General features: G+C 39.3%; 2 protein-coding genes across 5 annotated transcripts; one reads left to right on the plus strand and one right to left on the minus strand.

Annotated features, from left to right (window-relative positions):
* Nucleotides 1-31,765: 31,765 nt before the first annotated feature.
* ENOSF1 (enolase superfamily member 1) lies at nucleotides 31,766-88,761 on the plus strand. Of its 2 annotated transcripts, XM_075213382.1 has the most exons (17): nucleotides 31,766-31,816; nucleotides 34,268-34,374; nucleotides 45,779-45,887; nucleotides 48,882-48,997; nucleotides 60,016-60,102; nucleotides 61,101-61,127; nucleotides 64,053-64,125; nucleotides 64,213-64,251; nucleotides 65,879-65,961; nucleotides 67,338-67,372; nucleotides 68,117-68,204; nucleotides 71,385-71,519; nucleotides 73,607-73,648; nucleotides 77,444-77,573; nucleotides 78,597-78,696; nucleotides 81,193-81,274; nucleotides 88,292-88,761. In XM_075213382.1, the coding sequence occupies exons 2-17, from the start codon at nucleotides 34,291-34,293 to the stop codon at nucleotides 88,394-88,396; spliced, it is 1,335 nt and encodes a 444-aa protein (XP_075069483.1). In that variant the 5' UTR covers nucleotides 31,766-31,816; nucleotides 34,268-34,290; the 3' UTR covers nucleotides 88,397-88,761. The 2 variants fall into 2 exon arrangements, with proteins under 2 accessions (XP_075069483.1, XP_075069484.1); XM_075213383.1 differs by lacking the exon at nucleotides 31,766-31,816 and having other exon boundaries at nucleotides 34,183-34,374.
* Nucleotides 88,762-90,375: 1,614 nt separating this feature from the next.
* TYMS (thymidylate synthetase) lies at nucleotides 90,376-102,150 on the minus strand. Of its 3 annotated transcripts, XM_075213384.1 has the most exons (8): nucleotides 102,021-102,150; nucleotides 101,781-101,940; nucleotides 99,876-99,949; nucleotides 97,597-97,771; nucleotides 97,346-97,447; nucleotides 96,575-96,750; nucleotides 96,167-96,238; nucleotides 90,376-90,674 (listed from the first exon to the last, which is right to left on the minus strand). In XM_075213384.1, the coding sequence occupies exons 1-8, from the start codon at nucleotides 102,063-102,065 to the stop codon at nucleotides 90,537-90,539; spliced, it is 942 nt and encodes a 313-aa protein (XP_075069485.1). In that variant the 5' UTR covers nucleotides 102,066-102,150; the 3' UTR covers nucleotides 90,376-90,536. The 3 variants fall into 3 exon arrangements, with proteins under 3 accessions (XP_075069485.1, XP_075069486.1, XP_075069487.1); XM_075213385.1 differs by lacking the exon at nucleotides 96,167-96,238; XM_075213386.1 differs by lacking the exons at nucleotides 101,781-101,940; nucleotides 102,021-102,150 and adding an exon at nucleotides 101,280-101,383.
* Nucleotides 102,151-124,772: the final 22,622 nt, after the last annotated feature.

Consider the following 124,772-nt stretch of genomic DNA (forward strand, 5'->3'; position numbering starts at 1 on the left):
GTAAAGGTAATTTGTTACCATAAATTAACATTTTGTGATTTGGTACCGTGTGTCATGCTAGCCATTAATTGCAGAAATACTTATGTAATGACCTAATGATATTCCCCCTCTTTCCCATTGGTCTCTGGCATGATGGGCTGCTGTTACAATACCTCAGGTAGTTTGACGCAATTAGAATATACCTCATAGACACACCGTTATGATGACCAATGGCGTCATGGGGTGTGCGCAAGGGGGGTGGACTCCTGCACTGCATTATGGGATTCAATGCCTCAGCTGTCGCACGCTGCTGGAGTGTTAGGCTGATAACGTTAGGCAAAGAAGAGTGAGAAATATTTGCACAGGAAGGGAGCATGAAAAAGATAATTTTTTGGTGACGGAAAATAAGTAAGCAAGAGGGAAATTACAGTAAAAAGGCGAAGTGATGGCGTGCGGGACTGTTTGGAATATCGGCAAGAGAGTGGTTGTGAGAAAAGAAGAGACAGAGTAGGAGAAGCAAAATAAAGAGAGCAAAGACAACAGTTAAGATAATGACAAGAAAGGACAGCTAAAGTGAAGCATCAGACTTATTGATATTAAGAAAATTACAGCAAAGAGACCATTAAAAAAAGCCATTAGTTTTAAAAGTTAGTTAATGACTTAAAATAGTGACAGGTACAGTTAAGAATAGAGTAACAAGACTCAACAATGTGCTAGTGAAAGTTATCAGGCTAGAGTAATTAATAAAAGGTTAGAGAAGAAAATGAATTATTTCATGAAGTATTATTTATTTATATAGCTGCAATCATATTACACAGTGCTGTATAGAGAATATGTAATGATTCACATAAATCCCTGCCCCAATTTCTATATAGTTGTTAATAGGAAAATAGCTAAATATATATATATATATATATATATATATATATATATATGTTAACCCGTGCATGATACTCATATATTCTAGTCAAATCAAGCTACTTAAGGTGTTAAAAAGTTTCTTGTCATGCATTTGGGCCTAGCCCAGGCCTCCTCAGGGGAAGAGCGTTACTTCCCGACGCAAGCGCCCTTTTTTAACGTGGTTTTGTCCACATGTCACCACCTCATCATTTTTCTCCATCACTTCATCCTTCATCGCCACATCCTTCATCAAGCTACTTAAGGTGTTAAAAACTCCCCACTGTCACCCCCGGCAACCACCAACCACTCCCAACTGTCACTTCTCCTTCAAGAAATATATAGGTCAGTGTATAACTCTGCCCAGCAGGTGGCGCTGCAGCTTGGTTTTTTTTTTTCACACACGCCACTAGGCATTTATATAGTAGATATAAGAATGTAGCACAAGTCATTTTAGGTTTAACTAAATAATCCATTGTATGGTAATTCATTTATTTGCATTTTATTTAGGTAAGCAAATAGTAATTTGAAAATTATAATTAGCAATATACAGGAAAGTAGTTCCAGATTGCTGCATTCCTAAATCCTTTCCAGAGAAGCCAATCTGTTGCAGCCAAGTAGAAATGAGTGCTATTTGTGTGCTTTGTGATTTCTTCTCCATTGAAAGCAGCACTGGATTTTTATATTGAGAGGAGTTCTGTGGACACTTAAGACTACTCAGGCACACTTTCAAATAGACTGTAGAAAACATCCATACACATACACCAGTTGAAAATAATGTTTTCCTGGAACACTGTACAAAGGACAAATAGCGCTATAAAAATAGCTAAGCTCTGGCCAGGTGAAACGGATTCCAGCCTCAAAGTCACTTTCAAGCAGTGGAGTGACATATGAAGTATTTAATTTAGAGCACTACTTTTGCCAAACTAATGCTTAGCGATTTTTTTTTTTTTTAAATGCCACACCTTATTTAATTAGATATGTATTCATTGTATTTATAGTAATTTATAAAGCATTATATATTTATATTACAACGTGTTTATTCTCTGATTTGGCTACTGTTGGCCTCTCCCTGTGGGGCGTGAGTGGATCTGGCTTGTAAGGTTGGGCATATCTCCTACTTTTACATCACAATATCCTCTGCTTCCTTCACTTCTACCGGTGCAATTCTGCTTTTATTTTTATCTTTCTGCCAGCTTGTAAAACCATTTTTAATATCCTACTAAGCAGTAAAGAGGGATTAACCATATATTCTAATCCTTTTGGAAAGCAAAATTGTTCCAGCCAGTGCAGCTTGGGTGAGATGTATGAGTGGGTAATTGTGAAAGCAGTAGTCCAGTGGTTGATAACAGGCAGCCCAGAGAGCTGATGCAACTCTCACAATATATTGCTCTCCTGGACACTGTCATTGTAACATGCTCTTTCTAGTGCTTCCAGTATCACAGAAAGACAACAGTGTGTTTATCATGTTAGACAATTTCTATCATTACAATGATCACTTGAAATTGTGATACTGTGAACATTATAAAGCCATCGTGGGCAGGGTCCTGTCTATCTATTGTCCCACGTCTGTCTCCTGTCCCTCGTACATCTTGTCACGTCTTTTGCTTCACGCTGTGTGAGTCCCCATAGCATTACTGACACTAATCTGTGCTGCTGCCATGTATTACCTCATCTATTTGTCACTTGCTTCTGTATCCAGCGCTACGGAATCTGTGGCGCCTTATAAATAAATAAATAAATAAATAAATAATAATTATACTGATCAGATTTGCTACATGTTATTCTACCACCTCCCACTTTTAATCTGGGCTATAACTGAACATCCCTCTATGATGACGGTGGTTCCCAAACTTTTTCAGTTCGCAGCACCCTTAGGGGCATATTCAATTCGGTCCGGAAACCTAATTGAATATGCCCCTTAGAGTCTACAGAATTTTTTCAAGGCACCCCTCCAAAATAATTACTGAGCAGTCCAGTTTTATAAGTAGTTGGGTCAAAATAACGTAATAAGTATTTAGGTCAGGACAGAAATAATTAGTAAGTTGTTTGCAAAAATAATACACTTAAATTCAGGGGAAAAGAATATTTTTATATATTTTGTTCAATTATATTTCTGTCAAAGAATAATTTACAGATAATATTAAGAGGAGATAAAACAAAATAAAACATGTACAAAAATCATCACACTGCCCATTCACGATCACACTTTGTGCCCTCCTTCATCCACACACTCTGTGCCCTCCTTCATCGACTATCTGCACCCTCCTTCATTCTTTTGCCCCTCCATTGCGGTTTCCTATCACTATTTCCCCTTCGTTTCTTTGCTTATCATTCTTCGCTGCCTTTCATCTATTTTTTTTCAGTCTTTTATTCTGTTTTCTTACCAATCCAGCGGTGCCCAGGACCCAGCATCCTCCTCTCTCCTGTTGCTTCTCACTGAATATGTCGGGCGTGATGACGTCATGCCTGACATCTAGTGAGAATCAACAGGAGAGAGGAGGACGCTGGGTCCCGGGCTCCGCCGGATTTGTAAGTATTTTTTTATCTTGAGAGAGAGCCCAAGAAACGGAACATATACTTCAAAATGTTTATTGGGTGGGGAAATTTGGATGATGGAAAAAACATGGGAAATCTGAATAATTCAATAAAGCATTAATATTTAAAAATAAAAATTTCAAGATTTAACAGGCTCAGCTAGTCACTTTCTATACTCGTACATTGTATGTATGTGTATATATTTACACAAAGTCACTATAAAGATTAAATTACATTAAAATAAATGGTGTATTCACTGTAATAAACTTAAATTATTTAGTCCGTACAGTAACTCTAGCCACATATTTCATTCACTCAAATGCACATGTGTCTTCGAGTCCCTGTTGTTGTTGTGAGTGCTTTCTCTTTTAACTAGCCCTCCATTCTAGTTTACAGTCATGGCCAAAAGTTTTAAAAATGACACGAGTATTGGTTTTCACAAAGTTTGCTGCTTCAGTGTTTCTAGACCTTTTTGTCAGATGCTGCTATGGTATACTGAGGTAAAATTACAAGCATTTCATAAGTGTAAAAGGCTTTTACTGACAATTACATTATGTTTATGCAAAGAGTAAATATTTGTAATGTTGGCCCTTCTTTTTGGAGACCTCTGCAATTCGCCCTGGCATGCTGTCAGTCAACTTCTGACCTACATACTGACTGATGGCCACCCATTCTTGCCTAATCAATGCTTGGCGTTTGTCAGAATTTGTGGGTTTTTGAGGCTTGACCACAAGTTCTCAATGGGATTAAGGTCTGGGGAGGTTTCCAGGCCATGGACCCAGAATTTCGATGTTTTGATCCCCAAGCCATTTAGTGATCACTTTTGCCTTATGGCAAGGTGCTTCATCCTGCTGGAAAAGGCTTTGTTCGTCACCAAACTGTTCCTGGATGGTTGGGAGAAGTTGCCCTTGGAGGATGTTTTTGTACCATTCTTTAATCATGGCTAAGTTCTTGTGAGTGAGCCCTCTCCCTTGGCTGAGAAGCAACCCCACACATGAATTGTCTCGGGATGCTTTACTGTTGGCATGACACAGGACTGCGAGTAGCGCTCACTTTTTCTTCAAGTGTTTTTCCAGATGCCCCAAACAATCTGAAAGGGGATTCATCAGAGAAAATAACTTTACCCCAGTCCTCAGCAGTCCAATCCCTGTGCAGAATATCGGTCTGTCCCTTATGTTATTCCTTGAGAGAAGTGGCCTCTTTGCTGGCCTTTTTGACACCAGGCCATCCTCCAAAAGTCTTCGCCTCACTGTGCGTGCAGATGCACACTCATCTGCCTGCTTCCATTCCTGAGCAAGCTCTGCACTGGTGGTGCCCCGATCCCACAGCTGAGTCAACTTTAGGAGACGGTCCTAGTGATTCCTGGACGTTCTTGGGTGCCCTGAAGTCTTCTTCACATCTATTGAACCTCTCTCCTTGAAGTTATTGATCCGATAAATGGTTGATTTAGGTGCAGTCTTACTAGCAGCAATATCCTTGCCTGTGTAGCCCTTTTTGTGCAAAGCAATGATTACTGCACGTGTTTCCTTGCAGATAACCATGGTTAACAGAGGAAGAACAGTGATTTCAAGCACCACCCTCCTTTAAAGCTTCCAGTCTGTTATTCTAACTCAATCAGCATGACAGAGTGATCTCAAACCTTGTCCCCATCAACATTCTCACCTTTGTTAACAAGAGAACCACTGACTTGATGTCATCTGGTCCTTTTGTGGCAGGGCTGAAATGCAGTGGAAATGTTGTTTTTGGGATAAAGTTCATTGTCATGGCAAAAAGGGACTTTGAAATTAATTGCAATTCATCTTATCACTCTTCATGACATTCTGGAGTATATGCAAATTGCCATCATTAAAACTGAGGCAACAGAATTTGTGAAATATAATATTTGTGTCATTCTCAAAACCTTTGGCCATGACTGTAGTATGTAACAGTTGGTTCTTCATATTATAGTCTCTTGTTGTTTATCTGGTTCACTTTAAGATAAAAAAATTAATCTTGTGTCATTCACCTGGCCAAGTCTTTTCATCATTCAGTCCCTCTCACTTTACACTTCTGTAAGACCATTCCTGTCTGCTCTCTAATTACTCACCTATACCTTCCATTCCCCACTTCAGTCTCTCCCTCTGTACTTTGTTTACCACTTTCTACATTCTGTTCTCTTCCCCAATGTTCCTTCTCCCTTTTCTGATCATTCCCATGTATTTTATGTTTCTTTTACTTTAGCTACCTATCTGCTTTCACGCTTGCTTCCTGTCCCTTTTGTTTTTCCTTTAGACTCTGCGCTGTCGACCACAATCAACTCGTGCCGATCTGTGTGGCTGGAGTTCTCTCGTGAGTGACTTCCTTTTTTGAGTTCTCATTGGCTTCTTCCACCGAAATAATGTTTTCAAATCTTGCTTGTTTTTAATCCTGGATGATTACCGTAATTGCTTTATTTACTGACATGGGCCAGGTAGTGAAAGATTTGAAAACCATGGATCAAGTGAAAGAAGCAGCGTGGCGCTGATGACCCATTGCCTCAATGATGAGTAGGTTTCCAAACAGGCGGTATTGCCTTTATTTAAGATATAGGCGTGGCTTCAATACAGATGCACATTCTTTATTAACCTACATTCTCATAAGTAGGTTTAGGGGTGCAGCCTGAATTAGGCAGTGTGGTTGTAGTGTCATAAATCTTCCACTTCAATGCAATAGACTTCATTGAGCGCTGAGGGATGTTTAATGAATTTGCAATGGGTTTTATGTTTGGTTTTTTTGGGGGGGGTTTTTTTGCCTTTCACCAGATTTGTGCCTCTGTATAACAGTATCTTGTTTGGATTGCTCTTTTGTCTTTTTGACACTTTTATTAATTTTGTAAAGTCTCTATAATGCTGTTAGATATTGCAAAGAAATGGGGATATTTATGTTTTTAAAATAATCAAGTAATCCATTAATGAATGAACAAATTTTGGGAGGTCCTGTATTGCACATGTATTATGATTATTATTAATCTTATTGGGTGCAACATGAGGTCCACAGCGCCATACAGAGGGTAAACAACACGACAGTACATGGTATAACAGTACAATACAGTAAACAAATAAGACTACAAACTACAACTCTCAACACAGCTACTGGGGTGCAATGGGTATATTCAGTGCAGGCTCAAACCTTTGCCCTTTAGCGTGGATGCAGTTAGCAGGTTTAGAGCCACTGAAAGAGGTGCAAAGACAATAGCAGAGTGGAGACAATGGGGAGAGAGCCCAAAGAGGGGTTGTGCAGTGGAGCTAGTAAGCAAAAGTTATAGGTAATGAGAACAGGAGGGAAGAGGGCCCTGCTCTCTAGAGCTTATAATCTATAGGGAAAGGGGCAGACAAATGTTGACACATGGGTGCGAGCCAATATAAGGGGATCTGAGGAAAAAACATGAGTGGTAGAGATGGAGGATGAAAGAGAGTGAGAACTGAAAGGTTTTTATAAACAGGTGGATTTTCAATCACTGTTTGAAGTTATATAGGCTAAGGCCTAGGTTCCCAAAGTGTGCCTTGCGGCTCCCAGGGGCACCGCGGCCAAGAGGAGAAAAAAACAAAACAAAAACTTACCAATCCGGCGGCAGGGACCCAACATCCTCCACGTTTCTCACCTAATGTCATCACACCCGACATTCAGTGACAAGCAGCAGGAGAGAGGATGCTAGGTCCCAGGCACCGCCGAATTGGTAAGAGAGAAGAAAAGACAGAAGAAATAGAAGAAAGAAGGTCAAGTATGGTAAGTAAAGAAACAGAGGGGAATGGTGATAGGAAACAGCAATGGAGGGGCAAAAGAATGAAGGAGGGGCAGAGGGGGCAGTGAGTGGATGCAGGGGCACAGAGTGTGTGGAGATGAAGGAAGGCACAGAGTTAGCTGTAAATTATTCTTTGACAGAAATATAATTGAAAAAAAATATGTTCTTTTCCCTTGGATTTATGTGTATTATGTTTGCATACATCTAAATAAGTATTTCTGTCCTGACCTAAATACTTATTAAGTTTTTTTTGCCCCAACTACTTATAAAACGGGATTGCTCAGTAATTATTTTGGAGGGGTGCCTTGAAAAAATTATGAAGAGTCTATGGGTGCGCAAACTGCAAAAGTTTGGGAACCACTGAGCTAAGGGATAGTCTGATAGAATGAGGAAGATCATTCCAGTGGTGGGGAGGGCAGCACGGGAGAAACCTTGGATGGGGGAGTGAGATGCGGTTACCAGAGGGGAAGAAAGGTCACGATCATTGGCCGACCGGAGAGGGTGGGAGGGAGTATGTATGGAGATGAGGTTGGAGATCTAGGGAACAGTGGAGTTGGAGAGAGCCTTTTATATAAATTTTAGTTTGTGATTTACAGGATATTTTATTTATAAAGCTCCACAAGAGTTCCACAGCACTGTATATAGGGCGTTAGAGCATACAACAAAATGTATCACAGGAGAGGGATAGATTGAGGAAGTGAGTGATTTGGGAGCAACAACAGGTCCAAGAGCAGGTGGACTTCCTCTACAGAGACTGAGGAAGGGCAAGGTTGGTTGGTCGGTCAAAGGGGGTGGGATGACAGTGTTGAGAGAGGAGTCTGAAGGGAAAAGATGTCACAGAGAATGGACTCTATTTTGGAAGTGAAGTGAATGGTAAAGTCAAGTGTACTAAGGGAAGGGGAGAGGAGTTGAAGATGGCAAAAAGGCGATGGAGGTGGGAGGTAATGAGATATCTGAAGTAGAATTGTTTAGAGAGAATTTATTTGAAGAGGAAGTAAAGTATTGAGTGGGCTGTGTGTGTGGCAATGTTGGTCAGAGGGTTGTTGTCTTGCGTTAGCTGTGTAGAGGGTGGTAATAGGGTAATCTAGGGAGATTAAGATGGTGGTTGAGGAATATCATAAGCTTGTCTGAAGAGGTGGGTTTTCAGAGAACGCTTGAAGACTAGAGGAAAGTCTTACTGTGCAAAGGAGTGAATTCCACAAAGTGGGTGCAGCCCAGAAAAAGTCCTGTAACCGAGAAACCGAGAATGGGAGGATGTGATGAGAGTGGAAGCGAGACGTAGATCTTGTGCAGAAGGGAGGTGTCAAGTAGGGAGATATTTTTAGACAAGTGAGGAAATGTATGTCGGTGCAATTTTGTTGACGGCCTTGTATGTTAGTAGAAGAATTTTATATTGGATTCGTTGAAATACAGGCAGCCAATGTAGAGACTGACGGAGTGGCTCAGCAGGGGAATAACGGTTTGCAAGGAAAATCAATCTAGCCGCTGCGTGCAAAATAGATTGTAGGGGTTCAAGTCTGACTTTGGGAAGACCAGTAAGGAGGGAATTGCAATAGTCGATGCGGGAGATAAGTGCATGAATTAATGTTTTTGCGGTGTCTTGTGTGAGATATGTGCGTATTCTGGACATGTTCTTTAGGTGTATGTAACATGATTTAGATATAGAGTTGATGTGGGGAATAAACGACAGTTGTGAGTCAAGGATTACACCTAGGCAACGAGCTTGCGGGGTGGGATTTATGGTCATGTTATCAACAGAAATAGAAATGTCAGGCAGGAAGCGTTTGTTTTTGGGTGGGAATATTATTAATTCCATTTTTGAAAGATTGAGTTTGAGTTGGCGAGAAGACATCCAAGATGAAATGGCAGAAAGACAGTCACTAACGCAAGACAACACAGATTTTGAAAGATCAGGAGAGGATAGATAAATTTGTGTATCATCCGCATAGAGATGATACTGAAATCCAAAGGAGCTTATTAGTTTTCCAAGAGAAGTGGTGTAGATAGAGAATAGCAGAGGACCTAGGACTGAGCCTTGTGGTACTCCAACTGATAAAGGAAGCGGAGCAGAGGTGGATCCAGAGAAATTAAAACTGAAAGAGCGATTAGATAGGTAGAATGAGAACCAGGATAGGACAGTGCCTTCAAGACCTAGGGATTGTAGCGTTTGTATGAGGAGAGAATGGTCAACAGTGTCAAATGCAGCAAAGAGATCCAGGAGAATTAGAAGAGAGTAATGGTTATTACTTTTTGCTGTGATCAAATCATTGACAACCTTGGTCAGCGCAGTCTCTGTGGAGTGTTGAGAGCGAAAGCCTGACTGAAGAGGATCCAAAAGGTTGTTTGCTGTAAGAAAGTGTGCACACAAGGTCTGAAGAATCGACTCTTGCTGAATATGGGTCTAGGAACAATCTACTCTGACAGACAAGACCCTGCTGGATATGTTCAATACATATGTGGAATATTAAGTCCCAGCAGAAAGCACAGGAAAAAAAAGTATTCAGTGAATGTCACCTGTTAACAATATAGTCATTTCTGAAAAAATCATTGAAAAGTATATATATATATAATTTTTCTATTTATCCCCATCTCCATAAAATACTTCCATTAGAATGTTATTAATGTCCTGCCCTAAAGCTGGTGCTGGTTATACAACAGAAAAATACGTACCCTTTTATAGGCCTAAAGCTTGAATTGGGCACTGCTACATGCACTCGTGCTTGGCACGCCCTTACTATGTAGCAAGAGATGCCACTACGCAAGATCAAATTTCTGTGCAGTATTCTACTAAAGACAATTGGGCTGATGTAGAGTGAGTACTTCACCAGTTCGCATAGTATATCTAGTTTGAAATGGCTCTGCACATGCCCAAAAAATGAGCGCACACATATGCTCCTATGCATATTTGTGTGATTCTGCCACTTATGCCAGCCTGTGACTGGAAAGGTGGGATGAGGCATTCTAACTTAGGCCAAGTACAGTAAAGGCGTGTTTCTGCAATTGCAGGTTGATGCAGAATGGGGAAAAGACGCATATATATCTCAAGAAGCCGTATTATTTGCTAGTGGTCAGGGGCAGGTGCAAATAGCAGATGACGCTGATGGCGACTGTTTCTGGCCCAAGTGAACCGCTTGTGATTGGCTGTTTTACGATTGTCCTGCAGATGCTGATTGGTGCTTTCTTCATCACTCGGGCATATGTAATGCTTTTGTGTACATTGTAAAAGCATCATCTAAAGATTTAAAACAATCTGGTGGTGGATGGCACTGCGCAGCAGTATTGACAGAGAGCCTCGAATGCGCATGTGCGAAGCCGCCCGACGAGCCCCGATTGTTGCAGAGAACTTCTGAAAATTACTCTGTGCCCCCAGCACCTAAAGGGCTAACAAGTGAGACTGGTCAGGAGGGACATCGTCACAGGACTCCATATGTGGCATTATCACAGAGGACAAAGCTGGGTCCACATTTAATGTCTCTCTTGAACGTTGGACCTCGTACTGCATCTGCCACCCAGTTCACGGGGAGGTAACTCAAGGACCACTACGGTAAGATCTGCTATCCCTTTAGGGAATGCATGGAGCCACAGCGGGGACTTTTACAAATGCAAGTTTGTGCTCTGCACTTTATTAAACAGAGATCAGTGACTTTGTACCACTACAGTTGAAAGTTTATCTGTATCACTGACTGGACTGTGGGATTTATTATAACATCAGTCTTCTGAGATTTTTTTTATCCAAATACCACTATTGGTATAGTTAATTGAACTACATCATTGGACCATTGTCTTATATTAAGGACTTGCTCTGGTACACATGACTACTGTTTTTTGGCCAGGATCCATATTCTAATATTAAGGTGATCACCTCTGGCTTTTGTGTATGTATATGTGTTGTTATTGTATTTTTACCCATTTATTCATCAAATTTCTATATTATAAATGCTTTAGTGTATGCAGCTTATACATTTTTTTAGTTGTGCCTTGGGAATAATTTATCTGTTTCTAGTGTTTATGGGAGACTTTCTGGAATTCACTCCCTCCTATTCTTTTCCCTTATGGCCGCAGTGCATCTTACATCTGCTATAGAGCTGCGCTGATCACTCTACCATTTGTTTTGATGCTTTTGTGTGCTTGTTTAAGCAAACCATTTTTTTCATTATTTTTTTTGCTAGCATGAGACGGGGAGTTGTTTCTGCTGTATTAGAGATGTTTTACTGATGCCTAATAGAGAATATATTTGTTGCACATAAAACAAATGGATAAAAGTATGGGCGTACGTGGGATGTAAGTGTTTCTGACGTGTGTCTGGCATAAACAGAGTGCATATGCTACTGTGCTACTGACTCAGCATATGGGCATAAGTACACTTTTTTTTGTACACCTTTATTGAGCATAAAGTACAACTGTACATCAAGCCAATTGTGAACAGGGTTACAAGTAGAGATCCCCGAGATCCGAACACACCCGAACTTAGCAGATCCGAGTACCAAGCCAAGCTGACTCAGTACTTTTGCGAGCCCTCGGAATTGAAAACGAGGCAAAACGTCATCATTACGTCCTCGGATCTCACGAGTTTTGGATTCTATAAGTACTGCCCTCCATGGCGATCTAGTGCCATTTCACAGAGGGACACAGAAGGGAGTGCACAGTTCTTGGCAGTCTGTAGAGCAGTTGGACAGCGTCATAGGTAGAATAGAAAGAGGAGGGGGTAGCAGTGTTCTTCAAAGTCTACAGTGAAATTCAGGAGAGCTCCGTTGCTATTTTGTCATTGTTGAAATAGAAAGAATTAATAGGTCTGGCAGGCTTGGTCTTCTAAATCTGCAGGTAACACACAAAGAGGAGAGCTCCATTGCTCCATTGCTAATTGTCATTGCTGAAATACAAATACTAGGTCTGGCAGGCTTGGTGTAAATCTGCAGTCACATTGTACTGTGTTATATAGGTAACACACAAAGATGGGAGCTCCATTGCTAATTGTCATTGCTGAAATACAAATACTAGGTCTGGCAGGCTTGGTGTAAATCTGCAGTCACATTGTACTGTGTTATATAGGTAACACACAAAGATGGGAGCTCCATTGCTAATTGTCATTGCTGAAATACAAATACTAGGGCTGGCAGGCTTGGTGTAAATCTGCAGTCACATTGTGCAGCGCTATATAGGTAACACACAAAGAGGAGAGCTCCATTGCTAATTGTCATTGCCGAAATACAAATACTAGGGCTGGCAGGCTTGGTCTTCTGAATCTGCAGTCCCATAATGTACAGTGTTATATAGGTAACACATAAAAAGGAGAGCTCCATTGCTAATTGTCATTGTTGAAATACAAATACTAGGGCTGGCAGGCTTGGTGTAAATCTGCAGTCACATTGTACTGTGTTATATAGGTAACACACAAAGATGAGAGTTCCATTGCTCCATTGCTAATTGTCATTGCTGAAATACAAATACTAGGGCTGGCAGGCTTGGTGTAAATCTGCAGTCACATTGTACTGTGTTATATAGGTAACACACAAAGATGAGAGCTCCATTGCTCCATTGCTAATTGTCATTGCTGAAATACAAATACTAGGGCTGGCAGGCTTGGTGTAAATCTGCAGTCACATTGTACTGTGTTATATAGGTAACACACAAAGATGGGAGCTCCATTGCTAATTGTCATTGCTGAAATACAAATACTAGGGCTGGCAGGCTTGGTGTAAATCTGCAGTCACATTGTGCAGCGCTATATAGGTAACACACAAAGAGGAGAGCTCCATTGCTAATTGTCATTGCCGAAATACAAATACTAGGGCTGGCAGGCTTGGTCTTCTGAATCTGCAGTCCCATAATGTACAGTGTTATATAGGTAACACATAAAAAGGAGAGCTCCATTGCTAATTGTCATTGTTGAAATACAAATACTAGGGCTGGCAGGCTTGGTGTAAATCTGCAGTCACATTGTACTGTGTTATATAGGTAACACACAAAGATGAGAGTTCCATTGCTCCATTGCTAATTGTCATTGCTGAAATACAAATACTAGGGCTGGCAGGCTTGGTGTAAATCTGCAGTCACATTGTACTGTGTTATATAGGTAACACACAAAGATGAGAGCTCCATTGCTAATTGTCATTGCTGAAATACAAATACTAGGGCTGGCAGGCTTGGTGTAAATCTGCAGTCACATTGTACTGTGTTATATAGGTAACACACAAAGATGAGAGCTCCATTGCTCCATTGCTAATTTCATTGTTGAAATACAAATACTAGGGCTGGCCGGCTTAGTGTAAATCTGCAGTCACATTGTACTGTGTTATTAAAATGGATTCACAGCAGTACACAGAAGACCGAGCTTCATTGAGACAGAGACACAAATATAGGGAAGGGTGCATAAATTAAGGCAAGACATTCAACAAAACTTCAAACAGTGATGGGGGATTTGGTTGGAGGGGGTAAGGAAGGCCAAAGTTTTATTGAATAAACAGACACATAGGGGGAGAAGGAGAAGAAAGAGACAGAAAATGAATCATCTTCCTCTTCCTTAGGACTGTCATTGGTGTTATAGTCTCTTAGAAGGCTGTGGATAAGCCTGCGACAGTCCTGGATGGTCATCTTCTCCCTTTTCAAGATGAGGCAATTCCTGGCAAGCCAAATAACATTCTTAAAGCAGTTCATAAGGCGCCATGCCTCCTGGATTGCCCCAATGATGTTGGTCCCAGGAAATAATCCATAAAATACCGTATGATATGAAAGGCCAGTTCTGGGCACACTGTCCTTAAGTTCATGTGCCCCACTGCAACAGTGCCTGTGCAGGAGGCAGTCCAAAAAAATATGCTCTGCTGTTTCACTTCTGGTGATGCAGAAGGGGCAGTGGGCATATCGGCACAGGTTCCGGGAGTGCATGAATGTCCTGAGAGGCAGACCTCCCTGGATAGCCATCCATGCAATGTCTGTGTGTCTATTAGCCTCTTAGAGGCCACATTCTCCCACACGTGTTTTGTTGTTGCAGCAGAGAGCCCTGGAGCAGACTCCATAATGTCTTTAGCTCTGATGAGCTTGTGGACAGTTTTTGGCTTCCACAAGTCTGGTTTAAGTCCCTTCAGATGGTGCTCTCTTAAAAATTGTCAAATATCCAGGTAAAACCAAGGTGTAGTTCAGTTGTAAGGGAAGGAGCTGTCCCACTTGTCCCAACCAAGGATCGTCCAAAGAGGCATGAGGAAAAAGCGAGACATGGACTTCCCAGCAGAGCAAATGTTCTTTTCAATAAGAGTTCTGTGGATGCAGTTACAGACAAAGAAGGCTCGCAGCATGGTGGGAATATCCGGGATCTCTTTCCCACCTTTGAGGGTCTCCTTGTACATGACCGCCCACTTTGCTCTGTCCATGTATTAGCTGTAGAATTACCACAGTTATCCAAGGAACCGGTGGAGTGATCAAATGAACCATAACTGATTTCATGATCCAAGGACAATTCCATCTTGCACCACTTATCTTTTCTGCCACTGCTGTGTGGCAATGTTTCCTAGATGTGATGGGAACTGCCGTGTGTTTGAGTCATTGCTCAGTCACTTAGCATCCAGCCAGGTCGCTGCAGTATTTGTCTGAAAGTGTATGAAAATAATATTGTGAGGTGGTCAAAATTGATTGCAAATGACTTGAAATTAGTGTTATTGAGGGTAATAATAATGTAGGAACAAAAAAAAGAGCAAAATTATGTGATTTTAGCATATTTTAGCACTTTTTCTAAAAAATACAGATCCAAAACCAAAACACACGAGGGCGGTTTTGCCAACACCAAAACACGAAGTTGATCCAGATCCAAAACCAGAACACGGGGGTCAGCGAACATCTCTAGATACAAGACACTACACTATATTTTAAAAGCCTCATTTGGATAGCAATGCATACATGTTTTTATTGACAATATAGTCTCTTTATTGACATTTCTAGAATGTAGAATTGGGAGAACATAAGGGATAGTACAGTTGAGAAGAGTATGGCTAAAAATATTGCTGGAGATGTTATTCTACCACTTAGTCCTATTGATGTTGCTTTTCTCAATAGTATTGGTCAATTCAATTGTCCAAAGAAGTAAAAATATAATCATGAATGTATTACACAATTTACTTAAGTGAAATTTATATGTCTTGCATTTATTTTTTGTCTATGCATATGATTCTCTTCTTTATTGAGATGTCAAAGTTCCACAGCTAATTTTTACTCTCAAGTTGTCATGGAAACAAAAAGCTCTAAACTAATAATAACATTGATTGACAATAGTTTACCAAGATATACTTGTGTGAATAGAGCTTCTTCATTATTATTATTATCATCATCATTGTGTACAGTAAGAGTAGAGGAGACAACCTGTCCCCATCTTTTCTCAGCTTCTGTTTGACAGCATTGTGCATTGTATATACTATATTATTTTTCTTTTCATCTACTCCCCCACTAATGTGAAGGAGGAGCAGGAGAGAGAGAATTTGCTATAAGCAGATAAAGACTAAGCATTGAATATGCTCTGTATATACTGCACAATATTTTATATTTGGGAGGCAACACATTTATATTATTTTCAGAAAATGACTCATACCTATCTGTTTGATTCTGAATGCTTTATAAGTGAATGTATATTAAAGGACAGCATGTAAAGAAAATTTAGGGCAGAATATTTTGTTAGTATAAACCATGTTTTGTTTTAAAAATGTTTTGTACATTTTTTTTTTTTTTTAGCAATACAAGTTTTTGAAGTTATATGTTTTATAATCAGATTTTGTATTAGGAGGTTCAACCACTATGTATCAAATCTTTCTCTATTGAGAATATGTTCTCAGTAAAGGAAATGTTTCCTATAGGGGCTGCAATTTTATGTAAAATCTAATGATAATACATGCTGATCTATTTCATTAGTTCACTTGTTTTTTAAGTTTACTCAAGATTAAAAAAAAAAATACATAATTTTGTCTTGATATAGATACAAGGATGTAAAGACATATATGCCAACATTCATATGTAAACAGTCCTGCATCCATTTATTCTTACATGCATGTCTGCAAACTTCATGCAGTCATACCTGGGAAAACTTTCATACAATTATGCACATTGACGTATATAAATAAAGTAACATTTAAAGCTTTGATTGAATCATAAACTCCAAGGATTAGACACCCACAGAGTTTTTAATTACCTAAACTTTTCTTTTTCTTAACTCTTCGCAGAACCTGATTGATTTATCATTTGAACTTGCAGCTGTCTCCTGAGCAAACAAGGGTGTGGTCAATCTCTCAGGCCCTGCTCGTATCAAAGGATTGAGCTATAAGATTTCCTAATATGTATGAATTTATTATATAAATGATAGCTATAATTTGATTGGTTGCTATGGGCATCACCTTAATTTTTCATCTTTAGAAGTTTTAGTAATTCTACCCCAAGTCTCCTTGCAGGGACCTGTTTTGAATACCAAGGAGGCCAATAGACTACATGTCTAAAGGAGCCAGAAGGTCCATATTCCAGTCCTTCCTTTAGAGCACCGCCACCGCCTCCTATATAGATTACACAAACACTGCCCCATATAAGTATTTCAGCTGCACGTCCAGCACTGTCCACACCATTGTCCTAATAATAAAAGCCCATAGAGCTCATCGATAAATAAAATGCTCATCTGTCATATAAGTCCAATTTACTTATGATCACTCTCCAAAGGGTGTGCAAATATGTGTTCTAAAAACACATAAATAGTTTCAGATGTTGAATCAATTAACCAATGAAAATTAAAACATTCCATAACTGTGTACATAGTTTTCCGTAACAATAAATTAAGAAATAAAATACATCACTCATAAGTATACCAAGTAATTAGCCTAATTTCAACCATATTTAATGTTTCTGTCCAGTATAACTATTTTTTTTGCAAAAACTGGGTAGTTAACAACCACATTAATTTAAGGCAGTCTTATCAATACCTGTGGTGGAAATGATGGTAGATTTTACCTTCAGTGTGTCCTACAGCATTTCTCCCCTTGAGCATACTGTCACTGCGTTCTGCAGCACTGGCCCCATTGATTATAAACACATTGTGGTCCCATCATTTCCCTCATTGATTATACCACCACTGTGTCTTTATATTGCTGCCATTGATTTTACGAGCATTGTGTCACCTTTGAATTGCTACCATTGACCATGACCCGACTGTTGCCAAGGCAACGGTCGGACGCTTGTTGTTCAGCGATGCGCCCCGGCAATGGAAAGAAGACGGGCGCATGCGCAAGCCTCCACACCAGCCTTAGGGCTAAATAAGTTGATTAATCAATTATTATGCTGGGCTGTGGATCCTTGCAGAGCTAGGCTCTGATTGGCTGCCATTAGTATTTAAGGCAGGGAGGGCTTAGCCTCCCTGCCGGTCTTAGTTTTGTACTTACCTGCTCTGGATACTCTGCTGGATTTCTGTTGTGACCTTCTGCCTGTTTACTGGACCTTGCCTGATTGCCTGTGACCCTGACCTGTTGGCCTGTACCTTGGATTCTGCTGTTCTGCTTGTGACCTTGACCTTTGGTGAGTTTTCTGACTATTCTACCCTGCAAGTGACCCCTGACTTTGGCTTTCGTCTGACCATCCATCACCATCTTTGCTGTCTCCAGGCCTGCGCTGCGGTTAGTATAACAAACCTACACTACATTGGAGTTAAGTCCTGGGGCATCCGAGTACCTGTGAGCGTGTCTAGCTCTACTGGAAAGGCAGCTGCTATAGGTGAAGACCTCCGCCTATCAGTTCTGCAGGTTTCTTTATCTGACGAGACAGCCTAACACAGAGCTGTGCAATTCCTTTATGAACCATTCCAGCAGTCTAGCTAGCAGAGCTTCCAAGTATTGTGCCAGCACTGTATCTGAAATTTATCCCATTCATTATTCTAACGCTGTTGCCAGGGTTTCTCCCAGTAGACATACTAATAGTGTACCACACCAGCATTGCTCCATTGTTGAATATCTCTTGCTTTCAAAGGGTTATGAACAATGGGGATAAACATCAGCCATAAATAGTGGAGATACTGGGAAGGTAGAAGGAAAGAATTGTGAGTCAGTGTGGCAAAGATCTGTGACTTTACATAAACATGACACAATGTGATATCAATATTAAGGTTTAAAGGTCAATAAGTCCCCCAGACAGATACTGATGTATCCATTGGCATTTGTAAACTCCAAGAAGCTTCATATTGTGTAGACATTATGACTGTTGACTTTATGGTGTAGACATTTTGAATGTAGACAGTTTGACTACATCCCATGTCATGTCATGGCCTTTTAAGTCACCGTATCTGAACCCAATTGGACTATTTTGGAATTTTCAACCACCATCAACTAGGCATCAGCTAAGTGACTTTCTTGTGGAAGAATGGTGTCTATCCTGCACAATTCATGACATTGTATGCAGTAGCAATATGGGACACACACTAAGAAAAAAAACTCACAAAGCTAAATAAAACATTCATACTTTATTGCATCTCATTTGAACACTAAATAATTATCACATTTCAAAAGCATGATAAAATCGAATTACATTATGGACATTAAAATACTCATGTCATAGCTGTGCATAGTGCCCCAATGTCACGACAATAGGGTTTCTGGGATCCGTCTCGGGACCCTTGGGACTAGCTGTGGCAGGAATGTAGTGGAAACTGGGAGGCTGGATGAATGTCTTGCTCATAGAGGTTACTCTATTTCTGTATACTGGATGTTAGGAAGAGGAATGCCTCCGTACAGAAATAAACGACTGGAATCTGGACCTGATGGACTGGAAACTGAACCCACGACCAGAAACTCAGTACCTCCAAGAACCCATAAACTCATATACCACAAAAGGGACTGGGAAGACTCAGAACTCAGGCAGTGAATATACAGGGGTGGCAACCTCCTGAACAGAATAAGCCTGGAACTGGCCCTGGGCAACTCAGAACCTGAGGTAGGTCTGGAACTGGAAGTCGGTGCTCCAAGACACAGAGATGACTCCAGAAAGTGGATGACTCAGAACAACAACCTACTACCCCAGATAGCTAGTAGGAGACAGGAATAGGCTGAAGAGAGCTGGATCCATACAAGGGGTGACATCTGGAATCAGTAGAGCAGCAGATAGAATGAAGCTGAATCCACACAAAGGGTTAATAGCCAAAGTCTGTATTACAGCTGACAGAATAAAGCTGAATTCACACAAAGGGTTAATGGCTGAAATCTGTACAACAGCAGGCAGATTGAAGCTGAATTCACACAAAGGGTTAATGGCTGAAATCTGTGCAGCTGCAGGCAGTAGTAAGCTGGAACCAGGAAAGTGTTGCACTGGCAATTAGCTGGGTGTAGCAGGTGACTTTAATAGTCTGCAGAGGGAGCTAATTGGTGGATGAAGTCAGGTGCTCAGAATAAGCAGGATGTAGCAAAATGTCTCACCCAAGATGGCAGCCTCCAGTACAGCAGACAGAAGTCACGCTTTGTCCCAGGATTTATAATACTGCATTTTGACAAGAGGGAGATGCACAGTGATATGGTACCGCCGAGTGGTGTAAACAGGGCTGAGACCCTGATTCATGACCCAAGTAATAAAAAAAATACTAACCTGCAGGCTGTAGCCTCCTTCTTGTCTCTGTCTATTTCTCTCTTCCATTCAGTGTCTCCAGAATGAGAATTGGACATTAGGGTGCACTCCATTGGTCTCTAATTGGGTATCTTTTGTGTCAAATTAGTGGCCACTACCAGCCGCACTTACGTTGCATGATGTGTGATCTATGGGTGATCCTTGATTGTCTTCCCACTTCCATTCCTGAAGTGCGCAGAATGCATTCTGACTATTTAGGGAGCACTGGCTTTCTTTCCATTGACCAACAAGCACCAGAGAGCTCTGACTGGTAAAGAAGCCTGGCTCCAATTGATGTCCAACTGGTTAATAAGCAACAGGCCTAGCTCTCACCTTTGAAGGACCCATTTGTGTAGTGCACCTGATGCTTCATTTTGTTTATCTGGACCATCAGCTATTAGTACTACTTTTTTTTATCTATTTGTCCATTCTATGGAGTTCATACAGTGCGGCAGAGAGGAGTCTACTCAACTGTATTACTATACTGCTAGTGTCAGTGTGATGAAGTGATATCTGTCTGGTGTCAGTGTTATGACGTCTGTGTGAACATTGTTGCACAGTTGACAATATTTAAAAATGCACACTAACATTATTCAATCTAGTGTTATTGAGATCTCATAACAGTTTACATTCAGTACTGTGTTCCAATAGTCAGACCGACAGAAACCAAATTACCCCATCCCTGTCTACCGACTTTTATCTATGTTACCTCACAATCATGAGGGCCGAGCATGAAATCATTTTGTGGTGCCTTACAAATAAACAATGATGATGATGATGATGATGATAAAGTGGTTAAGCAGGGTTAATTGCTGGAATCTTTTTATGATCTTTACACTACTCATCACACATAATCAAACTCCTGAAGTCACCAGACAACTGATTACAAGAGAACCAGATCTTAATTACTCATGTAAATATTTAAACCTATCCATTTGTCATATTTTCAGCTGCATTTTTAGTAAACAGGGATTACATCCTCCCAAATCCAGTGATGATTATGCTTGTTGAGAACCTTTCATTATGTAGTAGTGTGAAGTTGTTGATTCTGATTTGTTACTGTTACTTGTTACAGATATGTAAGAAATATTATTTGCTACATTATATAGCTGCATATTTCTCATGATTCCTTCATCTGAGTGTATAACCATCTTACCTTACCTTGAATGTCATGACAGCTCTGTCTATCTAGCAAATGCTTCATTCCTTGCCAAGTCTAGAGACAGTAAATATGCTGCAATGCTAATAGCAATGAATCTACAGCAGAGTTTATCCACTCACACACAAGAAAACCTAGGACCCTAATCTAGCTATGATCATCTGCCCCTTTTGCCTCAAGAATGTGATTCCATGTTTTCCTCTGAACTGTAAATCAACATCTTCACTTACATCCCTTTCATGACTGGTTAGTTTTCATTAAAAAAAAGAAAATGACCACACACTGTTAGGGCTACTGGCTATCTAGATAAGCTTTTAGAACAGAGTGGCTAAAGGTCTTCACCTATTGCAGTCGCCTTTTCCGTAGAACTAGTTGCAAGGTATTTGGATGCCCAAAGGACTTCAATCTAGCCTAGTAAAAAATTATGAATGGTGACCGTAGCGCAGAGCTGGAGGGTAACCAATGAAGAATTGTGTACAATTAGAGCACACACAATTCAGTTGCATTAAGATACAAATTTTCCAAATAATTTTATTTTTAATTTGTATACATGTATTTGATTACATTTCTTCCAAGCAAAGACAGAATTCTATACAATTCAAATCAATCAAATTCTATGGCAAATTATAACAGATGGGAACCCACAAACACATGGGCCAACACTGCCACTCAAAAAAAAATCTCGGTTGAATTTTACCACACACGTGGGTGGGCGAATCAGACTTGATCCAGCTATTCATCCCTCTTCCGGCTTCACTGTGGGCCTGTTTGGATTGCTGCTCAGTTTGGATCCACACATTGTAAATCGGAGACAGTTTATAATGTTTTAAAATGGTATAAAAATATTTAAGCTGTATTCTGGAGACTGCAGTTCAGGAAGTAATGGGAATGGGTAGATAATTAGCTCCAGTGCTCAGATGAATAGAGATCAGTAGGCGCAGGAGACCAAGGAAGGAATACATAGTACACGCTCATTTACAATATAAATACACAATGAACTGCTATATTTAAAAACTGCTGAGCTTGTACAATATCTGACCAACAACATCTTGTTCTGTTTCTTAACAACCAACAGTGTTTGCACACACTTCAATAACATCCCATACTGAACTATTATTGGCATAGGTAAAAAGGCTTTCATTTTCTAGCAAACCTCCTAATAGCTGCTTTACAATACAGATATGCTAGGCCTGGTCAAAAATAAGTTACACTGCAATATCTTACAATATTCAGTTTATTTTTATTAATATGACCCATTCCATTGCTTTTTCTTTGACTGTTGGAGAGCATTAGGGTCATTCCATATATTGAGAAAACATTCTGCTGTGCACACTAATGCGGCTACTGTTTTTGATCCAGGAAATACCAGATAGTGACATATTTTCCTTTTCATACTGGTATCTTTCCATTGCTTTATTGCAATGAGATTCCTCATAGGATTAAAAACGAAATGTCTTATTTCCTGAACCCGGGGAAATGTTTTCCAGCCCTGAATGTTTTCAGCTTTAGTGAGGTTTCTGCTCAGGAATTTCCACAATACAAACTCGGTATGTAACAAGCTCAACATATTTACCACAAAACGTTTTCAGAAAACAAACACTGATATTCTAACATAATTGCAGAGTCAGTACATTTTTGCATGGTTTCAGGAACACATTATACAGAGGCTCATCTTGTACTAACCTCACAAAGATCACTAGTCAAATGTTTCAGTATTTTGATGATGAGAGCAGTTTACACTCTGCTCGAGCATTTTTGCTTTTAGAACATTGAAGTTTGATAAAGTCGTCTCAGGTGAAATCCACTGTTTGTATATCTGTATGCTGACTATTTAGAAATATTAAAGGGCAAATAGAAGTTTTTATGTGTAGATTTTCTAAAGTGAAAATTTTGCTAATACTGCAAATCTCCTTTCTATTTTAAAAATGTGCAGAAAAGTCACAGCAAAACTTTAAATGAAAGGCATATATGTACGTAGCTATCCTGGTGTGTTTTTCATTAAATCCACATTACCACCTAAAGTGGTGAACATTTTTATTCACCACTTTAACACATACTTGCCTCCCAGCTCCCAAATTTTGGGGAGTCCTCCTGGATTCCCAGAAGAGTAGGCAAACCCCCCGGATCCTAAAAATGCAGAAATTCACAGCATGTAATAGCGGGGCGCGGGGCTTAATAATGTCATTAACACCTCCCCCCCCCACACTATTTAATGCCGTGTATTTCGGCATTTTATAGTGGGGGCTGAGCTATGGTGACGCAATGACGTCCACACGCCCCCTCCCACCACTATCACATGACCTGTCCTCTAGGATCTCCAGGAGGACAACCTCACAAAGTTGGCAGGTATGCTTTAACATGGCTGCAGAACGTGGGTGAAAGAAAGAGGTCCGATGAGAAGCTGCAAAGTCCATGATTATGGATTCTTATTGGTGATCCCGCTCACATCCCACTCCAAGACATTACAGAGAGAAACCACAGAGCCCAGGGAAAAACAGCTGCACAAAACAGACCATGGGGCTCAGGAGCTGGGGCAGAGCTATAATGCTCCATTCCCTTCAAAGTTGTTAGAGCAACTTTAGCCAAGCATGCTAAACATACCTACCTACTCTCCCACAATTTCCAAGAGGCTCCTGAATTTCAGGGAGTCCTCCAGGAATCTCAGAAGAATAGGCATCCTCTCGGACTATGATGGAGGGGGAGCTGAATGACACAATTTTGCTGCATTAACCCCACCTCCTGCTATGAAGTGCCACGGTTTTTGCTATTTCCTAGGAGGGGGCAGGTCTATGGTAACGCATGATGTCATCATGCCCCCTCTAACCCCCGGTCACAGGACTTCTCCCCCGGGAGTATTAAAAGTTGGCAAGTATGGTGTTAAATTTTCTACTATGGAACAGTTTTACACTGTGCAGTGTCATTCTGCTAGTTAGACTGGGTTCAAACTACAGAAAATTTCTCCAGATGCAATATCGTTAACAATTTTATCAATAACTGAAAAAAAATAGTCCCGTTCAGCATGCTGATTCATGTGTATACACTAAACAGGATTTACAAAATATACCTTCAGATCGGTGCTCTTCATCTGTCAGAACAATCGTCTGAAAAGACCGTTACTCTGCCCACTCCATAGAGATCTATGAATACTGCGGGTCGTGAGTGTATACACACTGCAGAATTGGAACAACATTTTTCCGTCATTGAACAAGTCCAGTTTAAAAATGTAATAAAAAAAGATACAATGTGCTTTGGAACGATAATCGTTAATTGTTATGTTACAAAGTACACACTAATGCCATATGAGGCCGAGCAGTCATTTATCGTGCGATTGTCCCGATAATCGGCTGAAAACTCTGTAGCGTGTACCTATCCTAATCTGTTTATTGAGTCAATATGAAAAGACAATTGAAAGCATCAGTGTTTATCTTCTTTCACAAAACACACTTAAAATGGATCTGAATTTTTGCTGCAGTACCAATAAATAGTTGGTGTCACATTTTTTTTCTATTGGGAGGGAGAGGGGAGCAATTTATTTCCTAATTATTAAATCATGTGAAGTTGGATCCCTAGTACCACAAGTAGAGTACAGTTGTTTGCTGGTCATTGTTTCCTAATCATAGCATTTTATTCAGCACAAGTTAACCCGTGCATGATACTCTTGCATTCTAGTCAAATCAAGCTACTTAAGGTGTTAAAAAGGTTCTTGTCATGCATTTGGGCCTAGCCCAGGCCTCTTCAGGGGAAGAGCGTTACTTCCCTACGCAAGCGCCCTTTAACGTGGTTTTGTCCACATGTCACCACCTCATCATTTTTCTCCATCACCTCATCCTTCATCTTTATCGCCACATCTATCCAGATGTCTATCCAGACACAGGGATCTCTCTCAGCGGTCCTGAGTATCACACTCCTCTCGCTCTGTCACCCCCGGCAACCACCAACCACTCCCAAATGTCACCCCCAGCAACCACTAACCACTCCCAACTGTCACCCCGGCAACCACCAACCACTCCCAACTGTCACTTCTCCTTCAAGAAATATATATTTTTTTTTAAATCTTTATAAACGCTTTTAACAATTAACAAATTAAATTAACAAATTAAAAACATCTTAGTATACCAAATTTCAGCCCTTTCTGAGTTTTTTCCCCCACACACACTAAGAATTTAGTAGGTCAGTGTATAACTCCGCCCAGCAGGTGGCGCTGCAGCTTGGTTGTTTTTTTTTCACACACACACAGACTAACACACGCCACTAGGCTTATATATATATTAGACAAGTTAACCCGTGCATGATACTCATGCATTCTAGTCAAATCAAGCTACTTAAGGTCTTAAAAAGGTTCTTGTCATGCATTTGGGCCATAGCCCAGGCCTCCTCAGGGGAAGAGCGTTACTTCCCGACGCAAGCGCCCTTTTTTAACGTGGTTTTGTCCACATGTCACCACCTCATCATTTTTCTCCATCACCTTTATCGCCACATCTATCCAGATGTCTATCCAGACACAGGGATCTCTCTCAGCGGTCCTGAGTATCACACTCCTCTCACTCTGTCACTCCCGGCAACCACCAACCACTCCCCACTGTCACCCCGGCAACCACCAACCACTCCCAACTGTCACTTCTCCTTCAAGAAATATATATATATTTTTTTAAAATCTTTATAAACACTTTTAACAATTAAATTAACAAATTAAAAACATCTTAGTATACCAAATTTCAGGTCATAGATATTGGGGAATAGGGAAAGTGGAAAGAGTCACACCAATTATTACAGAGTGATAAAACCCTGATATATTAATTTAAATCTCATATAGATATTTTTAATTTCAGCCCTTTCTGAGGTTTTTTTTCCACACACACTAAGAATTTAGTAGGTCAGTGTATAACTCCGCCCAGCAGGTGGCGCTGCAGCTTGGTTTTATTTTTTTTTCACACGCAGACTAACACACGCCACTAGGCTTTTATATTATAGATTCTGTACAGTTTAAGATTTAAAAATGCATTGCTGTTACTGTGATGCGTCATTTTTTTATTTCTCATATTTCTCAAAGCATACTATTACATACTTTTATATCTATAATTTTATTATATATTTTTATATATCATCAATATATACACGGACATACACTTTATATTGTACATAACTTTTTAGACTGTATATGCACACACACACGGGTGAATAGGGCCAAAGCTGTGGGCCTGTCCTCTGCTTCTATTATAATCCACCACTGCTATACAGAAAAAACGTTTTCAAATTGAAAGTTGTCATGCAAATGGTTAGAACTAGGGCCCTGATTCATTAAGGATCTTAACTGAAGAAACTTCTTATTTCAGTCTCCTGGACAAAATCATGGGGTAAATGTATGAAAGTCCGTTTTTTTCAACTCGCCGGAAATCGGTGAGTTTCCAGCTGAAATTTAAAGCGGCGCTGGCTTGTAAAGGCAAACCAACGCCGCTTTAAATTTTAGCTGGAAACTCGCAGATTTCCGGCGAGTTGAAAAAAACGGACTTTCATACATTTACCCCCATGTTACAATGCAAGGGGTGCAAATTAATATTCTGCTTTGCACATAAGTTAAATAATGACTGTTTTTTCATGTAGCACACAAATAATTGATAGCTTATTTGTACACTGAAATTTAAAGTTGATATTTGTGTGCTACATGAAAAAACAGTCAGTATTTAACTTATGTGCAAAACAGAATGCTAATTTGCACCCCTTGCATTGTAACATGGTTTTGTCCAGGAGACGGAAATAAGAAGTTTCTTCAGTTAAGATCCTTAATGAATCAGGCCCCAGGTTACTAAATGCATGCTGAGAGATTAGTGCAATTGGTGAAGCATCTGACCTTTTGATAAACATAAACATGTATTGAAACACTACTGTTCATATTTTATATCTTCATTACAACATTTTTGTTATCATTGCATAGTAAGCACCGACACATGAGCCAACTACAAAACAAAGTATAAATAGCAAACCCATTTCCTCTTCCATTGTTACGACTGCAGTAAAAACGTAGCAACTGACGCAACAGAACAGCCCAATCCACTCTGTTATAATATAATAATGAAGTTGGATGTATGCTATGTCCCATTCATTTCTCTAATATGCAAAACTAGTAACCAGACTCACTGACGGTCACTTAACATCACCGCTGTGACTCAGTAATTAATCAAGTGTCGTGCTTCTCTAAGCTGTCAAATCATCACTGATAGAGAGCATTTTCCTTGAGGAGACCTTGAGTGCACAAAACTTTTTATTTGGCAAATTTATGGATACCAACTTGTAAATGGCTGTAAACTACTAATTGAAGAGGTGAGTGCAAAATTCTATATGTTGTATAATAAGAGTGGTAACAGACAAACACTTCATTAAAGAAAGTAAAGCAAAAAAAAAAAGAGTAAACTTTGATCCTTGGCAAAACCATGTTGCATTGGAGGGGGGTAAATTTAAAATGTGATGAGAGATTTATAAATGTAATAGGACATGTCCTAGATCAATTTTAAATTTCAGTGTTAGAATAAAGCTATCAAGTATTTGTGTGCTACATGAAAAAAAAAAAACAGTATTTAACTTGTGTGCAAAATAATAAACTAATTTGCACCCCATGTATTGTAACATGGTTTTGTCCAGAAAAAATTACTCCTTTTTTGCCTTACTTTCCTTATTGAATCAGGCCCTTATTTTGCATCCAAGTTACCTTCCATTCAAGTTGCAGTGACTTTTGGTAAAATTCAGATTCTTGATATCAATAAGGGGGATTAGGATTGACAATGTTCCGAACATTTAAGGAACTATAAACACAACAAGCAGAGTTCTAAGTTCATGGTCCATCAAACCGTTAGGAATCTGTTAATGTGTGCATGCTTTCCCATATACTGTAGAGATCTCTGTTTTACCAGGTGTTCAATCTGCAGTGACTTTTCTTTGAAAGCAAGTAGCAGGGTTACAAAAGCAGGACCTGTGTGTTTAATCTTAAAGAATGTGCCAATGCTAAAAGAAAAAACCCAAAACTAAACAATAAAACCGTTGGCTAGTCAGCTTCAGAAACACCAAAGCTACTCATACATTACAGTCTTTTACAATCAATAATATTTTTCAATATAGATTGCATCAATTGTCTTGCAATTTTCCCCCACACAGCACACTTAATTTTTTTATAAGATATTATATGAGATATTATAAGATTTTATAATGATAAATTAAATGGTAGATTTGATTTAAAAAAAAAAAGATTATCACACACATGCAGAATGTTTACCTTAGTAGAAAATATGTAATTTAATGAATAATCATGTACAATTACAGGAAACAATTCAGTTGCATTAAGAAACAAATATTTGATTGCATTTCTTACACACTATTGTTGAACAATTCAATTAAAATCAATCAAATTCTATAACCAAATAACATGGGTACAAACATACACACATGCCAATCCTGCCACTTGAGAATGGATCATTGTTCCATCCGGGTGGCCAAATCATACACGATTCATCTATTCAGCTCTCTTCCAGCTTCGTTGTAGCCTGTTTGTGTGTTGTGAAGATGACATACAGACACAGATGCCAATAACATTCTTCTTACATTCTGTGCTGAGCCTGATAAGGAAATACGGATATTGATTTTAATAGAATTATTAACTGGCATATCAGTTATTTTGGGCACACATGACAATTGCTGATATCAGCAGCAATATCACAGCATGATGATTTATGATCAGCTCATGACGCACCAGCAGTCATGCAAGTCCTATGATACAATTACAGTGAAAAAAAACAAAAAATAGTGATGTATGCTAAATGTTGTGCTGTTAGAATGATGGAAGATCACAACATTGCATATCCGTCCTCCTATATCTAGGCTGGAGGCACCAGGGTAAGATTAAAACTGCATTGGAGGTTTTTAATAAATGTGCACTTGATTAATGCAATTTAAATTCAGAACCCACTCTTCCCACCTCATATTGCATTCCAATTTGCATGTCCATCTTTGTAATTAATGTCATCCATTTATCCAAGAAATGCAATGTTAAAGTCCTTTGCTGTATTAAGACTGTACTGCTCTTGCCCTGCTAACAGCAAATCTAATGAAACGAGAGAGAAAAGCTAGTGGTAAATACACATCATCTTATACCTCCTTCCACATCCTGTATTCCTGTGTGAACAGGAAGTATCCATACACATATTCTACACAGAATATTGCAGCGCTAATGACGAAAACATTTTAGACCTGACATGTGTAGCTCAACCACAGAGTTTTTGAGCAGGTTTGCTGGACAATTTGGCATATCAGAGCACTGGATATGTTCGCCAGGCTATATTTATCTCCATGTGATTGTTTGTTACATATACATAGTATAATATCGGGGCACTTTTATTAAAAATGGTAAAAATAAGTACTGTGTATTTGTACATTCAGTGTCAACTGTTTGCTGTTCCAAAGGCATCAAGTATAAGTAAACTATTGACAGAGTTCCAAGTGTGATAATTTGACTTTATTGAATGATTTTGGAGTATAGCATGTTTATGATTTATATTTTTGAAATTTTAAATCACAACAAGTACTTATAGGTTTGTCTTTACTTAAGATTATATATTGTTATGGTTACAATCACTAGTTTACCACTGGAGTTTGGGATCCACCCCAAAAGGATTGAAAGATGTGTGACCACAGCTTTCTGGTACTCAGTAGGGGGCCCAGGATGAGGCTTTTCTGGTATCCTGTAGGAGGCAGGAAGCTTAGAGGACCATTTGAGATAGGCAAGAGGTCAGTCCCAAGAGACTGGAGCTCAGGATAGTCCTGTGCTACAGAGAGACAGAAAAAGAACTTGATAATTGTGATAACCAGATGGAGATAGACAAGAGGTCTATCCCAAGAGAACTGGAATCTGCCACACAGGATCTCAGTAGAGTCCTGTACTACAGAAAGAGAGAAGTTGCAAGCTCAGACAGAGGGCAAGTGGGGAGCTGATAAAAGGGTCTGTCATGGTTGGCTTACAGGAAATTGATTCCTAGGCTCTGCTGAACATGGCTAAGCCCACCCACGGGCGCGGAGGCTAACAGACAGGTGGTTTTCACCAGGAACCCCCGCAAGGAGGTATGGTCTTAGCTGCACCAAGTCTGCAGGTTGGGTCCCGTGAGTGAGTGTACAGCAGAACGATGTGGGGGAGCCAGGTGAAGTGGATGGAGACGATGGAGTCCACAGACGAGTGGTATAAATACAGGCACAACAATAATATAGGCTGATGGTCAGCAGCCAATGAGTCACTAGGAGAATAGGTGCTCTGTGGTATACAACGAGAGGACGGAGGCTGTCACTATGAATTACTTTGGAGATGGTAATGGAAGTACTGGAGCAGCAATAGTTCAACACAGCAAGAGGCTAAAGACTGACTGGAGTGGTGGAGGTAACTCGTAGTAACAGCTGATGAGTCCCAGATGAAATAGCAGCTCTGAACGGTAGTGATGAGAGAACTGGAGCTGTCACAATGAAGTACACTGGAGATGGTAAGTGAGGTACTGGAGCAGCGAAGGTTCAACACGGCCAGAGACTGGAGTAGCGGAGGTAACCCGTGGTAACAGCTGATGAGTCACAGATGTAGTAGCGGCTCTAAGTGGTAGCGATGAGAGAACCGGAACTGTCACGATGAAGTACACTGGAGATGGTAAGAGATACTGGAACAGCGATGGTTCAGCACAGACCACGAACTGAGAGCAGACTGGAACAGGCAAACCACAAGGCGAACAGGAACCAGAACCACAGGCTGCAGAATGTGAGCTTGAAAAACAGGCATCAGACAGGTGAATCGAGGAGGTTTAAATAGTGCTCCAGAAGTGCTTAGCCAATGAAAAAGAGGGAGGAGGTCCTGAAGTGCAATAGGCTTGCACCTGCACAGATCTGAATATATCTGAATGAATGAACTGGAGAATGTCTGATGCTGGGACATGGCAGTTTCCAGATGAATGGACTGCAGGTAACGAGACAGGTACTATCTGTGGGACTGAAGCATTACAGGGTCTGACCAAAGAGAGTTGGATTCCACTGGACTGGAGCACAGGCGAGTCCTGTGTTTCTAAGAGAAAAGGCAGAAGCAGTGTCTGGCCTACGAAGAAACCTAAGTAATAAAAGTACTGATTAATAATGTGTTCAACCACTAGATTGAAAGTGGCCTAGCTGCCCACTGAATCGAGTGCCAGAATAGGGGCTATGAGTTTGTTGTTTTCTTTAAGCAAGTGTTATTTTATTGATAATTAAAGTTCATTTAAATTCCAAAAGTCTGAGTTTACCAGGTAGAGTGACTGTTGTGCACTTGATCGTCAACCAAACACTGCTACAATTGAGCTATTCTTTTAAGCAATTCCTATTTGTCACACTTTAAGCTGGGAAGTTTGGATTCCTGTTCATTAGTGAAGATTGGCACTGTCACAGTCAAGGCGTGGAGTTTTACAGACCCCCTAGTCTTCACCAGAAATCACCATAAGGTGGTATGGACTTTGCTGCTGGGAGCCCAAAGCTCATGACCCTCTAGCTGCCACCTGACATGACTAGCTAGATAAAGATGTCAGAAGGGAGGCACCAAATCAATATGCAAAAGCATTGAAGGTTGATGTGACAAGCGAAGTCGGGGTCAAAAGAACAGGTTCCAATCGAGAAGCCATCAAACTCAATTCACAGAAATTATTAAACTGCAAGGAAAGCCAGAACAGGAAGGATCTGAAACTCTGGCAGTGATTACTGCACAGAGTGGGGTTTAAATAGCTGAGAGGTTTGTCATGTGACAGGAATCACTTGACTGAAACCAGGAAATGATGTGAGAGATCACATGACTGCAAACTCAGAGAATCAGGTAGTGCTAGAAGCAGAGGGTGCTGAGATCAGTAAGTAAAAAATGGATACTGGCGCTTGCGTGTGACTGTTATGGATATAATTTATATATTTCCTGAATATTCTATATATGAATGGGGTCCAGCAGTTTTGTTTTTGTTCCTCTATTTGAAAAATAAAAAGTGTTTTTTAATATATCTATATATGTCATGGTATATATTTAAGAAAGGGTTTTGTTTATATTTTTTGGGTATTTTGTTTTCTACCACTGGCAAATCTTTAATTCTTATCTCACCAGTTTAAAATAATGTGAACAAACAGTTTATTTTAGCTGGGCATAGCATTCTATTTATTGGAATTAATTGAACAGAAAGCAACATTCATTTAAACATGACCATTGGTAGCATTGTAGTGTTCAAATCAAGCTATTACATACATGCAAATATAATACAGTAATTAAACTTTTATATTTATAACAATTTAATGATTAAATTGTTAGGTTTACTCCACAGCAGACAGATGAAACTAAAAATAAACATGATTTTCTCATGCAGATCCCTAATAACACTTTTAAGAATAATACTAGAGCACACTCTGGTGGTGTAAAATATACAATAAAAGTTAGTAAATCAATGAATACATTAGGAATTTACAAAGTAATCCATTGTCTACTTTATCAAACTGTAACTTCTATGTAACATTAAATGTCATGTTTTGTTTCATGTAAACATATAATAACATTTTGGTAAAACAAAATACATATTACACTGGCATAATAGTTTCAGATGCTTTATTTAAAGACATAAACATGGTTTTTCAAAGTGAGATTGTCCACATAGTGATGTTCTGAAGTAATGTTTAGTGCAGATGTCCATTAAATGTAACCAGGAGTTGCCAGTCTCAATTATAACAAATAGTTATCACAGAATTGGTGGAAAGGTGGGGTAGACATATACAGGGGCTTAGTACAGCACTACAAGAAGACCCATGGACACTTCCCTACATAAGCACGCTGTTATTGCTTCCAGCCATCTCTCCTAGTGCTCAGTAAAACGATAAGAGATGCAAGCAGCAGATATCTATGATATCTGCTGCGATGCTACAATCATAAATAGCAATTTTGTGTTTTACAGGGGGGAAACCTTTGAAAAATAGGCTCCCTAGAGTGGGAGGGGTGCTGTAAGCAAGGAACCAGGTTTTTGGAAAGTGTCAGAGCTGTTTGTCAGTCATTGCACATGCGCAGTGGCGTGGAGCTTTCTTCGTTCACTGCAGAATGCCTGTTCTCATGCTGTAGCTGTCGCTGATAGGACTGCTTCTGTCAGTTATATCATAATGTTACAGATTGTCACAAATCTTTCGTTCTGCATAGGTTGTAGTCATAAAGTAAAAGGGTGCTATGGGTGAATCCAACAGGTTTCACCTCTTGCATGAGGCTTGATAATTGAACCCATAAGGAATATGGCCGTTTAAATAGCCCTCCTCTCGTCCTCTGATTGCTAGTTCATTAGGGATGGACAGTGATGTCATAGGGCTCGTTCTTGTAAACAAACAAATACTCCATTTGTACAGGCTCTTTGTTGTGTTAATTCTGTGAATACATTCTCACATTGAACTATTGATTTTGATACAATATTGACACATCACTTACACTTCTTTGATGTATCACATATGTGGATAGTATTATAGGCTGATTAATAGCATATCTCACTAGAATGCTCTGTGCATTGTAAAACAGGCATTACACTGCTGTATGTTGTATATATGTCACTAGAATGCTCCCTGCATTGTATATTGCCCACTGGAATGCTGTCGGTATTGTATATTTGTTACTAGAATGCTCCTTGTATTGTACAGAAATGTTCTCTGCATTGTATAGAGATCATTAAAATGATCTCTGCTTTTCCAGATTGTAGGTGTTGATTTTGATTAAAGCTCTTTAGCATAACAATTGTTAATATATTTATTTGGCTATATAAATCATGCTCACATTAGAGAAATCAGGCTTGCACTGCTTTTGTTATGTCCATTGTGCTATTAAAAGTTGTCAGCCAGCCCCTGAATCCAATTATATTAATAAAGACAATGCAAAGAAATAAAGAATACAAAATATATTCTGCCCATTTGATTTAGTGAGCTTTTACAAAAAAGTAAAATTTACATTAACGATGCATGTAAAACTAGGTTAGGGTGGACCAAGATGATTGTTAGAATTTGACAACATAAAAGTATTCTTAAACTAGTTCACTACATAAATCGGAAATAAATTCTAAATCTACAACAGCATTTGTTGATGAAACAATTGTAGCAATGAATGCTGAGGAAGCATGGGTTAAACTGCTTTTGGGTCTTGCATGACTGCTAAAAGTTAGCCAGTCAGCTGCTGGGGGCGTGAAACTGTCCTCTGTTTAATCTGCATATGAGGAAGATTAAACACTCTGCACTCAAGACTGTACAAGTCACTGCTGCTTCTTGCTTTGTTGACATTTACTTTTTTCCTTTTGCAGAACTGAATGATTAAACAAAAATTATGATAAAAGGAAAGATTACTGATCTTACAGTGACAGATGTTCGGTTCCCAACCTCTCTGGGTCACCACGGCTCAGATGCCATGGTAAGGAAAACAATCAATTTGTACTTTGAACATATTACTAATCCTGTTCCCTGTCTCTTCAGCCACTTCTCTTCTGCACTTGTAGTTATCCTATTATAACAGTGGATATGTAAAATAATGTAAAAAGTGTTTTGGAGCAATATATTCATGCAGTCAATACGCTAGAGAATAATAAATATCTCTGCCGCTATACAGTTGATGCTTACAATTGCCCCTGGCTATCTGGTTAGAGAGAGACACTGGTTTGAAATAAAGCATCTCTGCTAACATTGGGAGTCTAGGAGGGATTTTAAAAATGGCTGCCAAGTTTTTAACAGAGCACATGGTCAATAAAAAAAGCATGGTGCAAGAGCTTATGATATTTTTTTCTAAGGAGAGTGTGCCTATAAACACTGATAGCTCCCAGGTATTGTTACACACAAGGCTCATTTTATCTCACAGAATTTTTCTCATGTTAAGATTTGATTTATTTACTATTTACATGTATCCTTTTTTAAAAGTGAACAACAATTAATTGACTCTTGACTTGTTACTGTACTTTGCTTTCCTATTCTTGAGAAAAGTAATCATTCACTGTCCTAGCATTAGTCTAATGCTAGGACAGACAGCCAAATACTTCAATCAACCTTGTACCTCCAAACCCTTTAGCCTTGTCCACATCTTTCCACTACCATCCCTGCACTTTTCCTGTTGTTTCTGGAATGTGAGATATGTTTTTAACAAACTTGCATCCATTCATGCCCAATTTGTTTAGAATTCCTCAACCACATTGTCACTACAGAAACCTGGCTTACCTCCTCTGACACTATGTACCCTACAGCTCCCTTCTGCAGGGAACTGTCCCTCAGCCACTCTCCCAGAGCCAAAAACAGACAAGGTTGTTGAGTAGGCATTCTGCTTTCTCCATACTGCGTCTCACAAGTCATGCACTGAAACAATCAGTCTATTTTCTCCACTCCATCTTCACCCAGGTCTAGTTGCCAAATTCCTTGACAATTCTGATGCCTGGCTCAATTATTTTTCTATCCTTTTCCCAACCACCTCTTGTACTCTGTGATTTTAACATTCCCATTAACAACCCCATAGGGTCTGCTGCCATAAGATGTCTTTTGCTTACTTTCTCATTTGGAGTTCATCTCACGCCCATTGTGATGGACACTCCGTTGAGCTTGTCTTTCTCCTGCTTCTGTTTCATCTGTTTGTCCAACTTAGCTTTTCTGGTTTGCAACCACAATCTCCTTTCCTTCACCCTCACTTTAATTCATGCTCTCCCCCTGTAACCGCACACAAACGCGCACACAAACACACAGTAACACCTACTACTTTTACATCTTCACTAAAACTACTCTTATCTCTTCTAACTACACTGTCCTGCCCTGATCTAGCTGCCTCTTTCTACAACAACACATTCACTTCAGCCTTAGACAATGCAGCTCCAGCCACCACATATAGTCTTCTGCAATCAAAACCTTAACCATGGCACAGCAAACAGACCAGCTACCTGCAAAAGTGCTCCTGCCTTGCTAAGGGCCACTTGAGGAAAATTCACTCCAACGCGATCTCTCCACTATAAATTCATCTTTTCATCTTATAACTGCTTTTTCACTTGCAAGCAAACTGTTATGGACTGGAATAATATCAGGCCTAATGGGCGGTTCCCACAATGGCCTGTGCACGTGACTAGCTGAGTCAGGATCATACAATGTTTAGAAAATAAGAACACAAGACGGTGGGTCTGCTTAATAAGTACTTCAATGAACATGAGCATAATAAGTACATATCAACAAATGGAAACAATGCAGCAAAGTTTTGTACACAGCAGAGATGGGGAGTATGATGTTCAGGATACCACAGGGGTCCGGTAATAGTAGAGATTTCACTACAACATATATGCAAGATAAGGAACTGATCACCGCAGAGTGTAGAAATAGCAGCATCAGCGGAAAAACCTCAGAAGGTATCAAATAAGTTCTTGTACAGTAGTATAGGTGAGATGGCAGTTCAGAGTATCACAATGATGAGCATCCGCACACTTGGCATAATAAACAAAGTCTTGTAAATTGATGCATAGAGATACTTGCAAACAGAGTCCCAAAGATGGTGCTACCAGCACTTGGTTGATGAAGCGGGTTCACCCACAGGAAATCCAACAGGAGAGTTCAGGAATACACAAGGATTAGACAATGCACAGAAGTCCATGGAGACAGGCTAGCAAACAAGTTGCACTGACAGTGAGCAGGTGTCAGTGCTGAGTTTAAATAGAGCAGGTTTGAATGGCACGCCCTGAAGTGAGTCATGTGATCCACAGGAGAACAGAGCAGACAGGAACAGTAGCAAACCCATTTCCTTTCTTTATTATCCACCCAGTCTTCTAATCCCTAATGCTTCTTTGCCATCTTAAAAATGCTTCCCTGCCCACCTGCATCACTTCTTCCTTATTTCCTCACAGCATGATTTTTGCCACTTCAAAAAAAAAATCAACATCATTCAACAGGATATCTCCTCATACCAGAAGCAGCATATCCATCTTCTCATATACTCCCCAATCTACCCTCAATTCATTCTCCCCGAAACCGGAGTTTCTGCACTTATTTCCACTTACAACCTGCCCCTTCAACCCTACTCCCTCTCAACTTCTCTGATCCCATTTCCCCACTGCATGCTCCCCTCCCGCTCTCTAGTTGACCTGGCATTTTATTATCCCCCTTTAAATAGTTACTTAACTGTCCAATCCAAAAATACATTCTCTTGTCTTCACCTCTCACTCCAAATACCACCCTATTTTTCTTCTACCCTGTAACCTCTCTCAACTCTCTGCATTGGGCTTCCACCCCAAACATTCCAGGAGACTCTCCTTACACAGTAATCAGTGATATACTTACAACAAAGTCTAGTGGTTGTTTCTCCATATTGATCCTCCTGAACCTTTCAGCAGCTTTTAACACTGTGATCACCCTCTTCTCCTTCGCATCCTTCAAGCCATTGACCTTTGTGACACAAGACTTTTTTTCTTCAATTCCTGCCCAACCATTACTTCAGCATCTCTACTTCTGGCACATCTTCCCTTCCACTCCCATTATCTTTTGGGGTCCCACGAGGTTCTCTTAGCCATTTGATTTTCACATTGTACACCTCTTCTCTTAGTGAACTAATTTGCTCATTTAGCCTTCACCACCTCTGACATCTAAATGTACTTCATTGTCTCTCACCTTTCCCTGTCTCTCCTATACTGTGTATACAATTTTCTCTCTGCTGCCTCCACATAAATGCCCCAATGCTTCCTAAAGGGCAACATGTCCAAAACTGAGTTTACCATCTTCTCTCTTCCTAAAGTCACCACCTACCTCAAATCTCCCTCGCCATCAAGAATCCCAGAGCCTTGGTGCCACACTTTACTATGCTCTCTGCTTTACTTCTCATATTCAGTCTCTCTCTCAGTCCTGTTGCCTCTACAAAATATTGCTAGAATATGCCCTTTTCTTGCCCAAGTTGTAACCAAAACTTTTATGCATTTTCTCATAATGTCCCACAATAGGTACTGCAACCTTCTTCTATCTGGCATTCCCCAGGTCCATCTATACCGACTTTAATCTATCCTAAATACCATTGCAAGATTGGTCTTCCACTCTTGCTGCTTTACATCCACTGTACCACTCTGCTAATCCCTACACTAGCTCTCCATATCCTCCAGAATCCAATTCAAATTACTTACTCTCACCTACAGAGCCCTCAACACATCACCCCATTTTACATCTCAAACACCATCTCAAAATATTTTCCCTAATGCCCTCTTATGTCTACCTATGACCTGCGTCTTGCCTCATCTCTGATAACCACCTCTCACTTCAGCCTACAAGAATTATGCTGTGCTTTTACACGCTAATGGAATTTCCTGCCACATCTGATCTGTCTCCTCTAGATTTGAAATCTTTAAATGCTCTCTTAAAGCCCACCTCTTTATTAGAGCTTGCCCTACTCCCACCTATACTTCTCACACTTGTACACTCTCACAACTATTCCAATCTCCACTCTGAGCCTCACTCGCTCCTCTTGTCTGAGAAATGCCATTTTCATACTATATTGTAAGCATTAGCAGTGACCCCCTACCTTTTGATTTCATGTCTTTATTTATTTTGTATACCTTGTATGTCCCTGTTTTATGTAAGCCCTGTTTTCCTCACTGTACATTGCTGCAGAGCACTATGGTGCTTTACAAACCAACAACAAAAATAATAAATATGTATTATATAAATACAAGCCATATTGTTTTACGTTATAAGTCTGAATTCAATGTTTTGCAAATTACAAAAAAAATGAATGCTAAGTGCAGATTCTCAAAAATAAAACAAATAAATCTATCTTTCAATTTCTACCTGTTCAGTCAAAGCTTAGACTGTTTTCAAGGATAAACCAAGCTACTATTTAGATTTGTAAGGGAAGTCATTTTAATTATGGTGCAGTACTGCAAATCTTTCGCTTCATTGGCAGTCTTAATACCTACTTACTATGTTAGGTCTCCTCTCTCCTTCAGTCGTTCATCTTCATCAGTATTTTCATGCATAAGGCAGTGAGGACAAAAAAAAAGGAGAACACTTCACACCAAGTGTGGCAAGCGGTACATTCTGGGACTGGCCTATGCCTGGTTTACACCTTAACACCTGCACAAAAACAACTCATGTTCCCATCTACATCCACCATCTCAAATTTTCCTCAACTCAACAACTGACTCACACTTTCACCTAGTAGTTCTCGCCTGCTTCAGTAATTCAACAGTCAAAGAACTCCACCAAAAAACAAATAAATAATTGTAAGCTCTGGATCCACTTGTATGGGGGCGGTGGTGTCCTGGGATTTGAGCTACAGAGGCTGAAGATTCATCTACTGTAGTAGGCTACACAGCACTGTCTTAAGTGCAAAGCACATAAAAAAGTACTTAAAAACAAAATTTGTTATAACCTCTTTTCTTAATATAATTTAAACCTTTCATTTCCTTTATTAATGGGGTTGCATATCTACGTACCCTCTTAAGATCTTCTATGTCATTCTTACAGAGAGATGCCCAAACTGTACCCTATATTCTAAATATAACTACTGTCTTATATGATGATAATACATACTTGCCAACATTTGTTCTTGGGCTTCTGGGAGATGCCGGGGGACGTGGGCGTGCAGGGGGCGGGGCGCCGAAATCGCGTCATTTTGGCCCCGCCCCGTGACGTAATGACGCCAAACGCCGCGATTCCCGGTGAATCACGGCGTTTAAACCGAATTCTTCACTAGGACGTGGGCAGATCAGGGAGATTGCCACACTCTCCCGGGAGTCCGGGAGACTCTCGTGAAATGTGGGAGTCTCCCGGACATTCCGGGAGAGTTGGCAAGTATGTGATAATACTGTGTTTCCATTATTTGAATTTATCTCCTTTTTATGCAGTCCAGGATTGTATTTGCCTTTGCAGTTGCTGCCTGGCACTGTCCTTTTGCATCTCAGATTTCCCCAATGTTATTCTATTTAATGTATAGCCCTCTTTGTGTTGTAGCATAGGTATTGCCATGGCCTAGTTGCATAACTCTACATTTATTTACATGGAATTTCATCTGCCATTTCTCTATCCTACTTTCCATTGTGTTGAAATATTTCTGTAGCAAGTTACCATCCTGCTCTGTGTTAAAAATCCTTAGCTTAGTGACTTCAGCAAATAGAGACTTACTTTCCAAGGCAATCTTCAAGCCCATGAAAATTAGCATATGCTCCATTAGTTTAACTACCCCCTTTTTTAAAAAAATTAATTCTCTTTATTTTCACACTTTGTATAACAGACACCATTGCAGAACAAATACAATTAAAGAAAACAGCATAACACAAATATTTGTTCCATCTTATATCCTATCCAAGGGCTTTAGATATAACAAAGCGGTTTTTCTAATAATGGTGTAGAGAGGGAGAGATTAGAAGGAGAGCCTGAAAGAGAGGGAAGGGAAAGGTACATGGGGGGGGGGGGGGGGGTAACATTTCACATTTACATACTGCCCAGAATGGGGGAACAGTGTAATCTGTACCATGGGGTCCATGTCTCGTGAAATTTGGGAAGAGTGTCATTACGGACGGCTGTGATGTATTCCATGGACGAGATGAGCCACATTCTATATATCAATTCTGGCTTAGTAGGTGGAAGTGTCTTTTTCCAAGCTCGGGCTTTCAATAGTTTACAGGCTTAACTAACCTGAAGTATCAGGCGGTCCATTGGTTTGCTTATAGATGGGGCGGCTTTGTTGAACAATAAAATTGCGGGATCTCTGGGGATATGAACTGCTGTGAGTTGGCGGAGGAGGGTTAGTGCAGTGTTCCACAATGGTTAGATAATGGGACAGTCCCACCAGATGTGTAACTGAGTGCCCTGTCCACCACAGCCTCACCAACACCTGTCTGATGTTGTTGAGAAAATGCGATGAAGTTTAGTTGGGACTAGGTACCATCTCGAATACTCGTACTTTATAAGCCTTTTCCATGACACTCGCATTGATGGATGCTTTGGCCACTTGTTTCCTGATTGCTGACCATCCCTCGCTGTCCAGTGTCAGCCCAGGGTCCCCCTCCCATGCCACTTCGTGGGGATCCATTGGAGGTAAGTTTAGCTTGAGGAGGAAGCAGTATGGCATTGATATGTTTCCTTTACGCCCCACTGAATAAATACAGTTACGATCAAAGGGTAGTAGTTGTCGGAGTTTTTTGGTATATGTTTGTGAGTGAACAAAGCTACAGATCTGTAGGAAATGCAGAGATGTTGGAAGGCTATGTCTTGCTGATAATTCTGTGAATGTGGGCGGGCCAAATGTCATTATGTGGTGAAACAATCTATTTTTCTTGATTTTCAGGGTGTAATCACGGACTCTATATTACCTGAAAGGAACTGGGGTGTCTCCATATTGGGCTCAGAAAAGAAGGATATGGGGCCAATTTAAAGAGAGTGTTCACAGAATCCCAAATCAAGAGAGTAAATCGGATCGTGGGACATTCATATGCCGAGGCGGGTCTGTGTGACTCGGACAGCCGGGGTAGATCGGAGCCTCCAGGGTCATTGCGTTCTCAATATCCACCCATTTTCTCAAACCCAGATTAATGTGCCATGAAATCACATGGTGTAATTGGGTAGCGTAGTAATAGAGAGGAGAGGGAGGCCAAGTCCTCCCTCGTCAGCAGGTTTCGCCATGGTAATGCGTTTGAGCCGGGTCCTCTTGCCTCCCCATTTAAATTTCCCACACGCCGTCTGCAGTGCCGTCAGAACAGAAGAGGGAACTCAGATCGGTAGTGTCTGGAATAAGTATAACAGACATGGTAAGTTGTTCATCTTTACTGAGTTAATCCTACCTGTCCAATAAATATATAAAGATTGCCATTTGTTTAAATCTCAATCAATGAGATCAACCAAAGGGGAGTAATTAAATTGGTACAGGTCAGAGTGGTGCTTTGTAATTGCTATGCCTAGATAGCAGATTACTTGTCAGTGCCATTGAAATTTGAATGACTCCTCCAGGTGAACTCTACGTTTGGCAGGAAAAAAGAATGCCATTGCCTCAGATTTAGTGTCATTGATCAGTGTCATTGATCAGTGTCATTGATCAGTGTCATTGATCAGTGTCATTGATCAGTGTCATTGGACAGCCATCCATAACATGCCAGTTCAGAGAGAAGGTTAGTATGAAATATCCAGGAGTTGGACAGAGTCAAAAGCACGTCATCTGCAAACAACGTTATTTTATTTTAATTAGGTCCTAGTTTGATTCCCTAGATATTTATGTTATTACTAATTGCTGCGGCTTAACTACCCCTTTTTTCTTCTATTCTTCAACCAGTTCTCTAAGCATTTACATATATTTTCCCTAGACCTAATACTTGTCTACCAGACTGTTTTGTGGAACAGTATTTAATGTTTTCCCAAAATCCAAATATATCACACATCAATTGCTCTATCGCGATCCAGTTTGAAACTATAATTTTGTGGGCATCATGGTGGCACAGTGGTTATGATCACAGAGTTGGGGAAATGAGCTTGTTTCAAACCATGTTTGCATGGGTTTCCAGTGGGAGCTCTAGTTTCCTTCCATAGTCCAAAAACATACTGGTAGGTTAATTGGTTTACAAAATTATCTCCAGTGTGTGTTTCATGTGACAGAAAATGTAGACTGTAAGTGCCAATGGGACAGGGACTGATGAAAACTAATAAATATTCTATGTAAAGCGCTACATAATAGGTAGAGAGTTGGGTATGAAATCCTGACAGAAGAAATTATGACACTTATCCTGCTGACATGTGAATGCTAACATTAAATGAGCAATGCCTGCGGGTCCAGTGGCTATAGAGCGTCCGGATCCATCAGCTCAAAACAGTGTTTAAAAAAAGGTTATAAATAGACCTCTGTATTTATCTTGTCCGCATTTTTATGTCAGCTGGATAAGTGTTGCGATTTCTTGCATCGGAAATTTGAACCCCACCAATATGTAGGTGCTATATAAATAAAGGATAATAATAATATTTTTTAGGGATGACCAATACATCATGAAAATACGCTGACACTATGTTCTCTAATTATTTACTACACAATATTTCAAAATGTTATCCTTCAGCATCCCTTCAAGTATTTTACCCACAACTAAAATCAGGCTCATAGATCTATAATATCTTTGTTCCAGTTATTTCTCTTTTCAAACATTGGTACTACATCTAATTTCCGCCAATCTTGTGGCATTGGCCCGGTTATGAACGTGTCTTTAAATATAAGTAATAGTGATGTATCAATTACTGAAGTTCCAAACATATGGGTAGATGCCATCTGAACCACATGCTTTATTTGTTCTATTCTTGTTTATGCATAACCACAACTCATTTTATGTTCAACAGGTATCATTGTACAATTTGCTCCTCCTTTGTGAATAAAGAAAAGAAACAACTAAATGATCAACTTTATCTTTGTCTACTACGGCGGTTCCCAAACTGTGCGCCGCGGCTCCCAGGGGTGCCGCGGCGCTGTCACTGGGGTGCCGCGGGCCAAGCATTGAAAAAAAGAAATAACACAGAAATTTACCAATCTGTCGGGCGCCGGGACCCAGCAGACTCCTCTCTCCCGCAGCTGTCACTGAATATCGACGTCAGTAACAAGCTGCTGCAAGAAGAGGAGACTGCTGGGTCCCGGCGCCCGACAGATTGGTAAGTTTCTGTGTTCTTTCTTTTTATTCTATGGCTGGCGCGCGGCAGAGGAGTGAGAGGGAGCGTGACAGTGGGGAAGAGAGGGTGACAGCTGGGGCAGAGAGGGTGACAGCTGGGGCAGAGAGGGTGACAGCGGGGCACAGCAGGACAGAGGAGGGTGACAGCGGGGAACAGCAGGACAGAGGAGGGTGACAGCGGGGCACAGCAGGACAGAGGAGGGTGACAGCGGGGCACAGCAGGGGCAGAGAGGGTGACAGCGGGGCACAGCAGGGGCAGAGAGGGTGACAGCGGGGCACAGCAGGACAGAGGAGGGTGACAGCGGGGCACAGCAGGACAGAGGAGGGTGACAGCAGGACAGAGGAGGGTGACAGCGGGGCACAGCAGGACAGAGGAGGGTGACAGCTGGGGCAGAGAGAGTGACAGCGGGGCACAACAGGACAGAGGAGTGTAACAGGGGCAGAGGAGGGTGACAGCGGGGCAGAGAGGTTAACAGCTGGGGCAGAGAGGGTGACAGCGGGGCACAACAGGACAGAGGAGTGTAACAGGGGACAGAAGAGGGTGACAGCGGGGCATAACAGGACAGAGGAGTGTAACAGGGGAAAGAGGAGTGTAACGGGCAGAGGAGGGTGACAGCGGGGCACAACAGGGCAGAGGAGTGTAACAGGGGCAGAGGAGTGCGACAGCTGGGCAGAGGAGTGCGACAGCTGGGCAGAGGAGTGCGACAGCAGGGCAGAGGAGGGGCTCAGCGAGGCAGAGGAGGGGCACAGCGGGGCAGAGGAGGGGCACAGCGTGAGAGGGACAGTGGAGGGGGACACAGCGTGAGAGGAGCAGTGGAGGGGGACACAGCGTAGGAGGGGACAGCGTGAGAGAGGGCAGAGGAGGAGGACAGCGTGAGAGAGGGCAGAGGAGGAGGACAGCGTGAGAGAGGGCAGAGGAGAGGGACAGCGTGACAGAGGGCAGAGGAGGTTGACAGAGGGCAGAGGAGGGGGACAGCGTGAGAGAGGGCAGAGGAGGGGGACAGCGTGAGAGAGGGCAGAGGAGGGGGGACTTCGTGTGTGAGGGCAGAGGAGGGTGGACATCGTGAGAAAGGGCAGAGGAGGGGGGCATCGTGAGAGAGGGCAGAGGAGGGGGACAGCGTGACAGAGGGCAGAGGGGGCAGTGTGAGAGAGGGCAGTGTGTCTGGATGCAGAGGGGGCAGTGTGTCTGGATGCAGAGGGGCAGAGTGTCTGGATGCAGAGGGGGCATTTTTGCATACAACTAAATAAGTATTTCTGTCCTGACCTAAATACTTATTACAATTTTTTGACCCAACTACTTCTAAAACAGGACTGCTCAATAATTGTTTTGGAGGGGTGCCTTGAAAAAATTTGGAGACTCTAAGGGTGCCGTGAACGGCAAAAGTTTGGGAACCACAGGTCTACTACAATTAATTTTTCTACTTGGCGGCCCACTATTTATTTATACTTTTTTTTTTTTTTTTTTGCTGTTTATGTACTTGAAAAAATATATTGGGACTGACCATGTCTTTAGAAATCTATTCTTTAGCATCAATCTTTGCTACGCTGATTTCCTTTTTACATAGTTTGCTATATTTGTTGTAGACCATAATGGTAACAGTATTTATTTAAAATGTTGCAACTGTGCCTAAATAATTCAGAAGACGAATTTGCTTAAAATTAAAACATGCATTTCATGATGTATTGATTGTAATGAATTTTGGTATAATACACAAGTGATATTAATATATGCATAAACTCCTGCAAATAATATCTGTATGAGTTTTGATGTGCCTGCTTATAATCTGTGTAATTACTTCAGAGTTCATTAGGAAAATATGTGTATTATAAGGACTAATGCACCCTATACAGTAAATTATTACGGATATTAAAAAATCATCTTAGAGTTCATGTATAAAGCACAGGGCTTTTATGGTCCCAGAACTCATTGATGACTTCTTACATCCATATAATTTACAGTAGGGAGTGTATTATCCCTTAAATATTACATTCCCAAATATGTATGCTAATTGCATAGAAATATGCTAACATTTTGCAAATCAACCACAGAATTCATAAAATGATGTAAAATAAATAAAATGCTGGCACATCAAATGGGACAAACGTTTCATCCTAGCACTAATATAAATGTGTGAAAAAATTGAATAGAACTTTTATTGCATCTTCCTTTTCACTGCATTACAGCACACAGACCCTGATTACTCTGCAGCTTATGTCGTCATAGAAACTGATGCGGAAGATGCTTTAAAAGGCTATGGTTTAACATTTACTTTAGGAAAAGGCACAGAAATTGGTAAGTTGATGTTTATATATTTGCATGTAGTGTGTTGCTTATTTCTACTCAAACAATTTCATACAATATGCCCATTATGGACCTATCAGAAAAATTGGGGTCTTCTATAACCTAATAAACAGGGCATCCCACCTCATTCTGGTGACTACAATATAGTCCACTTTGATGGCTAGTATACAAAGCAAAGCCCATTCTTGTGGCAACCTGGGCCAAATCAGGTGCCTAGTATGCATTGTAATCCATTCTGGTGATTAATATACAAAACAGAGAACATTCTGATGGCAATTGTACAGCGTAGAGACCATTCTCAATGCTACAAAGCTGATTCCCACTCTGGTGTCTAGTATGTAAAGTAGACATCAATCTGCCGACTAGAAAAAAGGGCTGTTAGTATATAATGCAGTCCTCCAATCTGCTGGGTAGTGCATAGTGGACCTTCAGTCTCTGGTGCCTAGGATTATGATATAGCAGACTTGAAATCAATGGTGGCTAGAGTACAGCTGAAATTAAGTCTGGTGACAAGTGTATAGACTTCCAAGTGATGGTGACTAGTATATAGCAGATCTTCAATATTTGGTTGACAGTATTGCAGGCCTCCAATGTCTGTTGACCAGTGTATAACAGATCTCTGAGCTCTGGTGACCAGTGCATAGCATATCTCCATCCCCCACCTCCAATGACGCACTGTCCACTGCCTCGCTAGGCCACTTGCTTAGGGGAAAGAGCCATAATTAAAATCTGTTTGACAGCTCCATGTACTGAGTGGATCATATTGCCAGCTATACGTAATTGATGGTTCCTGGGGGCAACAAGCATGGGGCAGAGCAGGAAAAGGCTGATCTCCCAGGCCCTATAAGCCCAGCTTTATCTCCCTGATGACGGCCTTGTCTATGCCACATTAAATTTAGTCAGAGCGATTACCACTTTGAGATAATTCAACTGTCAGTTTCCAATGATTCTCCCAGCAGCATCAGAATTATATATGGCTCAGTACGTTGGCAACTTTATGGGTATGTCCAGTATATAATGAAGACACTGTCAGTGTCATTTAAAAAATTAGCTCTCTCCTTTGGAAATGCCTCATCAAACGCTCTGCACACCATCTGTTACAGTTATTTCCAGTGAAGTGTAGCACCTTTTTTGTTGACAACAAAATACTATAACATAAGTACAAACTTGGATGCTACAGCATCACACAACAACCATTCAGACACATACTTTCATCCAATGTACATTGCAATATACTGATACATGCCAATTGCTGATTGGTTGCCATGGTCATTGCTTTGTCAAAGTTGTAATTTATACAAGTAAATAACCGCCATAGACATCAAACAACATAGTGTCACCTATAGGCTATGAGAGGGGATATCATATAAAACCTATATGTAGGAAAGTGAAATATTAAATATGTTTTGTCGGTTTTGTCATTGAAAGGCAACATTTACTTCTAGCTATAATTGAAAAGTAACTACAACAGAACAAGTAAATGAACAAATTGCAAGTTGCACTTAGTCTTCTTCAGCTCTCTGAGTACACTCTCAGATAAAAGGGGAAGTGACTACTAACATGAACTGTAAAAAAGTGTCATTTGAAACAAAAATCCGTCACAATGCACAATGTGTAACTCTTCTAATGCTTTCTTTGTAAATTGGAAAGTCTAAAAATTGACCTGCCTTCATACATTATCAGTGTCTGATTCAATACATTACCTGATTAAGAATCTGAGACAGATTCAACCACACCCTGGGACTGCTAACGTCACGCCTAAAATCCACACAGATATGCTCTCCATCTACAGGGTCAACTTATTATTATGCGTATACACAGCAGAACACATTTTGATGGCTAGTATAAAAAAAAGAGCTTATTTTGGTGACTACTGTGTACAAAGCAGAACATCTTTAGGCTGACTAGTGTACAAAACAGGCCCCATTCTGGTGGTAAGCATAGAAAACAAAGAACACAAGAAGAGCAGCACTGAAGGTGTGAAATAAAAGTTGGTGTTCAAATTTAAAACCTACTAAAAATAGAAAACAAAGTAAATTTTAATGGCAGATATACAGAACAAGCACTGGCGGATCCAGTGGCGGGGATTGAGACAGCAAAGAATCCTGTCTAGTTACTCTGATTGTGTGTTAAATCAGAGCAGCCAGGCACCATACACTCTGCATGTCTGTCTCTGCCAGCACAGACCTGCACATATCTGCAGCCATTCTTAATTGTTAAAAGGGCCCCCCCCCCCCTAAAACAAAATTCTAGATCCGCCCCTGAATACAAGCCACAATTTTTAGGACCGCTATAAAAAACACATCCCAATTATGGCCACCACTTTAAATACAGACCACCATTTGGTGGTCACAGTCACCTGCTGGCTTTGTGCAGGGAACCCCTTGTGCAATGGACAAAGGAAGGCTGCCAGAGTCCGGTGACATTAACTAATTTCTCTAGATATGAGAGAAAACACAGTGTGCAAACACAGTGTAAGTAATAATGAAGTGCTAAAAAAATCAACACAGTGGACCCTGCCACCAATCCCAATTTGCTTTTCATTAATTAGAGAGATGGCTCTTGTACTTCTCACAGAAAAGTGACAGCCAATGTTTACAATGTAGACAGGGGGCTGTAATTTCTCTCTCTCTTACCTACTTGTCAGCACAGCCCTGTTATCTGTAGCTTACAAATGTTACTTTGTGTCTTTATCTGTACTCTAATTACTTGTTTGATATTATTGAAACTCAGACAGTTCTCTGTGGGAATGAGGACCTTTGAGTAACCTTTTACTTATACTCCATTGGTGAAAGATTACAGTTGCAGAGCAGTAGTCATACAATCCTAATCTCATAGGCACAGAGAAATCTATAAAATATAATGTCTATAAAATATATCATTGTCACAAAGCAACCATTGTTTATAGCTTTTATAATGTTACTGAAAAATATTTTAGTCAGTAATAACGAACTAATTGTCTAATTAATCATATTGTTTTTGAAGTGGTATGTGCTGTGAAAGCTCTCTCAAGACTCGTGGTGGGAAGAACTCTTGAAGATATTGTTACCAATTTCAGAGCATTCTACAGGCAACTTACAAGCGATGGACAACTCCGATGGGTATGACTAACTCTTTATGACCAAGATGAGCATTTTCAAAATGATACCATTACACAGTTGGCTCATTCCACATTTGGCCTTAAAGAGGATCCCAAAGGTTAATGAAACAAAACTCAAACTTGACGATTGCATTGCCAAAGTTTGCACTTCTCCAAAAACGGCCATTTCCACTGAGAAATATCATTTGCGCAGAATTATCATTTGCTGCATATTCAATCATCTCTCATTATGACCTTAGGAACTATCTTTATCTCCCTGGCTCCCCAACATCTAAATTAGTTTTTTTTTTTTTATTAGGCAGTGAAAGGAGTGTCTAAAAGAGTTTCTGTATAGTAAATTACTAGCAGTGCCCTAGATTAGTTCATTGATTGTTTGTACACTGCTAAACAACATGCTATGATCACAACGGCTGCACTGTAACCTGACCAAAAGTAAATAAATATATTGCCAAAATCGTGGAAGTGGTGTATTTCAACTGCTACTGGCATTAGAACCAGGGTGTTAGCTTCAGAAATATGCCTGGATAGCACAGTGGCTTAGTGGCAGGGCCGGATTAGGGGAATGAAGGCCCCTGGGCTAAGGGGGCCATCATTCCCCCATGAGCCCCCCCCCACCCCGAGATCCGCCCGCCACCCTTCCCCAAGCACTTACCTTTTTCTGTTCTCCTCCTGTCACTGTAGTCCTTCCGCTGTATGCTCCTTACTGAGGAGATCTTGTGAGAGTGAGACTCACGAGATCTCCTCAGTAAGGAGATCACTGAGCACCTCAGAAGGACTACAGTGACAGTGCTCAGCAGCATTGATCAATAATGCCGCTGAGCACTGTCAAGGGCCCCCTGGATGTCCGAGGCCCCTGGGCTGTAGCCCAGTTAGACCTTGGGTTAATCCGGCCCTGCTTAGTGGTTAGGATTTCTGCCTCATAGCACTGGGGTCAATTCCCGACCATGACCTTATCTGTCTGGAGTTTGTATGTTCTCCTCGTGTTTGCGTGGGTTTCCTCCAGGTGCTCCGGTGTCCTCCCACATAACATACTAGTAGGTTAATCGGCCGCTATCATATTGTCTGTGCGTGCGTGTGTATGTTAGGTAATTTAGAATGTAAGCTCCAGTGGGCAGGGACTGATGTGAGTGAGTTCTATATACAGCGCTGCGGAATTAGTGGCGCTATATAAATAGATAATGATGATATCTGAGCAGAAATGAATAGGATTCAATATGAACAGAGGAGGTCATTTACAAAGAGCAAAATGGCTGCTCTACAATGCAAATACAGTTTTGGGCCTGTTGTGTGCCTCCACTAACACAAATGCACTGATTTACACCAGGGCACTTCCATACACAGTGCACTGTGTCATTAAAAATATATATTTTAAAAATATGCAGTGTGAACCCCCTTTCCCCAAATCGTCAACCAGCCCCAGCTCTAGACTGAGCTGATTTCCTCTATAAAAGGATGACCTACAACATTGGGTCCAGGGCCTGATTATCCAATAGGCTGAATAGGCTGCAGCCTAGGGCACAGTGCTTTTGGGGAGGGGGGGGCAATATTTTTGGAGGTGTGCAAACATGTGACAGGGAGAATCGTTGTTTTCCAAAGTAAAAGAGAAAACCTAAAACAAAAATGTAGTAAGGTTTTCATCTTGGCGTATTCCCATGGTAAAGGCTGAAGACAATGATTCACCCTTGGGCGGGCACTTAAGGATAAACGAGTAATAGAGACAAAGATGGTGACAGGCAGAGACGGGACAGCCCCCCTCCCCCTTCACGTGTTCACCCTAAAGTAGTGCTCGTTTATGCCTCTGTTCTGCTATACAGTTCTGATTTTAATGATAACAAAATTGGGAACAAAGATTGCTGTGACCCTTTTAAAAAGCCAAGTGGAGCTGAGTTTCGAAAACATGGGAACATAAACAATGGTGTGGGGGGTGGGGGGTGAAAGGAGCTGGATTTAAATTAAGGACAAATAATTTTTTACCTACAACACATTAGCTTGATGTAGAACGTGAAGGGGCGCCATGAATGTGTTAACCTTAACAAATGGTAGGACTAATACATAAAAATGGAAATGAAACCATACTATTAATTAATACTTGGTTGTCAGGAAGAAGTCCAAAGGCGACTGAAGAATATTAAGATAAATAAAACTCCGGGTCCAGATGACATACACCCAAGGGTCCTTATGGAGCTAAACTCAGAAATAGCTAGACCGCTATTCTTAATTTTCAGAGATTCAATCTCATCAGGCTCAGTACCAAGGGATTGGCGAATAGCAGATGTGGTGCCATTGTTTAAAAAGGGGACGAGATCACAACCAGGGAATTATAGACCTGCAAGCCTGACATCAATAGTGGGGAAACTACTGGAAGGTATTTTAAGGGATAGTATTCAGGATTACATGGTGCGCAATAAAATTATTAGTGGGAATCAACATGGATTTGTGAGGGATAGGTCATGTCAAACTAATCTAATAAGTTTCTACGAGGAAGTTAGTGGGAACTTAGACCAGGGCAGCACAGTAGATGTGGTCTACTTAGATTTTGCAAAGGCCTTTGATACAGTGCCACACAAGAGGTTGGATTACAAAATAAGGGAACTGGGTCTAGGAATCAACATTTGTACTTGGGTCGAAAACTGGTTAGAGAATAGGGAACAGAGAGTTGTGATAAATGGAACATTTTCTAATTGGTCAAAAGTCTTAAGTGGACTACCTCGAGGTTCCGTGCGGTGGCCACTCCTTTTTAATATATTTATTAATGACCTTGGTGATGGTTTAGAGAGAAAAGTTTCTATTTTTGCAGATGAAACTAAACTCTATAAGGTAATAAAATCAGAGCAAGATGTAGCTTCTCTACAGAGGGACTTAAATAAACTGGAGGATTGGGCGGCCAAATGGAATATGAGGTTTAACATAGATAAATGTAAGGTTATGCATTTAGGGATCAAAAGCAAGATCGCAATCTATAAATTAAATGGAATTAATTTAGGAGAATCTATAATGGAAAAGGATTTGGGAGTGCTTGTAAAGAGTAGACTTAGCAATAGTGCTCAATGTCAAGCAGCAGTTACAAGGGCAAGTAAAGTATTGGCATGCATAAAAAGGGGCATAGATGCAAGAGAAGATAATGTAATTTTGCCACTGTATAAATCGTTGGTAAGACCTCATCTTGAATATACAGTACAGTTCTGGGCACCACTCTGTAAAAAAGATAATTTGGAACTAGAAAGGGTTCAGAGAAGGGGCGACAAAATTGATAAAGGGTATGGAGTCATTAAGTTATGAGGAAAGGTTAGCCAGTTTAGGCATGTTTACTTTATAAAAGAGGCATCTAAGAGGAGATATGATTACTATGTACAAATACATTAAGGGTCAATGCAGAGAACTTTCATGGGAACTTTTTACCCTAAGGACCATACACAGGACAACTCTATTTAAAGCTGGCTCTGGCACCAATAGGGTGCCAGAGTATCTAGGTCTACTACCTATGCTTCAGCGCTCCTATTTGCTTTCCAGCATCCTGTCTGCCCTTCTGGATTCTGACCCAGCTTTGCCTGACTCTCTTTTTGGATTTCCCTTTGGTCTGTCTATATCTCCTGGTTTGAGCCCTGGCTTCCTGACTCTGCTTCTGGCACTCATTTTCAGTGGGCATCAAGCTTACTTAGTGCATGACCTTCACTGTGTTTTCCAGTGCAGTAGTGGAAATTCTCCCTCAGGCTTTTGAAGGAAGCCTGGTCAGGTCACTGTGACATTACTTATAAGCCAGAAGCTAGCATTAGGAAGTAGGTAAGCTATATCACTATTACAAGTAACATTTCACTGCACCCATCAATCCAGTACAAAGTTGGTGACAAAAATGTAGAAAAAAAAAAAAAGTAAACAGATATAGTCCCTGTTTAATACAACCAACACATCAAGATCATGTTACTCAGCCTCAGCATTGCTTTTTTGCACACAGATGTGACATTTGATTTTTAAATGTCACAATGGCAGAAAGACGAATGCACAGGGGTAGACATAGGAGTATATATTTTTTTCATTAACATTATTGACAGATAAAAAAAAGCACATTGCACTTGTGTATGCATTTAATATGCATTTATTATGAGTTTATATGCATTTAATATACATTTATATGCATTTGATATCAAAGCCCAGTGTCCTATTCATTTATTACCACCCCGTTCAACTAAATAAACTGTTCTGTTTTTGTTCTAAAATGCTGCTCAGCTTAGCCGTTTTTATGGCTTGAGTGTGAGGGAACATTTAATGTGTGTTTACAAATGCATTTAAACTGCATTTTTAAACATACGTTGGTACCGAGTCTTGCTAGATTTTTACCCACAACTTAATATCCAGTCACATCACTGAGAGAAAATGGAGTTTGCGATCCCCATCAATCTCATGATTCAGGTTATAGCTGTGGCAGCTCTTTTATTCACAGAAGAGTTTTAGCCAGAAGGCAGAGTAATAGGAAGAATTGGCTATATCCTTTGCTTTCTCAATGACTGACCAAATTCCATTTCAAACTATTGTATATAAAGCTGAGGAAATACATTTTTGAGTTTACTCGGATATATGTCAGGACCTTTGATGAGTTGCTAAACCGTCTACATCCTGCACTGACAAAGCAAAATAATCCGCTAAGGCACAATATAATTCCACAAATACCATTGTTACATTACATTATGTCCAAACACCTCCTTCTAATGTATTTTCATCAACCAATGTATTTTTGATTCCCCCAACCACAGTATTTTCACATTTCTAGGTGCACTCTCCTTTCAGTTGTATTGATGGCTATCATAGATATTGCGCCAGTTTATTGCAATTCATGTAAATACCTACGGCAGCACTGCCAATTCAAGTGTTTTCCAGTATTCTCCAATAGGAGGGAAAATATTACATGGTAAATTCAATTTACAACCACCAGAGCCACTACTAATAACCAGTCAGCAAATTTCCTTTATGTATATGTAACCAGTGAGGCTTTTGCGCGGTCTAGAAAGTTACCCTAAACGTGGGCTTGATGTTCATTGTTGGGTATTCCATTATCGACTCGCATGGTGGAAAGCGCCTAGGGGAATGGTCGTTCGACATCTTCAGTAAGGAATAGAGATTTCTATTGGCAACCATTGTGATGGATATAAACTGGATGGACTCAGAAATCAAGGCACCGTGGGCTTCATTCATCTTTCATCTTTGCATATCTTGCATGAAGTAGCTCTGTGCATGCTCAGAAACGGACATTACACCAATGAGCGCAATTGCATGTAATTCATATCTGAACGCAAATTAATCTACTGCCAAAGACTTCAAGGGCGGAATGACAGAAGGAAGGGACGGATGAACGTAAGCAATGTACACAGAGGGTCTGCCAACACAGATGCAGCCGATTCAAGGCCTGGGTTTCTCTTAAGTAAGTGTAAGTGCTGACTGATAGTGGTGATTGTCACAGCATTGTCTTTGTTTTAAAAACTACATATATGAGTGCCACTAGAATTAGCATATAATAGCTTAGAATTTGTATGCAAGTAGAGACACTATAGAAACGGATTGTATTTACAGTTCAAATTAAGAACATCCTGATTTATGTATTTAATATAAAAAAATAAACATTTAAACACATATTTTTATTAATGATTTATTATGAGTTGGTAATTTCTTTTATTATTATTACTTTTTTTTCTGGTGGGACTTCATATTATTTTTATATATCCTGCAATCTGTTCTGTCTGTCTACATATGACAAGTACTGTTTAGACAGAGTGCACTTATACCCAGATTCAAATGGAAACAGATCTTGAGATCCACTCAGATTTGAATCCGGACGCACATACACTCAAGTTCTGTGTTCATTTTAAAAATGCACTTTTGCGTGTAGGTTGCATTCAAAGATCAATCGGGTCCCATTTACTTCAAAGAATTTGTATAACGATGGAAAAATGTGATTGGAGAGGACTGTACGTCAAGTGATATGTTGCAGACTATTTTTTTGCTTTGTGTTGTATACCTGCATAGCCTTAAAGACTGTGAAAATCTGGACCAGCATGGCCTCAGAAACTCTCTGTTATATTCCTGCATTGACTCAGAGACTGTTTTATATTTCCTGCATTACCTTGAAAACTGTGGGATCTGCACAGGCATTACATCAGAGACTGTTCTATTCCTGCATTTTCTTTTGGCTGTGATTCTTTCATGTAATACTTCAGGGCCTGTGTACTACAATAAACTCCATATTGTATTTGCTACAGTATCAACTTGTAATTCTTGTGATTTTCTAACACTATGTGGCAGATTGTAAATGCTGCCACTATTAATTGGCTGCACACTGCAATAGCAGCAACCATGTTTCTTTATTGGGACCCCCCCTTTTATCTCAGGGGCTCTTGTTTATTATTATGGGGACTCCTTTCCCTTCTTGTGGCTCTCTGAACTTGGGGACTCCTTCCCCTCTTTATATGCAGCCAAGCTCTGAAGTAATTTCTCCCCGAGGTAGTTTCTCTGTCCCATTCCATTCCTTATTCTATCAGTTATGATTTACTCTGGCCCCTCAAGGCAGCAGGCCACAGATCCACTCCAAACCATTCCTGATATGTCTTCTCTGGATCCTAGTGCAGGGTCCCTACATACAGTCACTAGGAGGTGTGAATAAAAATTGCAGAGGAGGCATTAAATATACATTGTCATATATTATAATAAATATTTACAAATACTGTTTTCCATAATAAATATCAATTACCTTTTTAGTCTTCTCTGATTTTGGCAAAGAATTCCAATCTGGAACTAAGGCTCCTCAAATGGCTTTCAAGCACTTAGCCTTCTTGCATTTATCATAATGGAGGGGTAGGGGGCATACTTACTCCCTATCTTTTGGAGGGGAGGTATAAGTGACGGGTGTGGGGTGTGTGACGCATGAAAGCTTAACATCAAGGCCTTACTTCAAAGGAAGTGATGCGGGATCAGAGGGGTTGGGTACGTGACCTCGACTACCACAACGCTGACAACCGTTTACCTGACTTCAAAATTTGCAAAGTTATCAATTACGAAACACTGCTAAGTCTGAAGATTTGATATCGCCACCAGCCACAATCGCGAGGAATGAAGAAGCCGGCAGCAGAAAGTCACGTGACTTTCCAGGACGATACTATAATTAGGGGTGTTAAGGAAGTAATGCAAGGAGGCGGCGGATGTACAAAATTTTATTGCAAGGCTTCTACTTTGTAAATCTGTCGCCTCCTTGCATTACTCCTTAACATCCCTAATAATAATATTGTCCTGGAAAGTCACGTGACTTTCTGGTGCCGGCTTCTTCATACCTTGCGATTGTGGCTGGTGTGGACTTCAAACCTTTGGACTTACCAGTGTTTCGTCATTGAGAGCTTTGCAATTCTGAAGTCGGGTAAGCTTTTGCCGGCGTTGTGGTGTTCGTGTTAATGACTACCACCGGATAAGGGAGGGTGGCCTACTTTCTAAAATTTGGGAATCTCCCAGACATTCCGGGAGAGTAGGCAAGTATGGGCAAGAGTCATATATATTTGGTTGTTTCTGCATATCGTTTGCCAACCTTTTAAGATCCATTTTGTTCTCTCCCTTTTCGCTTTTTACCATAAGCCATATAAATGCTGACTGATAGTGAAGACTGACACGACATAGTCTTTAATTTAAAAATTACAGGTATACGCATCTGTTACTCTTGCAGAACAACTGTATGCAACTAAGATAGACCCAATGAATGTACAGTACGCATTGAAATCATCTTTATGTAAATAATGTAAAATATATATATATATTTTGTTCATAAATATTTTTATAAATTATTATACTGTTTAAGTTATTTTATTTAACTATAAAATGTATCTTGAGATATGCTTGGATTTGAATACAGTCGGATCTACGCTCAAGTTCCGTGCTCTTTTTTTTAAAATGCGCTCAGACTTGAATCAGGACCACAGAGATTCCAAATTCCCAATGTTTAATTTGTGTAGTATAGAATAAAAGACACACATCAATTTTTAACAGTACAGAAAACTAAAACATTTTCATGATGGTTTCACTTTAAATAAATGTAATAGAAAGTTTCTAATAGAAAAAAATTATCCTAAATGCCAAATAGAATTTCTTTTAATAGAATTGCAAATAAAAACCTTTTTATAGCTCCCTGTATTGCATGAAATATCATAAATCATGGTTGATTTAGCTTCTTATATTTTATTGTATTGCCGTTTTCTAGGTAATTTGATTTCTGAGTTTTCTTGGTATTTGAAAAAAATATCTGATGTCATAGTTTTCAGCTTTTCACAATTTTTTTTTTAATTTAATTTTTATGACAGAATGAAAGACGTGAGATAACAATAGGGTTTTGTGGATAAGCTCTTAAAAAGTATTCCAATAAAACAGCTATTTCATTATTATTCTTGTGCATTTAGTTTGTGGTCCATTGTGTTCTTTTTCTGTACAGATATAGAAAACTTTAAATTGACATTTAACACATCACATGCAATTGAAATGAATGGGATATGATCATCATCATTTATTTATATAGCGCCACTAATTCCGCAGCGCTGTACAGAGAACTCATTCACATCAGTCCCTGCCCCAATGGAGCTTACAGTCTAAATACCTTAACACACACACATACATACAGACAGACAGACTAGGGTCAATTTGATAGCAGCCAATAAACCTACCAGTATGTTTTTGGGAGTGTGGGAGGAAACCAGAGCACCCACAGGAAACCCACGCAAGCACGGGGAGAACATACAAACTCCACATGATGCAGTAAATCAGGATCACCTCCAGGTGCCAGGTTGCAATGGTGCCAGAAATTGGACCATGGCATCTAAATCCTAGAGTACTTTGCCCTGCATGAATCAGGACATTTACCCTCCTCCAAGCACTGTGCTTAGAGAAGGCTGACAGCCTACACCACCAGCTAACTGATGTCCCAGAATGCTGTGCGCATGATCCAAGTGTAAAGATCAGAGGTATTGATGACAGAACAGTTCCTCAGTGATCCAGCGGGCTTGGGAACAGAGATGGCATGATAGTACTCAGCGGGGAACTAATGCATGTACAGTAGGTCAGGTAAAAGGCCTAATAAGAAAATATTAGGTTAATGACAGATGGAGTAAAGGATAAGATGGCAGATTACTGAAGGAGGATTACTAATGCAGAATGTAGGGGGTTAATATTGATATAGAATGGAATGGTTAATCATGATTTATGTAGAGGTTAATGATTAAGAACTGGGGTTAATGATTGGGGTTAATGACGGAGGAAGGAGGAGTTAATGATGTCTGACGATGGGGGTTAATAATGATGAGGGGATTAATGATGTCCATGAGGGTGGAGTTTAATTATTACGAATATAATGATTCAAGTGATAGGGGCATGATACTTATCATGAGGAGGATAGGGTGGAAATAATGATGAAGGGGATATATTGATTGTGGATTATGAGGCGAGGAGGATGATATTAAACACATTTCCAATCTTTTAATTATGTACAAAAGATATACAGATATTGTAATAATTAGTGACGCTATATAAATAAATGATGATGATGATGATGATGAATAACAATATAATTACTTCACCAAAGGAATCAAGGCATATATTTCAACCAACATCCCCAGTCTGGCACCATATCAACTTATTTCATAATACATGTTTTGAGTATTGGTAGTAAAAGCATGTAAACCGTTATGGTAATGGAACTCATTGGTCACAATTACTGCATATCCACTAGTATTTTCATTTGACAGTGCGGTTTTTTCAACACTGTCTGCTCCATTTACTGCATTTACTGCAAGTGAACATGCAGTATCACTGGCATTTAACATTGGGTAAGGCCCATAACCCTTGCAGTTATTGCAATGAGTGGGCATGTTGCAGCAAGGAAACACAGTAGAGGCATGTATAACAGTAGTATGTATGCACTTGACATGTATAACAGTAGTATTTGTGCACTTGGCATGTATAACAGTAGTATGTATGCACTTGACATGTATAACAGTAGTATTTGTGCACTTGGCATGTATAACAGTAGTATGTATGCACTTGACATGTATAACAGTAGTATTTGTGCACTTGGCATGTATAACAGTAGTATTTGTGCACTTGGCATGTATAACAGTAGTATGTATGCACTTGACATGTATAACAGTAGTATTTGTGCACTTGGCATGTATAACAGTAGTATTTGTGCACTTGGCATGTATAACAGTAGTATGTATGCACTTGACATGTATAACATTAGTATTTGTGCACTTGGCATGTATAACAGTAGTATTTATGCACTTTAGTCCTTTTTTCTACATCTGGCTCCTTGCTAAGATTTGAGGTGTTCTAGAATACAATTTCCCAACACTCTTCTTAGGTTTCTGTAAAACAGCATTGTTTTGAAGATTTCCTTAATCTACGTCCCATCAAACACTTCAGATTTTCATGGGACCGTACCATTTTTTGATTTAGAGGTGTGGTTTAGTAAATTATGATGAGGTATTGGTTAAATATAGGCCTAGTTAGGATTACCCAGTGCTGCTTTGAGCCCGTGGCTGGGTAAATCAGGAGTGTGCCACATATTTTTACAATTTTCACACCGGCTATATTGCTTAGTATACTGCCATCTTAAAATGATTTGGTCAATAATTATCTCATTTATAATGACAAAGATAGCAGCATAGCTTGAGTAATTATTCTAGTCATAGAACATACTACTTCTTTCAGGATTGTGGTCTATCCCAAGATCGACTGGTACTGGGATACAACCATGAAATATGTAGCTCTGGTCTCACTTGTTTGTGAATAATCTAGAGCTGTGATGCTTAGCTGAAATACCGGCAATGCTGCCTGCTCGATGATCACCCATAACATATAGCTCAGATCGTTAAATCCTGGAACACACCTTGATGCAGACAGAGGCAAACAGTGACTCTCCAGCTGTTGTATTACCAGTCTGCCTTGCCAGCCACAGTTCTAGCGTTATGCTTCATAGTTTAAAATTATTGTTTGTTTTCTCAGATTGGTCCTGAAAAAGGGGTAGTACATCTGGCTACCTCTGCCGTTCTTAATGCAGTGTGGGATTTATGGGCAAAGAAGAAAGGGAAGGTATGTAAACTCTCTACAATTCTCTATAACATTATTTTACAGACAACATAGATGTTTTTCAGTGCTCTTCTTGCAGAGTAAATCAGAGTTTGCCCTGTGCCTCACGGACAATGTATCTTAAACACATTGCTTGCTAATCTAAGTATCCTACAAGGAGTGTAACACCCAATCGCCAGGCCCCATAGCAAAAATTGTAGGGACCCAGCAATCCACACTAAAGACCCTTGCTATGCTTTTCTGAGTATGTGCCCAAGTGCTAGCCCTTGTGCATGCTCAGAGGGGCAGAGCAGGGGCCTCTGTAGTGGGTGGATGAGTATCCTTGTTCCTCCCTCATGTGCTGCTCCAGTGGTAATTCTATCTCTGCACTATATTCTATTATGGTTCATGATACGTTTTCCATTGGGATCTATGCTAAGATATGTCACCTTATTTTAGCCAGATTACAAATGCCAGCTTCTGCTCATGTTAATAATTGAAAATCTGCAGATAAAGGAAGTTCCCAGTGCAGTATGACTTAATTATTTACTTTATGTTGTACGTTATATTTAAAGGAATATGTGAAAATAAGCAGAGATGGTGTTAACAATACCCTCAAACGGACAGGTAGCTGCAATATGAATATTGCTATCTGTAAACTGGGAGGCCTAGGTTGAATTCCCAGCAAAGTTAAGTGTTACACTGATATATTAATGTGCAGAATACTTTATATGTATAATTGTAAGCAAAGAAAGCAGATCATGGAGACTTTTCGGTAGAGGTAATCATTTGTATTTGCAACTTTATAAACAATAGTGCAGATATACCAAAAAATAACCTAAATAAAATGCTTCCTGAGATAAAAAAAGTTTACTTTATTAATTTGTATTCAAAACAAACAAATTAGTGTGGAGGAAATCAAAGTGGCTGTAAAATATTTACTTTATGATAATTAAGAATTATATATTTCGTTGCATGTTTGTTTAGTGTTTATACTAATTCTAATTTCATTCTTTTTCTAGCCTCTCTGGAAGATGTTAGTTGATATGGTAAGATTTGCATTAGTTTTAATTAATCAGTCTACAGTAGATTTATATTTGTGTTCCTTTTTTAATTAAATAACATTGAATTTGCAGTTTGATATGATAAGATTTGCATTAAATGTCAATACATATTAGGGATTGTTGTTACAGAACTCTAGACATTTTAGTAACAAAGTGATTGACTTTGCTAGACAATGCTATGTCAATTATTTACTATAGTTTAATATCAATTATGTGATTTACAAGTGACACAATTCAAGTGCTGTTGAAGTCGCAGTATAGGATACTAGAATGACTGTGAGTTCCAGTAACAAGACTGGGTATCTGTAGAGCAGGGTTGTCCAACCCACGGCCCGCGGGCCGCATGCGGCCCAGCATGCCTGTAAATGTGGCCCAGCAGGAGTTTTGGTTGTGGCAAGAGGGCAGCGCTGTTAATGAAAAAAAAATCCTGTAAAAAAGAAAAAGATAAGAAAATACTTACCTTGTGGTCACGCGGTCCCTCCATGGTCTTCTCCTCCTTGCGGCACTCGCAGTGAATGTCAGGTGTGACGTCATCACGTCCGACATCCATTGCGGAGCACAGCACATAGGAGTCACCCGCGCGAACTATCAGCAGCAGTGAAACGTTAAAAACAAGAGAAGAGAACAAGCCGATTAAAAGGTAAGTTAAGGGTTTGTTTGTTTGTTTTTTTTATTATTATTTCAAGGGACGCTGACCAGTGCATAAACTCACCTGGTCCTGGAGCATCACGGACCTTATCTTCCTGTCTTAATGACTGCTGTATTGAAGCCCTTCATAAAATGTTGTAACATTATCACTTGATGTTTGACAGCAGCCATTAGCATGTCATTGAAGCACTGAGCAACAACAAGGAGCATTAGCAATGTTTTCTATGTTTTTTTTGGATGATCTAGTGCTAGTGTATTTTATGTGCGGCCCAAAACAGCTTGTCGCCTTCCAATGTGGCCCAGGGAAGCTAAAAGGTTGGACACCCCTGCTGTAGAGTGTGTGAGTGTAAATGAAATTAGCAAAACTGGACATGTGAAATTTGATGTCATTAGATGTGAGCATCCGGAAAGTGAAACTAGAGGTAATGCAGGCAATGTTGTAAGTGATTGAACATTTAAAGATTGAGTCACTCAGGAGTGGTTAATATAGGATGAAGTGGGTAAGGGCTGGTGATCTGTGGTAGATGGTGACAGTAGTGCCCATTATGTTAGTGGTTGTAGAAGAATGGTGAAATGTAGAGGACATCTAGGTGGTGGGACAGCAGTAGGGAGTAGATGACATGCAAGGGGAGGTATAGCACTCATCCTTTGAAAAGTCAGTTGAGGTAGTGGTGGATGGAGTGGGCATTCATTTAGTACACCAAGTGAGAGTGGAGAGAGTGGGTGAGTGAAGAGCCTCAAAATCAGTATTGCTCTAACAATGTCTTTATTGAGACCTCTGATATTCCTGCTCCCATGCCTGTGTATTCACCACCATCCTTACTATGCTCTCAGAGGATTCTGTATCCATTCATTATTTCATTGAGCTCAGTAAGCTAGACATTTTGAGGAGAAGAATCCCTGAGTGTGTACATTGAGGACCTCATGGTGGGTACTTATTTAAAATCAAATTCCAAGTGAACATATCTTATCCTAATGGTGCATGACGTCATACAGCTGTGATGCTCAACTGGATCCCTAAGTCTTAGTGTGCCGTTTGCCTGGGATCCCAAATAAAACACATTGAATATCTGACAGCCAGGGTACCCGCAAAAAAGATTCTGAAACCCCTATGGGGCCCAAAACCAAACCTCTGGTTTACAACACCATTTTACCTAAAACAGAAAATAATGCAAATGAACATAATTTACTATTGTGTCTCGGACAACAGTAAATGGATATTGTCATAAGGAGTCAAATAATTCTTAGACAGTAAGCGAGTAAAAGAACATGCTGTAAATTACTTTGATCATAAGAAATTTTATGTTGATTATGCAGCAATTCATCAAGTAACTATCAGGCTACATTTTTATTTTTGAATATTACCAGGTAACGTTTTATTAGCAGGTACATACGACATGGGAAATAATTCATTGTAGAGTCCTAAAAATGAACTGTATGATTTAAGAATAAACTCCTTATTTGGCTCCTATAAGTGTCTTATGCTGTTGTGATGTGACCTAAATGTTCAGTGTCTTTTTACCTAGCACATACACAAGACTCATGAAGCTGCCTAGTACATAAAGTGCTCACTGCCTTTGGCCAAACATACCTTAACAATACACCATTACTTTGATTACTAACAATGCAGCTTATTATCTAGCAACTTTTCTATTAAGATTAAAGATGCTCGGGCTCGGTTTTCTGAAAACCGAGCCCACCCGAACTTAGGGGATCCGAGTAGGTTCGCGAGCCAGATCGGATCTGAATTGAGGCAAAACGTCTTCATTGCGTTGTCTGATCTCGCGAGTTTTTGATTCCAAAAGTACCTCCCTCCCCAGGAGATCTAGCGCTATTGCTCACACAGAAACATAACCAAAAAACCAAAACATGGGGGTCAGTGGACATCTCTAATTAAGATCTTTTGTGTACCACATGAATAGTTATAACTGTAATATTGCATCAAATATAAACCCACTGTAGGAAACAAATTGTTGTGTGTGTTCAATCTATGCACTTGCATAAGATTATGTTACAGAATATCTTTATAAACCAGAATGTTGGTTGATTAAAAATAATTGTATTATTTTACAGACCAGTTGAGCAAAATAAATAAAACTGAACATGAATGACACCGCAGAAGTCACTTACTAGTAAATGATTAAATTATATTCAAAATATAAATGGTTTCTTAAGTTTAGTTTCTTGAAATTAAAGTAATTTTTACACAGTCCTGATTGCATGCTAGTGGAGGAGCAATTTATAATCCATTCTTTCTGGCAGACTCCAGAAGAGTTGGTGTCCTGCATTGATTTTAGATATATAACAGATGCATTGACTGAGGAGGAAGCAATTGGTAAGTCACATTCTTACCTCAGCCATAAAATACCTAAGCATTAACTTTCTCCTCCTGAGAAGATTTTAATTTGACTCTATCTTGCAGAAATTCTTCAAAAGGGAAGAAAAGGACAAGAAACAAGAGGTAAAATTGCTTTCAATTAATCAGACTGATGCTGTCTGTATTTCATGCATGTTTTTAAATACTGATAATTATTCTTTCATTAACAATTATATAAATCCAGTTGTTCAGTGGTCAGGCAAATGGCTCTACTCTATTAAACTCCTTTCATACCCCTCTGACCGAAAAAAATACATAGCATTGGGTGTTCATCTGGAATAACTGAAACCGTCTCTTGTGAAACCTGATGAATTTTACAAGGCTATTATCATTATCATCTATTTATTTATATAACACCACTAATTCCGCAACGCTGTACAGAGAACTCATTCACATCAGTGCCTGCCCCATTGGAGCTTACAATATAAATCCCCTAACTTGCATACACACAGACCGAGAGAGAGTAAGGGCAATTTAATAGCAGCCAATTAACCTACCAGTATGTTTTTGGAGTGTGGGAGGAAACCAGAGCACCCGTAGGAAACACACGCAAATACGGGAAGAACATACAAACTCCACACAGATAAGGCACTCAAACTCATGACACCAGTGCTGTGAGGCAGAAGTGCCAACCACGAAGCCACCATGCTGCCCCATATTATCAAATTGACAAGGCAAAATTAGACATATTTAAGACAAGTGTGAAATAGACTTGGTAAACAGCAGTTTAATATACTGTATGTGCCATATATTCAAAGTAGAAATGCAGCACTTATATTTATTTACAATTGGTCTTTGCCAGTTGTGTTATGGATTACATTATGGTCAACATTTTCATAATGACTCATGTTCCACAGACATACCTTGTTTATTGACCCTATATCATTGTTTCCAGCTCTGGTCTCCATACTATCAGTCCAGGTTTTAACAATATGCGTGTTTGATTACAGATGACTTAATTCATGACCTAGGGCCTTATTTACAGTTAGGAGAAAATACAGCTAAAATATGGGTTTGCACATTGGCAAACCCATATTGCACTACTGGGGGGCACAAATTAATATTGTGCGGACAGATTTAGAATTGGGATGTGGGTGCATCCTAACGCAACTCTAAATTGCAATGTAAAAATGAAGCTGCCCATTATTTATGTGCTACATGCAAACACAACCAGTATTTTCCCTAGAAGCAAAATGTATTGCCTCTGCGCCCTTTGATAAGCAGCATGGGTTGTGCAGAGGCAAATATGCACCCTTTAAATGGCTTTGTTCCTTATTCCATATGGGGCCCCTAGATTTTCATTCATCGCCTGTGCTCAAAAATTGGATATCCTTAAAACCTGAACTATTTGTGGTAGGATGGGTGGGGGGCTTAAGGACTAGAGATTGGAACCACTGCTCTATGTGAACACACAGATGGACAGGGGGAATGTATCAAAGTTCTTTGGAAAAATTGATATTCTTTATGTGCACAAGTGAAAACAGCATGATTAAACCATTGACTGAAAAATATACATTTTAAAAAAAAATGGGGAATTTTATTCTAATATGCTCGACTCATACTATCTATTTATATTAATTCTTATGAAAAAAGAAAAGACAATTAATTACAGTGCTGCAAGATATGATGACACAGTGCATTCTGCAACATATTTAATATTAGGATTGTATGTTCTTTGTATAATGACAGGAAGTGCTTTATTTCTTTATAGAGGAACACATGTTAAAGTGCGGATACCCTGCGTATACCACATCTTGTGCCTGGCTGGGCTACTCAGACCAACAGCTGCAAAAGGTTTGGGTTCATATCAGGGGTGCAACCAAGGCTACATTAATGGGACACTAACAATAGTTGATTAAAGCTGTATTGCAACGTAATAGTTAAGTGTTACTCCTTCCTGTGCACCATATACCTGTTTTTCTTTGGGCTTTGACAATCAAGGCAGTGAGCTACTGCTGAGGGAGGAAGGTGTGTGAGCGACAGGACCAATCAGAAGACTCACTCATGGAGATTGCTGTTTTTGATTGGTCCTCCAGCTCACACACTTTCAGCAGCCATTTTAAAGTGGTGAAATACAATGTTTCCTATATTACAAAGGGCTCTTCCATGCAGCCATTTTTCTCAGGTCTCCAGGAAGAAGAAAGACTAACATTTAATGATTAATTTGTAATAACAATATTTACCTTTAAAAGAAGTACATTTTATTAAACAATAAATATACATTAAAATAAAACTTACATCAACAATATGATGCATATAATATTACACAGTGGGTTTGTGTCAAGCACATTAAAATGTGAATGTAGCATGTTGAGAAGCACTTTTAGATAGTGAACACTGTGAAACGTTCACCTGCTGTACATGAAGATTCTGGCTTGTCTTTTCCAGGAGGAATCTGTGCTGATTCTATAGGTCTTTCATCTGTATTATTCAATGTAACATTTTACATAATATACACTGGAGCTTTTTCCTTCCATCTTTAAAGCACACTTTGAAGTAAGTGACAATAGAGACAGTACATCCCAAACATAGAAAAGTTACACCTATTATGTGGAGAGCATTTATTTAAATAAATTATTCAAATAACAGTTACTTGGCGTTGTCAGCGTTTGGGGCGACAGCTCGTGGGCACCCACGAGTCAGAGGACTGGTTAAGTGTTGAGCGTGTATATTGTTTTCTCACTCTGAAAAAGGGAGTTAGCTGACAGTCACATCCAAAAGTCAGGAGGAGGGGGCAGAAAGTTGACAAAAGACATTTCCCTCATCAGTTGTACATATGGTTCATGTCTTATTACTGTTAATTGATCTCAGTTATGTGCTTCACAATTTCACACGTCTCAAACTCAAGGGCATTTGGGTGCTTAAAGAATGGTTTATATAAATAATACTTTTTCAAATAATGATTCAGAAGGTCCATCATGACCCCTTCCATCCAAATGATCTCTTTCTGAACTTCCTACTTCAATAACACCCGGGCGGAATAAAATAATCGATGAGAAAGGTGTTTTTAATACATTGGTTAATCAATTCAGCACGGATAACTGCAATAGTAAATTAAATGAAAGTTCAGTATTTGTACCAGGTGGACTGGGTCATGTTGGAGGGACTGGTCATATTGTTGCTTATTGTTTACTTGTGCAATTGTTCTAACAATTATTGTTATGTTCTAGCTATGTACTGATGCACTAAAGGAAGGCTGGACAAGGTAAATACTTAAAAATCTGTTTTTGTCTCATGCAACATTACTCAAATGTTTTACTCTTTTATTAATGTCTGTCTAGAATTGATATATATGTACTGTGCTCGGGGCTTTTCTTGCTGTGTAGAACAGGGTTGATAGCTTTGCTGAGAACAAGGGACATAATTATAGCCACTGCCTAGCAGCCCAGGGTCCTGTACCAGTGGAAAACAATGGTGTTATAGTATAAACTTGGATTCATAATGGATTTATTCAGGCAGTTTTATGACTTGGAAAATAATGAGGATTAAATGTCTGTTTATGTAATTCGGAATAATGTGTTAGGTTGCAGCTAATGCAATTAGTACTCTGCTCTTCTGAATACTGAGTGGGGTTGGAGCAGACATCCTAATGGGTATAACTTTATTGTGTATAGAGGGCCACATTGCAATTTTGCTACGGGGCCCAGATATTTCTAGTTAGCCTGGGCTGACAGGTAAATCACTGTTGTTAGGAATAGCATCAATTATTTTTTAATGATAATCACAATTGCTAATACTATCTTTCATTTTCTCTCTATAGATATATTGTTCATACAAATAATGAATTCATTGTTGTATATATATTTTGTTTGTACAGTATATGCTTACCAATTGTGCTCAATAGATGTGTAATACTGGACAAGCAAATCCCCTCTGGACCCATTAATGTATTATCAATCTAAATGCAAGTCCTTTATTTGCATTTTCAGTCATGTTTACTTCTGCACAGATTTAAAGTGAAAGTTGGGGCTGATTTACAAGATGACCTTAGAAGGTGTAAAATCGTCAGAAACATGATTGGACCTGACAACAAACTGGTAAGGACAAGTAGTCTGGTAGTTACTCATTGCTTGTTGCCATTTTTATTTGAATGTTCATCACACATCATTATTGACAGCAGGGTATGTTACATAGAAGTTTTTTTATACTTCTTCTTCCAGTTTATTTATCACTACTTAAACTAAGTAGACAATTAGTGCAGACCATTTCAGTTATCATACAAGTGTCAACACATACAGTACATTACCATCCACTTTGAGAGATATCTTTATGACAGCTCACAGATGACATAAACTATAAATTACAGATGTAACAAAAATTATTCTAAAGTAATATCTTATGGTATCCCAGAGAGTTAGTTCTAAACCCACTTTCTAAATTGGATCCCAGGGTGTAATAAGAGTGAAATGGTTTAAGATAATATGTATTCCATTTGGGACATCGCAGCATATGCAACTATTTGAATTATTTCATTCGTTTGAAATATATTTATTGATTATTATGAAAATTCTGCTTTTTAGCTTATGTATGAGGAATGTATGTTTAGTCATAGACATAGGATACTATCCCTTACAAAAAAATAATATATTCCTGAATGCAAAGTATTGCAAGGTTTTGTGGTACTCTTGTAGGGCTCTCCTGAATAGACACGTCCTGGTTCCTTGCTTGAGGAGAGTGTCACCAAATATAATGCAGCAAGAGTGATATATCACAACTGCGCCAATAGCCCTATAAATGTACTCTTCTTAAGGGGAGATTGCCCAATAAATGTACTCTTCTAAAGGGGAGATTGTCCAATAAATGTACTCTTCTAAAGGGGAGATTGTTAGTGGGGAAAGACTCACTTTCCTATGTATATTATTCATAGTCTGTAACAGTTCATACTGTAACATAGCTTTTTCTTATCGACTACATTAAGCCACCTAATAAAGGTAAGTTCACAGTTCCATAGTCGCCAGGTACCAAGTTGTTCCATGGGAAGTGATAGAAGTAGGGACTGGTCATGTAAGAACTAAACAATGTAGGTTTCTTTTTAATTTTTCCAAGAAAAATCTGTCTCTAATTCCTATGCATGATTATCTGATCAGAATACAGTCATGTGGCTGAATTATTACTGTGATCTGACTGTATGAAATGTCCCAATTCTATTTGCCAGGACTTAGTATAAGACACTGTTAGTTTGTGAGTATATGCTGCAGTGTGTTTGGGTGACTTTGTGTTACTTATCTGTTCAGCCGACTGGCCCCTGGTCTTCCAGACTTTTAACGTCCCGATTGTTTTTGATGATTCGCAAATATGGGCTTCCTGGTTCCTCTCTAGTCTTCTCGCTTCCTTCTACTTCTTGTATCACTGCCTAACACTACCTATCTTACTCCCTCACGCTTCTGTCCTTAACACCTCTTCCTAGGTTTGTCTTCGAATCCTGTTTGCTGCTCCCCTTCTGTGACTCCCCTGTCAACCCTTTATCTGTGTTCAGGTTTATTTCCTTCCTTTTATCTGCCTCAGCTTTCTTACTATTCCATTGCGTCTGTCACTGTATTTATATCTCTGATGTATTATGTCTGCTGCTTCTGTGCTTCAGCTTTCTTATCTAAGCACTTCCCTTGTAATGTCACTACGCTTCTTAGGGACTGGATACCAGACCATGACTTACTTACCTTTGCCTTCTGTTACCCCCAAGCCCATCTAGTCAGGGTCATACATACACATATTCCTTGAGATTGGCCCGGCTCAGTATTGCTCAGCTGCCGCCGTGAGAATTTATTGCTAGATGTTGGTAGGTGGTTTTCTATCACTGCGATAAGGAGCTATAGGAAACCAGCCCTATCATCATATATTGGTAAATAGGCCTTCTGATTGGTCAAGCTGAGGGAGTTGTGTTAGATTCGCTCCCCATGTGATTGGATGACCCATAACACAGACACAAGCCACATAGCGATTTTTGTCAATCAACTAGCATACATAGCATGAATCTGCTTCCATCACTTGCTCTATGGCGATTTTACTCTAGCACAATAAATGAAAAAAACATGTTTATATTTACTACCATCACTAGAATAGGGGTGCTACAGTATAGTTATAAGTTTTAATTTTATACCACATGATACATCTTACCGGTTGATTCTGTAGTTCTTGTTTAATGTGATGAGAGGTTTCAGCAACATCAAGGTGCACCTTATCAAAGATATAATGGAATATTTTATTTGTTAACTAGTCAACTATAATATAATATTCTGATTAAAATTCTCTGAACTTCCCTGGACATATCACCTATTTCTTGCTACATTTTCTACATTTTTCTATCATAAAATAGTAAATATTTATTTTTTTACAGTTTGCTAGAATACGTATAGTGCACAATTGTTTAACGAATAAGTACACTTTCATGAATTTTGTGGTGGGGTGGGGGATTGCATAAGCTCGGCACCCTACATAACAAAAATCTGCTTGAGATGTCAAATATTAGATATACTCTGGTAGACAGTGATTCTAACAAACAGAACACATTTAGAAGATCACAAAAGGTGGACTAATTCTTTACAAATAAGAGAACACAAAGAACATCAGTAACCCAGAGTGACATTTAATGTGAATTAAGTTTATTGGACTGTTGATGAAGAACTTATCTAACCACTGGTCGAAGTGGAAATTTAGAAGAGGCAGTAGGAAAATGTACTGGTAATATAAGTGAATGAAATTTGATAGTTTTAAAATGAAGGCAGTAGGAGAAGTGATAGTATGGCATACTCTTGTATACCAGACTACTTTGACCACTGTATCTAATGCTGTGTTATAATCAGTGGTCGAAGTATTCCGGTATATGGTTGCATGCAATACCATCACTACTGCTTTCATATTGTAAAACCATCAAATGCCATTCACTTAGATTTTCCATGCCGTCCCTTCTAAATTTCCACTTCGACCACTGCTTAAAATCCCAGGAAGCTCTTTATATATTCGTGTAGTGATTGATGATTATAGTAATGTAGTCTATAATAATCACATCAAGGATGGGAGTACTTGCTTTAGATGATATCAACTCTGAACAATACAGAGATCATTTAATTCTCATTTTGTTATGATTACATAATACCTATCAGCTGATAGACACCAACATTAGAAACATGTGTAGAGCGTAAGTCCCAAGGTATAGGTAAAGGTAAATGTATATAAAACAATGTATAAAAACAGCCATTATTTGTTTAATGTTGTTTTAGATGCTTGATGCAAACCAGAGGTGGGATGTGAATGAAGCCATCTCCTGGGTGAAAGAATTAGCTGAATTTCAACCTCTATGGATTGAGGAGCCAACATCACCAGATGATATACTTGGTCATGCAACTATTTCCAAGGTAATCCTATTGGGCAAAATTAAAACGTTTTATAGATAGGTTTCAGGTTGATGATTATCCCATCATTAAAGAATAAAAACAATGGGGATAGAGATGATATTCTGAGGAACAAATCGCCTCTTTTAAATATTTTTTTCACTCCACTTAAAGCATAGCATGAAAAAACAACTTAAGTATCTTTTATAGAATGAATTGTCCCCTGAATGAACATTACCAGTGAATCAACATTTTCAATTTTAATGCATTCAAATTCGATTCAATATACCTTCTATGTAAATTAATCTGTTGCCTATGTATTATATTAACATAAGTTACATTGTATATTCACTGGGCTTGTGTGTTCATTTGCTGGCATATGCATGTATGAATGCATATACAACCTCTTCTTACCCACATCTCACTGCGTTTATAATGTGCACTCGTTGAGATGAATGTTAGTTTCCAACTATGTTGGTTCACATCAGACACACTGAAATGAAACAAGAAGCAAAAAAACCCCAAAACATAAAATACATAAAAACACATCTAAATGGATGAAATAACACAAATATGTACTTTCTTTTTTGATACAATGATTTATATTTACACATCTGTTTACATGTACTATAACTTATGAACAATTGTAAAGCCCTAAGGAATTTGCTGGCGCTATATAAATATATGATGATAAACGCATCTTAAATGTAGAATCTTAATTGTCTTTATAGCCTAAGGGAGTTTAACAGTTGAAGTGTTGACAAAATAACCCACCCTTGGTCTACCCTTAAAGCCATTGTATTTTGTATTCATTTCTACAAACTTACAGCATCTGACATAGAGTGCGTATTCACCATTACAAATACTGCAGCTCCTATCTAGAACCATGTGCCGACATTCAGCTGCATTCACAGCACGGTGACCGCATCTTCAACCGATGTGATCATAAAGATCATTGCTCTCTATGGGGAGCACACTGTCAGTACACGTTAAGGGCCCTTTACAGACCACAAAAGTGAAAAACTGCAGAGCATATATTTTTATGGGGAATGAGGCACGCATTTGTGGGCAAGATGGCAGCAACCGCAGAAGTGCCAATGTTTGTTCCAGCTGATGAGAGGAATTGGGCAGCTAATATTGCACTGAGGTGGAAAAAAACGAGATTTTTCTTTTTGGGAGGAGATTATTTAAATGCGTTAAAGGGATGCAGTGATCATATTTACAGAATTCACAGCAGTTTTCTCCTTGCAAAAGGACAGCCCTGACGTCCCTCACTCTCATGATTAAATGAAGACATAAATAAGGCCAGGGGCAGAACATGGCATCACCTGTCCCCATAGCAACATTTTGGTAAGAGTCCCCTGTGCATGCTCAGCAGAGCAAGGACATCAGGGCTGTGAACCTGCATTGACAGGCCCTACTCAGATCCGGTCCCACTAGTAGCCACACCCCCTCTAGTTGCTACTAGTGGGGATGTGGCTACTAAAGCACCACTTCAATTAATTATTTCAGTTTTCTCCTAATATACTGCTCTGTTTGGCCTCATTTATGTATTCATCATGAGTGAGGACACATTGAGAAGTTATTATTAAATGTGACACATTTGTGTGTTTGAAGTTTTGTTTTACATTGGGCAAACTGTGCCTAGAAGTGTGGTTCTCCACAACAGTACAACAGGAAGACGCAAAATGCTTCCCATGAAAAGTATACACTAAGACATGAATCTCCACAAGCTCAGAGCTAGTGCAAAAATCGAATTGGGCACTGCGCTGTAAACGCCGACAGTACATACCCCGACATGATTAGACCGAAGAGCTCATGGCTGACAGGGTGGTAACACAGGCTGCTCTAAATGGAGACTTAAAGAAATTGCGACTGCTGAAGATCCCGGCACACTCCGATGACGTCACAGTGAAGGGATACAATCATGTGGAGAGGCCTTTAAACTGTATTAACACAATTTGTTAATTGCCTGTGAGATATGAGTAAAATCTATTTAAGCAACATAGTTTACTTAATAAGTTTTGTGTACATTGGTAGAACTGAAAAATTATTTCTCTGTTAGTCAATATAAATGAAAATGTTTCACTCAAGTGTTATTTCTTAATTAGGCTTTAGCACCGTTGGGAATCGGTGTTGCCACGGGAGAACAAGTGAGTTTTTTAATGTTTCTTGATTTGTGCTTACTGTGTATATTGATAGGCGGCCATATGACAGCTGCAGATTTATACAATGTTTATAGATTATATGAGGTTACCAGTATCTGAGAGTTTAACAGCTGCACCCTCAGCGCTCCTCAATCAGGGGAACCAGTTTCAGACACACAGGAGTCTTTTGTATCTCTTGAACTATTTAAGAGAATTGCTAGCATTATGAACTGGCAAGTCTACCACAAAAATCTCATATCTTTCAGTATAACATGTAAGTACGTAACCTGGAAACAACTTCTTATAGGCAGCTTGATTCACTGTAAAGATATTATTTATTTATATATCTATTGCTTTGGTTACTCAATCTTTGCAATAATTGTGAAGGCATCCTATTCTATTGCCAAATACGAAGGGAAGGAAATGAAGAGTATAAGCTTGTAGAACCAGGTAGGACTCAGTAGACAAAAAGCTACAACCTAGGCACAATCTCTTATGGATGGCATGTGCAGGTGCAATACTGATATTGTTTATTGATCAGTTTTAGCCAATATAAATTGGTAAAATGCAGGGCACCTACTCCTACTACACATCCAATTTTATGAGGTGACTTTTTCTGAAAGGTCAGACAACATTTTCTCATTGAAATATAAGACCCACAAGTTGTCTTTGTGAGTTTCTGGTGCACCAAGGACACCCGATGATGTCTGTGGTTTTCATGCACCTGTTGACCGGTCACTTTTTAAAGGTGATGCAAATGTGCTGAAGCTGCTTTTACGCTGAACATTTTATAAACAAACAAACAAACACGCACACACTTTAAAATGTTGGTATCCGGGAGCCTGTGGGGGAGCTGGGCGTGATGGGGTGCGGGCCTCCAAAATGTGCGTCATTTTGGACCCGACCTCGCGACGTCAAGATATATATCTATATACAAGTTAACCCGTGCATGATACTCATGCATTCTTGTCAAATCAAGCTACTTAAGGTGTTAAAAAGGTTCTTGTCATGCATTTGGGCCTAGCCCAGGCCTCCTCAGGGGAAGAGCGTTACTTCCCGATGCAAGCGCCCTTTTTTAACGTGGTTTTGTCCACATGTCACCACCTCATCATTTTTCTTCATCACCTCATCCTTCATCTTCATCACTACATCCTTCATCAAGCTACTTAAGGTGTTAAAAACTCCACACTGTCACCCCCGGCAACCACCAACCACTCCCAACTGTCACTTCTCCTTCAAGAAATATATAGGTCAGTGTATAACTCTGCCCAGCAGGTGGCGCTGCAGCTTGGTTTTTTTTCCCCACATACGCCACTAGGCATTTATATAGTAGATATATATCTATATCTATATATATATCTATATCTATATATATATAGATAGATATATATATATATCTATCTATATATATATATATATATATATATATATATATATATATATATATCTATATAGATATATATAGAGATATATATAGAGATATATAGATATAGATATATAGATATAGATATATACGTGTGTGTGTGTGTGTAATTATACAATTGTGGAGATGCTTAAAAACTTGTGGGATCCCTCATCTAGGTGTCCTTCTTTGCTGCCCCCATAATCAGCAGTCTGCATGTGCTGTCAGAATGGGAGGACCAATCACAAGTTGCAATCCCTTCATTGCAGTTGGCAAGTGGTCCTCACTCGCCACTCCGTCATTTAAATAAGGTCATCTTTATTTATTTGCCAGTTCCGTATTACAGAACCATTAGAGTGCTGGGGAAAAACAGCCTTGTTGAGCAGTCACAAGAATCTGGCTAAGTGGAGAGATTTAGGAAAAACGCATTTCTAGGTGGTAATGCAACTTTAACTTATTTTTATTTTATATATTATACTCTGCACCTACATATTCCTGAGGCGCTCTGTTCACTTATCAATAATTTGCCGTTTTTGAATCGGAATTGTGCAGGAACCTGATGGGGAGATTGTCCAGCACAAATCACTTGTAAAATTCCCAGATTTCACATAAGAAACAGATGTTAATTATAAACTTAACCCCTCTTTATTTTCTTATTTATTTTATATTCAAGGGTGCCCTCCCTCATTGGAGACCTGGGTCAAATATATTTCCTTCCTGTCTGTTGTTCTGCAATAGTTAATTATTACTTAACAGTTAAAGAGCAAGTGAATCACTGAGGGATGTTAACCTATGACAGCATGCATATACACTATATGGACAAAAGTAATCAGACGCTTGACCATTACACCAACAGGGACTGTAATGACATTGTATTCAAATACATATACTTTAATATGGAGTTGGTCCCCCTTTTGCAGCGATAACAGCGTCCACTCTTCTTGGAAGGCTTTCCACAAGATGTTGGAGTGTTTTTGTTGGAATTTGTGCCCATTCATTCTACAGAGCATTTATAAGGTCAGGCACTGGTGTTGGACGAGAAGGCCTGGCTCACAATCTCTGTTCCAGTTCATCCCAAAGGTGATGATGGGGTTAAGATCAGGGCTCTGTGTGGGCTAGTCAATTTCTTCCAACCGAACTCCTCAAACCATGTCTTTGTAGTTCTTGCTTTGTGCACTGGGGCACAGTCATGTTAGAATAGAAATGTGCCTTCCCCAAACTGTTGCTACAAAGTTGGAAGCATAGCATTGTCCAAAATGACTTGGTATGCTGGAGCATTAAGATTGCCTTTCACTGGAGATAAGGGGCCTATCCAAAACCCTGAAAAACAGCTCCATACCATTATCCCTCCTCCATCAAACTTCACAGTTGGCATAATGCAGTCAGGCAGATAACGTTCTCCCAGCATCCGCCAAACCCAGACTCGCCCATCTGACTGCCAAACTGAGAAGCGTGATTCATCACTCTACAGAACACGTTTCCGCTGCTCCACAGTCCAGTGTCTGTGGGCTTTACACCACTCCATCCGATGCTTGGCATTGGTCTTGGTGATGTGAGGCTTGTATGCAGCTGCTCGGCCATGAAAACCCATTCCATTAAGCTCCAGCCACAGTTTTTGTACTTACATTAATGCCAGTGGAAGTTCAAAACTGTTCAGCTATGGAGTCAGCAGAGCGTTGCTGACTTTTACAAACCATGCGCCTTAGCAGCCATTGACCCCGCTCTGTGATTTTACGTGGTCTTCCGCTTCGTGGCTGAGTTGCTGTTCCTAAATGTTTCCACTTTCTAATAATATCACTTACAGTTTTCCATGGAATATCCAGCAAAGATGAAATTTTATGAACCATCTTGTTGCATTGGTGGCATCCTATTACAGAACCAGGCTTGAAGTTGCTCAGCTCTTCAGAACAACCCATTTTGTATCACAAATGTTTGCAAATGGAAACTGCATGGCTAGGTGCTTGATTTTATACACCTCTGGCAACGGGTCTGATTAAAAACACCTCAATTCAATAATTAACAGGTGTGGCCAAATACTTTTCTCCATATAGTGTATTTATGCCTGTATGTCAGCCATAACTGACTGTGTCTCGTTCTGTCATTTATTTATTTACAAGTCTCAGCAGCCTTTTGCAGCTTGTGAGAAAGAGAGGAGATAATACTCAATCATATTTTACTTTTTAACAAAACTGCAGTGCAAAGTCTGATGTTACATATTGTGCAAAGAATATTACCTTAATTCTTCATACACTGCATGGGAAATGTGGCATTGGCATTAATATTATTTAGTATCTGGATGGAATGTGTTGAAATTTGGATCTTCTCAAGCACATACATTTGTAGACTAACTATGATTCTCGTCAACAATTACTCTCTGGACCTTTTTTGTTCCCGTATAGTGTCACAACAGAGTAATGTTTAAACAGTTCCTGCAAGCCCACGCTCTCCAGTATCTACAAATCGACAGCTGCAGATTGGGAAGTGTGAATGAGAACCTCTCTGTTCTTCTCATGGCAAAGAAATTCAATAGTAAGACTATGTTACAATACGAAACCAGTAGAGGGTACACAACTGTTGCAGCAAATCACAGCAGTGGGAGTTTAAAAAAAACAACTGGTATACATGCAGATTTTGAAACGTGGTCCTGGAATTTAGTTTTATCACTTTCACAGCTACGCTGATATTTTCATATAATAACCAAGGTATGTTAATATATATGTACAAACTGTAAATCAAATCTGTAAAACAATAATTTCTAAAGTGAATGGATTATAAATCAGTGAGTGCTGAAGTCATCACAGTATTCATTAGGAAAACTTGTACATCATAAGGATTAATGAATTCCTGCTGTAAATAATTATGCTAGTACGGATATTAGAAGTCACCTCGGATTCCTGTGATCTCTCTTGTGCTTTTATATGGCTACAGCACTGCTCGATCACTTCTACACATAGGACTTCCACGGTGCTTCAACTGGCCCTTTATAAAGTAGGTGATACATTACCCTGAATATATCAAACAGCAATAGACTTTGTCCATTGACTTTTTTGTAAATAGTATCTTTATAAATGGTGTTCTGATGTCACACCATGCCAGTTATATTGTTTACTTACCTCTCCCGCTGCTCTCCATGGTAGCTGTTGTTACCAGTCATGTGACAAACCCTGCTGTGAGTTGATGCACTGGGCCATTTTCTGTGAGCCATTAACTGGCCTCAGCAGCATGCAAGTCTTTCACATACCTTAAAGCTGTCGGTATTTCTTGAATGGAGCACCATTGCAACACGAGTTACATGATCAGTAGAAAAAGCTACAGGTGACTTTTATTATGGTGTGGAGCAGGTGGGCTGTGTAATGTGTGTGTATATCACTGTGTGGTTTTGTTCTTTCTGTTTTTTTTGCTTGTATTAATTATTATGGATATCAGAAGTCACTGCAGAACTGAACGGTGGCTGCTAATATCCTTGTATTTTACAGTGGGGATGGGGAGTTCATTATTCATATATAGTCATGTAATATGTGTTAACTTTGTTTTTCATTTCTTTACATTTAGTTCCCGTCTGTCCTCATGCTGGGGGAGTCGGACTCTGTGAACTAGTACAACATTTGATCATATTTGATTACATTTCAGTGTCTGGAAGTCTAGAAAACAGGTGCGTTTATATATTTGTTTTCATGTTACTGCAGAAGTAATAAACTTTAATGTCAGTTCTCAATAGTGTAATATTTTAAAAAGAAATTCTCTAGTAACTGCAATATTTACAAACCCCCAAAAAACAATGTTGTTTATGGTTCAGTGGAAATCACTTGTTCAATCCACCTCTGACACCAACTTGGATAAGATGGAAATAAACAAGTAAAGTCACTTTTGGACAATATTATAGATTGAAGCCTGCATATTATCAAACTAATGACCTGAAATAATTATGTATTTATACTGCTAAATCTGTCCAGTATGCTGTTTCTATCGTTTAGAGCAGTGTTTCCCCAGTACCTCCAACAGCTCATATTTTAAGGATTTCTATCAATGTGAAGTGGTGGGATAAATACTGCCCCAGCCAAATATTTATATAACACACTTGTACATGATCAAATAAATCGTCAAAACACTCAACTGTCCCGATGCACTCTACTGTCCTAATTATAATCCCCCATATATACGCCAGATACCTTTCTTCCACCCACGCATTCCATTGTCATCACTGCATTTGATGCAGTGAAGCTCTGATGCCAATTGACAGACATGCCACCAATTAGTGTCAGAGCTTCCTTAAGAATGCTGTCATCAGTGAAGAGTGATCACCTGTAGGTGGGAAGCCTGTCTTAAGGTCTCCCTGCCTCAAGACCTGTGTGTGAGATTTTCTGATGTATTCTCACATATTTTAGTTCAGAAACACAGTGCACTTTCTCAAATACTAAAACCTGTAAAAATTGTGGTACAAGGTCCAGTTGGCTCAGAGGTCTAGATGTGACTCTCTAGCTGTTGTGGAACAAGAGGTCTCCGCATGTCTCTGAATTGTTGTTTCACAACAGTTGGAGAGCTACAGCATCCCCAATCTGTTTAAAATAATTTGTATTTTCATCCATCAGCCACAACATTAAAGCCACCTGCCTATTATTGTCTAGGTTCCTCTCGTGCCACCAAAACGGCTCTCACCTGTCGAGGCTTATACTCCACAAGACCTCTGAAGGTATCTGGCACCAAGATCTTAGCAGCAGATCCTTTAAGTCCTATAAGTTGTGAGGTGAGGCCTCCATGGCTCGGACTTGTTTTTCCAGCACATCCCACAGATGCTCGATCGGATTTAGATTTGGAGAATTTGGAGGTCATATTGAACTCTTTGTCATGTTCCTCAAACCATCCCTGAATAATTTTTACAGTGTGGCAGAGCACATTATCCTGCTGAAAGAGGCCACTGCAATCCTTGCCATGAAGGGATGTACTTGGTTTGCAACAATGTTTAGGTAGATGGTACATGTCAAAGTAACATCCACATGAAAGCCAGGACCCAAGATTTCCCAGCAGAATATTGTCCAGAACATAATACTGCCTCCACCGGCTTGCCTTCTGCACATCCTGGTGCCATCTCTTTCCCATGTAAACAACGCACGCGCACCTGGCTGTCCACATTATTTAAAAGAAAACATGATTCATCAGACCAGGCCACCTTCTTCTATTGCTCCTTGGTCCAGTTCTAGGGCTCATTTGCCCATTGCAGGTGCTTTCGGTGGTGGACAGGTTTCAACATGGGCACTTTGACAGGTCTGCGGCTACGCAGCCAGCTGTGAAGCACTGTGGGTCCTGACAACTTTCTATCATACACACAACATTTCTATCATCTATCATAGCCAACATTAACTTATTCAGCAATCTGTGTAGCAGAAGCTCTTCTGTGGCATTGGACCAGCAGGTTAGCCTTCACTCCCCACGCACATCAATGAGCTTTGGGCGTCCATGACCCTGTTGCAATCTCATCAGTTGTCCATCTTGGACCACTTTGTTAGGTACTAACCACTGCATACCAGAAACACTTCACAAGACCTAACGTTTTGGAAATGCTCTGACCCAGTCATCTAGCCATCACAATTTGACCCTTGTCAAAGTTGCTCAGATCCTTACGACTGCCCATTTTTCCTGCTTCCAACACATCAACTTCAAGAATTGACTGTTCACTTGCTGCCTAATATATCCCATCCCTTGACAGGAGCCATTGTAATGAGATAATCAATATTATTCACTTCAATTGTCAGTGGTTTTAATGTTGTGGCTGATCGGTGTATGTGTGAATGCAAATAACTGTATGAATAGAATGCATCTATGCATTACTGCAAAGTAAACCATTAAATTTGGATTTTAGACACATTTACCTAACACTTGCTGGCCACACATTCAGAATACTGGCGATGATTTGAAATAATTTTCAAGCACATTCAAAAAAATCTGGTTGTCAAATGTCCACTGTCATCTCTCAACTGCACTTGTGAACACCCAAATTGGAACCTGCTCTGATCGCTCCATGCAGCCGGATCGGACAATGTGTTGCCAGATTATGTTTTCATATTTTAGTTTCACACCATTCACTAATAAACTCTATTTAGGTAATCATAATATTGTGTCATTAAGAATCTCTTTTCTTATTTGGTTTCAGAATGTGCGAGTATGTGGATCATCTGCACGAGCATTTTAAGTACCCAGTGATTATCCACAATGCTGCCTATATGCCTCCAAAGGTAATGTAATTATGCAAACCAAATGTCCCAATGTATACAGCAGAAGTGTCACCAACACCACTGGATGTATCATGTGGTGCTAGTGCATTTTCTGCTATTACTGTCCCATAATATTTACAGGCAGCAGAATCTGCAACTAGATAGTAAACAAAACACTGATCCTTAGTCAACCAAACTAATTTGTTTTCGTTGCTGTGTAAAATTAAATATTTTTATTCTATTTTTTTTATCACAACATTGTAATAGATATATTCATGGTAGTGGCGTAGTGTTGCAGGAGAGGTCATGATTAGGATCTAATCAGGATTATAATGAAAAGAATATATTTATGTTGTCATAACTTATCCCATCATGTTAATTGACTTTAGTCAAATGGTTTCCAGCAAATTACTGTGTGTAAGCAAAGCAGGGGTTGATTTATTTAAATTAAGGAAACAAACATACGTTAGTGGTCTGCTTTCTGTCACCTTTCCTTGCTTACTTACTCAGACATGCCCTATCAGAAAAGAGTTAACTTAAGTGTTCCAAGAAAAAGATTGTCTAAAATATCTATTAGACTTATTCCAAATTCATTTCACAATCATTTTGGGAAAACAAAATGGCTTAAAGCAATACATCCATAAACCATGTTTGAGAAGCTGTCTGTAACAACTAGAGATGGTCACTGACCCCCGTGTTTTGGTTTTGGATTCGGTTTTGGATCTGGATTACCGTCGTGTTTTGGTTTTGGTTTTGGTTTTGCAAAACCGCCATTGCGTGTTTTGGTTTTGGTTTTGGTTTTGTTTGGTTTTGTTTTGCTATTTTTTGGGAAAATCCATGTTTTTGGGCCTAAATTAACCCAATTTAGTGCTCCAACTGTTTTAGAGACAAGTAATCTAATTGTTGAGGTAATAAATCATCCAAAAAAACAGTTTAATTCTTCGTTGGTAGGCCTATTCTACACACAAAACAGATTGTCTTCCTCTCCATCTATGCATATTGGCAATGCAGCCATCGTCTTTGAATGTATATTACACCCTACACTTATAGTTAAATATGTAAAGAAATGGAAAAAGCCAGTTTGGTTTCTGTCTCTCAAGGCCCCCCTCCACTTGTATAAAATACCAAAATATTCAGCCATTATAGACTGTACAATATTAATTGACATGGAGAAAGCCAGTTTGGTTTCTGTCTCTCTAGGCCCCCCTCCACTTGTATAAAATACTAAAAAATTCAGCCATTATAGACTGTACAATATTAATTGACATGGAGAAAGACAGTTTGGGGTCACTCTGTCTCTCTAGGCCCCCCTCCACTTGTATAAAATACCAAAAAATTCAGCCATTATAGACTGTACAATATTAATTGACATGGAGAAAGCCAGTTTGGTTTCTGTCTCTCTAGGCCCCCCTCCACTTGTATAAAATACTAAAAAATTCAGCCATTATAGACTGTACAATATTAATTGACATGGAGAAAGACAGTTTGGGGTCACTCTGTCTCTCTAGGCCCCCCTCCACTTGTATAAAATACCAAAAAATTCAGCCATTATAGACTGTACAATATTAATTGACATGGAGAAAGACAGTTTGGTTTCTGTCTCTCTAGGCCCCCCTCCACTTGTATAAAATACAAAAAAATCCAGCCGTTATAGACTGTACAATATTAATTGACATGGAGAAAGCCAGTTTGGTTTCTGTCTCTCTAGGCCCCCCTCCACTTGTATAAAATACTAATAAATTCAGCCGTTATATACTGTACAATATAAATTGAAATGGACAAAGGCAGTTTGGTATCTGTCTGCATCAGATCCTCTCTCCACTTGGAGTAAAATAGAAAACTATTCAGCCGTTATATAATCTAGAATATAAATAGAAATTGAGAAAGGCAATTTGGTATCTGTCTGCATCATAATCATCAACATCATCATTAGCGCCCTCGTCGCCTACACAAATCTCCCCCTCATCCTCTTCTAATTCCAAAGTGGCATCCTCAATTTGGGTATCACCGGCTACACTCGGGCTATTAAGGCACACATCAGCAGAATGCTCACGATTAGACATCCCACTGTTGGATGGACTCTCCACAGGGATTGTTGTCATTTGTGAATCAGAGCAAATATTCTCCTGTAATGCCTCACTGTTATCTTGCAGCTCGGCTTTGACGCGTAACAGTAGTTGTGCACCAATTGTAGGCTGGGTAACTTTTTGGGATCTGCCACTAATAGCCAAAGGTGAAGGCCTCATTCTCTCTTTGCCACTGCGTGTGTAGAATGGCATGCTTGCAATTTTTTTTTTATCGTCACTTAACTTTTGCTCAGTTACACTTCTTTTTCGCTTCAATACAGTAAATTTTTTTTTGGTTTTTGTTTTTTGCACTAATTTGAAAACACTCTGTTGTTTGACATCGCCTTGGCCAGATGACGTACTGGGAACACTAACATCAGGACTGGTGACAGAACCTGGTTGCTCATTTAGATCATATGTGGACTGCTTTGAATCCATTCTGAGCGCAAACCACTGAGGAGTGCTAAAAATTATTGAGTAGATACTGCTGACAGATATGACTTTTGACAGCCAGAAATATTAATGCACAATTAGAGAGGACACCCCAAAAACACTGAGGAGTGCTAACATTTATTGAGTAGATACTGCTGACAGATATGACTTTTGACAGCCAGAAATATTAATGCACAATTAGGGAGGACACCCCAAAAACACTGAGGAGTGCTAAAAATTATTGAGTAGATACTGCTGACAGATATGACTTTTGACAGCCAGAAATATTAATGCACAATTAGAGAGGACACCCCAAAAACACTGAGGAGTGCTTAAAATTATTGAGTAGATACTGCTGACAGATATGACTTTTGACAGCCAGAAATATTAATGCACAATTAGAGAGGACACCCCAAAAACACTGAGGAGTGCTTAAAATTATTGAGTAGATACTGCTGACAGATATGACTTTTGACAGCCAGAAATATTAATGCACAATTAGAGAGGACACCCCAAAAACACTGAGGAGTGCTAACATTTATTGAGTAGATACTGCTGACAGATATGACTTTTGACAGCCAGAAATATTAATGCACAATTAGAGAGGACACCCCAAAAACACTGAGGAGTGCTTAAAATTATTGAGTAGATACTGCTGACAGATATGACTTTTGACAGCCAGAAATATTAATGCACAATTAGAGAGGACACCCCAAAAACACTGAGGAGTGCTAACATTTATTGAGTAGATACTGCTGACAGATATGACTTTTGACAGCCAGAAATATTAATGCACAATTAGGGAGGACACCCCAAAAACACTGAGGAGTGCTAAAAATTATTGAGTAGATACTGCTGACAGATATGACTTTTGACAGCCAGAAATATTAATGCACAATTAGAGAGGACACCCCAAAAACACTGAGGAGTGCTTAAAATTATTGAGTAGATACTGCTGACAGATATGACTTTTGACAGCCAGAAATATTAATGCACAATTAGAGAGGACACCCCAAAAACACTGAGGAGTGCTAACATTTATTGAGTAGATACTGCTGACAGATATGACTTTTGACAGCCAGAAATATTAATGCACAATTATGGGGGACAACCCAAAAGCGCTGGGGAGTGCCAAATATGAAGAAAAAATAATAAACCTCTATCCTCCTCTCTGCACTAGCGATTTTGGTTAGAGCAATTGCAAGAACAATATTGTATTCTTTCTCTGTCCCTGCTCTAATTAGCCTATGACTACACCCTGCTCTCTCCCTCTGTCAAATGGCGATGGATTGCTGTGGAGGCGTGTATTTATAAAGTTGAAGTATCGCGAGAACCGAGTCCCGAGATCCGACGACGTCACAATGACGTTCGGCCTCGATTTGGATTCGGAATTGGCGGGAGAGTACCGAGCTGCTCAGCTCGGTACTCGGATACCCAAAGTTCGGGTGGGTTCGGTTCTCGGAGAACCGGACCCGCCCATCTCTAGTAACAACATAAGTCAAACATGTACACCTGTCACCTAAGGAACTAATGGGAATTATGTATCTCTCCTAGGAATCCACGTAATGTAATCATAGTCCATGTCTATGCATAGAAAATCATACCTGGTTCTTATGCTGCTACATTTAAGTGCTTATTCCCCTGCTCAGTGTATACATGATCTCTGAGTAAACTAGGTTGTGATTGCAGTTTGGGATGAGTCAGGGAGAAGCTGAAAATTTTCTAAAAATATCAGGTCTTCAACTAAATCTTGTGGCTGTACTTGGTGTCTAATAGTGATTTTAGTAATTTTTAGACAGACTGAGTAGATGTTATTAATCCTTTCACACCCACACATCATGCATGTCCAGTAATTGTTTTATTTATAAAGTGCCGACATGTTACACAGTATTGTACATTGAGGGATCATATGAAGCAAAAAGTAAATACCTAATGAAATATGAAACCTCTTTAAGAGCAATTACTATCTCCTAAAAGCGGGAATACTTATATTTCGCTGTGATGCTTTTTCTTAGGTGTCTGGTATAAATACATCTCCAATGAACAAGCCATTTAATAGGGTCATATTAACATAGAAGAAAAGAAAATATGCAATAGTGTAATCTAATATATAAAAGAGAAAATTTGTCCTTCTGTCTGTCTTTCTATACAAATCCACATTTTTCAAGCGAAGATCATGAAATTTTGCATATGAGTGTATTAAAACATGACGGAGGCAACTAAAAAAATTTAAAATTGAAATTCATTACGGGGTGGGGGTGGCGAGGGGGGTAACACCTAAAAATCATCGAAAACGACCATAACTCTGGAATGTCTGGAACAATGTCTTGGAAGAAGTTCCAAAAAAAAGGGAAAATTTATTTTTTTCTGGATGCACCCGGAGGAACAGGTAAGACGTTTCCCATCAAGTTGTTACTTGCTAAAATTCGAGTACATTCCAATATAGCTATTGCTATGGCCTCTTCTGGAATTGCTGCAACTTTGCTCTCTGGTGGAAGAACAGCACATTCAGCTTTCAAGTTACCGCTTAATCTGGCCCGAAGTTAAACTCACGTCTGCAATATCACTAAACGAACAGAAAAAACTCAGATTCTGCAGCAATGTCAGGTCATTGTATGGGATGAATGCACCATGTCACACAAAAATGCTTTACATGCCCTCAATCAAACACTTCAATTTTTAAGAGGCAATGATTTACTAATGGGTGGAGTCACTGTTGTATTGGCTGGAGATTTTCGACAAACATTGCCGGTCATTCCAAAAGGAACAATGGCGGATGAAATTAATGCATGCCTTAAATCATCACATCTTTGCAGGCATGTTCGCACTTTGCGACTAACCACAAATATGAGTTTCTCTGCATGGCAACACAATGGACGGTCAGTTTGCTGATCATTTCTTAAATATTGGGAATGGTTTAATGCCGCTTTATCCAGTAACTGGTCTCTTCAAACTCAGAAAAACACTTTGTAACACAGTTGTGTCTTAAAATTCTTTAAATCCCGGGCAACGCCGGGTATTCTGCTAGTACTAAAATAAAAATGGCCTTGTCCAAATGAGCTTCCAATCTAAGAGGTGTTGGGAACACGTGATACAGAACATAGCAGAATAAGTTCTATTTTCTATTTGGGAGAGGAACAGTTCAGCTGCTGAGCAGAGAGAATAGGTAGATCTTCTAAACAAATACAAAAAAGTGGGGTATCTGCGCTTCCTATGTTAATGATGGTAGGCTGCCTAAAGGGGATAGTGAAGAGGGGTGAGCTCCAACCCTCATCGGTAAATGCAAAAAAACAAACAGTTCCCTTGGCGCCAAAATAAGTGCTGATGGTGCATACAGTGGATGTAAGAAATCACGCAACTGATAATAATAAAGTAGGTAGAGTAAACTATAGCAACTGAGAAACTTGGTTAATAAATCAATGATAGTTCTGTATATCAGAGGAGACTAAATAGTCCTGCGTGTCAGGAAAGCCGAGATGTGCAGCAAAACATTTATAACAGTTTATGGTGTCCACACCGTACTTTAGTCTCCTCTGATATACAGAACTATCATTGATTTATTAACCACGTTTTTCAGTGGCTAAAGTTTACTCTACCTACTTTATTGTATTATTTCAGTGCACTGAATATGTTATACTATGATTTGGTTTATCAGATGACCATTCATTATCAGTTGCGTGATTTCTTACATCCAGTGTACGTACCATCAGCACTTATGTTGGCGCCAAGGGAACAGTTTGTTTCTACAGATCTTCTAAACAACCTTGTCCTTGGTGTGATATCACTCCTTGGCACCACAATAATTTCCACTGCCTTCAAAAGTTTCTATATACTTACATATTTGTGGGGAACCAATTATGTGGTAGGTTAAGCACAGTGCTGATATAAAGTGCAGCTATCTCGAACTTCTGTCCCTATGCCAAGAACACCCGTGTAGTGACAATAAACTGTGGTGGGGTTTCTCTTTTTTTTAAAAAAAAACAAAAAGTGCAAAAGCTGCTTTTCTGACGCTGCCACAGATACCTACAACAGACTTTGTGTACCCAGTCTGAGTTAATACGCATTCATTCTGAAGCACAGCATCTGTTTAGACTTACAAAATAGTGAAACCTCATGCTGAAAATTAGCACCTCTTTGCATCTCTTGAATAGGCAGAAAAGGGAGCAAGAATGTAGTAGTTAGTGGTTTTAACTATTGGAGGTTGAGCTAGATGATGATGATGATATTGGGGATCTTGCTAACTTTTAATAATACCATCAGAATAAAAACGATTTACAAACCCCAAAAAAATGTGGATCCAGGAAAGTATTTTTGGAAACAATAGTTTTAGTCTTGTTGGGAAATGCTTATGCATGTAATCGCCAAAATGTAAAGATTAGACTGTCTACAAACTTTTTTTTTTTTTTTTTTTTAAAGGAAATCATGCTGTCAGTTCCTAAATTTCAGTGACCTGTAGAAAGTGTGACATGTGACTGCATCCTAAAGAAATTACATCATTTGTAAAAATGCAATTGACAGATTCATTTTTTTCCCCTTTTAGGATCCTGGATACTCCACTGAAATGAATGCGTCTGTATTACAATACCATTTCCCTGGTGGAGATATTTGGCAGCAGTTAATTATGGAGAAAAAGCTTACAATATAATATCCTGCAAGTTTCCTACATTGATGCATTGTGTAGACACCCACACATGCAGCAACTTAACTTGCAATGAGATAATGTAATCATCACAAAGCATGTGACAGGATAAAAACATTGTGATGCAACCCAAAAAAAATCATTCAAAATTATGATCATCAAGTTTGGTGCGTTCATTGGGAAAAAAAAAAGTTTCTAAAAAAGGTATAATTAAGCCATTTTTGTGCATGTTCAAAATCTCCATTAATCATCCAAATGAAGGTGATTTTACTGAAATTTATGTATTCTATTTGGATTGTTCTGTGTATGCAAAAATCATTAAAGGATGTTTCAGTAAATTAAAATGATTGCATGTGGCAGTTCAAACCTTAGAGCGAAGTGTATTGTAATGACCATTTGTGATCAATGCAATTTTCTCATTTGAGTCAAATCCATATCATAATCTGTATCTAGCGGTTTGTTAATTACTCAACATTTCCTGCCACCTAAAATATTAAATGCACCCCACCTACTGTGACATAAGAATGTTATCCAGGAGATGGAACTCCAAGGTGTCTTATAATACACATATTTCCATGGTTAAGTTATTGTTATAAAGATTGATCACTATAACTTTTTGCAAAGATGTCAAACATTTAGAGTTCCATGTTATTCATTTAGGTTTTGCTATACGTATCTTCTTCCTTTAACTGGGGATAGTTTCAAGTCTGCTTGAGCTGCTTTAGAATGAGAAAGTAGATGTAAGCATTGGTCAGACACAATATATGACCATCTGTGAAGATTATCTTTATCACCCTGGCATGGATGAGGTAGCTCCTTAATAGCATATCACATTATATTAAGTTATCCCTGGCAAGGGGGAGAGAGAGAGAGAGATAGGAGGGAAGTTGGGATGTAGAAGCTTTGGAGAAGAGAAAAGCCTAAAGGTCAACTGTGGTCCAATATTCTCATAAGAATATACCCATGGTCCTATATTTCAATCTGGTAAATGGTGGGGAAAAAAAGAATTCAGAAATTTTCAAACATTGTACATGATTAATCTGGCCTTCCACTGCAACTCTGTACCCATCTGTGTAAGTTTTACTTTTTAACAGCCATAACTCATCCCACAACTTTAGGACAATGTCCTATTGGTACAGGACAGGTCAAAACTCAGATTCTACAGGCAGTGCAGTTGCTGTGACATCACTGGTCCTCCCCTTATGTATGAAATGCCAGATGTAAAACAGTAATTCTGGGGAAGATTCAATTATCTGAAGTTCCTATGGACAGGTGCCTCCGCTAGAGGTTTATGTTTAAATCTTCACTAATTCTTGTTTGCAATAAATAGCACGCTTGGAGTATTTATACTAAACAAAACCAGTCATTGTTAAGAGATGCTCAGGCTCGGTTCCCCGAGAACCGAACACACCCGAACTTAGCAGCCGGCTCATTACTTTTGCGCGCTCTCGGAATTGAAAATGAGGCAAAACGTTATATTGTCTGATCTTGTGAGCTTTGGATTCTATAAGTACCGCCCTCCACGGCGATCCAGCGCCATTTCACAGAGGGACACAGAAGGGGTAGCACAGTTCTGGGCAATCTCTAGTGCAGTTGGCCAGCATCATAGGTAGAAAAGAAAGAGGGGTAGCTGTGTTATTCAAAGTCTCCAGTGACATTCAGGAGGGCTCCATTGCTAATTGTCATTGCTGAAATAGAAATAAATAGGTCTGGCAGGCTTGATCTTCTAAATCTGCAGTATTTGTTTGAAAGTGTATGAAAAGAATAGTGACCTATGAGTTGGTCAAAACTGACTGCAAATGACTTGAAATTAGTGTTATTGAGGTTTATAATAATGTAGGGGGGGAAAAAAAAAAAAAAAAAAAAAAAAAAAAGTGATTTTAGAAAAAAATAAATAAATCCAGATCCAAAACCAGAACAAGGGGGTCAGTGAACATCTCGTTATTGCATGTGTATTATAAGTAAACTAATAACCAAGACAGGAATGTTAATACTCCAATGTTTAATATGCATAACACTACATAAAAGGTGAACATCCACAACCTACATATATACAAGCTTAGATTTATTCAATTAGCTACTTTAACACAGCCTAGATTTTTTTTTGTTAATATACATTTAATACTGCTAAAATCTCTTCTATACATTACACAGCCATTTCCATTTTAATAGTAGGGTGAGGGTTGTAGCCTTCAAGCTCAAAATCCTCTGCTTTGAAATCATTAATGTTTTCCACTGCACGTAGTATTTTCAGTTTAGGAAATGGTCTGGGTTTTCTTTGAAGCTGAAATAGAAAAGGTTGACAGCTTTCAAACTTTTGATTCAAATCTCTCCAATAATATGAAAAGAATTGTGAGCAAAAAGCGTGCTTAATGTTTTACTAGAAAAGTTCTCATTAGGTATTACAGAATTAAGACAATTTTCTAATATTTCCTAATGGTCAATATTTTTTCTGCAACCTGTCAGGTTCACTGTTGCCTTGGCGTAGCTTAATACCTGCAGCACAAGTCTACTTCCTCAGTGAACCCCAAAAATTCATCACTGCAGGCAGGGGAAACATACATTAGTTATATATTTGTTTTAAATATACATTTGAGAAAGTTAATGTTTTATTTACACAACCGCCTTAAAGTCACCCATATAATGTCAAATAGGGAAGGTAATCCTACTATAGTCATATATAGCAGCGATAGGCAACATGAAACACATAAGGCCCGCGTGGTGCAGCCCTCTAACCTTCCTTTATCAGTTGGAGTACCACAAGGCTCAGTCCTAGGTCCTCTGCTATTCTCTATCTACACCACTTCTCTTGGAAAACTAAAGCTCCTTTGGATTTCAGTATCATCTCTATGCGGATGATACACAAATTTATCTATCCTCTGCTGATCTCTCACCATCTGTGTTGTCTCGCGTTACTGACTGTCTTTCTGCCATTTCATCTTGGATGTCTTCTCGCCAACTCAAACTCAATCTTTCAAAAACTGAATAAATAATATTCCCACCCAAAAACAGAAGTTACCTACCTGACATTTCTATTTCTGTTGATAACATGACCATAAATCCCACCCCGCAAGCTCGTTGCCTAGGTGTAATCCTTGACTCACAACTGTCGGTTATTCCCCACATCAACTCTATATCTAAATCATGTTACATACACCTAAAGAACATTTCCAGAATACGCACATATCTCACACAAGACACTGCAAAAACATTAATTCATGCATTTATCTCCCGCATCGACTATTGCAATTCCCTCCTTACTGGTCTTCCCAAAGTCAGACTTGAACCCCTACAATCTATTTTGCACGCAGCGGCTAGATTGATTTTCCTTGCAAACCGTTTTTCCTCTGCTGAGCCACTCTGTCAGTCTCTACATTGGCTGCCTGTATTTCAACGAATCCAATATAAAAATTTTCTACTAACATACAAGGCCATCAACAAAATTGCACCGACATACATTTCCTCACTGGTCTCCAAATATCTCCCCACATGACACCTCCGTTCTGCACAAGATCTACGTCTCTCCTCCACTCTCATCACATCCTCGGTTACAGGATTTTTTTCTGGGCTGCACCCACTTTGTGAAATTCCCTCCCTCACACAGTAAGACTTTCCTCTAGTCTTCAAATGTTCACTGAAAACTCATCTCTTCAGACAAGGTTATGATATTCCTCAACCACCATCTTAATTTCCCTAGATTACCCTATTACCATCCTCTACACAGCTAACGCAAGACAACAACCCTCTGACCAACATTGCAACACACACAGCCCACTCAATACTTTTACCTTTGCGTTCTAGCTGCTCCATTGTGCAAGATGATGTAGCACATGCCCTTGTGTTTCTAACTCCCATTGTCCTATAGATTGTAAGCTTGCGAGCAGGGTTCTCTTACCTCTGTCTGTATGTACTACCCAGTATTGTTTTATCAATGTTTGTTCCCAATTGTAAAGCGCTACGGAATTTGCTGGCGCTATATAAATAAATGTTGATGATGATGACGACATTACCCCTAATCTAAGTAATAAGTTAAAACTATACATTTAATCATAGAACGAGACCTCTAAAATAACATATCAACAGACAGACATTTTAAACAAGTGTTACAATCTAGAACAAACAAATCTGACAATCAGGAAGGAGCTGGGGCCATAGGTGAAGGTTCAGAGGGCCAAATGTTACCCATCACCGTTATATAGCATTCAAAAAAGAGACTTCTAATAGAAAAGTGCACCTGCACACATACACAGCTTATTTTAGCATGACAGAAAGGATCCCATCCACAAAAAAAAAGTTACTAGGTAAAACAATTAACCAAATCATATCTACTTCATAAAAGTTTTGCAAATAGAATATTTCTATATTAACCTATGATAGTCTTCACTAAACATTTCTGAAATGTGGGGGCATAGTCTGGATGATCATGTGTTTCTATATGCTCTCCATTTGAAAATCCTGGACAATATTCTGATCTTGTAACCAATAAGCACTGTAACTAACTACCGGGGGGGGGCTGTATTGCCCAAGCACAACAGTTTGAATTGTGGGACTGGTCTGTAGTATGGCCCGTTGGGCCCGACAGATCAGGACTGTCTGCCTGGGACTTTGAAGCAGGATTGTCAGGAAGTCTGCTCTGATTCTGCAGTCTCTTATGGAGACCACTTCCTTGCTGTTCTTCAGAGAGCCATGAGTGAGAAGTGGCCTGTATTGAAATCTGTGGGCACCTACACGGCAGTGCAGATGCAAATATGCGACTAGAAAAGGGGAGACCCGGACCAGTACAGGAGTAGAAATACGACATATAATCAGACTCTCAGAGGAAGCCCGAATAAGGCTGGGTACACACTATAGGAATATTCTAACATTGCAATAGCTTTAGTGATTTCACGAATTTGGGGGAGGGGGGGGGGGGGGGGGTGATACATTTGCTTTTGTTGATGTCATCTTTGATATAATAAACAACAACAACTCCAGAAGTACACAGGGGCACATAATGCACTTTTATCCACATTGATCTGCTTGGGATATCCTTATGCTGTGTGTCATGGCCACTGCTGGGTCTCTGGGGCCTAAATATTGGAGGAGAATACTAGATCCTCTGGGGGTATTAGATCCTTTGCTTTGGGCTTCCATGTACAGGTTGTTTTTGTTAGACCATTTGCGCAATCCAATGAATCCAGCCACTTAAAACTGAACTGCTCCATAATAGAGGAGCATTACCCTGCAGGGATTAGGGGAGGACATGTGCTCAGTGCACATTGGAGCATAGAGGGAGCACAAGACCACACTACCACCAGGTCAAACTTATGTAGCTGAATAGCTGCCTCCCTCTGGTTTTCATGTGCCATCAAGTTAGGCTTCCTGGTCATGTTATAACAAATGTCCTTACACATAGGGATTTCTATAGATTGACATCACTATTTCGGTAAGTGTCTATGGAGCCGATCCCCGAGTAGAGGTATCATCCTAGCAGTAAAAGCAGTGCTGTAATATTCATGCCTGTAACTTACATCAACTCCAGAAGTACACAGAGGGGCACAAAATGCACTTTTATCCACGTGGTGAAACTTTTCCGAGTTCTCAGATTGTTCTGCTTGGGACATCGTTATGCTGTGTGTCATAGCCATTGCCGAGTCTCAGTTAAATGTTAAAGGGGAACAGTCCTTGAACATTTCCACGCAGGCCGATATAATACAGTGTGACGAAGACGGAAATGCATAACTCCAAGATGATGTACAGAATGTCTATCCAGTTCTCGATGTAGGACTTGTGCTAGCAGTGATTCAGCTCCAGTCTTGGAACCCGCAGCAATACCCAGGAGATACAGGGAATTTGAGGGAAGAGACCGGATTGTCGATATTGCAGTTCGGGAGTGATCATTATTCTCCCAGTGGCGTCTCTGTAAGGATGCTGGCTGCAAAGACAGTCATGAGTGCATACACACTGCAGAAGTGGAACATCGTTGGCTGGAATTTTTCTTTCAATTTAAAAGTCTCGTTCAACAAAACGATGGACTTTGGAACGATAATTGTTCATCGATGCACGGTACACAATCCTGTGATATCAGGCCAACTGACTGTTTTCATCTGATTACCGGGCCAATCAGACTAAACACAGTAGTGTATACCCAGCCCAAGACTGTTGACTGCTCAGAAAACCTGGGCTGATTATCTTTTAGATAAACCCCCCCCCCCCCCCCATCCAAAAAAAACCCCACACACATACACCCTGGGAATCCTATGTCCCCAAGTTGTTAATAAACTGGAGATATTGGATTACTTTCCCTATGTATGACTGAGGCTCTTCTAGTTTTACCTTCGATTGCAACAAGGATACTCTATACCACAATTCGTATAGATCTATATCACTACTGTTTGTGGACATTAATCTATTGGCACAGAGGTGCTGGCTTTGCATGTTACTAAAATTCTAACTGACGTTGTACACCTTGATCAGACAAGTTTTATGCCCGATAAATCTACAACCACAAATCTTAGACTGCTATATATGCATTATGAAATTACCACAGAGGTAATGCAGAGATTTGGCATGGGTCCACATTTGTAGGTGGAGTTAGATTGTTGTACTCTGCCAACAATGTCTAAACTGATCTATGTCGGGTCATTTCAATTGGGTAGAGGTATGCAGCAGGGCTACCCATTGTCTCCTACATTGTTTGCCTGAACAGTCACTGGATGGTCTCAGTAGCCATCCAGATATACGTGGGCTTGTAGTAGGAGATCGGGTGGATACCATCGCTCTATGTAGAAGACATACTGCTCTTTTTTGTCTAATGCATGTGAATAAATGAGTAATCTGCATCAAGTGGTGGACGGCTTTGGTTATTTCTCTGGTCTTAGGACCAATTGGCACATATTTTCATTTAGAAGGGACAGTCTCACTGCTGTTCCTCCTGCTATGAACTTCCATGTGCAAATATTTAGGTATATAAGATGTCAGATTACATCCATCTAAATAGTCATCCAATAATGGAATCTTTAAAAAGCAGAATTCACACATGGAAAAAATTAATCCTCTGTAACAGGCGCTGTTGAAATAAAAGGGTTTATACCTCGTCACTTAAGAAAACTAGACAAATACATAGCCTCTCTGGTCTGGATGGATAAAGGAGCTAGAAGATGAAATGGCTGAGGGAGAATGAGTATATCCATTAGGACAGATACTTATGTATATTTTCCTCCTGTAAGAATGCCCTTTAATACAGAAGTTGTGTTATGCTGTAAAACAATGTATTAGTAGAACTGTTCTTTGCTCACTCCTAGATTATGTATATAGTTGGGATATCATTGTAAAGATAGGTGAATAATGTAACTTGGTAAGCTAATAAATTTGCTTGCGTTGCCGGAGGTGAAACAAGTTTCTCTGTCTGGTGCCTGATTTTTGAACGTGTAAAAGCAAGACTTCCACACGTATGGGCAATGTGTTCTATGGACACATTAAATATACATTCTTTATTGCCTTTACATTTTATAATAACAATCTGATATGGAATGAAACTTCTTATGTAAAGCCAAAAATACAATTTGTTGCAAATGTTTAATGCTATCTTATGGGACCTCTAAGCTAAATTAAAGTGTACAGTACCTAAGGGATACTTATGCAATCATGTTACATTTTTGTTTTTCGAGATGTTGGAGTCAATGTTTGCGTGTGAAAACATTATTAAATAACCAAATTACAAACTGTTTTGCAGTCTTGCACGCCATTTACTATACAAACATTTTCAATAGACATAAATAAAACTTGTAAACTTACTTGTGTTTGTAATGGTTCAACATGATTAAGATATATATGGGCATCCCCGAGTGTATGGATAAAGTCACCAGGCTGAATTTAAAAAAGTGAGTAGGTTATTATTGAGCAAGTTCCAACAGCACCAAGAAATGCAATATTGGCATACTGAATAGAACATACGGTTTCAAATCTGAGCACACATGAAAGGAATTCCGATTTACACATTTGCAAGCTCCCCTTAGCTATGCTAAATTAAGGCATATAAGAAATTAGATTTCCGTTGTACTTTAAAAATACAATGCATAATAATTTTAATCACTTATTCCCACCTGTAGGCCAATCTAAAAATAAATCATTCTGAGGTGGATACATTTCTTTACAAATTTAAAAATAAATCTACAAGCATGGTAGAATGAAAAGTAATAATACCTTCAGTCCTGTGACATGTGCAATCATGTAAGTTAGTAAAGCATAACTGGCAATATTGAATGGCACTCCAAGGCCCATGTCTCCCGATCGTTGGTACAGTTGACATGACAGCTCATTGTTGATTACATAGAACTGGCAGAGGGTATGACAAGGTGGCAAAGCCATCAGAGGAATATCTGCAGTGGGAATAAACACATTAGGACCAGAAGATGTTTCATTACATCTGCCTGCTAGACTTTCCCATTTGTGCACACGTGTGAATGTCTGCACTAATATATATAAAAATATTTAAATGTAGAAGCCAGTAATCACACTTTAGAAGTCAAAGGGACTTTCTCTATGACATTCACTGAACTATGATATACAGACAAACATATCCATTTAGCACCTGGAAAACCCATTTTGTCCTTCTTTAAAACCAATAAAAAAAAAAGTTTATATATCTGTTAACTCGCTTAGAAAGGATAGGAGTAATGCTTTTGGAGATTCAGACCACTGATGAGAATGTCATGTATGGATGTTGCTCTGTCAAAACCCATCAAGGACAGTGAACAAGCTTAACCACTAAATTGCACAGCTGTTGTGAATTGACAAGGTAAAAGAAAAAAAGTAAGCCATAAAGTGTACATATAAGAAAGCATTTATAGAACAAATGCCCGCTATGATGGAGCCAGTTTTAATGTACCACTGGATTTAGAAATTTAAATTCATAATGACTAGTCCACTTTTACACGACATGTCTGAATGTCTATTTGAAATAGATATATCTACCTTTGGGGTTCCAACTACACATGATGATCCTCCTATCATCAGGATTATTTCTGATTGTATCAATCACGTTCTGCAGCTGGTCAACTCCTTGTCCTGTGTAATCTGCAAAAGACAAAGCATTAACTACTAATTAAAATGTCCAATCCTACTCAATTGTAATCAAATGTTAAAGCAGAGAAAGCATAACCAAAACTAAATTCTACTCGGACATTCCAGTAGGAGAGGGGAGGGGGGCTGTGTCACACATTTACCTGTGTGAATGTCTTTGTATTCAGCACCAAAGTGCCTCCACTGAAAACCGTACACAGGACCAAGGTCTCCTTCCTCTCGAGCAGAGAAACCCTGTTTATCCAAAAATTCCCTGGAGCCATTTGCGTCCCAAATTTTTACACCTTTTGCAGAAAGCTCGGTTGCATTTGTAGAACCCTTAAAAAAAAGAAAAAGCAAAATATTTAGCATGAAAAGGATTGATAATTAATAACATTGTGGTCATCCCCTAAAGCAATTTAAGATAAAAAATGTTGAGATTATGAAGACGAATTATCACCTTGTAGAAATAACTTGAATTGTACCCATAAAAGCGTTAAACAATTTCCCTGAAAGGGAAATCTGAACTGTGAAACTATTTAAGAACAAAATGTAATATTGTATCGATTACTGCTCGGAGTGCTTTGAAAATATACACAGATCAGACAACACTAAAACCACAAAGAAGTGAAGTGAATAACATTGATTATCTTGTTACAATGGTACCTTTCAATAGGTGGGATATATTAGCCAGCAAGTGAACAGTCAGTTCTTGGAGTTGGAAGCAGGAAAAAAATTGGCAAGCGTAAGGATCTGAGCAACTTTGACAAGGGCCAAATTGTGGCTAGATGACTGGGTCAGAGCATCTCCAAAACAGCAGGTCTTGTGGGGTATGCACTGGTTAGTACCTACCAAAAGTGGTCCAAGAAAAGAACAACGGCGACATTGTCATAGGCGCCCAAGGCTCATTAATGAGTGTGGTTAGCAAAGGCTAACCCATCTGGTCTAATCCCACAGAGAGCTACTGTAGCAGAAATGGCTGAAAAAGTTAATGCTAGCTATGATAGAAAAATTAAAGAAAAGTTTGCTTACAAAAGGTGCACTATCAACTCTATAATGGCCTTATCTGTGTGGAGTTTGTATGTTCTCTCTGTGTTTGCGTGGGTTTCCTCCGGGTGCTCCGGTTTCCTCCCACACTCCAAAAACATACTGGTAGGTTAATTGGCTACTATCAAAATTTACCCTAGTCTCCCTGCTCTGTCTGTCTGTCTTCCTGCTCTGTCTGTCTCCCTCTCTGTCTGTGTGTGAGTGTCTACATTAGGGGATTTAGATTGTAAGCTCCAATGGGGCAGGGACTGATGTGAATGAGTTCTCTGTACAGCGCTGCGGAATTAGTGGCGCTATATAAATAAATGATGATGATGATGATATAATGTAAATATATTAGATCAAAGGGAGTATCTTAAAGTAAAATTTAACGTTTATTGAGTACATTTAAAGTCCAATATTTAAATTAGCGAAATATAGAACAGTGAGTGCATAAACAAAAGGGAGTTTAAAACTACTGTCTGCACCAAACAAATCTCCTATATAGTCTAAAGGGCTTATCCAGTGTTTCCCAAACCCAGTCCTTCCCAACAGTGCAGGTTTTCTGGATCACATCTGACATAATTAGGACCACCTGTGAATCTGTTACAATGTGTCAGTCAGTAATGAGTACAACTGTGCTCCAGCAATGAGATATGGAAAACCTGCCCTGTTGGGGAGCCCCGAGGACAGGGTTTGGGAAACCCTGGGGCCCTTATGCTCTATAGGGTCCAAAACAGTAATGGCTCATAATAAACCTGAATCAAGATTCAGTATAACCAAATAAATACAGGTAGAGCTTCTCCACTACCTTAGGTCAGGCACTGAACCATGCCATTTATGAAAAAGCCATAGGAGATTACAGAGCAGGTAGACTCCACCTACTAATCCTGAAATGCGGCAAACAACTACACTATACGCCTCATTCTGCCCTTGGATAGTCTGGGTGCTTCTGCACTGAAAATAGCCAAAAAAACAAAAACTTCCAAAGGGCAAAATAAGGGTGTCTCTAGCACATGTATCAGCTTACACTGCTTGCTGTGCTGTAGTTTTAGTTCATCATTTGCTGAAACTACATAGTGTATGGGGAAATTTAAGGCAAGATTATTTTATTTTTCCTCCTTCCAACTAGTACAACCATGGGGATGCCATGTCTAGGACACAATAGCTAAGGAAATACTCCAGGGACTTCCTCTCTATAGAGGACAACTAGGAGAAATGCGCTCTCAGAGGTGGTCAGCCATAAGATGGTTGTGCAGAGAACACATCAAATTTACATGGAGTTTCCTTTTAAAGTATTTATTAGATTTGAATTACTGACATAACCCACTAGGCTTCCATCAAGACAATGTACCATGGGAAGATGTAGAATTTTTGCCTTCAGGTAGAAAAGTTATTAAAATAATCAATAGAATACCTTAATAAACCATAGAAGCTCTTCAAGTACTCCTTTCCAGAACACACGTTTTGTTGTCAGCAAAGGAAATTGGTCTGAGAAGGAGAAAAGAGAAAAAAAATCTGAATCATAAGTGAAACAACTTTTCAGACAAATGTTCTGCTTTATCATATACAGCCGCCTCTCAAATCAACACTGTCAGTGTTCTCCCCAGCACCTATTCCCCAGGTGCTCCACCCGGTTGTTTTTACTTGCCAACCAGCTATTGGAGCCCAACAGAGTCCTATATAAACCATTGTTTCTCCTACAATAACAGGCACTATGTGAGCACTAATAGCCAACAGTCTAACCAGTCCTTGCAGATGTGGGCAATAACCTCCAACATTTTTCATTATAGAAGAGTATTACAATTGCCCCAACCAGGATGCTTCTTAATGTCACCCACCTGACAAAGTTTCCTGGGTAGAACACTGACTGTCAATTCAAACAGCACAAAAGAAAACTAAAAAAAAAAAATGGCATAACTATTTAAGGCTATGAGAAACATCCCAGAGATCTGAATAAAATGGAGTGTAGCATCCCAATCGCAAATTGATTACTATAAGTTTTTTGCATATTTGAAAAATAAATTCTGCAACATCTCTGCAGTGATAACACAACAGAATACCCTAGCACAGTGCAGTATGACATATCAGGTCTCACCTGCCTGCCAGTGCAATTAGATCCAGTCAACTAGTTACCCCAAACTAGAAAATCTGCCTGGTCATGAAATGGTTAAGATAATCCTGTTATAGATGCTTTGCCATCTCCGGGGGCCATTCATGAAGCGCAAAACACCCACACCCCAGTGAAGATTCAGCTTTGGAACATTCGTACACCTTGACTTATAAAAAATGCACAAAGATTTATCTGTGGCACATGGGTTTGTGGAGCCAAATTGCCACATTTTAAAAGGGGAAACAACACAAACAAGCGGAGGGAGCAGTCGAGCAGAATAATGGTATTCCTAGCAAAATATGAAGGAGGCGCAACAGTGCACCTAGATTGGAAAATAGTGTAGAATAAAAAATAAGGTTTGGGGAGCATTTCTTGGCACTTTCCTTACTATGTACATCCATTTTCAATTGCTACGCAAAAGGGACTTCAGTTTTGCACAAACTCAAAGCCGTCATGGACGACTATTTTCTGAAATACACCAGATTTAACAGAACCATTTTGCAATTCAAGATACACCCCAAGCAGTGCAATAAAAAGCTTCACACACGTCACATATAATTAAAACCTAAATAATAAGGCTAAACTGAGCAGTACTTTAGGAGAAAATGTGCCATATTTATTTAATTTAAAGGGTTAGGAAATGGGTAGGAGCAGGGCCAGGGAACCACTGCAAACCTGGTGAAGGCATCAGGAGGTTACCACACTTACCAGGATACCCTACCAGCCTGCCTGCACAAAGAAAAAAAAACCAGCGTGTGCAGATTGGCAATACCATACAACTCCCCTAGCAAGGGGGCAGCAGCACATGCGCAGTGACACCATTTCTGCACAGTGAAGACTTGTTCAGCACTACACTATACGTGTGCCGACCCTGGGCAGGGGGCGACAAAGAGCCTAACAATGGCCCTAGGTAGGATGCTGGACTTTGACACGGCAAGTACATAGAATAAATACACTGTGATCCACCTGGAGCGCATCATCATGACGCACCGGTGCAGAACTAAAGTATTCCGCTGTAAATTACCTCCTCTAAGCAGCTGCAACATGGTATGTTCCAGGTTTTAAACTACATTTCCCAGAATTCCCACAGGGTCTGCGTTAAAACTTACTAAATAAATTATACTTGTACAATGATTGCAGATAAACGATAAAGAAGACTTTCCATCCAAAAAAATGTATAGTCAGCAGCAGGTTGATTGGCGGACTCACCTCGCAGGCTGTACCTAGCTTGCATGCCGAACACCGAGATGGTCCCGGTACCGGTCCGGTCCTCTTTGCGGTACCCGCGCTGGAGGATGTGTCGGATCTGATCCAGGTACTGCAGCTCGTCGTGCGGGGGATCACCCTGCACCACATCACCATTCACCGTCTACCGACACGATGGGAAAACAACTGAGTGAGCGAAATCCACATAACGCAAATATATCCCTTATGTATTATCAGACTGACCTGACCGCGGCTGCCGGATTCCTCCGACGCTGTGACAACAGGCATGGTTTGATTGTTTTTTTCAATCAATTTACTTACGCAGCAGAATCAAACTGTATCTCCCGCCGTATTTCTCCCCCTCGCTCGGTGATTGGATGATCGGGGAAGTAGGCGGGGCTTCTGTTACACAATCGAAATTAGAATTTACCAGTTAACATAAGAAACAGAAGTAACACACCTATGAACTTTTTGTCAGTTAAAGGCATAAAAAAAGTCAATAATGAATTGCTCCATTGCAGGAAAATACTAAAGCATAATTTGTGATAACAGGGTGAATAAATAGAGCAAAACCGTTTGGACTTTTAATAAATTATTAAAAATAAATAAATAAAAGAACAATACAGACCTTGTGCTCACTCATTGAATCACAAGAATCCTCATTCTTCTTGCTGTTCCCTGTATATGCACAGTGGCTAGTTCGCCTTTGTTACCATGCAGTTTGGGAGGCACAGCTGGGATTTGGGGTGCTAGGCTGCTAGCTTCTGAGGAGGTCTCCTGATACTCTGGCAGTCTCCCATACATTCCTTGAGAGTAGGCAACTAAAGTTAGGTACACCCTACACGGTTTTCGTTCAATAATCGGCTAAATCAGCCGACATACGACCGCTCGTTCAAAAGTCGGGTCAGTGTGTGCAGTGACACGATGGTCGAAAGTCTGCCCAAATGTACGATTGTCGCCTCATTTGGTTGGTCGTACCGTTTAATATTTTCGTTCCAATCTCGTTTCCGTTGTGTAGTGTGTATAAATTTCAGACCAATCCACAACAGTGAGTACGAAATTACAGTCATTGCTCACGACAACATGGCTGTAAAAAGTCGCTAAAGGGACGTCCGCTCTTCCCTTTATCGTCCTAAACAAGGCTAGTGTGTATGCAGTCCATGGACCGAGTGATCGGAACATCGGTCGCATGTAAAATCGCTCGGCATAAAAAGTTGGTGGAAAATTCTGTAGTGTGTACCTAGCTTAAGTAAGAGGTTGAAAGAGCAGACTTTTTTGTAGCGCACCTCTTTTGGTGTGCAGGAGAGTGGTGACCATTTTCTTGTAGCGCACATCTCTCTGTGTGCTGGAATGAGGTGGTAACTTCTCGTAACACGTAGTCTACTTTCTCGGGAGTCCGGGAGGTCTCCTAATATTTCCGGTAGAGTAGGCAACTATGTCCTAACCAACTTTGCCATGACTTACACATTGAATCACAGCTATTTGCTATCGAATGACAGCTGTTTTATAGAGTATATCAATGTAAAAATCTCAATAAGAACCTGCATATGTTTCATGAAAATACCCCTGTGTCTCCCAAATCCCCTAAATCCACACAATAAATCCTAGGCATACGCGCTCCATCATAACTGTACCCCACTACACAAGTGAGGTGATATGGAATGACTGCTATTTGCTATGGAATAACAGGCATTATATAGACTTTACAATCCCTGACATGGTATGCTTTCTGAGTTTAGATATAATGTAATTCTTTTACATTTTCAATAGTCATGTTCAATAAATATTATATTAGAACCGCAACGCTCAGTCCTAGGTCCTCTGCTATTCTCTATCTATACCGCTTCTCTTGGAAATCTAATAAGTTCCTTTGGATTTCAGTATCATCTCTATGCGGATGATACCCAAATTTATCTATCCTCTCCTGATCTCTCGACATCTGTGTTGTCCCATGTAACTGACTGTCTTTCTGCCATTTCATCTTGGATGTCCTCTCGCCAACTCAAACTTAATCTTTCTAAAACAGAGTTAATAATATTCCCACCCACCAACAAGAGCATACCTGACATTTCTATCTCTGTTGATAACATGATCATAAATCCCACCCCACAAGCTCGCTGCCTAGGTGTAATCCTTGACTCACACCTATCCTTTGTTCCCCACATTGACTCTATATATAAATTATGTTATATACATCTAAAGAACATTTCCAGAATTCGCACATATCTCACGCAAGACACTGCAAAAACCTTAATTCATGCACTTATCATCTCCCGCATTGACTATTGCAATTCCCTCCTTACTGGTCTTCCCCAAAACAGACTCAAACCCCTACAATCTATTTTGCACGCTACAGCAAGACTGATTTTCCTTGCAAATCGTTATTCCTCTGTGGAATCACTCTGTATGTCTCTACACTGGCTGCCTGTTTTCTACCGAATCCAATATAAAATACTTTTACTAACCTACAAGGCCATAAACAAAGCTGCACCAACATACATCTCCTCTCTTGTCTCAAAATATCTCCCAAATCGGCAACTCCGTTCTGCACAAGATCTGCGTCTCTCATCCACCCTCATTACATCCTCCTATTCCCGGTTACGGGACTTTTTTTTCGGGCTGCACCCACTCTATGGAATTCTCTCCCTCGCACAATAAGACTCTCCTCTGGTCTACAAACTTTCAAGTGTTCTCTGAAAACCTACCTCTTCAGACAAGCTTATAATATTCCTCAACCACCCTCTTAACCTCACTACCTTAACCTATTACCACCAGCTACACAATTTCACACAAGACAACCACCCCCTGCCCAACATTGCTGTGTGACAGGATCATTTAGCCTATGAGTCACTTTTACCTTTGCATCCTGGCTGGGCCAAAATGCAAAATGTAGACTTAGCCTTAGCCTCATGTGTTAAACTCCCATTGTCCCATAGATTGTAAGCTTGCGAGCAGGGCCTTCTCACCTCTTAGTCTGTTTACCCAGTTTGTTTATTAGTTTACTATGTTTGTCCCCAATTGTAAAGCGCTACAGAATATGTTGGCACTATATAAATAAATGATGATGATGATGATGATGATACCCTGACATCTCCTCCTCAGTCCTCTCTCATGTCTCCAGCTATCTTTCTGTTATATATTCTTGGATGTCCCTGTGCTTCCTTAATGGGCCCGATTCATGTTCTGATGTAAATCCATTTGCATGCTGTATCTTGCGTGAAATACCTCTGCACATGCTCAGAAACAGACGTTATGCCATTGAAAACAATTGCATGTAATTCATGCCTGAACACAAATGACACTACTGCCTATGACTTGAAAGGTGGAACAGGGCTGGGAAGGGGCGGACAGACGTGGGCAATGTACAGTAAGAATGTGCTGAGATCATGCTGACGCAGGTGCAGCCGATTCAAGTCCTGGATTTCACTTATGTATGCTTGGCTTCAGACATATCATTTGCACCAGCAACAGAGCAGGTGTAAGTGTCGACTAATAGTGATGACTGTCACTGCATAGTCTTGGTTTGGAAAAGTACATGTATGCATGCCACTAGAATATGTGTATAAAAGTAAGATAGATATAAACTGAAGTAAACAGCGTTGTGCAATAAATTAGTACCCTTGGGGGGAAGAATAGTTTTTAACTCTGGCAGAAACATTCATCATGTTATCCGTATACAGGATTTTTCGACCCTACAATAAACTTTAATCATGCGTTCGAATGTCTATTTGTGATATACATATATATATGTATATATATATATATATATATATATATATATATATATATATACACATTGCGATACAATAGCAAGTGCAATTAGTGCAACTATCATCACTTATAGGTTGAGTTTCGGTGTCACTTCACTGTGTGCTTATGAGATAGTACATATCGTTTTTCATATACTGCAAATAGTTCTATCTCCTAATAGCTTTATCTACCAAGAGAGAGAGAAAGAGGGTCGATTTCTAAAGACCAGCTGATCAGTGTGGTTTGGAGAGACTTAATATTTAGAGATGTACTGTATATTTATATTTTACTAGTTAACTATTTTGGGTGAGCTGTATTAGGCTAGGTACACATTATCATCATCAGCAGCTATTTATATACCGCCACTAATTCCGCAGTGCTATACAGAGAACTCACTTACATCAGTCCCTGCCCCATTGGAGCTTACAGTCTAAATTCCTTAACACACACACACACACACACACACAGGCTAGGATAAATTTGATAGCAGCCAATTAACCTACCAGTATGATTTTGGAGTGTGGGACGAACCCCACGCATACACGGGAGCACGGGATCTGCCTGTGACAGATCCCATGATCGCAGGGGGAATGATTCCTCCACCCCTGCGATCGCACAATGGTGCCTGGCTGTCACGGTGACAGCCAGGCTGAAGACAGAGTAGCGGAGAGCGGACTGCAAGACAGCGGGCCCCTAGGTAAGTATGTGTTGCGGGGGGCTCATCGGGAGGGGGGGGGCCCGTACTGGGCCCCATAATTTCTGAAGGTGGCCCTGCACGGGAGAACATACAAACTCCACACAGATAAAGCCATGGTCAGAAATCAAACTCATGACCCCAGTGCTGTGAGGCAGAAGTGCTAACCACTAAGCAACCGTGATTAGTGTGGTTGTATTCTGCGTTGTTTAACCTGGGAATTAAGCCCGACCACATTCTATGAAAGAATCCTTATATGGGAAGATATGGATCCTGATATAGATATATAAGATAAATTTGGGGTTATCATCCTTTCTCAGTTGTAAAAAGCCATAATTCTGTTCTATCAAAAATTGGAGCTCGCCACAGCCATGCGATTTCCTTTATAATAGAGAGGGGCCAAGTCAAAACCGGATTTCCTCATTATTGGCTTCCATTACATAGCAACAAATTTACATAACATATCCTGTGTATAACTCATTACTGCTTGGCCCTATATCACAATAGTGTGTACCCTGGAACGATGAACGATCATCGTTCCAAAGCACATAAAATTGTTGATCAAGATTTTCAAACTGACTTGAAAATATTGTTTAACGATGGAACAATGTCGATCCAATTCTGCAGTGTATATGCACTCAGAATTGGAACGACAGAGGAGGGGACAGACGGACAGGTACACATACCTTGGAATGCAGGCTGAGAGCATGGGGCAAATCCCTGCAGAGCGAAGGGGCTTTACTAAAGGGTGGTTTGCTCAAACCGCTGCTTTTCGGCTATTTATCCAGTGGTTTTGAAACCGTTGGATTTAATAAAGCCCAAACCGCTGTCAAAATGGCTAGAAATGACATTTTTCAAAACCACCCTTTTACAAACCACCATCCCTATTTTAACAATGATGAACATACAACCAGCTGAATTTACTAAGCTGGGGTTTTCAAAACCGCTGCAAAACAGCCACCCAAATGGCCAAAATAAAAGAGGTGGTTGTGAATGGCGAGATTGCTCAAATTGTATGCTGTCTGATCTATTTTATGTGGGAAATGTGAATATATAGTATTATTAACTGATTGATAATGGTCGATATAATTATCTATATTGCACAAATTGTCATTACATATTGTCCGAATAATATAATAATTAAATAATTTTATCCCCTTAATATAATTAGGTTTGTCTTAATGAATACATTTGCAAAGGTGAGCTGTTTTTTAATGTATGTTTCTTCCATAGTTAGAAACTAATTTATTTTTTCAAAATGTACTAATTGAGTGCTCAGCTTTCTTTCCTTCAGTTGATATATAATTTTTAGTGGGACTTGGCAGCATTCCTTATCTACAGCTGCAATCACTCATACAACTATTAGAAGGAGCTCAGCACCGGATTTTTTTACATATTTTTTGCTAAAAAAACGCATTGTATGTCCAGTACGCATTAAGAACATCTTGATTTATGTGTTTAATGTAAAAAAAAATAAAAAATAGTTTTTTAAACAAACCATATTTTTATTAATCTTTATACTCTTTAGAGTTGTTCATTTATTTTATAATATAATTTTTTTGTATAAGTTCTGGGGGCTAAATTTATCAAGCTGTGGGTTTGAAAAAGTAGAGAAGTTTCCTATAGCAACCAATCAGGTTATAGTTATCATTTGTCTAGTACATTCTACAAAATGACAGAAAGAGTCTGATTGGTTGCTATAGGCAACATCTCCACTTTTTCAAACCCGCAGATTTAAAAATTTACCCCCTGGAGTGACTATATTGCAGATATGCTTGTGCATATACTGCACTTTGCTCTGTCTGTTAACATACGACAAGTACCTTTTAGGCAGAGCATATTTACACCCAGATCTTGCGATCCACTTGGATTTGAATATGGTCAGAACTACACTCAAGTTCCATGCTCTTTTTTTAAACCCCAACATGCATGCAAGAATGTTGCGTTATGATTTGAATCAAACCCAATATGTACAGTCATGGCCAAAAGTTTTGAGAAATGCAGAAATATTATTTTTCACAAAGTCTGCTGCCTCAGTTTTTATGATGGCAATTTGCATATACTCCAGAATGTCATGAAGAGTGATCAAATGAATTGCATTAAAGCCTCTCTTTGCCATGTCAATGAACTTTATCCCAAAAACAACATTTCCACTGCATTTCAGCCCTGCCACAAAAGGACCAGCTGACATCAGGTTAGTGATTCTCTCGTTAACACAAGTGAGAGTGTTGACGAGGACAAGGCTGGAGATCACTCTGTCATGCTGATTGAGTTAGAATAACAGACTGAAAGCTTTAAAAGGAGGGTGGTGCTTAAAATTGTTCTTCCTCTGTTAACCATGGTTATCTACAAGGAAACACGTGCAGTCATTATTGCTTCGCACAATCGGATTATCGGATCATCAAGAACTTCAAGGTGAGAGGTTCAATAGTTGTGAAGATGGCTTCAGGGCACCTAGAATATCCAGCAAGTGCAAGAACCATCTCCTAAAGTTGATTCAGCTGTGAGATCAGGGCAGTACAAAGTTTGCTCAGGAATGGCAGCAGGCAGGTGTGAGTGCATCTGCATGCACAGTGAGGCAAAGACGTTTGGGGGATGGCCTGGTGTCAAGAAGTCCAGCAAAGAAGCCACTTCTCTCCAGGAAAAACATCAGGGAAAGACTGATACTCTGAAAAAAGTACAGGGATTGGACTGCTGAGGACTGGGGTAAAGTCATTTTCTCTGATGAATCCCCTTTCCGATTGTTTGGGGCATCTGGAAAAAAACGCTTGTCCGGAGAAGGAAAGGTGAGCGCTACCATCAGTCTTGTGTCATGCTAACAGTAAAGCATCCTGAGACCATACATGTGTGGGGTTGCTTCTCAGCCAAGGGAGTGGTCTCACTCACAATTTTGCCTAAGAACACAGCCATGAATAAAGAATGGTACTAAAACATCCTCCAAGAGCAACTTCTCCCAACCATCCAAGAACAGTTTGGTGACTAACAATGCCTTTTCCAGCATGATGGAGCACCTTGCCATAAGTCAAAAGTGATAACTAAGTGGCTCGGGGATCAAAACATCTAAATTTTGTGTCAATGGCCAGGAACCTCCCCAGACCTTAATCCCATTGAGAACTTGTGGTCAATCTTCAAGAGGCAGAGGGACAAACAAAAACCCACAAATTCTGACAAACTCCAAGCATAGATTAGGCAAGAATGGGTGGACATCAGTCAGTATGTGGGCCATAAATTGATTGACAGCATGCCAGGGCGAATTGCAGAGGTCTTCAAAAAGAAGGGTCAACACTGCAAATATTGAATCTTTGCATAAATTTAATGTAATTGTCAGTAAAAGCCTTTGACACTTATGAAATGCTTGTAATTTTACTTCAGTATACCGTAGCAACATCTGACTAAAAGGTTTAAAAACACTGAAGCAGCAAACTTTGTGAAAAACAATTCTTGTGTCATTCTCAAAACTTTTGGCCATGATTGTATAAAACTGAACTCATCCCCCTCTTACATACTCGCCCCCTGACCTCCCGGAGAGGAGCTCAGGTGGCAAGTGCGGGAGGGGGATTAGTGATTCGATTAAGTCTCTCTGGCTCTGCTCCCTGCTATATAATGCAGAGTTGCACAGAATCTCATCGCAGGGGCTTGATGATAAAATTGCGTATTCACGCCTCACCGCCACCAGAATGCGGGAGTGTTCCTGCTGTTCCGTGAATCTGGGAGAATTCCCCGAAATTCAGGAGCATCCTGTACATTCCTGGAGAGTAGGTAAGTATACACATCTACTGGTTATACAGGAGCTGCACTGTATATTTAAAAACATTGTGACTCTCCCCTGGATTGCTTATCTAGGCTAAATAAGCTTCTCCAACGATTTGATGAAACCACAATCATTTTTTGCTGTGGCAAGTCGCAACTCTTAACATTTAGAAATGGTTCCTACAAAAGTAGTGTTAACATGTGACCATGGTGTGCATCTCTTGTTCTCTAAAGAAGGCTCACAGGGGAAGTGTATAGTTTATGACCCTCCATCCTGCACCCCTACATTACAGATGAATCTATATGGAAGTAATATATTAAAGCATAATGTATGAGGATTTTGGATTTATTTATCATAGGGATTTAGTATTATTGTGTGTGACATAATGTTAAACATTTCTCTAAAAAAACATTAACCTGTACCACCTCTCTTTTTCTGTATGCTAAATAATATTCTCTTTAATATCTCTGGACATATGCTGTAACACTCTTCAGTTAGCAAGGTTACAGCTATTGTGACCTACACATACAAATATGGTAATTTAGCAGAAGCAAACTGTCCCTGGAATTTGCAATCAAATTTTGGCCAATTTGAGAAGGTGGTAATAAAGCAGGAGGCCTGAAGAGGGAGACAAACACTAAGAATAATTGTCCTGTGTTTCCGTATGCTTATTAACAAGACATTCTGCATTTGTACAGTATATATATTCTATGTTTATCAGTATGTATTTTTAAATGAAGTTATAACTACATTTCTACAAGATATCCAGTATGTAGTGCAAGAAAAAGATTTTTTGCTTTTGCTGCTGAATTTACATATTTTTCAACTTTATAGTTTTAAAAATAGGCACACATAGCCATGCCCCAGACATGCTCAATCATGCTCCCTCAGTTCTGCAAATTTTATGATAGTTCAGGGTATGATTATAGGAGTCAGTCAATTAATGTTGGTAAAGAGCATCAAGTTTGGAAAAATAGTTATTTTTTATAAACCTGTAACGCATTGTTATGCACTGCTTAGAATGTTGTGACTCCAATACTAGAGATGACTAATAGTTACCTTATATACTCGAGTATAAGTCGACCCGAATATAAGCCGAGGCACTTAATTTTACCACAAAAAACTGGGAAAACTTATTGACTCGAGTATAAGCCTAGGGTGGGAAATGCAGCAGCTACTGGTAAGTTTCAAAAATAAAAACAGTGCTGGATATCGTTAACACTGGGCTCCCAATAATACAAACGTGAGGTTGTAAATGAATATATCAAAATTTATTGTTATTAAACATCAATAAAATTTTATAAGTACATAATATATACCCATATCCTAATAAATTGTACACAAATGGTTAAACTAAATCCTCTGCACTTGGTATCAAGCCTAATAGGTGAACACAGATATAAATAACATTCACTAAAAACAACTCAGATCATATATATATCAATGAGACAGTCTGTGGATACTAAATACATGTGCCAGTTAAGTTTATTCGCCTTTAGAAGGTGATGAGCAGTTACTCCTAAGTGTTCAGAACAGTACAGTAATTTAGGCTTTAGTAATGCAAAAGATGCTGCACATACACTAAATAGAATTTGATATAATAGCTCAGATAAAGATAAGTTTGATTTTGTTTGCTGGAAGAAACATTTTAACAGAACAATACAATTTGCTTTGTGTGATTTAACCCTTATTATACTTGAAGTTTGGGATGTTTTTAGACTTTTCAATGATTTCACAGTTATGCAAATGAATCTTCAGACACTTATTAATAGGTGACAAAAAATGAAAATATTGGACTTTATAAAACTGCTGCAAATAATTGCAGTGGACAAGTCAGGGTACTCACATGTGTCTCTGACCAGCGGGGCTAGATGGAAATGTCCCGGTCTTTAGCTTTGACTGACAGGCTCCTTTTCATTTAACTTTATTGTTCCATGTGCAATGAACACACAAAAACGGGCTACAATAAAATGGTGGCTGACAGTGATCCACAGAGGCTGCAGATGCCTGCAGATGAGCGGGGGAGACTGGAAAACGGAGACCAGGTAAGTGGGACTCGAGTATAAGCCGAGGGGGGCTTTTTTCAGCACAAAAAATATGCTGAAAAACTCGGCTTATACACGAGTATATACGGTATGCCATCCAATCCTGTGGAAGACATGCTGAGTCCAAGGAGAGATTCAGGAGATATGGGGTGGAACGGTGGCTTAGTGGTTAGAACTTCTGCCTCACAGCACTGGGGTCATGAGTTTGATTTCCAACCATGGCCTTATCTGTGTGGAGTTTGTATGTTCTCTTGTGTTTTTGTGGGTTTCCTCCGGATTCTCTGATTTCCTCCCACACTCCAAAAACATACTAGTAGGTTAATTGGCTGTTATCAAATTGACCCTAGTCACTCTTTGTCTGTCTGTGTATGTTAGGGAATTTAGACTGTAAGCTCCAATGGGGCAGGGACTGATGTGAGTGAGTTCTCTGTACAGCGCTGCGGAATTAGTGGCGCTATATCGCTATATAAACAGCTGATGATGGTGATGATGAGATAAAGAACAAAGTAGAAAAAAAACGAGACGTGGACAATGTATGGCTAATTAGTAGAAGTATTAATTGAGAATATGTTCTGACCGGTAGAGATAAAGATGGACGTGCAGAGTTTCAAGTTCACCATACACTAACCGAGCTCCTGCTCAGTATGATTAGTGCCTGAGTTGGTTTCATTTACCCATCAAGGAAGTTTTGACCTTATCTTACTGCAGTAATGCAGCGAGAGCTGCAGCCAATAGATACAGTATACAGAGTTCCGAGTGGGAGATTATCGAAAACCAAGTGGAGCTGCAGAGATATTGAGTGCTTCAATGGGCATGCTTGGAATGACAGTGTACCAAACCAAAAACTGTCTAGACCACCTGATCATCAAGTAAGACTGTGAAGCCAGTGAGCCTAAGCATAACAGTAGTAGTTGTATAATGTTTTAATAGCCTTTTATAGTAGTTTTATTGCAACTATGTATGTGCTGGAGATGTTCAATAAAGGAGTGGACTTTGTCGAGAGATGATCTTGCACCCATTTATTACAACAATTGTGAACTGTACTTGTGTTATCCTACTGTGAGCCTATTATTTAAACTTGTTCTTTCCACATTCTAACCCACAGACCCCAGGGATTTGAAAAGACTGAGCTAGCCTGGTGGAATTTTGAGCGGGAGGTAGGTGCACTGTCAACTAGCTACCCCACACTTACACATGTGGAAAAGGGCTACAGATCCTAAACATTTAAGGAAGATTGTACTTAGTTTAACCTTTTCTTTTTTTACCTGAGTAACTATCCATAATGCTATCTTGGAGGAATATAATTTTTGCCCCGTTATTTGTCTGTCAGGCACCAATGATACTGTTCAGTGGCCTGACACATTGGTACAGTTTAAGTCTAAAGAAGTTAACGTCTACATAAGGAAGCATAGAAAGCATCTGGAACTGCTCATAATTCTTGGGATGTGTGTAGCTGCTGAAGCATCTCTTTGCTGGTTGCTATGTCTGAATCTTTTCTGACTTCTTACTTTGAATTCAACCTGTTGGGTATGTGGCAAAACACTGACACATCACATTGTGCTCAACACAGGACAGACAGGGGATGGCTTAAAGTGTGCACAACATGGGCAGTTGTTTCACAGGAACATACAGGATCTTAATAGGTTCTCCTGGCTCAAGTGACCCCAGCAGAAGAGAAGAGAAAGTGGCTTCCACCGACCCTACTCATAATGGAATATTGCTCACCCGACTCATGCAACAAATTACAAAAGGGCCACGAAAAAAGGGGATTTTGGGGCCAGAATGTACAAAAAGGCTCCAGGATATTCTGGGGGAAAATGGGAGGAAAGAAAAACGGACTGTTGGAGAATAGTGGGCGATTTCTGGTTGCTGTGAGATGTGCTGTGTTACTGCTGCCTGGATTAATGGAGGATCTACCCACAAGGAGCCATTGAGAGCTGTTGCTCAACAATTGCCTTGAGGGATGTTTGCAGCTAAAGTTCCAGATTTAAAAACCAGTCAAGAAGGAAATATCTTTGGAGCAAAGGAAAAGACCTCGCTTGCCACTGCCCATCAGATGTCAGCAGGACTCTATGAAGACAGATACGTTTATGGTTTATTTTGCTTTGCTATGTACAAGTTATTAAAGGGAAATAAGTGAGACATCAAGGTGTATTATTAAAACCTCTGACCAGGACTGTAAGATTGCTACCAAATCTGCTGTATTTAAAAGTTTATCTGCAAGCTAAGGCAAACAGACATAGAGAGCAATAATTTGTTACAAAAGTCTGTCTATATTGCATCAATGTGGTCCTATTGTGAAACTGCTTAAAATGATTGCTGAGGAGAGAATTGTAAGTTGTTTAACTTTACAGTTGCTGGGAGAGATCTACTTATTCCATTAGACGATTTACTAATTGAAGATTGTGCTACTTATACTGGAAATTGTGTATTGTGCAGAGTTACTGTTTCTTACACCGACCTCAGAAGAGCCGTATGCGCAAATCGATAATAAGCTTTATGTGTCCAGCTGAAACTTTGCTTTAACCTATGCATTACAATTTACCCCTGGAGGTTCTGTCTATTTTAATGTGACCATACTTTACAGTCATTTCTTCTAAAACATCTAACCTAATCAAGATAGATTAACCCTTGTTGCATATCTACTGATTTTGTGTGATAAGTGTACTCTGTATATCTGCACTAAAAGTCTATTATGATCGATTTGTCTAGATAATCTGCTGCAGCAACACTATCAAAGTAGGGAAAACCCATTTCACTGAAGCACTAGTGCCTCATTTCCCAGTGAGATATATTTATTCAGTGACCTATGTGCTGTAGTGATATATGTTTACATATTGCTGATATTATTGAAACAAGATTCCTAAATTGTTATTTATTTTGCTAAATGTTGAATAACATTGCATATTGAAGGTCTCGTGGTATTACTTTCCTACACTACTGCTACTTATTTGCCACTGTGGTAAAACCTTACACCACAAGCAATAAGAATAAACCCACAAGTTTATGCAGTCTTAATCCTGTGTACCTTGTTTACACTACTGGGGAAACCTTTGTCTCTCTACCTTACCACTGGGCCTGTAAAATCCTATCTTACAATACTTCTGGGGTGCCAACTTTCTGTGCCGTTACAATAGTATATGTGTCAGGCGCCGTCCCCGCACTGTGCATACATGCCGGGGACGGACGACTGTCTCTCTGCTGAATCGCGTCCCGTTGCTTAGCAATGAGGCACCTCTCTCCCACGGCATATCGGCGGTCAGGTACATCTGACCATCGAAATCTCCCTTTACCAATCAGGGGCCATGTCAAGCTATATCAGGCACCTCCTTCCAACAGTCTGGTGCCAGAGTATTGGTTCTCCAGTCTCCAGCATTTCAGTGTCTTTCTCCTGTTTGTTGCTTATCATTGCTGACCTTTGGGTTGTTTCTTGACCACCCCTTGGCTTTGTGATTCGGTACCTCTTTGTCCAGCAGTTCCTGTCCTCATCTTTCTCTGATCATTCTTCTGGAAACTCCCCTCATACCTCGCCTCGGCTGTTTTGTACTCGCTATCCTACCATCCTGTGTACGCTCCATTGCACTGGTGACTAGTTGGGAGAACCACGACCTGCGCACCTCATGCAACGAAGCCCATACCTCCTTGTGGGGGTCCATGGTGAATACCGGGGGTACGTTAGACTTGGCGCCTTTCAATCTAGTTGTATGAATACCAGTCAGTGGCTTCTTCAGTACTACATATGTGACAATATGCGTGCACCTTGGATTTTTATTTGGAGCATGTACATATTGCAAATGGAAATATTGTTTCTTATTAGTGAGATGTTTTGAGACAGTTTCCTTTTGAAGAACTTACGTGGGTACCACGCTGTCACATTGCACGTTATATGGTGATGTGAGCACTATAGTAATTAAGTAGTTTTGTACATATTTTTTATTTTAAGGTGACTTAATAAAATGTATATATTTAAATATTTGCAAACCTTTATTTCCTTTGTTGGTTTAGTACTGTAATTTTAAAATCTTTGTATTTTCTTTGTGTGTATTATGTTTATAGTAGTTAGTCAGCATGCTGTTTTATATGGTGTTAGTGCAGAACCTTCTTGATGAAGTTTACAGACTATATAATTGCGTGTTCATCACTAGTTCCCACCAACCCCCTCCCTATTTTCTTTTTTTGTCATGAGTCGCTGCTAAATTTTGTTTGAGTTTTTCCATTGGATGGGTTTGTAAGTTAAAAACACCAGTATTTTGTAATCCGGAATAAAGATAGATGCAGTATATACAGTTAAGGATCTTTTGGTTTACATACAAATCAGAGTTCTGGTTGAACGTAAGTATATTACCTACACGCATGAAAATACAAATATTCCTTTCAATTAAAAATGTGGATAAAAAATTTGAAGACAGACATGAGTTCACAAAAGATACTCCAGGCTGTGTGAATAGCACCTTTTATAATCTGGGACATTCATTGTCTATTTCGTGATTTGTCTTTATTCAATATTTTTCAGAACTGCCAGTTTGTTACATATAGATACATATATATCAAATGGTCATAGTATCTTTGCTTTAAATTTTAGATTAATTAACATAATAAAAATGTGTATACATTTTAATATGTTTGCAATGCCTTATTTCCATTGTTGGTTTCAAGCTGTGCAACATTGATAACGTAATTTTCTTTTGTATGTTTACATTTATGGTGGTTAGTTTACACTCTGTTTTGTTGGGTGCTTGAGTGGGATCTTTTTCTTAAAGTATATGGGATTATTAAAAACACATATCTGGCACTTGAATCAAGGAGATCGATGAATTTTACCTAAACATACTCTACTTGTTAATGATAGTTTATATAAAGGTAACAGAGATGTAATACATTTTCGTCAAAAATAAATCCAGTAATACCTAACCAGTAGGATCTAATTATTCCCAAACAAAATGTAGAAATGTTGTAGCAAGTATTTAAATCAAATATCACAATGCAACCTTCTCATCTTATTTAATCTGCTAGATCTATATGTTCAATATAGATATTCAGCATGGATCATAAGAACTCTATAAGAAATCACATATCTCTATATAATAATGCACTTCAACTATATTTTATATAAAAACCTAAGTTAGCTCATTTAAACACAATAAACTATTACAAAACAAAACTATATTATGTTTATATAACAAACTAACTTACCTAGCAATCTAAAGTAATACATTTATTAAATAACAATTACAAACTAAAATAAATTTAATATTAACTAAATAATGTCAATTTATGTAATAGGCTATCATGACAAGACTCCCTGGAACAAGCATGACGAGTGGGGTAAACGGGCTAATCAAAACATCACCACATGGTTTGTCTAAAGATGAATAAAATTCCCTGAAATTATATCTCACACTCACTATTAACTACCCAGTTCTGCCACCATTAAGCTTTGGTTCTGAAACTGAAACTTTGAAATATAATCTCAACCTAATTTAATCAAAGTTATTGATAACCAAACAATTATCAGCTTTAAATGTAGCGTTATAACCAAGCCTAACTGACATGTGTATCCTTTAAGAACACAAAGACAGAACATTATTAAATGGAGTTTAATATGACAAAGAAAGGAATAATGCTTAATGCCATGTAAATGACATCCTGAAATACAGATACAAGTTTTTTAAAGTAAACAAGAATAAAACAGAAACTGAAAAATCACTTATTTTCATGGTATCTGCACCAGGGAAGGCTGAAAATGGACTGAACCATAATAACAAGGAACGTATAATTTGTAATAAAATGACATTGCCTTTTAAAAATTCTCTGCTGACCATTAGCCCCCCTTAATTGTGAGATCACTGACAGAAGGTATGTTCGTATGCTAATTGGTTTTTATGATTCTTTTATATGGCCTTTGCTAAACCACATTTCTATTCAGGCATTATTATAAATGGGATATAGTTTCTCTGGAACATCAGAGAAATATAACAATACTTCCAATAAACAGAGAAGGATTTTCTGCATAGATAAATATGACACATCATTATGAAATCTAAATTCCTTAGGAAGATAGTTTTTTTTTTTATAGTTTCCATATTCGGCTGGTAGTTGACACATTGGATGTAGCTTGCTGCACTGATCACAAGTATTTGCGGTCCCCTCAAATATGGCTCATTGTTTAGATTGTTAAATTGATTTGATGTACCTTCCCTACCAGAAATATTATAAGACCCTGGGATGAACACTTGGTTCTCTGTAATCACAGCATTTGGTGCCATAAAACCTTATATGACCTACTAATCTTATCTATAGATCCTATAGTTGAATTGCAAGCCTCTGAATTATAAACAACTCAGCTATGTGACAGGACACAGACACTAGACAGATTGCTAGAAAAAACTTCGGAATAGCTAACCCCTGTTTTTCTTGCACTCAGGGCTGTTGCAGAAATAAAAAGCAACTCATATTGTTAAAAGTAACCATTTATATAGTTATATTTGCTTTCTTATGATTATGCCACAAGCACGAAACCCTGCACCTTTTAAAAAGGCGATAAATAAACTGTCCGTTGCAGAATGGTTTACTCCGGCATTTATGCGATATTCCATCAGTATTAACCTACTAACTGCCTTTTTTTCCACTGCCTTGGAAAACCTTTGAAATCCTACTATCCAGGGCCTTTGCACTTTTGCCTGCCCTAGTGAATAAAATATTTTTAGTCATGCTGCAGGTTGTATCAGGGATATTGGGTATGTTAGGTGACATATCAACAACCAAGTCACTGGGCTGTTCTGTGAGTGACAGGGTCCCTATAGGGGCAGATTCTATGTCCTTGTGAGACTCAGTGAAGGACCCTCAGTTTCTTAAGACTAGTGTCTGTGTCATGTGCAGGCGGCACTGCCCCCTTGCCCCCCTCTGGTTCAGTGTCTGGTGACAATGTCAAAGGGTTAGACAATGCCTGTTGATCTGTGTGGTGAGGTGTGTACATACCTATCTCTAAGATCTTCTATGGGAAAATCCACATTTTTCACAATAACAGTTAACCCTGGCTACTTAGCCTGCTCAGCAGGGTAACATGTCTTCACAAAGTGGAAATGTTTCTTACAAATTTAGTGGAGTGGTTTGGTGCATTGTTATCACCTGGATTTTTTTCTTGACAACTCTGTATATTTTACATTTCCCGAGTGCACTTCTGTGAAGCTCACTGCAACAACACCTTTATTCACTATTGACGTTTTGGGCTCTGGCAATTCATACTGTCTCCAGAAAATTTCGACAAAAGGCCTCTTCCATACCTTCCCTTATTCCACTTCCACACTGCCTCCCTGGCAATATCCCGGTTTTATGAACAGGGATATTGCCGGGTGACAGTGCAGGACACCCAGGCAAATACCTGGGTAGACCGTGTTCACACTGAACACGGGTCTGCCCAAATCTTCATGGTAACATCACAAGAGGAGCTTTGGTGCAGTTTTTTTTTGTTAACGGTACAATAGCCTTCGGTGAGATCCGGGTTGAAAATCCCGGATCTCACTGAAACGGTCACACCGTTCACACTGGAGGCTACCCGGGTTGGATCCAGGAATAACCCTCTAAAAGACTTGGGAATTAGACCTGGACCCATTCACACTGAGCCTCAACCTGGGTTGTCTGGGCTTGCCCCGGCAATAACCCGGGGTTTTGAGGCAGTGTGAATGGGGTATTACATGTAAAGGGTTAAGGTTGGGTCACCCCTTGTAAACATTTTATATCTATACCAGTTTTCTCTTGGGGTCCAGCTAAGAGAACAGACTCTTCCCCCTTAGACTCATTTGTGTCTGACCCCACCTTATCTGCTACAGACAATTTAGGCAATTCTAATTCAGATGCAGACGAATACACACTTTCTCATAATCAAGACACAGTCTATCCTAAAGAAACAGACATAAGACATGCACGCTAATAAACTAATATGTTCCTATATTTTAACAACACTAAACTAACCTTACAATATAAATTCCTAATTACCTATAAAATCTAACCTTTCTATATAACAAATTAAAGTAACACAAACCCTGACATACAATGACCCAAATTCACCAGAGCTTTTTGTTTTGTTGTTGTCCTAACACCTAATCTAACAATTAACCTAACAACTAATATACCAACTAGAAAATTGCCTAGTTATTTAGTTAATGTAAATGAAATTGTCTTATTTGAAAGAGGATAGTAAAAAAAATAATTAAAAATATTTTTTCATGGCTATGTAGGTGTAGAAGTGGGCCATGGCAATTTTTTATTTTGACCATTTGATTAGTTATAACATTCCGTCATGTAATTGGGAGTCATCTCTCTTTACAGCCTTAGGTAATGGATATCTGACTGGCACCCCTATTGTAAGGGCCCTTGAGATCCCTGCTGCTCTATATAGGGCAACAATATTAAAGGGCTATATACGCTTACAGAGACATTGGATGGTGTATGATATTTACATCTGATTACAGTTTTCTCCAGTAATCTTTTCTGGATCTTGCAGCTGGAATGGAGCTGTCATTAATTAATCTAAGTAATTTTTTCAGGAATGTGCATTGTTAATATGTGTTAGTATTTTAAAAATAAATAAATCCCCAAAAGTTAACTATTTCCCGTGGCATGCTCAACAGCTGGAGCCAAGATATCAGATCACAGTGTTTCTACAGCTCTGAAGCACTGAATCCATCCATACCTATTTATTAGAGCTCTAACGGAAGAGGTACGACAGCTTGCTATGTAGTAGTGAGCTGCAGTGTTTCTATAGCTAAGTCAGTGATATGATCTGGCATCCTGGCTTTAGATAACTGGAGAGTACAGGGGGGAGCCCCCGCTGTGCTGCACAGCTGGAGCAAGTTACAAGCTAGCTGAAGGCATTAATTTCTATGTAACAGTTCATATACCTGGTTTGGAATATATGAGCATGTATGTGCCATTGAACCATGTTATTTAGAATGAAGGTTTTCAATTTAGAATCATTATAGGGGATGGAAATCTCCCTGGCTGAATCACAATATTTATCGAATTGGCCAGTAGTCTCACCAGGATTGAAGCATACCTGGTAGAATAAGGTGTCTTGAAAGGATGTGAGCCAATAACATGATACTTACATCCATTTCTGCTCTCTGACTAGGTAGGCCCCACTGCTCCATCACCTATCAGCTAGTTGTGATAAACATTGTGACGTGACCGGGGCGCTTCCGTCACTCTAAAACATGGGGCTAGATTTAGAGTTGCACGTAATCACATTTGCACAACATAAAGACGCATCTTGGCTCAAAATTGCACAATAAATATACAAACAACTTGCATCCATGTTTAGATTTGCACATATCTTGAACTTTCATTAACTTGCACTTGGCGAGGGGGGCATTAATGGGCAAATGCAAAATACCTTACTCACTTTACCAGCTGAAATTTTGCACTCATTTTTTATCCAGAGCTATATATATATATATATATATATATATCTTGATAAAGGGCTGTGTGGAGCCGAAACGTTGACCAAATTTTAATGGAATAAATACTTTAATATTCTGGAAAAGTCCTGTGAGTGCCTCCTAATTATACTATTTTTTACTATATATATATATATATATATATATATATAAAAATAAATAAAGTATCTTTGCTCATATGGTCTTTACGAGGTTCTTGGCATCCATTAAATGTTCAAAGAAAAGTAAGTGCGCAAAAAGAAAGCATTTAATTAATTAATTAGTAATTTCATTAATTGGGCATCAATTTTTCAGTGAAGCACAACTTACCCTGATTTCAATGCAATGACTGGAACATAAGGGTAACATAAGGATAAAAACGCCAGACAAATGCTAACCCAGAATCCAGTATAAAATATGTGACTATTCTTGTAATAAACAAAATATGATAAATATAAAATATCATACAAGAGAAAATAGGAAAAAATTTCAAACCTGAAAGAATAATCAATAATCAATAATAAAGTAAATTGTTGAACTATACAAATAGCAAAGTGATGTAATGCAGGTAGTTTAACATCTGCACATACATTCCTACCAACAGTCCTGATTTTCCTGAAAATTTTCTGATTTTCTCTGTCTGAAAAAGGCATTGTCTGCCAGAAAGAAGTTTGAGCCTTATTTCAAAATGTTCATGTTTTGGACATATAGATGTCTTTGCCTATTTTGTCCCAATTTCCAATGGGATGCCTGTTTTGCGTTGCTTTGAGCCACATTAAATAGTGAACACTTTGACAGGAATAGTGTAATTATGTGAAGAGGGAAAATGATGCAAGCAGGAAACCTCATACTGAGAGTTATATAGTCAAAGGAACAGGCTTCCCTAACAGCACAGGCTAATTACGTGAAGCTCCTGTCAAACTAATGATGGAAGATTGTAGTGTAAACTACTCCTTTATATAAAATAAAGTTCATACATCTAAATTGTTTCACACACTGGGAGGATCATAGACAGTTTTTAATTCATTCATGGTCCCTCCACCACCGTTTAGAACTTGAGCACAATTATCATATTAATCGATGGGTAGAAGGAGATATTTTCCACTAATGGGCTAAATTGTGGAGGTACCCAAGCCCTCCCCACTCACAGCTACCTAATTATTGTACTCCAGTTCATCTGCTAATGTCTTTCAGACAATAACAGTCATATTCAGCGGAGCTGAAGCAAGATACTGTGGATTCTGGTGCTCGGTGGGAATTAGGGTTCCTACTGGACTTACAAGCGAAGGAAGAAGACATGTGAGCAGAAATCCAAGCAAGGCACATGGAGTGCCCATTCACAGGTTCTAGTATGACAATATGTTCCTCACAAAATCTTGGACTGAACAACTGCTGTACACAGCAGGAAGATATAGTGTACCAAGCAAGAAGATGTAGTTTTCCAGGCAAACTTCAAAGGGAACAAAAATCAGTAGTCCCCAGTGATTGGTAACGTCTGTCTCCATATATGAGTTCTCTCGTATATACAGCAACTGAGACATATATAAATAACTAATTTAGTTCACACACTTAAGTTAGTGGTGTTTAATGTGTACCTTTAGTTCAGTATTGTATATATTGTACATTACTTATTATTTAGAAAAATAATAACCCTTATCAAAAATTGTTTTATTTTCTTACAGCTGTAAAAGCAATGAGTATAGTTAGAAGAATTTACACTTCATGTAGAAAGCATGTACTTCTTTGACCATATATTTTGTGTCATCCTGAGAAATATATGCTCTCTTGAGTATTTTAAAATGTAATTCTTGCAAAGACACAACTGACATTACTTTCACTGTTCTATCAAATTGAGATAAAAGAATACCTGATCAGCTATAATATTTCTATCTGCCAATACTGGTATGCCCATGGCCAGCATTTAATTTGTGATTTGTGTTAGATCTTCATATAAAAGCCTGCTTCGAAATTCATGCACTTTAAGTGAGTATAGTATAGTCTCTAATATATCAGGGGCAAGTAATAGTGGTCCAGTTCAAATTAGACAAGTTACATAATCTAAATATGAGAATTTGACATAGAGGCCCCGATTCATCTTCAGGACGTAAGTCCCATTAAACACCCAGAATATTTATTTTCCTTCCTATAAAAGCTAGACAAAAATATCTTGAATAGCTGACATGCTTTTAGATTGCGGCAAATTAAATTGTTCATTATTTAGTCCTCGGGCAAATTAAGGATTACACCATATTGTCTTGTATTTATGCTATATTTAGAGGTGAATGAGACTTTCTTAACCTTTTAAAACCCAGGGATAAGAAGTATCTTTAAATAAGATGTTTAGGACTGTAATCTCCCTTAGGGTGTTGATTTATTGTACAAGCTCAAGAACATCTGATCTTGCTGCATGTAACAAGGCAACTTGAGAGTATGGTGCAAAAAGTATACGTTCAAGCAAGTTTTTCATGACATTTATTGAACTGACAGCCAATATGTAACAACTTTTATTATTATTATTATTATTATTAGCCTTTATTTATAAAGGGTCAACATATTACATAGCGATATACATAAAAATTGACATACAATGACATGAAAAAGAAGGTAAAATGGTTTTGCTGTAAGAGCATAAACAAGAAAACAGCTTAAAACATAAGAAAAAGTAAAGCATGGAGAAATAAAAATTATAAATACCCAAATATTAAATTTTAGGTGCTAAACTAACAACATATGTTATATGTAGGTTTCTGTTAATAAAAAAAATGTATCAGTGAGTGGAGTAATTCAGACGTAGTAAGATGATATTCAGAAAATTAACTAAAAAGCCCTACTGTATCTTAACATTTCTGGTAGGAATTCCTCTGGATGTAACAAAAACAATAATCTACTGTCTGCGAATGGGGCCTTTTTACATTCTTGACTGAATATTTTAATACCAGAAAATCTCTCAATAAAGAGTAAGAACAGCCTTGCCTTGTAACCTTACAGACCTGGAAGACAGGTGAGATAAAAACTATTTGAGTCGTATGTCTATAATAAATTGTGGCTAGATATTGCACAAATTAGCTTGTAAAGCTGAATCTGAGACAGAATTTGTTTTTTATCAAAGGCCTTTTCAGTGTGTATGGTCAATATTAAGCTGGGGACAACAGCGCGAGCACTATGAAGTTGTTGTATAACTGACAATAATTTTCTAGTGTTGGAAGGTAAACTCCTTCCTATAATAAAGGTTGATCTTTATTGATACATGCTAGGATCAATTTCAACATTTCTGCTAGGTATTCAATGGTTATCTTATATTCCATGTTTGACAATATGATT

Source organism: Mixophyes fleayi, chromosome 5, assembly GCF_038048845.1.
Source record: "Mixophyes fleayi isolate aMixFle1 chromosome 5, aMixFle1.hap1, whole genome shotgun sequence".
In the NCBI taxonomy this organism is placed as follows: Eukaryota; Metazoa; Chordata; class Amphibia; order Anura; family Limnodynastidae; genus Mixophyes; species Mixophyes fleayi.

Bases quoted from the DNA above. Each gene is read 5' to 3' on its own strand.
- TYMS (XM_075213384.1), bottom strand. From the start codon at position 102,065: ATGCCTGTTGTCACAGCGTCGGAGGAATCCGGCAGCCGCGGTCAG. The intron at 101,941-102,020 runs GTCAGTCTGATA...TCGTGTCGGTAG, and splicing joins AATCCGGCAGCCGCGGTCAG to ACGGTGAATGGTGATGTGGT. The intron at 97,772-99,875 runs GTATTCTATTGA...CTTTTTTTTAAG, and splicing joins AGCTTCTATGGTTTATTAAG to GGTTCTACAAATGCAACCGA.
- ENOSF1 (XM_075213382.1), top strand. From the start codon at position 34,291: ATGATAAAAGGAAAGATTACTGATCTTACAGTGACAGATGTTCGGTTC. The intron at 60,103-61,100 runs GTATGTAAACTC...TTCTTTTTCTAG, and splicing joins GGGCAAAGAAGAAAGGGAAG to CCTCTCTGGAAGATGTTAGT. The intron at 73,649-77,443 runs GTGAGTTTTTTA...GTTCCCGTATAG, and splicing joins GTGTTGCCACGGGAGAACAA to TGTCACAACAGAGTAATGTT.